Source organism: Mandrillus leucophaeus, unplaced genomic scaffold, assembly GCF_000951045.1.
Source record: "Mandrillus leucophaeus isolate KB7577 unplaced genomic scaffold, Mleu.le_1.0 Scaffold275, whole genome shotgun sequence".
Taxonomy (NCBI): Eukaryota; Metazoa; Chordata; class Mammalia; order Primates; family Cercopithecidae; genus Mandrillus; species Mandrillus leucophaeus.
Genome location: NW_012102865.1, coordinates 709,656 through 853,834, shown reverse-complemented (window position 1 = coordinate 853,834; position 144,179 = coordinate 709,656). Strand labels below are relative to the sequence as shown.

At 34.9% G+C, this 144,179-nt stretch overlaps 1 protein-coding gene across 1 annotated transcript; it reads right to left on the bottom strand.

The window, feature by feature from the left end:
- Positions 1–30,604: 30,604 nt before the first annotated feature.
- Positions 30,605–142,618, bottom strand: USP25 (ubiquitin specific peptidase 25). Its single transcript, XM_011984877.1, has 22 exons — positions 142,610–142,618; positions 139,206–139,350; positions 127,347–127,470; positions 113,795–113,957; positions 98,804–98,941; positions 94,830–94,906; positions 92,518–92,591; positions 88,975–89,123; positions 83,622–83,749; positions 82,786–82,881; positions 81,487–81,648; positions 80,646–80,872; positions 76,968–77,038; positions 75,882–76,110; positions 73,987–74,187; positions 65,895–66,037; positions 45,130–45,308; positions 43,252–43,330; positions 39,355–39,434; positions 36,076–36,199; positions 32,614–32,809; positions 30,605–32,301 (listed from the first exon to the last, which is right to left on the bottom strand). Exons 5-22 carry the CDS (start codon positions 98,918–98,920, stop codon positions 32,129–32,131), a joined length of 2,505 nt encoding a protein of 834 aa, XP_011840267.1. The 5' UTR covers positions 98,921–98,941; positions 113,795–113,957; positions 127,347–127,470; positions 139,206–139,350; positions 142,610–142,618; the 3' UTR covers positions 30,605–32,128.
- Between the last annotated feature and the right edge of the window lie 1,561 nt (positions 142,619–144,179).

Below are 144,179 nucleotides of genomic sequence, written 5' to 3'. Positions count from 1 at the left end.
TTTAGATATGCAAAGAGAAGCTGCAAGTGCTTCCTTCAAGTGAAAATTGAAAGTTTTTAATGTAAAGGAAAAAGAAATTGTATGTTGAGGGCTCTAACATGTCTGGGTAAGAAAGAATCTTTTATCTGTGAATTGTGAAGAAAGAAAAGTCATACTATTTTTACTGTCACATCTCTAACAAAAAACCACAATCACACTGCATGATAAGCGTTTAGTTATGGACAAAGGAATTAAATTTGTGGGTAGAAGAAGAGATGACTAGAAGTGTGTTCTGATGGACAGCAACTGAGTGCAGTGCTATCCGCAGTTTAAGGCATTCACTTAGGGTCTTGAAACATATCCCCACCATGGATAACAAGGAGCTACTGTAAAGAGGATCCTCAAATCATTAGAAAAGATAGATCATCTACAAAGGCATGATAAGTAATTCATGATGGATTAATGATTGACAGATAGATGACGGAATTTAGCCAAGTATGGTGGCGGGTCTACTATGTCCCAGCTACTTGGGAGGCTGAGGCGGGACAATCACTTGAACCCCAGAGGCAGAGGTTGCAGTGAGCCAAGATCACACCATTGGCAACACCCTGATTCAAAAAAAAAAAAAAAGAAAAAAGAAATTTCAAGAGGAACAAAGGAAGCAAGAGGAAAGTGGAAAGTACTTAAAGTGTTGAGAGAAAATATATATCCCAAGAATTGTGTGTATAACCAAACTCTATTTCTAGAACAAGAGCAAAGTAAAGGCGTTTTCAGAAACCAAACCTTTGAAAGTTTATCATCTCAACTAAATGAACTTCAGAGGTACATCAGAAAAGAAAATTGATTACAGGAAGACAGCTGGGACATAAGAAATACTGAACAAATAAAATAATAAATGGGCCAGGCACTGTGACACACCTGTAATCCAGCACTTTGGTAGGCCAAGGCAGGAAGATCGCTTCAGTCCAGCAGTTTTCAGACCAGAGTGGGCAACATGGCAAAATCCCATCTTTACAAAAAAATTCTTTAAAAATTAGCCAGGCATGGTGGCGTGTGCCTACAGTCCCAGCTACTAGGGAGGCTGAGGTGGGAAGATCACCTGAGCCAAAGGAAGTCAAGGCTGCAGTGAGCCGTGAACACACCAGTGAACATACTGGTTCACTCCAGCCTGAGTGAGAGAGTAGGACCCTGTCTGAAGTAAAATAAAATACATATATAAATATAAAACAAGTTGTTTGTATAAGTTAATAAGAGTAATATCTAATTTTGGATGTTAAAAAAATAAGGGAAATAAAATACTGGATGGTTAGAGTACATGTGTTGCGATACTCCTGTATTTGAGGAAACGGCGTTATTAAATGTCAGCATACATTCTTAAGTTAGATTCTACCTCGGGCTACAGTTAAGACTTGGTTGAGGATGTCAATTAAAAGAGATGACCAAGAACACAATCTTTTGTTATAAAATATATTTATTTTCATTCAACAAGCTGAGTAATCAATCAATTAGGCAAACAAAGCTATGACAGCTGATAGGGATGGAATGTACTACCTTATGCTATTATTTGGTCATTCTGTTTCCTTAGGTTGTTTATTCCCAGCTGACTCTTTGTTCACAAGAATTCTCTATCCCATCCTGTGTTAGGTGGTCTCAGTAACTTCACTTAACTATTTCCAGCAAGATCAATGTACTTCAGAAAGAAGCAGAGACTATAATGTTGTTCTTGTCTAGTGAATGGCAGGCTAGGCATTACATGCCAACTAGAGATGGGAGCATATTTGACATGTCTTACATTCAATTTTGTTGTTGTTGTTTTTGAGAGACTAGTTCTCACTATGTTGCCCAGGATGGTCTTGAACTCTTGGCCTCAAGCGATTCTCCCACCTTGGCCTTCCAAAGCTTCGGGATTATGGGCACAGACCACTGCACCCAGTCTATCTTATATATTCTATTGGTTCATGTTTATATCAAACTTATCATCGCCTTTAGATTCAAAGTAAATATTGTAGAACAGATGTTACTTATTTAAAAATTAAGTTTCTAACAGGATTTATCCGTATCAATTGTTTTCAGAACTCTAGAGATTAATCAGTCAGAAAGATTCTACTGATGATGGAGTGACAGCCTATCAGAGCACTCACTTATCAGGAAGCAACTGTAAAATGTAGACATAATACCAAAAGGCACTGAAGAAGGAATGAAAGCAGACAGGCTCAGATGAGGAACACACCCTCCAGGCAGGATAGTGGAGTGGTATAAATTAAACATCTATTTCCATGGCTTTTTAGGCTAGGGTTAATTAGTCTTTGAGGCCACCCAGCAGTGTGGCAAGTAATTGTGAAAAAATCCCACTGTGTTTCTGCCTGGAGGAAACAAAAAACTGATGTGAGAAAAATACCACTGAAGTACGAGGAAAAAAAAAAAAAACCTGAAAGGGAAGAAGCCAGAGAAAAAACTCCATCTCCACATCTGCAACTCCTGAACAGATGATAAATGGCTCCCTCCTCTCGAGTTTTCTTCAGCACAATATCCAGCCTTTCAGCTTCTATGCTCTAATCTCTGTCTTCTCAACCCAACAAGGCCACCACACTCTGCTTGCGTTCCTTTCTGTGAGTGAGTAAGGGCTTAGGTCTGTCCTGGTCATGCCACAGACATACCTATGTATATGGCCTTGTAGATCCCCCGGTATATATCAGAGGTTTTGATAAACCCCATAAGGACATCTCATTCTCCAATTAGGTAGTTTTCTAATGCCTTCAAATTGATAAATGCACTTTATTTTGTACATCTGTGTCTTTTTTTTTTTTTTTTTTTTTTTTTAACAGAGAATACTACTCTGAAATAACTGATTATACCATCTCCAGAAACAAAAACTCCCCTCAAAATTTTCTTTCGATGTTTTCCGGCCAGTCTCTTATTTGCCCTAACTAGTATTGCCAGCTCAGTCGGCTAGGTGTGAAATAACTGCTGCTGTTTTTGTTTTGTTTTGTTTTTTGTTTGTTGGTTTTCACAAATGCTCTGCACATAGTGTTAGCGGTGGAAGTTATCCGAGTTAACAGTGGCGAATACGTATGAGTCTGCAGCAACCTCAATTCTTGCCTTCTCAGAGCAAAGAATTTGACTGAGGGGCATAAGGCAGAAAAAAGACACCAAGGCAAGTTTTAGAGCAGGAGTGGAAGTTTATGAAAAAGCTTTAGAGCTAGAAAGAAAAAAAAAGTACACTTGGAAGAGGTCCTAGCAGGCATCTTGGTTGTCAAGTGCCCTGTCTGATCTTGAACCTAAGATTATACATGGTGGCCTACTTCCGGTGTGTTGCACCGGCTTTCCCTTGACTTTTCCGCTGGGGCAAGCTGCCTGCAAGCACGGTTTCCGGCTTGCGCCTGGGAGGCGAGCGTGCACAATGTGTTCACTGGCGTGGTGTGCATGCGCCTCTAAGACTGTGTTCCGTTTTCTGGTGGAATGTTCCTAGAAGAGAATATCATACCTCTTAATGTGCATGCTCAAGCCTACTTGCCCAATTTCTGAAAGCTACCAATTACCAATTTCAGGTGTTTTTATCTATTGGGAAACTGCTTTTCTCTGACGCTGACTGTGACCAATTATTATTTTAGAGAGGCAGTGTAACAATTGCCTGACCATCTCTTGATGGTCCTCTGACTTTCATGGTGGTGTGGGTGAGGGGAGTCCTCTCCTGCCCCACTCATACCGAACTAGCTACCTACTGTAACAGGACCTTTCCCACTGAACAGGTTCTGAGTCAATTCAATAGAGATAAACACTGTGAATTGGACTTTCCTTGGGAACTGACAGACAAGTCAAAAAGTAACAATTATCTGGAGATGAAGCTTTTGGGGAAGCACTAAATCCATTTTGACTCCATCAGTGGTTGCTAGACTGAAAGCTTCTTTATCTCCATGGTTTTCAGAGCTATCATATAGTTGGGAGAGGGGACTGCAAATAAGGCAAATTAAAATCCCACAAAGCTTGCTCTTCTTAGATTCAATAATTTTTCTCGAATAAACATTCATCAGATTTTCACAAGCCTTTGGTTAATTTCCAGAGTTCTGAAAAAGTTGATTTTGATAATTTTTCCAGTGTTTTTATGAAAAAACAGATTTTCAGAGGTCCTTACTCTATCATTCCAGAGATGTTTCTTCTCCATAGACTTTTTATTTTGCCCTTCATTCTTCCTTGCATCTCTGTCATTTAAGATCACTTTCCTGCACTCTGAAGGTTAATATCCTTTAATACTTCCTTTGGTGTGAATCTTCTGATGACAAAATCTTTTTCAGATATTTTTGTCTAAAATTGGCTTTCATTTCACCACCTTTTCAAAGAATATTTTCTGTATATTAAATTATGTACTTAATTTTTTTTTAGCAGTCTGAATATATCATTCTGTCTTCTAGAATTTATTGTAAGAAATCAGCTACCTGTCTTATTTGGCTTCTAAGATTTGCCTTTTGTTCTCTGACTGCTTTTAAGATTTTCTCACTTTTGTTGTTCACTGCAGTTTATGTTGTGCCTGGAGGTGATTTTCTTTCTATATATGCTTAGTGTTTGTAGTGTCTTTCAAATCTGTCTTGATCGCTGTCATTAGTTTTAAAAGATTCTTAGCAATTACTTCTTCAAGTATTGTTTTTCATCTACTCTCGCCTCTCTTCCTCTTTTGGTGTTCCAATTAAATGTATGTTTGTCTTTTTTAATTAAATTCCATGTTTTTATAACCTTTCCTGTATTAAAAAAAAACTTATTGTGTCTGTTTTTGTTTCAATCAGAACATTTATTCTCAACTGTCTTGTAATCCACTACTGCTCACTGCAACGGTGTCTACTCTACAATGAAATCCATTCACTATGTTTTTAAGTAACCGTAATTTTCAGTTCTTAAGTGATTCTTTATTTTACAGTGATCTGATAAATTTTTCTCTGGCCATTTAGTTTTTTGAACCTATTTATCACACGTATTTTAAAGTCGGCTTTTGATCTGGATCTCCAATGTATCTTTTTATAAATGACTGTCATTTTTAATTCAAAGTCATGCCTTCTCTTACACTAGTGTTTGTTGTCTGTTTTGCTTGAATGTGTAGGGTTTGAAGAGACCATACTGGGGTCTGGATGACGTATCTTTGCCCACAGAGGATATAGTTTTATTTATATTTTTTACATTTTAATTTTTGTGGCTACATAGTAGGTGTATATGTTTATGGGTTACGTGAGATCTTTTGACACAGGCATGCAACGTATCATAATCACATCAGGGTAAATGGCTTATCCATCACCTCAAACATTTATCCTTTGTGTTACAAACAATCCAATTATACACTTTTAATTATTTTAAAATATATGATTAAATTATTTTTGACTGTAGTCACCCCGTTGTGGTAGCAAATACTAGGTCTTATTTATTCTATTTTTTTGTACACATTAACCCTCTGTACTTCGCCAACCCCACACCTTAATATCCTTCCCAACATTTGGCAACCATCCGTCTACTGTATCTCCATGAGTTCAATTTTTTATTTTATTTTATTTTATTTTGTTGAGACAGAGTCCTGCTTTATCTCCCAGGCTGGAGTGCAATGGCGCGATCTCGACTCACTGCAACCTCCACCTGGTTCAAGCAATCCCCCTGCCTCAGCCTCCCAGGTAGCTGGGATTACAGATGCATGCCACTACGTCTGGCTAATTTTTTTGTATTTTTAGTAGAGACAGGGTTTCACCATGTTGGCCAGACTGGTCTCAAACTCCTGACCTCAGGCAATCCACCTGCCTTGGCCTCCCAAAGTGCTGGGATTACAGGCGTGAGCCACTGCGCCCAGCCGAGTCCAATTTTTTTTAAATTTTTGTCTTCCACAAACAAGTGAGAATATGTGAAGTTTTTCTTTCTGCAACTGGTTTATTTCATTTAGCATAATGACTTGCAGTTCTGTACATGTTGTTGCAAACAACAGGATCTCATTCTTTTTAAGTGGCCAAATAATACTCCTTTAGGTATATGTACCATATTTTCTTTATCCATTCATCTGTTGATGAACATTTAGGTTGATTCCAAATCTTAGCTATTGTGAATAATGCTGCCATAAACATTAGAGTGCAGATACCTCTTCAATATGTGATTTCTTTTCTTTTGGGTTATACCCAGCAGTGGGGTTGCTGGATTGTATGGTAGCTCTATTTCTAGTTGTTTGAGGTATCTCCAAACTGTTTTCCATAGTAGTTGTACTAATTTACATTCCTATCAACAGTGTACAGGTTTCCCTTTTCTCCACATCCTCGCTAACTTTTGTTATTGTCTGATTTTTTGATATAAGCCATTTTAACTGAGGTGAGAAGATATCTCTCATTGTAGTTTTGATTTGCACTTTAACTGATGATCAACGATGTTGAGCACGTTTGTATATTTGTTATTTCCATGTCTTCTTTTGAGCAATGTCTATTCAAATCTTTTGCCCATTTTTTGATTGGATTATTAGACTTTTTTCCTAAAGAGTTGTTTGAGCTTCTTGTGGATTCTGGCTGTTAATCCCTTTTCAGAGGGGTAGTTTGCAAGTATTTTCTTCCATTTTGTAGGTTGTCTCTTCACTTTGTTGATTATATCCTTTGCTGTGCAGAAGAATTTTAACTTTACGTGATCATATTTGTATATTTTTGCTTTGGTTGCTGTGCTTATGGGGTATTTCTCAAGAAGTTTTGCCCAGACCAATGTTTTGGAGAGTTTCCCTCATGTTTTCTTATGGTAATTATGTAGTTTGAGATCTTAGATTTAAGTCTTTAATCCATTTTGATTTTTATATATGGTGACAGATAGAGGTCTAGTTTCATTATTCTTTGTACAGATACCCAGTTTTCTCAGCACCATTTATTGAAGAGACTGTCCTTTTCTCAATGAATGTTCTTAGCACCTTTATCAAAAATGAGTTCACTGTAGATGTATAGATTTGTCTCTGGGTTCTCTCTTATGTTGCATTGGTTTATGTGTCTGTTTTCAGGCCAGTTCCATGCTGTTTGGTTACTATAGCTCTGTAATATAATTTAAGTCAGGTAATGTGATTGCTCCAGTTTTGTTCTTTTTGCTCAGGATAGCTTGGGCTATTCTGGGTCTTTTGTGACTCCATATAGATATTATGATTTTTTTTTCTATTTCTGTGAATAACATCATTGGTATTTTGATAGGGATTGCTTTAAATCTGTAGATTGCTTTGGGTAATATGAATATTTAACAATACTGATTCTTCCAATCCATCAACATGGAGTATCTTTCCATTTTCATGCATCCTCTTCAATTTCTTGCATAATGTTTTATAGTTTTCATTGTAGAAATGTTTCACTACTTTGGTTAATTCCTAGGTATTTTATTTTATTTGTAGCCATTGTAAATGAGATTATTTTCTTGAATTTTTTTTCAGATTGTTTGCTGCTGGCATATAGAAATGCCACTGATTTTTGTTGATTTTGTATCCTGCAACTTTACTGAATTTATCAGTTCTAATAGTTTTTTGGTGTAGTCTTCAGGATTTCCTAAATATAAGATCATATTATTTTCAAAAAAGAATAATCTGACTTCTTCTTTTCGAATTTTGGTGTCCTTTATTTCATTCCTTTGTCTGATTGTTCTAGCTAGGACTTCCAGTACTATGAGTAATAACAGTGGTGAAAGTGGGCATCCTCATCTTGTTCCCAATCTTAGAGGATAGGTTTTTCATTTTCACCCATTCAATATGATAATAGCTATGAGTCTGTCATATATGCCTTTTATTATGTTGAGGTATGTTCCTTCTATAGCCAGTTGTTTGAGAGTTTTTTTTAAATCATGAAGAGATGTTGAAGTTTATCAAATGCTTTTTCCACATCTATTGAAATGATCATATAGTTTTTGTTTTCCATTCTGTTGATATGATGTATGACATTAATCGATTTGCATGTGTTGAGCCATCCTTGCATCCCTGGGATAAATCCAATCTGGACATAATGAATGATCTATTTAATATGTTGTTAAATTTGGTTTGCTAGTATTTTATTGAGGATTTTTGCATCAATATTCATCAGTGATATTGGCCTATGGTTGTCTTTTTTGATGTCATTGTCTGGTGTTGGTATCAGGGTTATTACTGACCTTGTAGAATAAGTTTGGAAGTATTCCCTCCTCCTGTATTTTTTGGAATAGTTTAAGTAGGATTGATAGTTCTTTAAATGTTTTGAAGGATTCAGCAGGAAAGCCATTGAATCCCACAGGCTTTTCTTTGCTGGGACACTTTTTATTATGTCTTCAATTTTTTTTTTACTTGTTATTGGTCTCTTTAGATTTTGGATTTTCTCATGGTTCAATCTTGGTAGGTTGTATGTGTCTAGGAATTTGTCCATTTATTTTAGATTTTCCAATTTATTGGCATAAGTTACTCATAGTAGCTACTAATGAACCTTTAAATTTCTGTGTTGTCAGTTGTAGTGTCTCCTTTTATATCTCTGATTTTATTTATTTGAATCTTTTTTCTTAGTTAGTCTAGCTAAAGGTTTGCCAATTTTATTTACCTTTTTAAAAATATTTTTTGTTTAATTGATTTTCTGTGTTTTTTTCTTTCAAATTTATTTTTGCTCTGATCTTTATTATTTTTCTTCTACTCATTTTGGATTTGGTTTGCTGTTGCTTTTCTAGTTCTTCAAAGTGGATCATTAAGTTGTTTATTTCAAATTTTTCTTCTTTTTTGATGTAGGCACATATGTTTCCTTCTTAATTTCTTCAATTTCCTTCCTAATTTTTTCACTGGCCCACTGATCATTCTGGAGCATATTGCTTAATTTCCATGTATTTGTGTAGTTTCCAAAATTTATGTTGTTATTAATTTCTAGTTCTAGCCCATCATGGTCAGAGAAGATGCTTGATGTTATTTCATTTTTAAAATGCTTTCAGACTTGTTTTGTCTAAATTATAAGAACTTATGAAGAAAAAGAAGAAAACAATAGACTCTGGGGTCTACTTGAGAGGGGAGGGTGGAAGGAGGGAGAGGAACAGATAAGAGAACTATTGGATCCTGAGCTTAATATCTGGGTGATGTAATAATATGTACAACCCCCATGACACATGTTTATCTATGTAACAAACCTTCACATGTACCTCCAAACCAAAAATACACATTTTTTTTAAAAAGACTTGTTTTGTGACCTAACATACGGTCTATCCTTGAGAATAATATATGTGCCAAGGAGAAGAATGTGTATTCTGCAGCCATTGGATAAAATATTCTGTAAATTCTATTTGGTCCATTTGGTCTACAGTACAGATTAAATCTGATGCATTTTTGCTGATTTTCTGTTTGGATGCTTTGTTCAATGTTGACAGTGGAGTGTTGAAGTCTCCAGCTATTACTGTATTGGAGTCTATCTCTCGCTTTACCTCTACTAATACTCGCTTCATATATCTGGGTGCTCCAGCATTAGGTACATATATATTTAAAATTGTGATATTCTCTTGCTCAACTGACCCGTTTTTCATTATATAGTGACAATCTTTGTCTCTCCTTATAGTTTTTGTCTTGAAATCTAATTGTCTGAGAGAAGTATGGTGACTCCTGCTCTTTTCTGGTTTGCATTGTTATGGAATATCTTCTTCCATTCCTTTACTTTCAGTATATATGTATCTTTATAGGTGAAGTTTCTTGGAGGCAATGGATTAAGGTGTCTTTTTTTAAAAAAGTACATTTAGCCACTTCTGATTGGAAACTTTATTTATATTCAATGTTATTATTGATAAGTCAGGACTTACTCCTTCCATGTTATTTGTTTTCTGGTTGTTTTGTCGTCCTCCCTTCCTTCTTTCCTTCCTTCCTGTCTTCCTTTTAGTGAAGGTGATTTTCTGTAGTAGTATAATTTAATTTCTTGGTTTTGTGTGTGTGTGTGTGTGTGTGTGTGTGTGTATCCATTATGTGTTTTTGATTTGAGATAACCATGAGGCTTGCAAATATTAATACTATTTTATAACCTATTATCTTAAGCTAGTAACAACTTAACACTGTTAAGTTTATTTTATGTAACAACATAAACAAATAAGAAAAAGGAAAATAAAAACTCTACAACTGAATTTTGTCTCCCCACTTTTAAACTTTTTGTTGTTTCTAATTATGTCTTAATGTACTATGTTTTGAAAATTGTTGTAGTTATTATTCTTGATTGATCCATCTTTTGGTCTTTCTACTTAAGAGTGGTTTACACGCCACAGTTACAGTATTATAATATTCTGTGTTTTTCTGTGTACTTGCTATTACCAGTGAATTTTGTACTTTCACGTGATTTCTTATTGCTCATTAATGTCCTTTTCTTTCTGAAGAACTCCCTTTAGCATTTCTTGTAGGCCAGGTCTACTGTGGATGAAATCCCTCAGTTTTTGTTTGTGAAAGTCTTTATTTCTCCTGCGTGTTTATAGGATATTTTTGCTGGATATACTACTCTAAGGTAAGAGAATTTTTTCCTTCAGCACTTTACCAATGTCATGCTACTCTCTCCTGAAAAGTCTGCTGGCAGATGTACTGAAGCGCCATTGAATGTTATTTGTTTCTTTTCTCTTGCTGCTTTTAGGATGTTTTCTTTTCCCCTGATCTTTTGAAGTTTGATTATTAAATTCCTTGAAGTAGTCTTCTTTGGGTTAAATCTGCTTGATTTTCTATAACTTTCTTGTACTTGGATATTGATATATTCCTCTAGGTTTGAAAAGCTCTCTACTATCCCTTTGAATAAACTTTCTACCCTTATCTTTTTCTCTATCACCTCTTTAAGGCCAATAACTCTTAGGTTTGCCCTTTTGAGGCTATTTCTAGATCCTGTAGGTGTGCTTCATGGTTTTTTTTTTTTTTTTCTTTTGCTTCCTCTGTGTATTTTCAAAGAGCTTCTCTTCAAGCTCACTTTCTTCTGCTTAATCAATTCTCCTATTACAAAATTCTGATGCATTCTTCAGTGTGCCAGCTGCATGTCTCAACTCCAGTATTTCTGCTTGATTCCTTTTAATTATTTCAATCTCTGTTGAATTTGATAGAATTCTGAATTCCTTCTCTGTGTGATCTTGAATTTCTTTGAGCTCCCTCAACACAGCTATTTTGAATTAACCATCCAAAAGGTCTGTTTCTCCAGAATTGATCCCTGGTGCCTGATTTAGTTCATCTGGCAAGGTTACGTTTTCCTGGATGGTCTTTATGGTTATGGATGCTCATCTGTGTCTAGGCATTGAAGAGTTAGGTATTTATTATAGTCTTCATAGTCTGGGCTTGTTTCTACCCATTTTCCTTGTGAAGGCTTTCCAGACATTCAAAAGGACTTGGGTGTTGTGACCTAATTCATATCTGCCTTAGGGGGCACCCCAAGCCCAGTCATGCTGTGGTTCTTGCAGACTTGTAGATGTACCACTTTGGTGGTCTAGGGAAAGATCTGGTAGACTTCTCTGAATTACTAGACATAGACTCTTTTTCTCTTATTTTCTCACAAAGAGTCTTTCTCCATTCTGAGCCACCTGGAGGTGAGGTGACACAAGCACCCCTGTGGCCACTACTACTGGGATTGCACTGGGTTAGACCTGAAGGCAGCACAGCACTGTGTCTCATCCAAGGTCCACTGTAACCACGACCTGGCTACTGCCTATGTTCACTCAAGTCCCTGGGGCTCTACAAATCAGGTGATGGCAAAGCCAGCCAGGCATGTGTCCTTCCCTTCAGGGCAGTGAGCTCCCCCAAGCCTTGGGCATGTCCAGAGGTGCTATCTGGAAGCCAGAGTCCGGAGTCAAAAATCTGAGATGTCTACCTGGAATTCTATTTTACTGCAGCTGAGCTGGCCCCCAAACGATGAGATGTAGTTCTTCTCACTCTTCCCTATCTTTTCACGGGCAGGTCCAGACATTCTGTCCAAGAGCCAAGGCCTAAATCAGAGATCTCCAAGAGCCCATTTGGTGCACTACTCCCTTGTGGCCACGCTGGTACCTGAAGTCACCAAGTCTCAGTCTCACCCCAGGCCCACAGCATACTACATGGATATTACTGCTGCTTATACAGGGCCTAAGCGTTCTTCAGTGAGTAGGTGATGAATCCTGCCAAGACTGGGCTCTTCCCCTCAAAGCAACAGATTCCCTTCTGATCTGTGTCTAGAAATGTCACCCAGGAGCCAGGGCCTGGAAATGAGGGTTCATGACTCTAACTAGTGCCCTATCCTATTGTGGCTGAGCTGGTATCCAACATGCAGGAGAAACCTCTCCTTACTACACCCCCACACCCTTCTCCTCAAGTGGAAGGAAGGGGTTTTTGGAGCCCCAAGCTGTGCTGCCTGGGGTTTGGGGGGTAGTGGCACAAGCCCTCCCTTAGCTATCCTGGCTGGTATCTCTGTAAGTTACATGCCCCCCTCCACCGCCAAGTCCAGTGGTTCTGAGCCCAGTTCAGCACCTGGATTCACCTATACTAGACTGCCCTTCAAGTTAATTTAGGGCACCAGAGCACTCTAGCCTGTGGCAGCGAGTCTTGCCAGAACTCAAGTTCTGACTACCAGATAGGCAATTCCCCTCTGGCTAGGGCTGGTTTAAATATTTCCAACATGGGTGGGCATCAGCCCAGTTCAGCCTGGTTTCACTTTCTACTATGACAGGGTAGCACTGAGTTTAATGCAATGTCTCACAATTGCTGTGTGCTTCCTCTCCCAAACACATAGATTCTCTCTTCATGCCACAAGGCTGCTCATGGGGGATGGGGGAGTAGTGGTGTCAGTGATTAAAGACTGTCTTTCCTTTCTTTCAGTGATATGAAGTTAAAACTAGGTAAAACTGGGTAGTGTGAAGTGCTCACCTTATTCAGTGATATGAAGTTAAAACTACGTACTGTGAGTGCTCACCTTATTTTTGGTTCTTATGAAAGCGATTTTGTGTGTGTAGTGATTAAATGTGGTGTTCCTGTAGGTGGGGGGACAACTGCTGGAGCCTTCTATTTGGCCATCTTGCTCTGCCTATCAGGATTTAGTTAGCATGCAACTCTACTAGAGGCAGTAACAAACCCAGCTCATATTAATATTGGCAGTCATTGAAATGAGCCAAATCTAAGCTTTAGTCCTTTTGAGGGCTGGCCTATTTTTGTTTACCTGTAGTTATACAGCATAACCCTTCATGGTGCCAGCAAAATGTGTCTTCCAAGCCCTCTCATCATGGATGGGTACTAAATTCCAATTTTTGTTCTCTCCCAGTCCCCTGGCTGCATGAGTCGGTGGAAAGCATTGCTCAGCTTCCCCACCTCTGAACTGCCTCTTTAGAAATTAGTGAGTGCATTCAAAAGAAAAGCAGTACCTGGTGCTGAGGTTATCCATCTGAGCTTCCATTCTTTTCTGCATTCTAGCCCCGCAAATCTTCAATCTTCATTACTCAGGTAGTTTGCCAATGCCTTCAAATAGTTATTTGTACTTTATTTTGTACCTTTGCTAGTTTTTTGTTTGTTTGTTTTACAGGGAGTATTGCTCTAAAGCAACCGATTATATCATTTCATGGAGAAATAAAAACTCCACTAAAAATTTTAGTTCTTGACTCTGTTTTTGAATCTAAATTGTAGGATACTTCCCACAGAAGTCATTTCTCACCAAAGGATATAATTGAAATTTTTATGGAATTCAAAGAAAAGAATGCCACATCATAATGTTGGTCTTCTGATGCCACTACTGACCACCTTGATTACAATCAACTGGGGCGCTTGCTAGAGATGTACAATTTTAGGCTCTGACTTGGACCTATTGACATAATCTCTGTTAGTAATCCTCCCACAACTACATTCTACAAAACTTCTCCTTCATTTTTAGGCAAAGAAAAAATATTGAGGACATTTGCACCAAGGGAAGAAACTAAAAAGAAGATCTATTAGTTTTCTAGGGCTGTTATAATGAAGTACCACAGTCTGAGTGGCATACATTTATTTTCTCACAATTTTGGAGCCTACATGTCAAGATCATGGTGTCAGTGGGGTTGGTTTCTTCCAAGGTCTCTCTCCTTGGCTTGTAGATTGTCTATCTTCTCCTTGTGTTTTCACATGGTCTTCTATCTCTGTGTCTCTGTGTAAATTTTCTCCCTTTATAATATGCCCATATTGTACAAGGGCTTATCCTAATGACCTCATTTTAACTTAATTGTCTCTTTAAAACTCTATCTCTGAATATAGTCACATTTGTGGTTACTGTACTAGGGGTCAGGACTTCAAACAATGAAAAGTTTTTCTTTGGGGAAGGGGGAACAATTCAGTTCATAATACCGGAGGTAATGAACCTTGACTCCCAGGAAAAAGTATTGTTTTTCTCCATACATGGAAGGCCATTAGAATTTAGAATCAAATTCAGTAGCCCCCAGTGAGCTTTCAGAAAATGGTCCTTCAAACCACTGCATCCTACACTCAGTAATAAAGTGAAGAAAAACTTTCCTAAAGAATGTCAGTCTTATTGCTAGCGTTCCTGATATTGCCACATTTCCTGCCTTTTCAAAGGTCTAGGTGTTCAACATTTCCTTGAATGTAATGAGATGTCTCAGAATTCTAAAAAAACTTTTGAAAACTTATTACCTTAATTTTTTAACTTTTAGAAAAAAATAGAAAGAAAAAAATCTTTTAAGTTCTCTACCAGACTTTAAAAAATGAGTGAAATATTTATAATTTTTTCAAAACAATTTACATCATTCCATTAAAAATCAACCCATGGAGAGGACAGATCTTCAGATTCTTGACTACTGAAGTATCACAAACACTAAATTAGCGAAATAACAGATTTCACACTGAAGTCACCTAATCTCTGGAGTGCAGGGAGAGTCAAGGAGAATTATTTAAACTTACATAGCATCCCATTTATTCGATATGTATTTACCAAACACTACAATATATAAGCATTTTGGTGATCACAAAACGAAACAAAAGAACCTACTAATTTGCGGGTCATACACGCAAAAGGCTTACGACCCTGCTGGGAAGACACTAAAAACGTGGAATGTTTTATGGACTGTTGAGAGTCATCCTTGCACAGAGGCCACACTACTGTCTGAGTTGTAACTATCAGAGCACATGTTGTATTGGGAAAGTAAACACAAAGGTTACTAAAATGTAAGGTAGAAAAATTAGAACTACTTACAACTCAACTAGAAATAGCCAAAATTCCAAAAAGGTGAATTATTTATGATGTACAGTTTTTGAAAAGGGTAGCCAAAAATAGAAAATATTTTGCGTGTAAATAAAGTGACAGTAATTATAATGACAGATCCTGGTTTGACTTCCAAGACCAGTACAGTTTTTTTTTTTTTTTTTTCATATATCTAAGATATGAGAGTAAAAAAAGATCCTGAGAAAAGATTTCTCTAAACATTTTGGCCATCTCATTGTTCTTTTGACTATGTAGTATTGTATCATTCTAGAGAATAAAAGAATAAAACTGTCAGTACATATTTTCTAGTAAAAATGTGAATTGAAGAAATATACAAGGAATTAAGTTGTTTATAACAGTGTCATCTCATAATAAAACCAAAACACTTTTACAATGAAAGTACATATACTTAAGTAAACACATTTGCACTTTCTTTTTCCACTTTATTAAATAAATTTAAAAAAATTTCCCTAAATACAGTATTATGACACCACCTACTGGGAATTTAGAAGACAGCAATCAAGTTATCTAAGTATAACTATCCTTTTTTCAACTGCAAGCATTTAAAAAATATCAATAAAGTGATCAAAAGAATGGCCAATATATACACACTGGTGACAGCATAGAGAAATTTAACAACATTATTAGTAAATTTTCATGTTATGGAAGCCTCTAGCTTAACCATTTGTTATTTTGAGTACTATTAGGTGAACTAGTTTGGATTAATAAAATTAATAGACATGTTTATTAAACAAAACACTCATTGACTAATCTATAATGAGAGACAGTTGCCTGTAAGATGAATTGAGTTCTGTTTCTGCATCGGTATTCCTAAGAAGCCGAATCACAGTAAATTATGTGGGTAAGTTTATGGAAGAGGTTGGTCCTCCAGAAGCAGAGATTAGAGCAGTCAGCATCTGTGGACAGAATTAGGAAAGTTAGGATTGGGCAGAGAGAGAAGTACAACTATGATGATCAATGGCATGGTCAACCCAGTGAAGGACTCTAGGGCATATGTGGCCCCGCACTGAGCCAAAGTGGCTTGACGACTTACTCATGCATCCACGGGCCCAAGATGTGGGTGACCACAGGAAAAGCATGCCCTCTAGTGACCCTCTGCAGCCGAGGTAGACCCTGAAGGACGTGCCAGCAGCAAACGCTCCCTTGAAAGGGGATCTGGGAGGTTCCTCTCCCAGACCACCTCAACATGAAATTAGAGAGGCTCTAAAGATAATGTAGGCCCCATTTTTGTGATGATTAATTTGATAAACATGATTATATTTGTCATGCTATTTCTTTCAATTCTTTCAAAATTTTCTTCTTTCCCTATGCAAAACTGCTGTCAAATTGAGACAAATATTCTTACAGCATCCACATCTGAAATAATTTTTTTATGGTAAATTTCTACAAATGTTTATATTTACCTTTTGGTCCCAGCTTATATATATCAAGTAACATACCATGTTCCTCAAAGCCAACACTTAACAATTAAACTCACAAAGGATTTAATTTTGTTACTGCCAGGTCCTGGGATCACTACAGACCTGGAGCCAGTTAAAAGTACTCATTTTGAGATGTTTCAGATTATCTATGCAATGTCAATTCTAGTCTCAAACCCACATAACCAAATACTCAGCTTGTGTGAATTGCTCCCTTCATCCAGAGTAAATTATTTAAAAAAACAAAACAAACAAACAAAAAAACCAAAAAACACACAAGTTGTTTTCTTGTCTTTTTTGGGGAGAAACTTTTTTCCCTTTTTCCTGTTAAGTTTGCCTTTTGCATGGGTCTTCGGCTCTACGTTTTTTCCCCTGCTTATTCAACAGAATTATGTTTCATTGCCCAAAGATCCAATTTATAGTGGGAGGACAAGTTGTTAAATTTTAAAATGTAAAATTGTGAAGAAAGTTATTTAGGATGAAAATTAAAATTACAAAAAATGACAAATACCAAAAGATATCATTAAATCCAGTAATCTTTATAATTTTATTCATTTTTGGCCACACCCCTTCATACGTTAACAATTTTGTAAAATTTTCTACAGGGAAATTGGAAAAGTAATTTATTCTTCCTTTTAGAGCAGCTGGTCAAAATGATTTCAGGTTTCCTTGATTCTTGACCATTAAGAATATTGTTTCCTTTCTTCTTAGTCTAAGGAATGCATTAAAACTGTTTCAATATTAATATTTTTTTCAATCCTGTGTCTTGTTAATAGGAGTGTTTTCCAGCTGTACAATGCTTGCTTCTGGGAAAATAACTCCCCACTGAACTCTTGAAGCCACTCTGACATGCCTTCGTCCCCACCATTCTGAAATAACCCTTCTCAAGATTGCCTACTCATCTATCCTCATTTTACTCTGAAGCACTTCACATAGGTGCCTACTTCTTACGTTTGGAAGAATTCTCCTAAGAGACACAGACTTTCCTACTTCATTCAATATTCGTCTCTATTTCCTTTGCAGATTTTCCCTCCAACATAGAAGTTTTCAGTGCTCCTCAGAACTCAAGTCATAAGCCCTCCTCTCCTCTTTGCAAAATCATTCCATTACATGGTATCATGAATTTCCTGGGCTATAAATGCATCTCTGAACTGATGATTTATATTTGTATTGAACTTTGTATCTCCAAGGGACAATCCCACTCTAAATCCCAAGTGTATAACTTCAATTGCAAACTTACAGATTACAAAATCGAGTATTAGAAGCAGGTCTAGCCACTCCCAAATATCCCTTTCAAACCATACATCTTCCCTCCCTCCAAGTAATGATTAATCTAACTTACATGGCAATCCTTTTTTGTTTTACCATCCATGAGTGCATTCCTGTATGTTTTGGGTTTACCTAAGGTTTTTTTGAACATTAAGTAAATTATACTATACGTGTTTTTGTCTTCACTCAATAGTGCATCACCCCTGTTGATATATGCACTGTGGTTTGCTCTCTATTGCAGTACAGTATTCCATTATATGAATATAGTGCAGTATGTTTACTCTTGATGGATATTTGTTTCCAGTTTTTGCTAATACAAACTATGCTTCCAAGAACATTTTGTACATGTAAAATGATACACATGTATCTAAATATCTTTAGAAAAAATATTTAGGAATTGCTGAATATACTCATAACTTCGTTTCTAAAAGTAATCCAAAGTGGCTGGACTGACTTCCACATACACCAGTATAATGAGTGTTCCCACTACCACATATACTTCACCAACACTTGCTAGTGAGAATGGCTAAATGTTTTTTCAGTTTACATGTGTTTGGTAGTATCTCCTTGTGGCCTTAATTTGCATTTTCTTGGCTGCTAAGACTGAACACCATGCCACGTTGATGATGATGATTATTTTTTTGTAAAGAGTTTGTTTAAGCCTTTTTTTGTTCTAATTATCAGGCACGTTTGTATTGATTTAAACGTATGTGTGCTAGGTTTTTTGTTTTTTTTTTTTTAATATCTACTTTGTGGCTTCTCACATTTTCAAAACCTGCCAAACTCTTTCAAAAATATTGTAGTTATTTAGCTGCATCCACTTGTATTTTATGGGTTACGAACATGCTTTGTCATCAATTCTTTTGAACATGATGTCTATGGGTTCTTCTTTAACTAGCCTATTTGCTTCATTTTTTATGAAACTATCTGGGGAACATTTCAGAAAGCATGTCATAATTATTTTACTCAAGCTCCAAGTCCATTCTTTATGTAATTTTGTTATTAATGCCTTGTCATCTTGCCTTGCATGTTGCAAATAGCTTCTCCCACGAAACTTCCATCTTTCCACCGTCTTTAGGGAATCTTAACGGACAGAATATTTAATGTGGTTAAATTTGTCAAAAATGTTCATCATGTTTCATTTGTGTGTGTGTGTGTGTGTGTGTGTGTGTGTGTGTGTGAAGAGATTCACTGTTATTCCAATATTTAAAGATACTCTCCTATGGTATCTTCTATGAGAATTATAGATTTCTGAGATTTAACCATTATGGAACAGTTGGATAAAAATATATGAAGCAATTCTTTTCAGTGTCTGGACAATGGATAGCACAAGGCTGCAATACATGAGAGCAGTAAAGCACACCAGGTAAACTTTCCTCCTGGAGACATTTTCAAACTATGTGGCAAGGGAAGTACAACCCACGCAAAAAGCAGTTGACTTAGAGGGTGGTATTTCCAGACTAACAGAGATGCCTAAGCGCCACACTGTCACCCTTAGTTTTAATTTTCCTGAGAAATTGCCTAATTTCCAAGAAATCATACGACTACCATGAAAAATGATTTCCATCAATTTTTAAGATGGTCAATAGTTGAGTCTTTGCTAGTCCAAATTTCAAGTTAATTCTATGTGTTATTCTTGAAGTGTGAGTACAAGGACATATATAATCAGTATTTTATTTCCCTACAAGCCTCCAAAAGAAGGGCTAGGCAAAAAAATTAGCCCCTTTTCACTTAAAATATTTATGCTAACATAAATGTTACATAGACATCTCACTTTTCAATTAAGTTTTTAATTTCTGAAGTGGTAAATATTAGCAGACATACCTGCCAACATAAAAGTTCTTTGAGACCCTTACTAATTTGTGCGAAGAGGTTCTGAGATTAAAAAAATGAAAATATTCAATTAGAAAACATTTTTGTAAAGGGGGAGAAAAAAGGAGCACATTCATAAATACTACAAGAACATTAAAACACATTAAGATATCTGACTAAAGAAAAATAAAAATAATCTTAAAGCTCTACTGAGGGACATATGAACTTAATAGAACAAACTATTCTTTATGAATAAGAATATTAATGTTGAAAAGGTGCCACAATTTCTCTATGTGAACCATGCAATGTCCTATGTATCTATGTATCCTGTATTATAATCAGAATACCAATAGAATCTGTATTTGAAGGAAGATTAAATAATTCAACAGTTTATCTGTAAAAGAGTATGGAATTATGAAAGAGATACAGGTGTATATATTGGGAAGTAATACTTGACCTATTAGGTATGAAACCTTGTATTAGTTATAAAACAAATATTTTAAATACTTATTCAAACAAGAAGCAACAATAATTAAATCAGTGAAAGTAGCTGAATAGACACAATAGAACTGAATAGTATTTGTAAGTATCAAATATAAAAATAATTATCTAGTGGAAGTTACCTATTAGATCAACGAGGAAGAGCAGGAATTATTTTATAAATGGTATCATGACAACCAGATAATACTGACAGAAAATGTTGACTATTTCACTACTTTAAGGTAACTCTCAAGTGCATTAAAGACTGATCTAAAAACGAAATCATAAAAATATCAGGAGAAACATGAGTATTTTTATAACTCTGACCAGAGAAAATTCTAAACATTATACCTAAGGCAGAAATAGTAGAGCAACAGATTTGACTATGTAAGAATGGTCATAACGCAATAATAAAGAAATTAATTGTAAAAACATTTGCGATGTGTGTAATAATGATTCCTAATAAATGGGCTACTGCCAAGTTACAGACATAAACACCCAAAAGAAAAAGTGTAAAGGATGTATACAAGAAATACAAATAACCAATTAACATACTGGAATATACTCTCACTAAAAATTTTGAAATGCGAAGAATACACTTTTGGCTATCAATAAAAAATATTAAAGATCAGTAATATTCTGTTACCGAGTGTATGAAAAAACAGTCTCATGCACTATTGGTCGCAGTGTAAACTGTAACAGCTTTGGTGAAGGGCAGTTTGAAAATGTAGCTCAAAATTTTAAATCTACATATTCAGTGACACAGACAGAAATTATACATTGAGAAATTTTAGTGGAAAGACAAAGTGCGTAAAGTATACAGAGACATATGTAGCAGCCTATGCTCTATGTCCACAGATAAATACTAATGGAGCATTCTCCTTATAATCAAAGACTATACAGCAGAAGAGAGGTAGATGAATACACACTTCCTTGGAAACATCTGCATTTATAAACGTTTTATGACATTTTGAGTTGTGTACATGTATATGCACAGAAAATGTCCACAGGCATGAACACAAAAATGTTAACAGACCCTAACTCTGGATTTATAGATGAATTGGGGTGAATTATTACTTTTGTCTTATTATCTAAGTTTTATTTTATATACATACCACCTGACAGATTGTGTGGCATGTGGTAGGCACTCAATAAATGGATGGACATGAACACCTGATTATAATATGCATTCATCCACTGTCAATTTTAAAAGTTAAGCACTATATAGCAGCATTACTCTTATTTAATAGAAAAGAGTAACAAGATTTCAATTCGAACCAGTACACTTATTCTTGAGGGCCCAGAGTGTCTCTACAAATTCCTGAATATCTGGCGTTTTAGGGATTATCTTTATCTTTAGATAAAAGTGAGTTTATCTTTAGATAAAAATGAGTCTCTGAAGGAAACCAGTGTGCTGGTTCTTCATCTGTTGTTTCTCAGCGCCGGTTCCACCCTTCTGTCCTCTGCTCTGTGTGCTGGGACCGGGACTCTGCAAACTACACTTCTCTGACCCCTCTGACTGCTGCTTATTAGGTTCTACTGGTAGGAAGTACTAGAGGGAAGTTGGAAGGAAGATGAAACAAGATCTAGTTCATCTCTGATGGCTAGTCCTATCAGCTTTGTAATAACGGCAGCGAATGCCAGCCTTCAATTGCTTCGAAACTTCTAGAACTGTCATTACTGTACCCCTCAGAATTACCATGAGCGGCTAGGCAGTGAGCCTCCTCAGGGGTCTGAGCACTAATGCCATGATGACCCTTTTTGGAGCTTTAAGGCTCTGGCAACCCTAACTTTTTCCCATTTGTTTTCTTACCCTTAGGACTAGCAGCTGCATCCTACAGTTGTGATCCCTGGGTTATTCTCTAACGCCTCTGTACTCACATCTCCTCTGCTGAAATATGTAGTGTCAGCTTTCCTGAGTGGACACATGCTGGTAGTGGTGCTTTCTGCAGAGCAGACATAGTCAAGTCATCAGTTGCAGGATCAAGATAGAGAGACATAAATGCTGAAGGCCAATCTATTAAGGTTAGCATTTGGGAGGTGTCTGAATGTTAAAAGGATGTATTTAATACAGAAAAACATCCACATCAGCAAAGGTCTGCTGGGGCAGTTCTGTCCAATGAAACTTCCTGTGATAATCAAAATGTTCTAAAATGTTGTCCAATATGGTAGTCAATGGTCACATGAGGCTATGAGCATTTGAAATAAAGCTAGTATTACTAATTAACAGAATGTCCAATTTTATTTAAATTTATTGGCTAATGAAAACTGTATTAGTGCAGGTCTAGGGTGACTGTAGGGTCAGAGAACCTGTAAGACTGCACCTCTAAGTTTCCAGTTATTTTAACAGGTGCTAGGATTACAAAAACAAGAGATACAATCTCCTATAAGAGCTCAGTCCAGCAGTGGAAGACAGACATATAAAACAAACCACTTTAAAAGATTATTCTGTCAACAGTGTGAAGATGAATTTCAGGGGCAAGATCAAAGACAGTGCTACTCAAGGACAAATCTAACAGTTAAATGAAGAGAAGGACCTCATCAGCCATAGTACTAAGGAGTATTAAAAAATCTGACGTGTTGACACTTGGTAATCAATGGCAAGTAAAAGTAGAATTCAGAATAATTCATTTTGGGATTATTACATCATTTCATCAAGGGAGTATGAGACAATCAGATTTGGAAAAAAGTGATGAATTCAGATGTGCCAAGTCGAAAGTGTCTGTGAAACATCCAAGTATATGTGCTGAAAAGACAACTGCAAATATGTATTGGTTTAGAACTCACATGGGTATGGCTAGAAAACAATGACTTGTGGGCTGGGCGCGGTGGCTCACGCCTGTAATCCCAGCACTTTGGGAGGCCGAGACGGGCGGATCACGAGGTCAGGAGATCGAGACCATCCTGGCTAACACCGTGAAATCCCGTCTCTACTAAAAAATACAAAAAATTAGCCGGGCGAGGTGGCGGCGCCTGTAGTCCCAGCTACTCCGGAGGCTGAGGCGGGAGAATGGCGGGAACCCGGGAGGCGGAGCTTGCAGTGAGCCGAGATCTCGCCACTGCACTGCAGCCTGGGCGACAGAGCGAGACTCCGTCTCAAAAATACAAACAAACAAACAAACAAACAAAAAAACCCACAATGACTTGTGAATCATGAAGGGAGAATAAGAAGACAAACTAATAGATACAACCAGAAAAAGTGAAAAGCATCAGAAAGGGGCCAAGTACCAAACCTTGAGCACAACCTAAAGAAGTAGAAAGGAAAAAAGAAAAAAAAAAAAAAAAAGACTAGGAATGCAGGTAGAGGATGGAAGCCAAAGATCCTCAAAACCAGAACAGGAGTAAACAATGCTGACAAACTATAAAAAGGCCTGACAATTATTGAATACTTAATGTGGCAGATAGTTTCTAAACATTTTATATCTAGAAACCCGTTTAATCTTTTAAAAAATCCTCTAAGGTGTGTTGTGTCATAATGCCCATTTTACAGATGAAGAGTCTAAGGCACGGAAAAGTTAAATCACTCATTCAAGGTCAACACACAGCGAATAAACAGCAGAGTCAGAATCTGAATCCAGGCAGTTTGGTTCCAGAGCCTGCACTGTTAACCATTCGTAAGAGAAAAATCCAGTAGGGACTGAAAAATATTTTCATGCAGCTTTGGCTAGAGCACGTGTCAAAAAGGGGTATGGTCTATGGCCGAGAGAACATCAGCAATCTGAAGACCTCTGCCCTTTCATGTGACATATGGTACTGTAAAAAGCAAATTCCTCCACCCTACTGTAGCTAGGCTCAGTCACAGTCTCACAGTAGGGCCACAGGTAAATCTTAAAACTGGAAAAGCAACTATCTAAACTCCAGTTCTCACATTAAAAGCCCTGTAATACACGAGAGATAACATCCGGAAACTTTAAAGAAAAATTTCCTCATATGCTTTCGATGCAAAACTAGGTTAGGAATACTGGTCTAGATTAGGTACAGTAGCTTGCGCATGTAGTCCCAGCTACTTCAAAGGCTGAAGTGGGAGGATTGTTTGAGCCAGTGAGTTGGAGGCTGCAACGAGAGGACACTGCACCACTGCACTCCAGCCTTGGCAACAGAGCAAGCCTGTCTCAAAAAATTAAAAATACATACAAAAACTCCACAAAAAAAACCGACAAAAGAATACTGGTCTAGCTCCACATTACTGAAAAAATAAGAGCCGTCTGCTAGAGGGCAAACATGTTGTATGAGTTAGTCTAGGGGGAAAAAGTGAGCTTTCTGGATTACTTCTGTAGAAGAGCAAACACACTCCCGAAATCATGGACGTATGTTAAAATTTGTAAGCTCATTTTCTAGCACATTCTGATTCTATTCTATTTTCTACATAATATCGGGTTATCAATGTTTATCCCTTTATTACATGCTGGTTAACAACTAATTAACTGAATTTATAGATAGGAGGCACAAAGTTGAGAGGAGGATCATACCTAACATCTCCAGTTTTCTTGGTGAGGCAAAGAAAAGATCATCCAGCATCACAGAAGCTGGCATTGAGTAGGAGAGGCTGGGGATGGGAGTGAAGGTCTCAAATACCCACTGAGAACTGTACATGGAACGAATAAGGATATTTGAAATTTTGGTGTCCATGTGTGTATTCTCTCCAATCATGCCTCATTTATTTTCATTCTAGTATTATCAGAGGTATGTTATTTCATTTTATTTTAAGTCACTCCTACAAAGCTAATTAGAAAAAGAAGAAACTGGAGGTTGGAAAGTACAAGGGGAGGACAGGGGGAAAGGATGTCTAAAATAGATGAAATTTAATTTTTGTAAAAACAATGACCCTCTCCCCTCTTCTACCCCCGCCCCCCCACAAAAACCCACCACCATTTAGGTGTATATGCTGGATAAGGTTATCCAAACATGGGACAGTATGTGGCCACAGTGGTTGGTGCTCATTAACTCTAGGCTGAGAGTGGTATGGGAGACGAAGAAGGAACATATGATCAGTGAGAATAAAACCACTAGCAAAACAGAAACATATTCATGGTATAATGGCAGGTGAAACTGATGAAATAACCTTATCAAGAAAGACCAAGAGTAAACATGGAAATAAAAGTTTGTTCAACAAGAACACTGAGCTGATTAGATGAATGCATTATAAGCAATTTCTAACTGGGATTGCTGTACTTTTAATCCAGTTTTTAGAAAAAGTAAAATAAAGCATACGTAAGAACAGACCACAGATATTTGCACTGTATCTTCAGGCTGAAGAGAAGACGTTAACAACCATACTCGTTTCTGGAGAGGAGGTACATAAACTGGGCGGTCACATACCATTTTAGACTAAATTGTCCCCCAGATTCATACATTGAAGCCCTAACCCCCTAACATGACTGTGTTTGGAGACAGGGCCCTTAAAGAGGTAATTAAGGTTAAGTGAGTTCATAAGGATGGGGCTCAAATTCAATGTGACTGGGGTCCTTATAAGAACTGGAAGAGAGGCCAGGGATGCAGCACACCGAGAAAAGGCTAAGTGAGGACACAGAGAGAAGGTGGTGGCCTGCAGGCCAAGGAGAGAGGCCTTAGGGGAAATCAAATCCACCAACAGCTTGATCTTAGACTTCCAGCTTCCAGAACTAGAAGAAAAATTTCTGTTGTTTAAGCCACCAAGTCTGTGTTATTTTGTTATGGCATATCTTAGCAGACTAGTATATATATTTTGGATGAAGTTATCATGGGCACGACAAATGGTATTTAATGTTATTTACAATGTAAATGTTAAAAAAATCAAACAAGAGTATTCCCACTCACCGTCCACCTCCACTTCCCCAAGCATCCACATTTTTATTCGCTGGGAGAATGACAGGACCCAGAGGCAAAACTCAACAAGTTTAAATCATAAAATAAAGATACTGAACTTTTGGAGAATCAGATACCTACCTTATTCTCAATTAAATGTAAAACTAAGCAAAATAAATGAATAAATAAAAATAATTAGATACTTCCTTGAAATTCCAAGTGAGGGAAACACAAAAAAGCTTCCAACAAACAACAGATCATAACTGAATAAAAATTAAACAGCATCAATTTACGGGCCACAAATGCTACCAATAGTTTCATTTAGTGCAGTGGCTCCGAAACTTTTAGTAAACATCAAAATCATCTGAAGGACTTGTTATAACACAGGGTACATGAAGAGTTTCTGAACTGGCAGCTCTGAGGCGGGACTCAAAAATTTTCAATTCTAACATGTTCCCAAGCTGCTGAAGCTGCCCACTGATCTGAAGAACAGACATTGAGTACTACTACTTTAGTGTATGGTCGCTGTTGTATCGTAATGGATGTGAAACATATTAGAGGGGTCCCTACAAGTTCATTCATGCATACTGGTCTCCTGAGATATCTGAAGTTCTATCTACATGAATTCTACCCTGAATTATTGCAAAATGTAACTTTTTTGGGGTAGGAAGGAGTACCATAGTAACCAAAATGAGAGTCATTTAAATCAAAATGAGATCTGCTATGGACAACAGTTCTATGAAGTTCCAATTCTGAAGTTATTAGCTGTAAGTTATATTTAACATGGTAAATTATATAAAGAAATTTCATATACAACTTACCAGCATCTCTGGGACACAGCTAAAGCAGTGTTAAGAGGGAAATTTATAGCACTAAATGACCATATCAAAAAGCTGTAAAGATCTCAACAACCTAACATCCCAACTAAAATAACTAAAAAACCAAGGGCAAACAAACCCCAAAGCTAGCAGAAGACAAGAAATAACCAATATCAGAGCTGAACTGAAGATAGAGACACACACACACAAAAGCCCTTCAAAAAAATCAAACAATCCAGGAGCTTTTTTTTTTTTTTTTTTTTTTTTTGAGATGGAGTCTCGCTCTGTTACCCAGGCTAGAGTGCAGTGGTGTGATCTCGGCTAACTGCAAGCTCCACCTCCCAGGTTCACGCCATTCTCCTGCCTCAGCTTCCCGAGTAGCTGAGACTACAGGCGCCCGCCACTATGCCCGGCTTTTTTTTCCTTTTTGTATTTTAAGTAGAGACAGGGTTTCACCATGTTAGCCAGGATGGTCTCAATCTCCTGACCTCGTGATCTACCCGCCTCGGTCTCCCAAAGTGCTGGGATTACAGGCATGAGCCACTGTGCCTGGCCAGAAGCTAATTTTTTGAAAAAATTAGTAAAACATGAGACCACTAGACTAATGAAGAAAAAAGATTCAAATAAACACAATCAGAAATAAGTGGGATGTTACCACTGACCCAACAGAAAGACAAACTACCATCAGATAATATTATGAACACCTCTATTCACATAAACTAGAAAATCTAAAGAAACGCATACATTCCTGGACACATACACCCTCCCAAGGCTGAACCAGGAAGAAATTGAATCCCTGAACAGACCAATAATGGGCTCTGAAACTGAGGCAGTAATAATAGCCTACCAACCAAGGAAAGTTCAAGACCAAGTGGATTCACAGATAATTCCACCAGAGGTACAAAGAAGAGTTCGTTGCTATCATTGCTCCTGAAACGATTTCAAAAAATTGAAAAGGAGGGACTCCTCCCTAACTCATTCTATGAGGGCAGCATCGGCCTGATACCAAATCCTAGCAGACATACAACAACAAAAAAAACTTCAGGCCAATATCCCCGATGAACATCGATGCAAAAATCCTAAACAAAATACTGGCAAACTGAATACAGCAGCACATCAAAAAGCTTATCTACCACGATCAAGTAGGCTTCATTCCTGGGATGCAAAGTTGGTTCAACATACAAAAAGCAAAATAAATGAGATTCATCACATAAACAGAACTACAGACAAAAACCACATGATTACCTCAACAGATGTGGTAACCACATGATTACCTCAATAGAATAGCCTTCATGATTACCTCAATAGAATAGCCTTCGATAAAATTCAACATCACTTCATGTTAAAAATTCTCAATAAAGTAGGTATTAAATGAACATATTACAAAATAATAAGAGCCACCTATGACAAGCCCTCAGCCAACATCACATTGAATGGGCAAAAGCTGAAAGCATTCCCCTTGAAAACCTGTGAAAGACAAGGTTGCCCTCTCTCATCACTCCTACTCATCATAGTATTGGAAGTTCTGGCGAGAGCAATCAGGTGAGAGAAAGAAATAAAGGTATTCAAATAGGAAGAGAGAAATCAAACTATCTTCGTTTGCCGATGACATGATCCTATATCTAGAAAATCCCATCATCTCAGCCCAAAAGCTCAGGCTGATAAGCAACTTCAGCGAAGTCTCAGGACACAAAATCAATGTTCAAAAAGTGCTAGCATTCCTATACACCAAAAACAGGCAAGCCAAGAGCCAAATCACAAATGAACTGCCATTCGCAACTGCTACAAAAAGAATAAAGTACCTAGGAATACGGCTAATAAGGGACGAGAGGAGCTCCTCAAGAACTACAAACCACTGCTCAAGGAAATCAGAGAGGACACAAACAAATGGAAAAAAATTTCATGCTCATGGATAGGAAGAATCAATATTGTAGAAATGTCCATACTGCCCAAAGCAATTTATAGATTCAGGGCTATTCCCATTAAACTACCATTAACATTATTCACAGAATTAGAAAAAAAACTGTTTTAAAATTCATATGGAACAAAACGAAACAAAAAAGCCAAACCTGAATAGCCAAGGCAATCCTAAGCAAAATGAACAAAGCTGGAGGCATCACACTATCCAATTTCAACTATAGTACAACGCAACAGTAACAAAAACAGCACAGTGCTGTTACAAGAACAGACACACAGAGATCAATGGAACAGAATAGAGAACTCAGGAATAAGACCACGCACCTACCTATAGCCATCTGATCTTCTACAAACCTGACCAAAAAAAAAAAAAAAAAAAAAAAAATGAGAAAAATATTTCCCATTTAATAAAAGGTGCTAGGAGAACTGACTAGCCATGTGCAGAAAATTGAAACTGGACATCTTCCTTACACCATATACAAAAATCAACTCAAGATGGATTAAAGACTTAAATGTAAAACTCAAAACTATAAAAACTCTAGAAGAAAACCTAGGCAATACCATTCAGGACATAGGAATGGACAAAGATTGCATGACGAAGATGTCAAAAGCAATTGCAACAAAAGCAAAAACTGACACATGGGATCTGATTAAACTAAAGAACTTCTGCATAGCAAAACAAAATTCAACAGAGTAAAAAGACAACCTACAGAATGGGAGAAAACTTTTACAATCTGTGCATATGACAAAGGTCTCATATCCAGCATCTATAAGGAACTTACCATATTGACAAGAAAAAAAAACCATTAAAAAGTGGGTAAAGGACATGAACAGACACTTCTTAAAAGAAGACATACATGAGGCCTACACATGAAAAAAGCTCAGTATCACTGATCATTAGAGAAATGCAAATAAAAACCACAATGAGACACCACCTCACACCAGTCAGAAAGGCTATTATTAAAAAGTCATAAAAACAACAGATGGTAGCAAGGTTGCGGAGAAAAAGGAACACTTTTACACTGTTGGTGGAAGTGTAAATCAGTTCAACCATTGTGAAAGACCTAAAGACAGAAATACCATTTGAGCCAGCAAACCTGTAACTGGATATTACATAAAAGGAATGTAAACTATTTTCTTATAAAAATGTGCACATGGATGTTCACTGCAGCACTATTCACAATCGCAAAGGCATGGAATCTAACTTAAATGCCCGTCAGTGATGGACTGGATAAAGAAAACGTACACCATGGAATACTATGCAGTCACAAAAAGGAATGAGATCACGTCCTTTGCAGGGACACGGATGAAGCTGGAGGCGATTATCCTGAGCAAACTAACATAGGAACAGAAAACCAAACACTGCATGTTCTAAGTGGGAGCTAAGTGATAAGAACATATTGGACTCAATGGTGGAAGGAACACCACACACTGGTGTCTGGCAGAGGGTGGGGGCTGGGAGAAGAAAGAGGATCAGTTAGAATAGCTAGTGGATGCTGGGGTTAATACCTGGGTGATGGGATGATCTGTGCAGCAAACCACCATGACACATTTACATATGCAAGAAACCTGCATATCCTGCACATGTAACCCTGAACTTAAAAGCTGGATATTAAAAAAAAAAAAAAAGAAAGAAATTTCAGTGATCTAAATCTTACAATTAGATTAAAAACCAATATTAAAATACGTTGTTTCTGTAGGTCTTGAAAAAGGTCACTGCTTTAAATAAGTTATTTCAAATTCACTACTAGGAATAAATAATCTGGGTTTTAAGTATATAGTAAATACAATTATAATACTTACCTTCAGCACAAGAGTGACATGATTCTCTGAATGTGCCTTTGAAGGAATAATTTCCATGTAGTGTTTGAGCACTTTGTGTCTCAGCAGTCAATTATACACACAAACACAAACAACTTTACCACCGTGGTAGAATGTCATAAAATATTAAGGATGCTTTACAAAAGCTGTGATGACACATATGAAGTTTCTAAACTTTTAACAGGACTGGAAAACCAATGCAGAATTCTGCTCAGTAGACAACTTAAAATCTAAACCCAAACATATTTTGATAGATACAATATGCAAAATCTAACTTCACAACAGAAACAGTAATAATTCCTTGTCATTAATACCTTGCTAGCACATTGGTACCTTTACAAACAGTATCATATAATAGCATAATATTTCATCTTACTCCTCCATCCAGGATCTTTTGTGAGAGGCACTTAGAAACAACACTAGTTTTGGCGACGCTGTATCAAACATACACATAGTATAATGGTCTATTTTACTGTGCTCACAAAACATCATTTATAAAGAAATCTTTATGAATTCAAAAATAGGTTGTTAGTAACATGATTACCTTTAAAGTATGGATTTTGATTTTCATTCACAATATTAATTCATTAACAGTAGTTTCATCTACAAAATGTTCTATAGCTTTTTCCTTTTTGAAAAGGAATAAAGGCAGTTAAGATACTCATAACTTCTAGTTAAACAACATCAATTTTGTTTCACAGTATTAATTAGCAGAGAACATTTTCAATTAAAGTGATATACAATTTACAAAAATAGAATGATTTATATATTGCAAAACATTGTCCTCCATTATGAAGAATATATATATATACATGTGTGTATGTGTATATATGTGTATATATAAATATTTCTTTTAAGTTTTACAATAGCCCTTATTCAAGTACTTTGGGATTCTCTTGAAATAATCACCTTGCTATGTATTTTAAATACATTTAAAAAGTAAAATTAATCTAAGAAAAGGTTAAAAGTTTCAGTGTAGTCTGACTTAAAAAAAATCAACCACTTGCTTGAGTAAAAACCCTGACTGAATTCAAAACAAGCTCAGGTGCCATACTAAGTTTAAGAATTTTGTTAAAAATATAGATAAATTTAAGTGTCAAATACTTAAACATTTTCCAATTTGCTACCATTAGAGCAGAATCAAAAGACTGTATTAATCTATTAATTGTCCAATCTTAATCCCCAGACAAAATTCATGTATATATTATTACTAATACACTAATATACAATATACCTGCTTACAAACACATAGGTAGCCATAAATAAAACTTTATTCTTTATTTCATTTACAAGCTACCAAATATTATGTATCGTACACAGTGCTGAACACTTAAATGGCTGTAGTCATGGAAGGATCCAGACTGAATGGAAAGCTGTTGAGAAAGAAAAGATAAAAGCAAAGTAATACTGTAACAGGAAGGTGGCAAAAGCATAGTTTTGCCATAATAAAATCAATTAGATCTGTGATTATACATCAGTTCCGGTTAAAACAAAGTCTGAGCTCCATGCGATTCTCAGCTTTATTGTTTGCAGTCTGACTAAAGTCTGTATAGTCATTTTGTCTTTTGCAGTCATTAAAATAAAAAAAGTTAAAAACTATAGCAGCAACAAGCAAACCCTGTGACAGGAAGGCAAGGGTTAGGAACTAAAAAGAGTTTATACAGTGTGTTTAGGGAAAGTGTGCAGTTTATCTTCCATCAGCAGGAGTTCGACTGAGGGACAACATGATTCGGGCAAATCGCTCACAGAGTTCATGCGTGGAATACGAAGGTAACTTCGGTGGCTCATGGAAACTTTTAATCTCCATAGAACAATCAAGCAGTTTTGGCAAAAAATCTGTCAGCTTTTCTTGGAGGTGTGCTGCAAATACAAACAATTAAATTTAACTAAAGATAGAAATTATGACATGATCATTGTCAACATGATTTACTAATATTAACTTGCCGTGATAGGTAAGATAATTGCCATTTTGGGGAGACAAAAACAAATGGCAACTGCAATGCACCCAGCTTAGCTCATCAATGTGGAAAAAGAGTAATGTGAATGTGAAATTATTAAATATAATACTTAATATTATATTTAATATAAAAAATGGCAAGAATAAATAACATCTAATTCTAATTGCGTTTAATCCCGACATCTCAGGTGCCTACTACCATTGTTTAAACTTACGTTCCATTTCTTGACCGAGGTAGGAACACCATCGATTTCTCATATCTTCTACAGCTAGTATATCCTTCTCTTCCATTTCATCCACCAGTAATAATGGCAAAAATGGGACAATAAACTCATTCATGATAATCAGACCATTGTTTACTTCTCGATCCTCTCCAGATTCAAAGAGTTCTGCGGCTTGCTCATTTAATTTCTTAATGCAATGCAAAAAAAAGAATAGGTTTTTGTTTCCTTTTTAAATTAAATATCTGTAAGTATTAATAAGGAAGACAACATAAATATGTTCACAAACAGTATTAGAACAAACGGTATGTAGAGAAAACAATCTCAACCTATCTAGAACTGAAAACCTCTCTTTAGAAAACGCTATGTATATGACAACAGAAGAAACAAAAGCAAACGGTGGTGGATGGAACATTACTGTGTTTTTCACTATTGTTTGGCTTATGTTGATCATCAATACAGGTGACATTTTTTCTTCTCTAGAGATTAACTTCCCCCAATTATAAAATTTTATAAGCACTTGTAATAGTTTTAAAAATAAAGAAATTCAGAATCCATATTAATTTTTGAAAAACTCATCTCCATAAATGGCAACTGAATATATACTATTGTATTCCTTGATACAGAAATATAAAGGTAATCAATTCACTTATCCCTTCAAAAACTTCCTATAGAGTAAACACCATGTGCCAGAAATTTTTCCAGATGCAGGGGCATTCAAGTGATTAATACAGAAAACTCTCATGGAGCTTACAATTTGGGAAGAGGACTGGCAAACTTTTTCTGTGAAGGTCCAGACAAGGCCTACGTCAGGCTTTGAAGGCCACAAAGTTTCTGTTGCAACTATTCAACTCTGCTTGTAGTACAAAGGCAATAATACATAATATATAAATGAATGTGCATGGCTATGTTTCAATCAAACTTATCTATAAAAACAAGTGGTAGGTGGAGCACAAGCCATAGTGTGCTGATCACTGATCTAGTAGAACAGAGAAATCCATGTAATAAGAAACGTAAGAGATAAATACAGGTATAAGACCTATAATATTTAAGGGTTCTTATTTAAAATCTTATGTTTACAGCATGATAAATGTGACTTTGAAAGTTGAATTTCAAATACAAATATTTACATATTTACACCGTAATTCTTGTGCAATTTATTCTGATTTTGGAAAGAACCTTGCGCTGTAAGTCCAACTTGGCCATGAATCAATTATACAATTGATACAGTTAGGCTTTGTGTCTCCTCCCAAATCTTATCTTGAATTGTAATCCCCAGGTGTTGAGGAAGAGACCTGGTGGGAGGTGATCAGATCATAGGGGCAGTTTCCCCGATGCCGTTCTTGTGACAGGAAGTGAGTCTCGAGATTGGATGGTTTTATAAGCATCTGGCATTTCCCCTGCTTGCACTTCTCTCTCCTGCCACCATGTGATGAAGGTCCTTGCTTCCCTTCACCTTCCGCCATCATTTTACGTTTCCAGAGACCTCCCCAACCATATGGAACTGTGAGTCAATTAAACCTCTTTCCTTTAAAAATTACCCAGTCTTGTGTAGTATCTTTATAGCACTTTGAGAACGGACTAATACACCAATCGTGAACAGATTAGCTAAATCTCGTAGCTTCACTTTCTTTACATTAATAATAGGGCATTATTATCTTCCTACCATAGGGGTTAAGAGAATAAAATGAGATAAATCTTCAAGTATTTACTACAATTTTTGGAAGTATGCATTAAAGGAGATATGAAATTTAATGACAAGTTTAATGTTAAGTTCACTGAATCAAACAATGTCTTGGAAATCTCTTAAATATAACATGTTCAAAGCCAACCTTGTTCCTCCTATTAGATTCCCTAATATTAAATGAAAAACTAGAAAGTTTGGCAGCTTTGACTCTTCCATTTCCTTCTTTCCACTCACCCAACAGCTATGACACGCCCTGATTTCATTTCCTTCACCATCATACCTACTGTACTACATGAGTCGAGGCCCTCACTCTCCATCCCTTGACTTTCCCCTCTAAGGTTCTTGACTTCAATCTACTTCGTTCCTGTTCATCCTCTAGTATGCTATTATTATTACCAGAATTATCTTCTGAAAACAAACCTCATCATGCCAAACCTAATCAAACTTACACTGGTGCAAACTCATCTGAATGTCATATAAGTTTCTTTATCATCTGACCAATATCGACAAGTATTGTCAGCTTCATCACTTCCACCTTACCCCACTTCCTCATAACCTGGATAGCCACAATGAATTTATCTTTATTTTCTGTTGTGCACTGGAATATTCTCCCTTCTCTATCATGAATAAAACTCCTATTTATCCATCAAGATCCAGATGAGATCTTAAGAACCTTCTCTCTTAAGGTTCTTCCCAAATATTTCAGACATATCACTGTGCATAGTTCTCATAATGACACTTATTCCAGAACATAACAATTATTTCTGCATTTCTCCTATCAGACTGAGTTTTCTGAGGACGGGAAGTACATCTTACTCATATTTGTATCCCTCAGAACCTAACACTTTGTAAATATATAATATGAAAAAACCTGAAGGGAACACTAAAGTAATCTTGATGAGGTTTCATTTAAATTCCTATGTAAAACAAATAACCAAATGTGGTTAGGTTACTATCAAAAAATGATGAGAAACATTATATCATTTTTTGAATGTTTCAGAGGAACCATCAGGTTTTGGTAGTATTTATGTTTAAAATCAGCTATACTATTCTTATATCTCAAAATTCAATTTTTTTAAGTTAAACAGAAATTACTCTGATACATTCTATGCATATTCTTGTTTTTTTGAGATGGAGTCTCACTCTGTCACCAGGCTGAAGTGCAGTGGCGCGATCTCGGCTCACTGTAACCTCCACTTTCTGGGTTCAAGCGATTCCCCTGCCTCAGCCTCCTGAGTAGCTGGGACTACAGGCGTGCACCACCACGCCCGGCTAATTTTTGTGTGTATTTTAGTAGAGACGGGTTTTCACCAAGTTGGCCAGGATGGTCTCATTCTTCTGACCTAGTGATCCACCAGCCTCAGCCTCCCAAAGTGCTGGGATTACAGGCGTGAGCCACCGCACCCAGACTGCATATTCTTATAGACTTACATAAAACTTTTTTTAAAGACTTATCTATGCATCCCTTCCTCTCCCACCAAAAAAAGGAGTGGTAGTGTGATAAAGAAATCTAAATACAGAAATGTAAACAAACTGATGCTATTTTAAGAACATTTCTCATTTATCACCTATAGTACTTGGGATTCATAAAGAGAAAAGAATAAAGAACTGAGTGCACTTTGCCATCTGAAGGGACTAGAACCAGTTTATAGACATCATCATGTTCTTATCCCATCAGAGTTTATGTAGTCATCAGTTATATGTGAGTCTGGAAAACTTGCCCAATGTCAGACAAAATGGTAAGATCATACTATATGCATTCAACTTACTAGTAAACATTCTCTCCTATAATGTGATATCAATTCTTCATCATGTCCTCTGTATAAGCCTTTAGACAGGAGTTCTTTGTTATTCTGATAAGCACAGATGAGGAACAGCAAGGAATCTATATAACTTGAAAATTAAAAAGAAACATATAACATTAGTATTTCACCTTTGTAGAAACAAAGTCAGCCACAATTATAAAACATTTTAAGTATATGCTTAAGTTTTGATAATCTACATTATAATAAAAAATATCATTGGATGCAGTGTATGCTTGGGAGCACCTTTTTAGCAACAGTATCATCTGAAACCCGGAGACAGTTATATCTTAAAAGTAAAAAATAAAATAGAAGCAACAAATTAAGAAAAAATCTGGGAAGAGGCAATAACGGATAAATTCGGATAGTTCTGTCTTCCTTGGTATTTATTTTCCAATGTCTTCCATTTGAACTCAGAATTGAAGCTAATGTGAAACCAACAATCTACTTGTTGAACGCAGTGTCCCACATGCATGAAGGAAAAACTCAGGTTACTCCGTTTTATGATCACAAACATCATTTGGTTTGTTCAATGACAACGTAGGTTCTTTTCTATGTGCAGACAGTTTTAGTTATTGGGAAAAATGTAAAAAAACAGAAATAAGATGATCTAAAGGAAAGAGAGGAAGCGGAAAATGAAAGATTTCTTCTAAATCTGGGAAACCTAGTGGAATAAAGCAAAAACAAAAAGCCCCCAAACATAAAAAAGCTGATAGAAGCCGGGCGTGGCAGCTCACGCCTGTAATCCCAGAACTTTGGGAGGGCGAGGCAGGCAGATCACCTGAGATCAGGAGTTTGAGACCAGTCTGACCAACATGGAGAAACCCCACCTCTACTAAAAATACAAAATTAGCCGGGCATGGTGGCGCATGCCTGTAGTCCCAGCCACTTGGGAGGCTGAGGCAGGAGAATCCCGGGAGGTGGAGGTTGAGGTGAGCTGAGATCACGCCAGTGCACTCCAGCGTAGGCAACAAGTGCAAAACTCCGTCTCAAAAAAAAACAAAAGTGATAGAATTAGGCATATGTGTTAATATTAATATAAGTCTAGATATTATGAAGTTCAAATCAGATTTTAAAAAAGGAAGAAAAGGGGTGGGGCACGGTGGCTCATGCCTGTAATCCCAACACTTTGGGAGGTGGTGGTGAGAGGATCAGTTGAGGCCAGGAGTTCAAGACCTGCCTGGCCAACAGAGTGAGACCACCATCTCTACAAAAACATTAAAAAAAAAAAATTAGCTGGTTCTTGAAATCATAGATTTCACTTCACTATTCTCAGGACTCACAAGGGTCCATCAATAAGTACTTCATTCAAGGCTTTAAATGTTTACATTTTCATTAGAAACAATTTTGACAGAACCTTTTGGCAAGATTTTATACACAGCCAGCAACAATAACTGCTATATTTACAGTAAAAAAAAAAAAAAAATTCTTTTTTTTTTTTGAGATGGTGTCTCATTCTGTCACCCAGGCTGGACTGCACTGGTGTGATCTTGGCTCACTGCAGCCTCCACCGCCCAGGTTCAAGTGATTCTCCTGCCTCAGCCTCCTGAGTAGCACACACCAATATTTCTTTAAAAGATATTTCATAAGTAGTATCTGTCACCATTGATTTTCTAGTTAATCCTCCTAATTTGATAAGCATTTACTATACTAGAATATTAGCTTTCTGAATAAGCATCTATTTGAAAACTGACAAGCAAATTATAATATTTAAACATATTTCCAAGTTATATCTCAAATTCCTTTAAGATATGTTAACTGGGAACAACTAATACAGAAGCTATGCAGACAAAGTGGCAGTTTCATCTTTTTAATTCTTATTGAGATAAATGAATACATTTGGTATTTACATGATTTCATTAAATTATACAAGAATACGAGGTCTCTTAATTTTTCTTTTCCTAGTTAGCTGCCTGACCTTGACAAAGTTACTACATCTCTGTGAAGTCTGATTTATCAGTAACACTGAAATGCCTTTTTTTTATCTTACTCTATTGAATTATACAATCATATTATTTCTCTCAAATCAGCACAAAGCTTATAAATTCTAGTACATCTGAATATTCCTATTAAAGAAATACAATCTTGACAGACATAACTTATAAAATGGTGGTATCGAGCAAAATAAGTGTTCTACATCAATGACCAAAGCGAAATTATCTTATAAACAGCACAATGACTAGGACTTTAAATAACCTGTACTTAAGTACTTAAGATAAATTGTTAAGTAAAACATTACTTTTTCCTTTTGTGTGATAACTTTAAAAATTTTGATAACTTTTAATATAAAAATGAAAGTACTGTCCTCTAGAATAGTACTGCCCAGTAGAAATTTCTGTGATTATGGAAATGTTCTATGCTGGCTAAAAATAGAGGCCACTAACCACGTGAGGCTACTGAACTACTGAAATGTGGCTGGTGTAACTGATGAACCGAACTTTGGTTTTAAAATTGTCAGTTATTTAAGTTTTGTCACGTGGCCACTATGTTGGACAGTACAGCTCCAGAATTAAACATTGATCTTTGTTTCGTTTTTTGAAAAAGAAGCATCATTACCTAAGTGGGAGCTTCTTAAACTTCATTAAGAAAAAAAAAAAAAAAAAGGAAAAATTCAATATCCCTGTTACTTGGCTGCAATATACACTGCATCGAAAATAAAGCATTTCCTCAAAAAACAATCACTAGTCAAGTTATTGTTAAACGACATGCATTAAGAAATAAGTGGAGAAATACATGCAAACTAGTAAATATTCTAAAATGTAAGTAAAGCAAAATGTATCCTTTCTTCTTAATAACAATTAAAATAATTGTTTAATTAAATAAGTAGATATTCCTTTAAGATTATCTTTAATTTAAATGAAAATTAATCCAAAATTTGTTTAAAGTCACAGTACTCAAAAATTTTCTACAGCCAAACTTTTTATAGTACCTGAAAGTTCACAAAGACAGACAGAAAACACTCCGACTTGCTATCAAGATGAGACTCAGCCTCAAGTGTAGTATTTGAGAGCTGACAAACACAGACACTAATGCCGACCTTATGGATTTTTTAATGGAAAATATATTTTATGTGGGGTAAATGGGAAGTCTCTACACTAACTTTGCAATTTTTCTGTAAATTTAAAACTGATCTAAAATAAAACATTTATTAAAAATACAGTGTGTGAATACAATCTTTTCCATGGATGAGGTCATATCTGAATAGAATTAAGTGCAAAAATTATGCTCTTTTCATATTTGTCTTACCTTTCTCTTTGAAAATTTTCTAGTCCAATTATGAGATACATAGTTGTTTCCCTGAATTTCCTATAATCCTGATGCCACTCCTGTAAGTGAAAGAAAAATTAAAAATGTTCAAAATAAGATTTAAAAACTACTATGAAACTGTTCAAAAATAATACACTATTCTGCTACTATTTGAATTAATAGAAACAAAGAGTTCAAAATGAAGATACATCAGAACTAAAATAAGACTTTACTTTCTGGTACACAAGACTATTTATTAATATAACATTAAATCTAAAAATTATTAGGCATTGATATGAAATTAAAGATTTTACTAGCAGATAACAGAAATATAAAGGCAGGATAATCCATCAGGTCATCTCAAAAATTCATCGGTATAAAATCGTATTATTGAAATATTATTGTATCTACATCAACTCATGGAAGAATATGAAATTATTACACTGAGTATGAACCAAAGCTTGAACACTTATACTTGATACATAATTTTAAGAAACTAAAAAAAAGTTATGATAGATTTATTTAACCTTTTAACTTTGCAAATGTGTGGTAAATTTAAGTGTGTAGGTGAACAGTTTATGTACATGAGATACGGTAAAAGAACAGCTGCAGTTCATATTTCAGTGCCCCTCCCCACCCCCCAAACAACTACAGGGCATGTAATAGGACTAAATAATTCTAAGGTGATACCCTGTAACTCTTAAAGAGAATGAAGTCAAGATTTTCTTAACTTACTTTATAATAATTGACTCAAGAAAAATAACTGAAATTCAGTATAAGACAAATTGGAAAGAGAATACTGATAACAAAAGTGTTAAGGCTTTTATGTAAACATTATAAACACAAATAAGAAACACAGACACGTTATTAGCCAACCATATTCTCCTTGAATATAAATTTTTTTTTTTTCTTTTTTGAGACAGGCTCTCACTCTGTCGCCCGTTCTGCAGTGCAGTGGCATGATCACAGCTCACTGCAGACTCAACCTTCTGGGTTCCAGCAATCCTCCTACCTGTCTCCCAAGTAGCTTGGATTACAGGTGCACGCTTCCAGTTCTAGTTAATTTTTAAATCTGTTTTGTATAGACAGGGTCTTGCTGTGTTGACCAGGCCAGTCTCAAATTCCTGGTTCTCAAGCAACTCTCTGTGCCTTGATCTCCCAAAGTGCTGGGATTATAAGCATGAGCCATCACACCCAGCCTTAGTTTTAATTTTCAAGACATAATTTTCATGCTATTAGATATTAATAACAAATAAAGGTAAAATCTGTCCTGCAAGAATAAAGTTAGCTCTTCTGGGGAAGGTATTCAAACTGTCATTCCTTGTCATCAGAATTGCCTTGGAAGTTGTGAGTACGCAAACTTTTTCTGTAAAAGGTCAGACAGTAAATGTTTTAGACTTTGCAAGCCTCATCTTCGGTTACTCAACTCTGTAACTGCAGTGTGAAAGTATCTACAGAAAATATGTATACAAATGACCACGTTCCAATAAAAGTTTATTTACAAAAACAGGTGGTAAGCTGGTCTGCAGGCTATGGTTTGCTGAACCCTGAACTTAGAGCAAGACCAAAAATATAAGGAATATGCAGACTCTAAAAACAAGTCATTTAAATACTTGTATGATTTAATGGCCCTGCAGTTAGAATATGAGAAGGTTTGTGAATAAAAATATGATGAGTCTAATCCGTTGAAGCAAACTAAAGAAAGTGGTGCAGAATCAAGTCACAATTAAAAATCAAGTCCCATGAACACCAATCTTGGGGACAAGGGTAGAGCTCTCAATCAATTGGAAGGGTATAGATTTGGAGTCATTATTAGCTAAAAGATGACTTGACTTGCTCCTCAGGGTCAAGATAAAACAGATTTTGAATTTCTCTGGCTCTAGATTACATATCCTGGTCAAAAATATCTGTTCAATGAGTGCCTTTTATGGATAAATGAGTGTCTTTAGGCTTCTACCTATGTTGACTTCTAAACAGCTTTGCACAGGAGCCTTTCACAACTGAAATGAATTTTTGCATATGGAATGAACAAGAAATCAAATTTTATTTTCCAGAACTATTTATTAAAAAGTCTTTCTACTGTTCACTAATTTGCTTGTCAGAGATACGAGGTGGACTGGGATCTTTGCATTTCCATAACATTTTTCAGTCGGCTTATCAAGCTCCATAAAACATCTTGCTAGAATTTTGGTATGGCCTACACTGAATTTACAAAGCATTTGGGGGAAAAGTGGTATCTATATATTAATAATATCAAGTTTTCCAAATACCATATGTATGCCCATTTATTTAGGTCTTTGTTAATGTCTCCCGATAAGTATTATAATTTTCCCCACAGAAGTCACCTGCACCTTTTGTTAAATTTATTTCTATATACTTCATAGTTTCAGATACTATTGTAAATGGTCTCACTTTTATACTTTCTAATTTTTTTTTTTTTTTTTTTTACTGGTATAAGGGAATAAAATTGATATCTGACACAAGTTTGCATGTTGCAAAGCTCTCTTACTAGTTCTAATAAATCAGTTGTAGATTTTATTTGAATTTCAAGATAAAAAAACTACAAATAATGATGTCTTTGTTTCTCTTTTCCAATATTTTACTTTTCACTTATTTTTGTTGCCTTGTTTTTGATAAGAAAAATTTTAAGCTTTCAATGCTCACAATTCTATATATTTGCTGCAGTTTTATTATTTCTTATTTTTGTTTTTAGACACTCTTTAGTGAATTAAGTAGTTACTTTATATGCCAAACTAGCTAAGGTTTTCATCAACAATGAGTGTTTGCTCTATCTTTCCTCTTCTCTCTTTATGTAGTGAATTACACTAATTGTTTAGGGAATCTAAAGTGCCATAATTAAGTTTGTAAATGGAACCAAATATTAAGCAAACGCACCTAAGAAAACAACTTAAAATTTACTAGACTTGTAAATTTAAAAAAGGCAATGTATAAGGTTAAATTTAAAAACTTGAAGAAATACTAGGTGTATTAAATATCAATTAAAATAAAGAATATTTTAAAGCCAAAGTTGACAAAAAGAATTTTGTGCACAAAAAAATCCCACAAGCACAAGCACCTATGTAAGTGCTCTCACACACAACACTGTCTAATAATGACAAATATACATGGCATATAGTGACTAAAATGAATCTCTAACTTTCCCAAAATATATCTGATGAATCAAAGTGAGGAAAAAATACAGCCCACAGTGTACAGCTGCACAATGTAGTGCAACAGTTAAAGTAGGCTCTATTAGCCAAGCTGTGAACTTGTGGCTGTGAAAACCTTAGGCAGGTTACTTCACTGTTCTATGCCTTATTTTCTCGTGTGTCAAATGGGAATAAGAACACTACCTACCTCACAGTGTTACTGTCTGAATTAAATCAGTTAATACATGTAAAGGGCTTAGACAAACGCCTGGCATAGTGAGCCTAGATCGCGCCACTGCACTCCAGCCTCGGCGACAGAGCAAGACTCCGTCTCAAAAAAAAAAGAAAGAAAGAAAAATGCCTGGCAAATAGTAGGCTCCTGATAAATATCACTTGTTAATATTATGTAACAGCAATTTCTAAGTTGATTTCCAAATTAACAATGTATTTTTACTTCGTTTTTAAGCTAGAAAAGTTCTTTTAAAAAGTAATTGAGAACTAGCATTGAAATAGAAAACCAAAAATCTTCCTTTTTTGATTTTAAACTTTTTGGTCTATATGCTATCACATCATGTTAATCCTAAAATCATTTATAAAATTATTAATTACTTGAGCATTGACCTGGAAACTTAATTTTTTTACTCATCATTCATAACAAATTCTACTTCCGTTGGGCTGAAATGAAAGGAATATCAGTGAATTACAGAATCCCTAAATCTGTAGTTTTACCTCTAAAAAAGCACATTACCTCATATTCTTCCAAGTTTACTTCTTCAGGTTTTATCATTTCCAGTTTGGCTTGAGCAACCTTCATTATGTTGTGACACCTTAAAAAAAAAACATATATATGTGTGTGTGTATATATATATTTGTAAATCAAAAGCAAAAGCCGTAAACACTGAGCAAAAATAGCAATACTTTTTTATAGAAACAACTTCTAAATAACCTTAAGGGAAAAATATTTTTGGGACCAATGTTGGAGAATTACAAAGAAGATAGGAGCAATAACTCTCTAATTCAAATTTACTGTGTTGTATTGATATATGACTTTTAAATTACATTCTAACTAACACAGTTTGCATAGGAAAAAAATGAAACTTTTAAAAAATAATGTGCATCTACTAACCAAGCTCAAGAGACACTGAATCTTCTCCCCCCGCCCCACGGTATTATTTACTCTTAAATGCTAAAAAGAAAGAGTCTAAAATGTGCCTATTATCTCAGGTAAAAATGGAAACATTCCAGTGGATTTTATGATCATGATCAGAATCAGTGACAAGGAAATCCTTACAAAATATATTTATTCACATGCGTATAACTGTCTTTCAAGCACAAGTAAGGTTATCAAAACAGATTAACTAGTTATAGTCAGATAATTGCAAAAGATTGAAAAATCAGTGTGATTACTCCATTAATATCTTCTCCAAATTAAACAGCATAGATCCAGTGGAACTCAGTACACTGATAGCACTGATAACGAGGGTCACAACAACCCTATTTCTGACTCTCTGCAGTCATATGTATCAAAATAAATCATGTCCATACTGCTACTAATACAAATAGTAGTGGCCAACATTCATTGAGCATTCAACCATCTATCAGATATTGTTCACAACTATTTATTTGTATTAGCACAGAATCTTACATTTCACAGCACATACCTAGCAAGATAGGATTGATCCAGATGCTTTGCTTCCCCTCATATTCTTCACTACACACTTTTAACTCAGTATTTTTGAGACATTCATAAAAGGATAATCATTTCAGAATTAAAATTACAATGAACTGCAAGACAGCATCAATGTTTTTATATACGAAAATAACTTTCAATACTCTAATATTTCACATGGGACCTAAAATTGTTTCCTAGTGTCATTCATTCTAATTAAATTGTGATTTTTAACATTAGTAGTTTTATAGGACTTTCTGAATAATTCTTTATAAAACTAATAATCCAGAGAAAACATTCTCTGGAAATATTCTATAGAATATTTTCTATATTCTACAGAAATTCTACAGAAATTTCTATAGAATATTTTCTTTCCAGAGAAAATGTTTCTGCGTGAATCTAATTTAACCTTTCTAAGCCACCTCTTTACGTCAAAGAATGTTTATATTTTATCTGCAAGACTAAAACCTTTTCTCCAGTGATTCTCTAATAAGGGTGATTTTGCTCCCCTAGGAGTTATTTGGCAATACCTGGAGATATTTTGGTATGCCACAACTTGGGAGCTGCTACTGTCATCTAACAAAGAGATGAGGGATATTATCAAATATCCTACAATCATAGGACAGCCCCAACAACAAAGATTTATCTAATTTAAACTATGTATATAGTAGAGAGGTTGAGAAGCCCATTTTTGTTTCTAAAATATTGAGTATAGTAAGTGCAGTGATTACTTGATTCACAATTAAAATTTATTAAAATGATCTAAGTTATTCTCAGTCCAAACTTCAAAAGGCCACAGACTCCAGCAACTGTTCACATTGAGTTCAAATTGTTATGTATTTATTAAAATATGTACCCATGCATATATAAAATAAATACTCAAGAAATTGTCCTGGGAATCTGGATGAAAAAAAAAAAGAACAATTTTAGCATAAGAATTTTATATTTTTAAATTACCTTTCATCAAAACTCAAATTTCTGTCTCCAAATTGTTCTAGCAATGTTTTCTCAATGATTTTCTTTGGTGTCTGGTTCTGGATAAAGTAGACCACGACATGATGTAAACGATAGTCGGTTTCTGGTGGGGTGTCTTCTTGGGCCAACTTAACCAACCTTGCATATTCCAACTTAATTGCCTGGAAAATGCAATGAAAATGACAATTTTGGTTAATCATTTAAACACCTAAAAATCCTTCAATATTACAAGTTTAATTCTTCTTGCATATAAATATTTTCTTTTCTTTTTTTTTTTTTTTTTGGCTTTTGAAGTATTACAAACAAGGCGGTACATCTAAGGACACAGTCCCACGTTCCACAGTATCAAAGTATTTCCTGAATAACTGATCACAGAGCCCCTTCTATTTTTTTTTCTTTTTTTTCAAATGAAGTCTCGTACTATCCCCTGGGATGGATTGCAGTGGTGCGATCTTGGCTCACTGTAGCCTTCACCTCCCAGGTTCAAGCTATTCTCCTGCCTCAGCCTCCCAAGTAGCTGGGATTACAGGCACCTGCCACCACGCCCAACTAAATTTTTTGTATTTTTAGTAGATACGGGGTTTCACTATGTTGGCCAGGCTGGTCTCAAACTCTTGACTTCATCGTCTGCCCGCCTCAGCCTCCCAAAGTGCTGGGATTACAGGTATGAGCCGCTGTGCCTGGCCACAAAGGCCCTTCTTTATCCCTTCACTATATAAATGTTCTTTTTGTTTCCACACATGAAAGTGGTAAAATAATATGTCTAAACTTACAATGTGAGTAATTTTGTAAAGTTTATCAGGGCCTAGTCAAAGTCTATTCACAGACATCATAAGATGGAGACGGCAAGTTTTCCCATTCTGTTTTACCTTTCTAAGCATCAGTTTGAATAAGAAAATTCTAGAGTTGATATATAGCTTCCAACAATACTCAAATCTGAAAGAAAATTGTTCTTAAATGCATAGTTGTATTATTGAAATTAACTTTTAGCTGAATAGCCCACAAATAATGTAACATCAAGCCCTGGGGTTATAATTATCACAAAAAGAAGTACTTATTGCTTCAACAGTAAGTAAATTTTATTAATGTAAGAATAATAACGGTTATATATTATCACTATTATTACCTTGAGGTTTAAACTTAGTTTTCTTTAACAAGAATATCTCATACAAATAATAAGGGGAAATAACAAAGACTAATGCATGTTTTAATACACAAGCAAAATTCAGAAAATATCTGACCATAGAGAAATATATATAGACTTACACATCAAATACTGCTATGTACAAGAGGACCATATGATTAAGATAAAGCTTTTCATATTCATTTATATTATACTTACATGTAAATTCTAGCTCTAACAAGCATAAACATTTTGAGCTTCAGGCAAGATTACAAAAAATCCATTCAATTAAAAAGTTTTTTTAGTTTAAAAAGTGCATGCCTTTCTTAAGTAATTCTTTGACATCTAGATGTTATGACCTATATGATTGTATTTTACAGATGGGAGAAAAAATAACTGATAAACATTAAATGAAATATTCTAGTTACATAATATCATACTTCATTAAAAGGAAGGCTAATATGTTCTTTCTATGCAGCCTAAGATTATAAATAGAATAAGGAAACAAATTATTCTAAAATACTTTTCCCTTGAAAAAAACTGACTTTTTTTTTGAGGATATACATGTCATTCCAAAGTCTTATGTAAATAAATAACAGCCATAAATATCAACTGTATTTTAATATATAAGATTACCAACGCTCACTGTGTGCCTAGTTAGCACACATAAGCTTCGCTTAGAACTCATTAAAAATCTTCCTATTATCCAAATTTGGAAAAAAAAGGGGGGGGCACATACATAATAATCGAAGTATACTGAATTTGAGAATAAATCTAAAACATTAACAATTCAATTACTGTTCTTGTTGATACGAACTTTAGACAATGATTGTCACAGGCTACAGGTCGCTAATCTGAAATGCTTGGGACCAGAAGTGATTCCAATTTTAGACTTTTTTCAGATTTTGGAATGTTTGCATTATGCTGGTTGAGTATTCCGAATCCGAAAATCCAAAATCAACAATACTCCAATGAACATTTCCTTTGAGTATCATGTTGGTACTCAAAATGTTTGGATTTTGCAATATTTCAGATTTTGAATTCTGGATTTGGGATGCTCAACCTGTAACAGACTTTTAGAATATTCAAATATTTCATTCATCATACTTTAGTCTAAAATAGCATGACCAAAATAAAACAAATTTGTAGCGAGTCTCTTAAAATAATATTGTAGGTTTACATACATGGAATGATCCCACTAAATGGTCATCAATCCCCTACCTACTTTCAAAACAGAAGCTGTTTTAATAAATAGCAGATTTCTATTATAGAACTGAAATATATAATAACCTCTTATACTTTAAGATTATATGTTCACTTCTTGATTTTGCTGAATTTAAGATTCTCCTAATTTTCACAAGCAAATTGCCAAAGTCAAAGTATTTTCAACATATAGGTGTTTAAACCAGCAGAGGTAGAAAGACACTTCTAAATTTCTAGGAGCTATTTTTCAATCGCACAAGAAAACATTTTTACCAGCGTAAATGCGTTTCTTAACTATTTTTATACACTTCCTTTTTAAGAAATTAACTTCTAAATTTCTAGAAGCTGTTTTTCAAACACACACAAAAAATTTTTACTAGCATACATGCATTTCTTAATTATTTTTTATACACTTCCTTAAGAAATTTTATGGCTTTTAAAATATACTGGAATCATATTTATCCAAATTCCCAACAGATGTTCCATGCTGGTATATTTAGCAGAGTTCTACACAATCTGCCATTACGAGTAAAGTTAACATTATATTTGTCTCATATTACCTCCTCAGAATCCTGTTGGCAGCCTATGCTAATTATTTTAAGTTAATTATCACAGACACTGCAATGAAATCACCATGCATTTGCTAAATGAAATGTGACACTAGTTATTAGATGACAGAACTGCTTTGTATTTCATTTTTTTTAACTTTTTTCACTACACCTTTAATCAGGCTCAATGCCATTTATTCAGTCTTATTTCCTATCACCCTGCAACAAGGATCTCCCTTCTATCTAGGTTAGGCTTGTCTCCTCACAAACGCACACATGCCTTTGTTTCTTCTCCATTATGTGTGATATCCTTTCTTGTTCATTTCCCATCTACCTACAGATGACCTATTCAGTAAAATTAGTTTAAGCCATGCTTTTCAGACCTTGTTCAGTTCTAAAGATGCAAATAAATTCTACCTAGACTTTTCTCTACTTTTCAAACTAATACTATAAAACCATATTCTAAATTTATAACTTATTGACTTAATTTTTATATAAACTCTCTCTCTCTCTCTCTCTATATATATATATATATACACACACACATATGAGGATACCAAATATATAAATATTTATATTCTGGAGGCAGTTAAATCTAATGGGAAACTGAGGAAATTAAAATTCAAAAAGCTAGATACGTCATTTATAATTAACTGTGACATAGAATAAGGCACATAATCTTCTAAGTCTGATTGGTCTTATCTCTAAAATAAAGTTGGTTAACAGAGTTTATATGTATTTTAAAATGCTTATGGGTTATTTTTAAAAAACTGACAGTGCTAAGAAATGAAGAAAACTTCAAATTCCAGAGGACTGAAATACTGTGGGCCATATTCTTTGACCACACTGTAATACAAACAGGAATTATAAATAGAGCTATCTTCCAAGCTAAACACTTAGAAAATTTAAAATATGGCTCTAAATTATTCTTGCGCCAAAGAAATAAAAAACTGTACTAATATGGGAATATCAGATATCAAAATCTATTGGGCTGTTAGTCAAAAAAATTTCCAGGCCAAGCACGGTGATTCACACCTGTAATCCCAGCACTTTGGGAGGCCAAAGTGGGCAGATCATCTGAGGTCAGGAGTTTGAGACCAGCCTGGCCAACATAGTGAAACCCTGTCTCTACTAAAAAATAGAAAAAATTAGCCGGGTGTGGTGGTGGGCACCTGTAATCCCAGCTACTTGGGAAGCTGAGGCAGGAGAACTGCTTGAACCCGGGAAGCAGAGGTTGTGGTGAGCCGAGATCATGTGCGAGACTCCGTCTCAAACAAACAAAATTAGCTGGGCATGGTGGCAGGCGTCTGCAATCCCAGCTGCTTGGGAGGCTGAGGCAGGAGAATCACTTGAACCTGGGAGGCAGAGGTTGCAGGGAGCCGATACTACGCCACTGCAGTCTAGCCTAGGCGACAGAGTGAGATTCTCTCTCTCTCTCTAAATATATATATCTCCAGTTTGAATATAGTTGGATGGAAGACCAAAAAGGGGAAGAAAACTCACTGGTAGAAATAAGAAAGGTGATAATACAGAAAAAAAATGTTTCAAAATTTCTTGAAGGATAACACATATAACTTTGTCAATAAACTACAGTATCCTGATAGATAATAATCTAGAAAAATATAAACTACCAGAACTGCTTTCAGAGGCAGAAAAATTGAAGAGACTCTGTAAAACTTAAAAGTTTGCCCGAGAAATCTGGTAACACGAAAGAAATAAAGCCCACATTGTTTTAGAGTTGGGCTGTTAGGTCAAATCTTCAAGGACCAGATAACTTCTGTGATACCTAAATTGCTACAGGGCCTGAAAAATAAGAGAAAGCCTCCTTAATGGTTATACAAGGCTGGTATAATTTGTATCCCCAAAATTGACAAATACAAAGCAAGAAACTATAGATCAATTTTGTCTATGTAACCAGATGCCAACACCCATACTCACTTTTGTTAAACAAATAGTGTGGTATACAAAAAATATATATAACAAAAAATGTTTACAATAATTTTTTTAAAGGTAGATCAAAGTTAAGACCTTAAGTATTAAGAATTAAGGAGAAATCTGTTCAGCATCTCAATAGATGTATTATAAAATTTCTAAATTTCAATACCAATCAGTTTAGTGGGAAACCCTTATCTAGTAATTTGAGAGCATTTTAAAATTCATAAAGTGGAACCAAAACTACACATTGTACATAAAACACTGGAGACACACTCATTAAAATCAGAAACTAGACAAAGGCGCCTACTACCATTATTTCAGTATTGAGAATATGATAAAAATTCCTGATCACCGCAATAAAACCAGAAATGAAACAAGAAATAAAGATATAGAAAATAATTATTGGGAGACAGTTTACTGAAATAATCAAGAAAATAAAATGCAAAAACCATTAGAAAACAAAGAGTTCAATAAAGTTAACTAAATACCACGTAAGCATGTAAAATTAATTAGTTATCCCATCACCGACCCTTTCAATAACCTGGTTAAAAAAAAAAAGGAAAGTGGAAGTAAATGACCCTATTCAAAAAGGCAAAAAAAAAATTATCTAGGAATAAATTAAACAAAAGGATATAAGACCATTATGAAATAAAATTATAAAACCTTACTGAAGAATACAACAAAAGACAATAAAAGTGAAAAGGCATATCATGTTTCTTTTGGGCAAGACTCAAAATAGTAAAAAAAAAAAAATTATCTATTTCATGTTAAATTAACACAAAAATATAATTCTAAAAGGATTTGGAAAGGAAGTAGCAATTGCTTTTAAAAATCATCATAAGAAAAATGAGACTTTCCAAACTTCTTGTTTATAAAAGAACAAAAATTACTAAGTGTTCTTCTAACAAAATGTGAAAGTGTATTACAAATGATCTATAATAAGATCATTTGTATTCAGTGTATTGTCCAAAAACAGAAAATGAGATCAGTGGAATACAGAGACCCAGTCAGAGCTACTTAGTATATGATTAAGTATAAATCCCTGATAAGGGATTTAGTATATGTATGATTTAGTATATGTGTCAAGTCAGTGTGAAAAGTATGCATTAGTCAATATTTTATGTTTAGACTATCTGGATATTTTTCTATTCAGAGAAAACTAAAATCTTCTATCTAGTAATCAAAACAAAAGTATTATAAAACCATGAAAGCAGAATTAAAATTCTGCATAATTTTAAAAGTGATCACAGGCCCAAATCTATTTTTAAAAAGTTGCTATATTTTGTAAGATCTAAGAAATTATGTATAGTAAGACACAAAAAATAAATTTAGAAGACAAATTATAAACCACAAAATATAATTTGTAAATTATAGATGAATCCATTGTCTTAAAGATCAAATGTTCATTTAACTAAAAAAAAAAGCTCAATGTAATAAACATATAAAGATGAATGACAGTCAACATAAATACCAATTGCCAAAATACTTATGAAAAAAAAACTGACCCTCACAAAGATCAAAGAAATATATTTTAAAAAATGGGATTACACTTTTAATGTCTTTTTTAAGACAAATATCAATAGTAGAACAAATCAATGTAACTATATGTAGGCAATTTGATAATATTAGTATTTAAAATCTGCAAGCACTTTGACTCGTCAACTCTGCTATGTTCACGTAAGTGTTCAATAATATATGCACAAAAATGTTCACAATATTGAAAATTACTCAAATATTCAGCAACAATGCTAATAAATTTAGTAAGAATAGGTAACAACTTGGGTGTTCTTTATGTGACAGACACTGCCTGATGAGTTCCATGTGAATTATCTCATTTAACTCTCAAGATAACTCCTCATGTAAGTGAATAAACTGGTTCTGATAATTTAATAAGTTGCCTGAGGTCACACAATTATTAAATAATAATGCTAGGATTTAAACCTAGGACTTAACCATAGAGACCTTGCTGGTAACAGCTAGTAGGAGACAGAGCTGCCTAAATTGGAGTATGAATAAGTTATCAGTGTGCTGACATATTGCTCCCATCAGCCTCTATGGTGGGTGGAAACGTACTAACTTTCTTCAAATTTGTTGTAACATGTATACCCTATTCTAGGAGAATATTTTTAAAAATTTTGATAAACTCTAGGAAACAAAGGAAAAATACTGAGATAAATCTACTAATCCTGATATGAATAATTACATATATATGAAAAAGAAACTCAAGAGCAAGAAGCAAATAGAAAGAGTATACTTCTACTTTTATTTATATTATAAATATAGGATGAATGTCTGAATCAAAGTCAGTCTCATCTATCTCTCTAGGACATACAAGGAACAATCAATAGATGCTCACTGTGGAGTGAGAATTAGGAAGTGAGAGAAAAACATTTACATTCTACATTTTGGATTATGTATTACTAGTTTACACGTCACTTTTTCTAGGAAGCCCTCTAGGTACTAGCTCTGTTTTCTCATTTTATGTTATTTTTCCACATTAAACTGGTTCTTTATCATACTAATTAATAACTCTAATTAATGTTTCCCTAGCAGAAAATGAGGTTCATTAAGGTAGGAACTCAGTCCATCATTATCCCAGCTACACCCACTGGATTTAGGACAATGCCCTGCATATAAACAGTTAATACCTTTTTAGTATGTCCATCAAGAGAAGGATAGAAAAAAATTATAGTCATAAAACAAAATACTATGAGAGGGAAGAAATGACAACTGTGTAACATGGATGAAGCTCCAAACACACAGCTGAGTAAAAGCAGCCAGACAAAAAAGGACCTAGAGTAAAAGATGCCAAGTGTATAAAGGTCAACAAGAAAACTAATGTATATTGTTAGAAGTCCAGATAACGGCTACTTTTGGGTATGGACAGACTGTAGTGATGGGAAGGAGGAAAAAGGGTACGTCTGGAGTACTCCTGATGTTCTACCTGTTGGCCTAGTTGGTGGTCACATGGGTAGACACACATTGTGATAACCCACTGAGTTGAAAGTACAAGTCTGAAAGCCTAAAGGCAGGATGTGTAACTGACTTGAAAGATGTGGCACCTAAAACTCAGGCTACAAATGTACATAACCAAGAGGAAAAGAGTCTTCTTTGGCTAAGCATGGAAACGCTGGACCACTGACTTGAATTTAACAAGATGCACGGAGAAGTATTTTTTGCATTAATGATTTAGGCTTGCATATACTTTTAGGGAACAAAATTTCATTAATACCATGTTGATAAATATTTCTTCCCCCTTCATATTCCTTAAAAGGCCATGTAAATAAGGAAAGTATCATTCAAAAAAAAATTCACTGAGTTGTACTTTTCAGCATGTTTTATATTCTAATAAACATTTTTATATCTATTGAATAAACAAAGTGATTAAGAGACATTTCAAAAGTAAAAAAGGGTGATAAAATTATGTCAAGTGGGGACCATTATTATGAAGCAATGAAACAACTACTGAGAAAAAATGTTCATAATACAAAAGTATTACTTCAATAAAACCCTAAGGGTACTTCAATAGATACTGACAAAATATTTACAAAAAAAGAAATTTTGATGTCTTTTAAAATAAATGAAAAAAGCTACACTAATCCTGTAATTGTAATTATAATATGACCCTCCCACCTCTACACATACATACAAGCAACCAGTACTTTGGAAATATTCTGTTTTTATCTTCTGGCTTTTATTTTTGCTTATCATAGTAACTTTGTATTGCTTTCTTCTGAATTTCATTTTTACACAACAGAATCTTCTCTCCGTAAGCCACTGTTATTTGGGGATTTTCTATAGTAGAAACTAGTCTTAACCAATAAAGTTAATTTGAGAGAAGGACTCAAGTTAGTGTAGTATAGCCCAGTCTCATCCTCTTGCTCTTTTTTCCCCCAGATCTGCTTTGCCTATTAACTTTTCATACTGCATTCTTATAGGGCAGACTCTCATGTGGGAGGGCCTGTGGTTGAAAGAGTTCCTGTGACTGGTTGGTAACTTCCTAATTCGGAGGTTAAACTTTAGCAAGTCCACTTACTCAGACCTGTGTCATATAACAAGGCTGATAGTGGCATCACCATTTTGATCACTAGCAAACATTTAGAGTATTAAAAAGTTGGTCTAATCATAATACATAAGGAAATCCATATTCAGAAGTACCTAAACGGCACAGAGTTAAAAAGCTTTGTTTCATAGCCAAAAAGTTAATGTAAAATAAACCTGACCAAGATTTTTTCAGGATGTGGCAGGACACAAGAGGTATTAAAAAACACACACACACACACACAACCCGGCGCGGTGCCTCACGCCTGTAATCCCAGCACTTTGAGAGGCCGAGGAGGGCAGATCACAAGGTCAGGAGTTTGAGGCAAGCCTGGCCAATGTGGTGACACCGGTCTCTACTAGAAATACAAAAATTAGCTGGGTGTGGTGGCAGGCTTCTGTAGTCCCAGCTACTCGGGAGGCTGAGGCAGGAGAATTGTTTGAATCTGGGAGTCGGAGGTTGCAGTGAGCCGAGATCACACCACTGCACTCCAGCCTGGGTGACAGAGCGAGACTTCGCCTCAAACAAAACAAAACAAAACAAAACAAAACAAACAAACACACAAAAAACTCTTCCCTCAATTTATAACATGCTAAGCACAAAAAAGAACAAAAATTTAAAAATACTTTATCTAATTGAGGGGAACTGCAAGACAAAAGCAGCCACCATGTTAGATTCTGTGGCATGTACATATTTTATGAATTAATACTGAATGTTGATGATGATTAGAATCAATAAAAAAAAAAGACAGAATATTTAAACATGCCAATAACTGTGGAATGAACCAAAAAATGTGTTAAAAGATCTACCCCGCAAGAAGGCCCTAGGCTCATATGATCTTGCGAGTGAGTTCTAACTTACAGAACAGATCATTCCTATGCTAACACATTGAAGTATTAAAAAAACAGGAAAGCTCTTAAACTCATTTACCAAAGCTAACATAACCCTAATTGCAAACTTGGTAAAGACAGCACAAAAAAGAAAGACATACACCAAATTCATTTAATACAGAACGCAGAAAGCCCAAATAAAATACTAATAAGTTAAAAAGCAAGCATTTGAATTTACAAAATAAAAATTTACTAAAAGCATTTTAAGTAAATAGTGGGAAAATTTCTATAACTCTGGTAGAGTAGATCTTTTAATATGGAAAAAAAAAAAATCCAAACAGTAGGAAAAGGAACATACTATTTTAAAACCTGTTTAAGAAAAAAGGTACTCTAAATTAATTCAAATAGAAAGGGTAGACTGGGAGAAAATATAGGACACATGTCCATAAAGAGGGTAAGATATAAGAAATGAGAGTACATCTATACCATAGAATACTGTGTGTATGTACACGTGAGTGTGTGTACATGTGTACACATGTGTGTGTATGCAGACAGCTAGTAAAGATAATGTGATATTGTCTAAACTTTAAGAAAGCCCACAATAGATTTCTGAGTGATATAAGTTACAAAATATTATGAACAGTAAAATCTACATTAAAAAAATTTTAAGTCTCTGTATATGTGCATTGTTACAAACAAAAAGAAAAAAACAAGATACACAGCACTAAGAATGGTTACAATAGGGCAGTGGCAGAGACTGTCATTGTTAGTTTTATTTTAGACACTTCTATAGTGCTGAATACAACTGCATTTTGTACATATTACTTTCATGTTTTATATGTAAAAATTTTTAAGGTGACATATTATCAGCTGGAGTTGTCCAAATGCTTGTACCTTTACCAAAAACATGCATTAATTAGAAACAACTTGATGTATGTTTCCATAGGGTTACACACATATATAAACGCAATCACAGGTGAAAATGTACGCAAGCTTCAGAAATTTTATAAACATATACACACACTAAAGAGATAAAAAAGTAGAAAGAGGGTTTTGTGATAGTAATTATTAGGTAAAGCCAAATGAAACTGTTAATTTTGTTACTCTAAAATGGAACTGACAATTTCTAACAAATGAGTTTAAAAAATTATATTAGCAAATAAAAGTCCTTGACACAGACATGGTACTCTCATTTTTCATCTCCTACTATATGTGGACCAGAACTGGACACATAAGATAAGCTTCGTGATAATACTAACAACAATAACAGCTAAATTCCGAGCATTTACTATCAACCAGATACTACTTTAAAAGCGTAACATTGATAGAATGTTTTTAAAGCTCACAATGACTCAATAAAATAAATAGTTATTTAACACCTTGGGAAACTGAGATACAAAGATTGAATAATTTGCCGAAAATCAAACCTACAAAGCAGTCGGCCAAGGCAGTCTGGCTGCTAATATCAACCTATAAACTACTTCCTTCCTAATGTACATTCCAGCTATTCTTGTGTTTTTCCAGCAAAAAAAAAAAAAAAGGTAGGAAAGGGAGTATCAGGATAGTAAGGAGAATGGTTAGTGAAATAGAAATACTATAGTAATTATTTTTAACATCTGACAAAGAGCACAAGTTTATGTTATGAGTAAAACATCAAATTCGACTCAAAAATCTCCAAAGCTACTTGAAAACTTTGACCTCAGATTGACTGAAGTTTATTAACTACAGTATTTATTGAGATTATGCACGGAGAGTTGCAATATAACATAACTTACTTAAGAAAACATTCTGTCCCTCTTTCACAAACTTGATTCTTGCCCATACTTTCTTGCTGTACTATCAAAATCATAGAGCAAACCAAAAAAGAAAAATATGTGAAATACAGAAAATACACAAAGGAGTAGATGCAAAGGGAATCACCAGCATGATGGTGAAAGGAGATCTCAGGTTACTAGTTATGGATCAGGAGAAAAGAAAAACCAATAGAGATTAGGGCAGGTCATAAAGCTCCAGAATAGATGTCCTAGGAAAATAAAATTGATAAAGGCAGAATGAGAGGAGATTTAAACAAGCAGTGGACAGCTTTAAACTAAATCAGTAATGCACATGAAAAATGAAGCCAACCAAAAAACAAAACAACTAAGTTTAAGGAAAACGAAAGTTGAGGGAAAAATGGAAAGTAGTAATATTTATAATACAGTTTAATCATATATAGCATATATAGTAATACTACAAATGCAGAATTCTGATATAATCAAAATTATAAGATTTTACGTGTGTGTGTGTGTGTATGGGGGATGGGAGCTGTGTTTCTCAGTGTATGTATGTGAAGCAGGAAAAGAAGGCGAGCTCATCATTCATATTCCATAGAAGCAAATTCAACAGGTAATGTGTAACTGTGAATAAAAAACCCAAGCATTCTATTTAAAGATATGAATTAATGTCAAACAGATTAAATAACTGAAAGTCATTATCCACTGGGGGCTTAGTAACTGTTGTAATATATACAGTTAGGTGATTCTTTATATGCAGGTATTAATTTAATAAAAATGAGATTTCCAATTCAACATAAAAAGACCCAACCTAGTCAGAAATGACAATGGCACTGTAAATCATCAATAACTTTTCCACAAGAAATAAAAACTTTAGAGGACATATATTCAGTTTTTTTTTTAAGAAAAGAAAATGTACACTATCTGGGCATAAGAATGAATTTCTAATTGTAAAAATTAAGAAGCCAGTAAGAAAACAGGAAAGTATAAAAAATGTATTAAAACACGAAACTATAAAACATGTATTTTTCTTCTTTTTTCAGAAGTGGATTTTCAACCTTTCTTATGGGATCATAATAGGCTGATCAACTTGTCCTGGGACCAGTTTGCTTAGAACTTTCCCAGTTTAGCACTTTAAATCCTATAGTCCAGGAAATCCCTCAGTCCTGGGCATATCAGGAGAGTTAGTTACCTTAATCCTAACAAATCCAAAAATGCTTATTGATATGTTTACTACTGTGTACAAGGCTTTTGTTTTGCACTGTATACTGAAACAGTGAAAAAAGAACAGTTTTTGAAAGACCAAGTTAGATGATGCCAAAATACAGAAAATGAAAAATTTTAATTTTTAATATCAAAAAGAAATGCATAGTTTACTTGTAGCAAATTGTACCTCAAAAAACCCCTGCTTTTTAAAAACCACTAAGAAGGGTTTGAAAAGAGTGGAAAAAAAAAAAGTGAAAATTTTTGGTCAACATAAATAAAATGACAAAATATACGTGGTATTTTCATCTTTCAAATCTGTAAAAGCAAAAAAATTGTCATCAAAACATTGTAAAGCTCTGATAGTAGAGGGAAAAAGATGTGGGTAAATCATAGACTAGTGTGCAGCTTGATGTTCTCACATGTCTTGAACTGACTAGGTTATCAAAAATTAATTATGGGGAAACATAAAAATAATATAATTAAATAATTTTATAAACACAAAAAGCAATTTAGTACCTAATGGTGATAAAATTAAAGAATATTATGATATTGACTAATAATATGAACAATGAAGATAAAATGAACTATTACCAGAGGCAATTTACTCAGTTCTTATTATTGTTCATCAATGTCCTCATTCCCTTCAAATAAAAAATACAATTCAAATTTCTGCTGACAAATCAAAAGGACACTATTAGAGTGACTCAAATAAAAAGATTTTTTTTCTTGAATTACCTGGATTAAGAGAAAAAGAATCAGTATTAGGTTAATGAATACATAAAAGAAAACCCTAGGACATCTGGTGGCCATAGCTAAGATCGGAAAAGAGAAATTATACAGAAAACCAAACTGAATTCAAAGAAATAAAATATTTTAAGAAGTTTAATTTTGAAAAAGAAAAGAAACGAAAAGGAAAATGTTCATTGTACCTTAAAGAACCCTGCTTCAGGGCCACACCTGTCATACACACTCCTGGATTTACCTATCGCCATGATAATACCTTGCATGTTCGGTGTCATCATGATCTGCCACAGAAGATAGTTAACATTAAAAAAAAGTTTTTAAACTAAAATAATGTATTTACATGCAAGCTGAAACTCCTTTGTTTTCCATGTTTATAAATCAAATGTTGCATTTCTAAGACCAAATTTAATCCAACACACATGTAAGCACCTTTTAAGATCATCCATACAGGGCACAGCTGGCTCACACGGTGCCTTTGCGCAAACTGCAAAAAGGCATCCTCTCTGAATTGGAGAATTTGAAAAAGGCACCCTGGTTCCAGACAAACAAATTTAAAAATGTGCTATCCTCTGAGTGAACTATTTAGAAAAAGCAACATCCTTTTTTATCAATTAAAAAAGGTACCTCTTCCTCAAGCCTCAGAGAGCTCAGCATGAACTCAATTTGCTTCCCACTTCTGCCCCTTGTCTAGTCATTCTTGCAGACTGTACAACCTGCACATCCCTGAGCAGCAGCCCTGTATCCACAACTCATTTTTAAAAGTTCCAATGCACATGCACTGTTAAACTGTCACTGCAATAAATTTTAAAAAACAATGGCAAAAGACACAACTCTGTCAATAGCATAAGCACTTGCACAAAAGATAGTGTTAAATGATTAATCACAATTCAACTTTTTTAAACGAAAGAAGGCACATCCTAAAACAAGTACTTAACTGCTTGATCAATAAATTGATAGGTTTATTAAAAACATGCCAGGTTCCATAATTTTCAAGAGCTAGCATGTTTATAAAATAGTTAACTGGAACAATGTAGAGTCATTAAGTACTAAATACTTAAGCATTATTTTTTTTTGTTTTCATAATAGATTATTTTTAGCTGTTTACATTTTAAAATAACTGCAAAGTGAAATTACTCAAGGCCCTATGAAGCTATCTTATAGCGATCAAGAGACTGCATCCATTACCTCTGATTCACTGAACCTATTACTCATTGTATTTACTTTGGATTATACACTGAGAATTGCAATATATCTAACATCTGCTTGAGAAAACTCTCTGACCAGTTTATCTCACAAATCTGTTTATCCTCGTTATGCCTGTGATTTCCTACACTGGTACAGTAATATGTCTTTATGACACTGCTGACTTTGGTGATTAACTCTGGCACGAAAGTAACACTGGAGTAAGTCAGAAAAAAAGTTACGTGAAAAAAACTAATATAAATGCAATTCTTATCCAAACCCATAAAAACTAGAATCCAACAAGCGTTTTACCAAATCACACCCCTCCCCCACTTCCCAGTAGTTATGGCCTTCTCTGTGTTCCTGTTCAAAAACAGCTTTAGTGGCCGTTCCTCAAAAAGAGTAATATTAAGAGTCTCAAGAGAAAAGTGGAAAAGGGGAGAAAATAATCTGATAGAATAAGACAACAGATCATTTTCATCTGGATTCCAAAGAACTAAATCATGAGAAACAAAAATGCCTCCATACTGTTGGAAAACTAAGTAAATGAGAATTGACAGTGAAGAGATAAGAATAAAGATGGAGGTCCTATTAACAGTAGACACTCAGTAATGCTGATGAGTTATTCCACTCACATTCACATGGAGAGGCTGTAGTAGCAAAAATATCAATTATGCATCCTGCAATCATGCTGTGGGATCTTCCGGCAGGAGGTAGCGGGCAAAGTATTATAATAAGTAATTCCAGTAAAACAGGAATGGAATATAAAAAATTATTTTTAAATCCAAAAAAATTTTGTACTAATTAAACAAATCTTACTGTAATCTGCGAACCTGAAAGTAAACTGGTACTATTTCTGCATAAAAGAAAATTTATTTATCCAGAAATAGAAAATTCTTTTGACAATTCCATACGTTTTCTACTTAAATTTTCATTTGAAATTCAAAGTTCTGTTAATAATTGGTAAAGTAATTTTGGACTATGAGGGGGCAAAGCTGTATGTTATGTAGCAACAGACATTAAGTATGAGGGTACAGGCATGCCCAAAGTATTTGTATTAAATAGCAAAAGTTAAGTAGCAATGGTGCAGAGGGCTGTAAAATGTACCTCGTCATCATAACCCCCCTCCTTTGATTCAATCATAAATTTCCCTACATGAGGGATCGCCACCTCTACAACTCGCTGATTAGAAAGTGGTTGGCTTGTAGTATTTTCAGGTTTCTGCAGAAGGAAATCATTAATATAAACATTAGAAAAGAGAACAGTGGAGAACAATGGCATCTTTGCACAACTGTGTAACCTGCACATCCCTAAGCAGCTGCCCCGTACCCATATGACTTATTTTTAAAGGTTCCAATGCACATGCACTATTAAACTGTTTAAGTGCATACTCTTAAATCTTTTAAAAATACCTGCAGTTACTTGGTAGGTATCAAATGAAACCACTTAAAACTGAACATCAGAAGCAAATGCATTCATCAAGTAGTAACACAAAATCTACAGTTTTCCCTTTACATCCTCAAACTGGGTATTACCAATATCATTACATTTTTCCCTGAAAGTATTTAGAACTTTTAAGTACTTAAGATAAAAAATAGTGGAGTTGTATTTCTATCACTGTCTATATAGCTGACAATTTTTTAAAAAGTCTAATAGCTCCCAAAAACCTTTCTTGATATCTCAACCAAAATAAGATATGACCTCCTCTAAACTCATCAGAATTTGTTGGGTTTTTTCCCTTATAATTTTATCCTTCTATTCTTTTTGGTAATCAATTGTATATCCAGTTAATACCCATATTCTATTTTAACTAATTACATACGGCCTATGAGACTACAGTATATTTATATCTTAAGTGTTCAACAAACACTTCCTGAAAATAAGAAAAAGCTGTTGGAAGCTGATACCCATTTTAAACAACTCAATCAGATTTATTCCTTTTTTTTCTTTTTATTGTTAACAAATTCTATGCATTTCAGTAATCTACACTAATACAGAAGTCAGTGTAAAATTCAGAAAATTTCATTCAAAACGTTATGACACTAATAGGATTCATTCAAAATAACATACAGATTTTTATATACTTATTTATCTTATTCAACATATTTATAACTAGCATATCCACTATTTACCTATTAAAAAAGCCAAAAGTACTGAAGGTGCTTGAAAGCAACTTAAGTAACTGAATTGCGTAAGTTTTCATAAAGATAAACTTTTGTTTTGATATTACAAAAAACATTTTCATAACAGCAATTAAAAAGGGTTTATTTCCATTAGAAATATAGGTAAATTTTAGTAATGTGAACATTTTCTGGCTTCCTGGAAGCATATATAGAAAAAGAGTTTAATTGAACAATAAAACAAAACCAATAGCTGCAACTGGTACTGCCCCTTTTAAAATAAATGCTATTTTTGGCATGGCGTGGTAGCTTATACCTATAATCCCAGAAGTTTGGGAAGCCAAGATGGGCGAATCACTGTAGGTCAGTAGTTGGAGACCAGCCTAGCCAACACAGTGAAATCTGTTGCTACTAAATATACAAAGATTAGCCAGGCATGGTGGCATATGCTTGTAATCCCAGCTACTTGGGAAGCTGAGGCACGAGAATTGCTTGAACCTGGGAGGCGCAGGTTGCAGTGAGCTGAGACTGCACCACTGCACTCCAGCCTGGGTTACAGAGTAAGACCCTGTCTTAAAATATATATATACACATATATGTGTCTCCTTAATTTATCAAAATCGACAACTTTTCAATGGGAAATGATCAGCCTAAACAGGTATCATGATCATGAGAGATAATATGCAGCCAACACCTGGTAACAGCTGTTCTCTAAAATGACAGCTATTATGAGTCATTATACTATTTTGTTGTGCTACTTTAAATTGTTTATATTTGAATAATTTTAACCTAATACTACTATCACACACATTCTACAGAGATGTGCTTGGTCCATGACATTTAATTAAGGATTTTTAATCTTTCTAGCATATAAGAGAAGAACTGTAGTAGGTCTCTGTACACAAGAGTAAAATACAAACAGGTAGATTCAGAAATCTGTTTGGAGTTTGTGGTGCTGATTTCTCACTAGCAAACCAACCCAAAACAATTCTATCTTAGGAAAAGAAAATATAAATTTAAGGCAAATGGTTATTACTTAGACTATTAATCGTTACAAAACAGATTCCCTTTGGGGGAAAAATATTGCACTTAGGGAATATAAATGTTTTATAAACCTTTTCAGTTACTATTGAAGAGTTTCAACAGCAAAATGCTGATTAAATGCATGGGTAAAAGCTGAAAAGGGGAAGAAACTTTGCCACATATAATAATCCTGTAGTATCATTCATCAAATCTAGATATCCCAAAGTACTATAAAAATTCTTCATGTAAAGAATTTAAGGGCTCACTAAAGTAAAATACATGTTTACTTATCTTTTTCTATTATTTTCAGGTCTTATATGAATACATTAACAAAGGCTAAACTTGAAAAGAGTTAAAAATAAGTTTCTCAGTTAGTATGTTGCAAAAATAATTAAAATACAAAGATTTTTATGAATTGCCTGAAATTCATTAATTATATGACTTTTTAAAAAGTGGTCTCATAAGAAGGATGGCAAAAAAGCTATATAAGTCCATGGCCACATTAATGTGTCTTTACCTTTTAACCTAGTAATTCAACCATGGAAAATCTATTCTAAGGATAGATTTTCTTGAAATATGAAAAAGTTTTCATTTCTAGCAGCCTATTTATAATGTAAAAATAGAAACAAATATGCAATGGGGGAGGAGATACATAAACAAGATGTTAATTATTCAATGGAATAATAGTCACTAAATGTTTTTACTGAGTTTATAACATGGGGAAATGGTTATAAAGGGTAAGTGATTAAAAGAAAGCAAGACAAAATTTTGTATGCAACTCAACTATAAAAATAAACTCCAAATCTACATATTAAAATAAGAGTGAAAAAAATACCAACATATTTACAATAATTAACTTCGAGTAGTGAGCGGGACTATGCATGACTTTTTCTCAGGGTCTACTTTTCTCTATTTTGAAAATATCCTGAAGTATTCCATTTAAAAGTAAAGACATTTTTCTAAAAAGCAGGGTACCTAAACATTTGAAGACTTTCTCTAATTTCCATGATTCTATGCTTTCCAGGAAATTTTTCTTATACTAAGGTTGATTTTAATATATTGCATATTTGAAAAGTGGTTAGGACTGAAGTAACAGAAGGAAACCAACAGTTACTCAGTGCCCACTACATGCCATGCCAAGCACTTACAAATAATGCTCTTGACTAATCCTACAATTACCTTCATTTTATGGAAAAGAAAACTGAGGTCTACCTGGAGAAATTAAGCAATTTATTCAAGGCTGCATTCATAATAAATAAAACTAATATTCCAAAATCCAGAAATGTTTAATCCCAGTCTGAAGATACTTTTCACCTGCGCAATTTAGCTTCTAGTGTATGCTAAGTTTAAATGAAAAAACCCCCTATGAAGTAGTTACCATGACGCTAAGCAACTGACTGTAAAATCAAGTCACAGTTAATGAATTCTTAGACTTGCTTCAGGATTTACATACACGACGGGGATAACTGTGGATGCCACTCCAGAAAACAATTAAATGAATAGACAAATAGCATATTTGTCGATCATACAGCCCCCTGTCATCCTCCTTTCTGAAGTAAAGATGAGGCAGTAGGTTGCTACCTTATAAGACGAGATCCATATTATGCTAAGCTGAGCAATCAAAATTTAGGTGACTTCTGCAAATTTAAATTCCGTATGATTTTCCAAACTTAAAATCAGGATTCTACATTAAGCTAAGTAATGCTTTTGGTTTTCTAATACCAGCTTAAAAAGTGACACTTATTAATCATAATTTAGGCTTTAACAAATAAAAGTTCTAATTAGCAGAGGCCTTGCAAATGCAGTTTTTATCAGACAAAACTATTTCCCCTTGTACCTACTACTGTTTTTCCTCCTTCCCTAGGTTTTCCTCTTACCATTACCCAAGAAGCAGACATCCCAGATCTACTAAACAAAGCATTTTCCAGGAAAAGCTTTAGAGTTAGTGATGTTCATACCAAATTCATTTAAAGCTTCTAAGGCATTTGCAAAATTTGGAATCATCAAATAATTATTTAAATTAATACATTTTTAATAAGAAGATACATTAATACATTTTCAAAATTGTTCAAACAAAAAATAATTTTTATTGTTATTTAGTTCATCAAAACAATCAACAGAGTAACATACCTCTTGAACATTCTGGCTAAAGGAAGTCTTATTATACATTTAAGGCCTCATTGCAATTAGCAGGTTATTGCTGGCATTGAATTCACTTACTAAGCAGAAAATTATGTGCTATAAAATTATGGTATGTCGTACTCTTTTTAGTTGTCAAGGGGAATCTTCAAATATTAAAAGGAGCTACTATAAAATCTGCATTAGAGCTGCTTATGCTCACTAACAAAAGATAAATGACTACAGGAAGTGAAAGATTTAGTAGTAACAAATTCTTGAAATAGCTCCTCTGAGAATGTCATATGCACTGATAACATAGTATAACACCAACATGCTCAATTTACTGTTATAAAAAGATGCATCTGAAAACTACCATAGAGTAGGCTAATGACGTTTTTGCACAGGACGTTCCTGAAATATTCATAAACAGTTTTGCAACATCATACTTATCCTTCTAATAATACTGTAACCTACAGCATCTAGTAGTTTTATTGTTAAACACATTTCATGAAATCATGATAATTACATCTTAAATTCCCAACTATTCCAATGTAATCAGATTACAGATGGAGGAATGGGTGAGAGACAGGAGAAATACTGCTATATTTTACACTTCTCTTTTTAAGTTCCAAATCAAATGGTCAATTTAATCTATGATTATGATTCATTAGAATTCTATAGTAGAAAGACAGAAACTGAAGAGAAAAGTGTCTTTACAATTACAGCTGAGGAAATCACAGCCTGGGCATTAGATGACTTGCCCATGGTCACTGATCATGCCCATGGCAGAGCCATTACTGGGCCCTGTCTCTCCTGACTCCCAGACAGGTCCCTCTCCACTATACTGGGGGAAATGTCGTGACCATGGCTATGTTCAGAGAGCCAAAAGAAAAGTTCTTACCGACTGCAAAACTGTTTCAGGACTTTTATCTTCATGCTCATGTGATGCCTTGGTAATTATTCGAATAGTTTCTTCTTTCAAGTGCTTTGAGAAATCACTTCTTGATGGCTGCTCTAGATATTCTGGGTCTCCTGCTGCTTGTGCTTCATGAGAAAAGAATCAATTGTATATCTAATATAAACCACAGAGTCTATACTAAGATAAATCTTTTATTTATTTCTATATCTGAAATTATGTAAAAACCAATCTTAGTCTTCCATTCAAAGTAAAATATATCCTTCCACGTATAGCACTTCTTCCCAGAATTCATTAAAAAACAAAAACAAAAACCCAGAACTAAGAGTACTCCAATAATTATGAAAGAAAGCTGTCATTATAGTTTATGGTAAGGAATTCACAGTCGATTTTTCTGCTATGAGAAATACCAAAAGTCCATTTTGGAAAAATTGCCAGCATTTTACCAAAAGAATTTGGTTTGAACAGCAATCCTGGGCTGACTTTCCATAGAATGCACAGGAGCTGTTTTTCTCTGCCACAGCATCCTCCTTCATACTTCCTGGCAAAATCCTAACCCTGAATGAACCTAACCTTCCATCTTTTCTGCACTTGCCTCCAGTAGCTGAGTGTTGTCAGAAGAAAAGCAAACTGGTGCCGATAAAAATTCATGATGTCTCCTACCCATCTTTTGAGTTCCAGACTCATATATCCAACAATGTACAATGAATGTCCACTGGGTGTTCCCTAGACTAGACAAGCCCCAAATCCTTACATGACCAGAAGGGTTTATCTCAGTGAGTCTCTGACAGAGCAGCCAGTCTCTGTCTCCATGAAGCTGACAGTCATCTGTGGAGAACACCACTAACCAAATAATCATACATATAAATTTTGACAATATTATAACACTTTCTAGGGCTACAATGGCGGTGAAGAGATATGAGCAATCTGGATTGTGACCTAAAGTGACCTATTAAGCTGAATAATGAGTGGGTTGTTTTGCCACGTGGGAGAATGAAGAGTCCATGCAGTGAGCATGGACTAGATTCAAAAAAGATAATAATATGACTGGACTACAGTACGAGAATGGAGAAATGGCAAGAGATGATGCAGGTAGGGACAAAAGCACTAACAGACTTTAGATCAGGCAATTGGAAGTATTTTTTAAACATAATGGCAACACAAGTTTTTAAAAAATTATTCTGGGGATACTGTGAAGAATGAATTAGAGAGGAAAGTAAAACTAGAGATCAGTGAAGGTAATAGAAGGCAGTAGAGCAACATGAAAAAGAAAGAAATGTGCCTTCTGATTAACAGAGGGAGCAACAGAGGGACACAAAATTGGCTAGAATCAAAACATATTTTGGACACAAAGGTGTGGAGACTGCACATGAACATACCAAGTTTTTGACATGAGTTAACTAAGATCATGGAGGTAAAACTATGTGATAAGGAAAACCAGAGGTGAGGATGCCTATAATGTGTACAAAAAGGAAGGAGAGAAGTTAAAAGAAGTTTAATGTCCTCATTAAATCATTTCCTGATTTTGAACTGGAATAGCCTTTCAATGCCCATGAGTAATTGATAAAGAAAACCTTTGGCTACCATCAGCTTAGCAATACTTCTGCTTCCGGAAGAATTCATGACAGGTGGCTCATGCCAGCTGCTTTAGGGCTGGGAGAGAAACTCCTTGTTGATAAAATTTTTCCTTGTGTTTGGCACTCTTCCTCTCTTCACCACAGTAGATAACGTCAACAGTTAATAACTGGATGTGAACTTAAAGCAATAAATCCAATTGGTCTAACATTGGTCTAAAGACCCATTGAAACCTAGAATCTTTGTAAAATTGGTTCTTAGGGCCAAGAGTAATTTTATCTGATCAACACAAGTCAAATTCACCTTAGGTCACCAGGGCCAAGGTTTCCTTCCATAAAGGAGTTTGAGTGCAAAAACTTTATGAGTAACACTGAATGCTTCCGGCTAAACGTCATACAGAACAACTTTCTCTAGGGTTTGCCCTATATATACACCTCCCAGGGAACTTACGCAAGTGGTTTTGTTGTCATGGTAGTTGAACCTACAATAGTTTGACACCCTGGGAGATTGGAAACAAAAAATTCAAATTGCATTCCCAACATGTTTATTGAACCTCTGCCATTTTCAGTACTATATTAGGTATTACAAATGTAAAAAACAAAAAAGATTACATCACTAATTTTAAGGAACTCTCAGTGAAATCTGATAAATATACATTCTATTATAATACAATGTGCTAAATGCAATACAAGTTACGCACAAGGTTTTATAAAAGCACTGTGGACCCAATACACATACTTGAGATAATGCTGCCTGTTAAGAAACACTTTCCAGAAGAGGTGCTAACTTAGGTGGGTTTTGAAGAATTTGTAGAGGATTATCTTGGAGAAAAGAATAGAAAAGATTCCAGGCAGAAGGAACAGCACACTGTAAGGTCTGATCAAAGATTCATAAAATCCCTGCTATACATGAGACTCTACATTGGAAGGCAAGCCAAAATGTAAGTACAATAGAGAAGAACATAATACATTTGGTAGTAAGAAAAGGTTGGAATTAAGAGGAAAAAGATAACAGCTGCTACAGAAGTGCTCTCAGAGAAATTCACAGAGACTCTGGGATATGAGGAAGATCTTAAAGAATATGCAAAAATTCATGAACAATGACGATAAAAGAACATTTTTAAGATAAAGGATACTTCATGAACATGCCATAACGACAGGAAAATTTCCTACATGCAAGAAAAATGAGGAGTAATCTGGTGTAGATGAAACACAGGCTACTCACAGGGAAGTGGTCTCGGAAGAATTATAAGGGAATCAGATTATAAAATAAAGTTCGTATAAAAAAATCGTCAAAGAAGACAAAAAAGAGGTTTTGTCTTCATTTTATCAAACCAAAGAATAAAAATGTTTACTAGAACAAACAAGAAAAATGTGGAAAATTAAAAACTCTTTGCATTACTCAGAGATAAGCACTATTAATAATTCTGATACATTCTTTCCAGACTTTACTTACATACCCATATTTTTAAACAAAAAGAATTACTCTCTATTCAACATAACAGGTACTGGTTATATTGTGTTGCTCTGTATGGAAGGCTCACGAAACTAATACCCTACCATACACTTTAGTAATTTCTATTTCTTTGTTAGGAACAACAGCAGAACAAGTTTGGCTTTTACTGTATAATACAATTGTTGTTCATCCTCTAACCTTATTAAAAACCTCATCACTAGTGGCCCACAGCTATAAATTCTCTAAATGCCATATAGGACAATTTTCTCGAGGGTTTTCCCTAGGTATATACCTCCCAGGGAACTTAGATGAGCAGTGTTGTAGTCACGGTAGGTAAATCCACAATGGTTTGAAACCCTGGGAGACTGGAAACAAACAAACAAAAAATTAAATGCACTCATTTCACCATGAATGACCAGTTCTGTATGGAAGTGAATAATATCCTTATTCCTAAAGTCTCTCTCAAATCACTCACCTGTTCTACGGGTATTTCTCTAGGATTTTCAAATGACTGGCCTCCACAGAGTGACTTTCCGGCCATGCTTCTCCAGCTGTTACAGAAGACAACTCAACATTCTGAGGTAACTCTGAGCCTGCTCCTTTTGCCCATCTTCATGTTGAAATAGGGTATTGAGGGGGTTTGGGGGTGCTTTACTTATGCATATTTCCTGGTTATGTCTTCAGTATATTAAGAAGGTCAACTTTACGACCAATTGGCTTTCTATTAAAGAGTAAGGATCTGCTCTTAACTATAAAAATAAGACCAACATCTCTAATATCTTTCAGGAGTCTTTATTTTGTTGACTTACTAATAAGTCATACTTATTATGTTCACATTGAAGAAGATTTAAAGGGGACTGCTTGAGAGATATACAATCCATCCATTTCTAGATATGTATTTAAAAGTCTACCATACCCTGTAAGGGCCTACAAAGAGCCACGCTTAGGTGGCTGCATAGAATCACTGGTGGAACTTCTGCAACTTCAGATTCCTGGGCCCCATTCCAAAGAAAATCTGAGGGGTGTGGGGGAGAGAGGTTTAGAAACCAGTCAAACCATACATTTATCCAGAACAAAGAGCTACGTCCTCACCACATGTATTTGGCCTGCCTCCTTTTTGTGTGACTATTTTGTCTCTACTTTAAAATTGTGTGTTCTCCTAAACTGAGGATCACCCCTAGTAAATTCATGATTGGAAATCTCCATAGGGAATGAATTTATTAATAGAAAACTTTCAAGGAGCATCTACCACATGTCATTTATTATACCAGATGCTGGAGATATAAATAAGAACACCACCAGGCCTGACATGGTGGCTCACGCCTGTAATCCTAGCACTTTGGGAGGCCAAGGTGGAGGACTGCCTGAGCTCAGGAGTTTGAGTCTCAGGCCACAGCCTGGTCAACATGGTGAAACCCTGTCTCTACTAAAATACAAAAAAATCAGCCCAGTGTGGTGGTGTATGCCGCTAGTCTCAGCTACTCAGGAGGCTGAGGCACAAGAATTGCTTGAACCCGGGAGGCAGTGAGCTAAGATCGTGCCAGTGCACTTCAGCCTGGGGAACAAAGCAAAACTCTCAAAACAAAACGAAAGAATATCACCTAGTTCCTGCTTTCAAGGAACCTGAGAACAATGAAGATATTGTTCATTCCACCAGGTCTTACTCTCAGGATGCAACTGTACTCTCCTGGAACATCAGTTTATTTTTAACTTGCAGACGGTGTTTGTAAAGAAGTCCCGGAGCCAATTCTGCCTGCTGCCTCTAGACAAATTTACAAAACCTTATGCAATACATTTCATTCCAATCTTCACTAGTGTTTCCTTATTTTTTAAAAAAGTCTGAGTGTGCTATATTGTAAGGACTTCAGATACTTCTTGGATAAGACAAGAGTAACATAAGTAAAATAGTAACTCAGACAAAGCTCTTCTCTCCAGAATAATTTCTGTTTTATAAATACAGCCTAGGGTCATGCTGCTTAACCAGAAGTATACCTCAGAATTATCTGAAGATCTCTTTAAGATAGGATAGTATCAGATCCTTTCTCCAGAGATTCTGATTCCAGTATGTCTTACGTGGTCTTAGGTACGGTGTGCTGTTCATACTCAGAAAAAAATCCCCCTAGTAATTCTGATCCATACATTCATAGTAAAGAATGGTTGGCTACAAATCTAAACAAAAGTATTCAAGTAAGTTGGCCTTTGCAGTAAGCAGATCTAGGGAAGCAGCATGAAATGAACCAAAAAATACTTTCCCATCATTTATTATCTCAGTAGGGAAAGAATGGTGCTGGAGAATTGATATGCATGAATTTCTCGATCACATTTTAGCAGAAGAGGAACAAATACTAATTTGATTAATATAATATGAATTAGTACTCTTATTTGGAATATCAATCAGTAGAAGCTGAATTTTATTAGGTCTTATGTTTCAGCTTTAATGAGAAGATTTTGCAAGGAGGAAAAAAATCATTCCGGTGAATTTTATAAACAAGATTTCCTTTTATTATTTCCACTAGTCACTCCTAATACTAGTGAACACCTGAGAGATTAAAATACAGGTTTGCTTAGATCCTGGAAGTATTATACCAAATTAAATTACTTACTTTGAAAACTATGAGAAGAATCAGAAGAGGATGGCATGGACATTAAAATAAAATTTCCCTATTAATAATAGGGAATAAAGGGTTCTAATGAAACATTAGCCTTATTCAGTTTTGATATGTGAAACTATCCTGCAACAGAGAACAAATTTCTTAATATAATCTCAAAGATAATAGTAATAGAAACCAATCTTTTAAACAACAATCTCACTCTGTAAATTTATGGACTTGGCATGTGCTACTTCTGCTAACTCAAACCAAGCACATATTTCCATCAAGTCTATAGAGGATACAATGTTTCCTACAGAAATAGTATTACCACTGCTTTCTAAAAAACCCATGCTGAAAGGTAATTACAAGAGTCATCTAGGAATAGGAATTGACCATTTTCATCTCTTTATCTTTTATTCTGGTTCCTCCCAGAAATACATCAACATTCTCTTCAAGTTTATTTTGCATGGTAAAAAGAGACATGAAAATATATGTCCAATACCTAGTACTGCATTTTTTAAAAATTACAAAACACCATGTAAAGTGTAGGTCAGATGTACTGATTGTGAAAATGGATGCAGTTATACACACATGGTCTTTTTACAGAGAAAGAAAAAAAGATGACAAATGTAAAATGAGGATGGGGCATGGCTAGTTCTTATCAGATAGGAGTATTTGTTGGGAATATGTATTAGTTTGACTAAGCAGAAATAAAATATGTTAACTCTGTAAATTTGGTGAGACTTACGAGAAACAGACAAGATGAAGGGAGAAGGATATCTAGAACTTAATATCTGGTATCAGAATATACAGGTGAGCCAAGAATAAAACTGGAGCTTAACCAATGAATGGAAGATTCACCCGTATCAGGGAGCTTAGGTACAACAAGTGCTTATACTACATTATGCAGCCCCTTCCTCCCACTAATAACAAGAATAGTCACATGTGAATGGAATAAGTAAACGTTAAGGGAACAGTAACACAGTAGCTCCATCTTGGGGCAGGTTCTGAGGAGTGATTTGGAAAGAATACGTACAGAATGCAAAGCATGAAATCACAAAGGGACAGAAACGTTTTAAAAATGAAAGGAACTATAATATAGTTACTACACTGTGATTTGAGCTTAGATACCTCTTGATGTGTACTAAAAACTACATTGTTGTGGACCCACATAGCTTCACCTGCTCTACATGGTAGCCTTGTACATATGGGGGGAAAAGTGCAGTCCTACCTAATGGTAGAGTTCACCAGCCACTATAATAGTGGTATTCTCCATAGCACTGGAATATCAAAATGTTGCTGTAATACCATTATCCTTTTTAAAAATGCTGAATTATCTGCCTCTCAGGATCAAAATCGATGACAACTATTTGATCTACATGAAAATAAGTCATCTGGACAGATTTGTGCATGCCTGTATCAATCACAATACTACATTGTAGCACTGTAAAATAATCTTCTACTTAAGTAATAATTCCTTCTAAAGTTCAAACGATAATGCTGAAACCCAACCAGGTAATGCTGCAAGGAAATCTCTGTCTGTAAAAGATGAAATTAAACCAACAAAAGCTGGAACTGCTTCCTTAAAAAACAAAACATACAGATCTTGGGGGGAAAAAAGGTTATTCAATAACATCCACTAGCATTTATAAAAAGAGACAAATGAGTTTGAGGAAAATATATGGGCTTAATTTATCTGCTTCTCATTTCCTCAATTTGTACCCAGAAATAGCATTTTCCATACCAGAAAATATGTTGCCCTAAAACATATTTGCAACTCAGTGATAAGAGTAATCTGTTAAGAAAACCAAAAGAAAACATATTTTCAATTTTACTAGAAACTATTTTCTTAATTCTCATACAGTGTTTACTCTGACTTATTTTATTGATTTCATCAGCTAATAGTTTATTTAAGAATAATGCTTTTAAATATTTATATGTTTACGCATTTATATCTTTGGTTTAGAGGTTACACTTATTTTTTACCTATGATATACTAAATAGTTTTGGTCAATTTTCTTTTAATCTTAACAATTCTGAAAAACATCAAACAGTTATTAATGGTAGTATTTTACGATTGCACAAAGTATATATGAATATACCAGTAGTATTATTTTGGTCAAATTGAATTGGTTTCGGTTCTTGTTGATTTCACAGCTTTCTCGGCTACTTGCCAAGAAAATTCAAGCCCACCCAACACAGGCAAAGTAGGTAGAGGGAAAGTCAACAGAATCATCTCATTTATCTTGAAAAACATATAACTGTATACAGTGGTGTCTGGCAAAAAGGCAAACTAAACTGTTAACTGTGATAATCTGACTGATGGAATGTGAGATGATTTCTACTGATTTCCTCATACTTTAAGACAGCTAAACCTTTTTAATAATGAGCATATCTTATCATTATAACAATAACAATATTGATAATCAAACAAAGCTTAATAAAAATGGACAAACCTGTTGTCACAGAAGTCTCTGACTCTCTCAATTTCTGAGACGCTAAAAGCTTTTCCTGCAAAGCTTTCTGGGCAAGTTGTGCATCCCATTCTTCTAGTTCTTTTTCAAATCGTTGGTTGTCTTCCTCAACAAAATCTCTCAAATCCGGGGGTAATGTTTCTATACCAACAAGGGGCTGCCCAGTTTCTTTATTAAACTCCTCTGCAAATAATATTTCAAAAACTAGTATAAAATTAAGAACTAAAGGGAACATGCAACACTCAAAATAGATTGCATTTCAAATAGAATTTAAACTATGAATTATTACCAATTAGCCAATCAATACTAAAGAATTACTACTGTTTAGCAAATAATTATTACCTAAAACACTTTTTAAAATTCAAACAAATGCTCAGAAAAACAATGATAAAAATGTTTGATAATCCATCATAGGTAATGGTCTCACATTTTTTTTTTTTTTTATCTTAAGAGTAGAAATGAGAGAAAACACAAAGCCAAGTGTTTTGTTTTTTTGAGATGGAGTCTCTCTCTGTCACTCAGGCTGGAGTGCAGTGACACAATCTTGGCTCACTGCAAGCTCCGCCTCCTGGGTTCAAACGATTCTCCTGCCTCAGCCTCCCGAGTAGCTGGGACTACAGGCACCCGCCCCACGCCCGGCTAAATTTTTGTATTTTTAGTAGAGGTGGGGTTTCACCGTGTTAGCCAGGATGGTCTCGAGTTCCTGACCTTATGATCCGCCCGCCTTGGCCTCCCAAAGTGCTGGGATTACAGGCGTGAGCCACCGTGCCTGGCCATTTTTTTTTCTCTGTTACTCTAACAGTGATGTAGTACTACTCTTGCCATTACTGGAAAATACCAGATGTTTGATTACTTAAAAAGTAAAACTTTTCACAAAATGTAACCAACTCATAACCATGTTAACCTTATTAGCTCAAAATAAAACAAAAATCGCTTGTCACATGAAGAAGTTAAGTAGACTTAAATATGCAATCATGAAAATTAGTTGACATAGCAAGATCTTAAAACTAGAGTATTTAGAAGAATTACTCAACTTCTACTATACACACAGAAAAATAACTTCATTTTTTCAGTCATAAGTAGACTGCCTAGCTGATTCTGCTGAATGACTAAATATAAAAAGATTATTTTTATCAGTATCAATAAACCTTTTATTGTTTTCTATATGCAAAGCATATATCAGAATATCAGAAATACAAAACTTGAGACATAGAATGACACGGTCTCTGGCTTTGAGCAGAGGAGAGAGAAATGTGCACGGCAAGTCATCACACAATTCCAATACGCAACAGTAAATGCCCAGGAGACAGATGCTAGGAGAGCAGAAGGAGAGATACTTTCTGGCAGATCAAGTTTGCAGGGGAAATGACACCTGAACTGAATCTTGACAGATGCACAAGAATTAGGCAAAAGAATTACTAGCAAAAAATAAAACATGTAAGAACATGCAGACATAAATGTGTGAAATGGTTTGATATGAGCAGATACAGCAAGAAGTTCAGTAAAGTATATAAATTCAAAATGAACACTGGTGATCAATGAAAGTGGGGAGATAATCAGAGGCCAAGAACAGAGGCCATATATGTTAGGCTAAGGAATTAAATTTTAAATATGAGTCAATTTGTGGAATAGTCACTAAAGCGTTTTTAGCAAGGACAAAAAAGGTCGTATTTACATTTAATAGTTGACTTGGAATACAAAATATATACCAATTCTTAGCTCTGCTGACGTTACTTTTCAATTCAGTCTTGTCAAAACCCAGTAGCATTTCCTAATCACATCCATCATCGCCTGAATTACACTTAACTAATCACACCACACACCAGAGTCACTTTTATGACTACTGAAAAAATATATACCACCCTATATACTCTTACCTTGTATTAAGAACTGTGCCTTATCATTTATGTACATTAAACAGTATGCACTGGCATTTCTATAACCACCAAAAGAGTCCCTCACTAGCTCTTCCCATGATGATTTTGTCACAGCAATATCATTGTACTTCATCCATCTGCTTTCACGATGATCAAAAATATATGCCCAGTAGTGCCCAGCATTAGCTTGGCCTTCATGAACTAAAACGGCATGTAATCGGTAAGGAACCTAAATGTGAAAAAAGAAGAGTTAAACTGCAATTATGTACTCTACTATACCACATTCCATGAGACCCACAAACAACCTGCTTGGAGGAAACCAAAAGAGCATTTCTTTTTCTTTTTTTTTTTTTGAAATGAGAGAGAACTGGCTGGGATTAAAATTTTGAAAAAAAACTAAACTTTAAAACTATAAAACTTTAAAAAGACAAAATCTGAATAAGCTAAAGATATGTAAAGTTGACAGGTATGCAGATTAAAAAGATGATTTTTGAAAAACTAAAAATGTATTTATTGTGTATGTACTCCTTGGCCTAATTGTTTCTTTTGAATAAAAAGCTTAGAGTGGGCAGTTTTATATATAGTAAATGTGTCCAAATCTTCAGAATTCTAAATTGACGGTTAACAAAATAGATGATATAATATACACCAGAAGTTAAAATGTAACGGAGTCCTAAGGTTTCTTCCCAAATCTTAAAATCCTTTAACAACCATAGATTTCCTTCCATAAGACTTTTTAAAGATGCTATAGCCTTTTGAAAAATTTTGGTAGATTTTACTGTAAAATAATAAGGGTACACAACACATACAGTGTGAAAACACAACTGAATGGGGAAAACTTGTCATGAATTTTGTTATAAATTTGTTACAAAATTTCCCCCATTCAGATGAACTGTCACATTGTACATATTGCACACCCTTATTATTTTACAATAATAATTTTGATTTACCAAATTACAAAATTTTGATTTACTAATATTTTAAATCAAAACATGTAAAGAAAAATTAGATTAACATAATGTAAAGATAAATTAAAATATATGTAAATAATTTTGACAATGATTACTAGCTCAAAATTTCACTTACTTGTATCATAGATTTGTCAGAGTACATTAGTTCAATTGTTCGATGGATTCTGGATATGCTTTCCTGCAAATCTAAGGATATAAGGTGTCATTTAATGATGAACATCAAGTGTGCTTCTACTTATAAGATAAGGACTAATGGCTTTCTAACAAACACATTAGAGAAATAGGAACAATTTCCTAAAACTTCTCTTAAAAAACATTACTATTTGAAATCTGTAGAAAATGAATTATAATTATTCTTTTTTTTTTTTTTTTTTTTTGAGACAGAGTCTTGCTCTGTCGCACAGGCTGGAATGCAATGACTCGATCTCGGTTAACTGCCACTTCCAACTCCCAGGTTCATGCCATTCTTTTGCCTCAGCCTCCCGAGTAGATGGGACTACAGGCATCTGCCACCACACCCGGCTCATTTTTTGTATTTTTAGTAGAGACGGGGTTTCACCGTGTTCGCCAGGATGGTCTCAATCTCCTGACCTCGTGATCCAGCCGCCTCAGCCTCCCAAAGTCCTGGGATTACAGGCGTGAGATACTGCGCCCGGCTGAATTATAGTTATTCTTAATAAAAGACACAGTAAAAATGCATAGTTAAAAAACAACACAAATATGATTTATCCAGAAAATGTGGAGAGCCAATAAAAGTGAATTTTGTTCAACTCTATAAAGGAGAGTTTCAATGAAAATGAAAGCTAAGCTTCCTTACATATTGCTATAACACAAGTAAACTTAAGAACAAAGTAAAAGACGTTCACCACCTATCTTGTACACACACATAACTGAATAAAAATTGACTATAATCCCAGTGAAAATAAAATTATGGCACTCCCATGACAATTATTTCTACTTCTAGTAGAAAATAATCCTACAAAATTGTTCAGATAGGGATGTTCACAGTCATATTGTCCACAATAATTTTTAAAAAATGAAATAAACTAAGTATCTGTCAATAAGGAAATGGTTACATTGAAACCACATCATATTGTGAAGCTGCTGAACCAATCAGGAAGAAACCATGAAAAACTATTTAAAAAAATAAGCTAACTTTAGAGTGGGGAAAGACCTGTCTAAGTCTGTCAGAAAACCAGTAACCTCATAGGAAAAGGTAAGATCCTCCCTGCCTAAAAAATCTACATTATAAAAACAAAACAAAACCAACATAAAGAAAATCAAATGAAAAATTGGGAAAATAATATCTGCAGCAGATATGATATTATAGGCAAAGGGTTAATATCTACAGTACATTAAACTTTCCTTTAAGCAATAAGAAAAAGACAAATGGCTCAATATTTTTAAAATGGGCAAATGTCACAAACAAGAAATTTACAGAAAAATATAAATGTCCAACTTCACTCAAAGCTAAGGGAATGCAAATCAAAACACTAAAATACCATTTTCTCAACTATAAAAAACTACTAAAAAGTGTCCAGGGCTAGGGAGGATACTGGGAGACAGGTTCTCTCACACAGCGGGAAGGCAAACTGGTTTAATGTTTTGGAGGGACAATTTTAAAACGGTTGTCGAAATTGAAAATATACACACTCTGAACCAGAAATGGTGGACATAAGGAAACAACAGACCTTGGGGCTTACATTAGGGTGGAGGGTGGGAGGAGGGTGAAGATGGAAAACTACCTGTTAGGTACTATGCTTATTACCTGCATGATGAAATAATCTTACACCAAACCTCCAAGATGTGTAATTTACCTTTATAACAAACCTGCACATGTACCCCTGAACACAAAATAAAAGTTTTTAAAAAAGAATATATCTTACTTACATAAGTGTATAAATATGTATATCGAAGACCAGCACTATTTAGTAAATATTAATATGGGAATTAAATTAATTATATCTGTGTCTTGGAATATTACACAATAGTTTACAAAATATTGCTAACTGCTAACATCAATAGGGATGAAAAAGAAAAAAAATATCCTAAGGAAAACCTTCTTTCCTGATCCATAGTATTACATATAAAAACTTTATCAGCTGGGCATGGTGGCTCACGCCTGTAATCCCAGCACTTTGGGAGGCTGAGGTGGGAGAATCACAAGGTCAAGAGATCAAGACCACCCTAGCCAACATGGTGAAACCCTCTCTCTACTAAAAATACAAAAATTAGTTGGGTGTGGTGGCACACGACTGTAGTCCTAGCTACTTGGGAGGCTGAGGCAGGAGAATTGCTTGAACCCAGGAGGCAGAGGCTGCAGTGAGCCGAGTTCGTGCCACTGCACTCCAGCCTGGTGACAGAGGGAGACTGCGTCTCAAAAAAGCTCTCAAACTTAAAACGGACAAAAGAGAACTCATCATATTTCTCTTTCCTCCCCTGAGTGGGGAACCTCTTTGCCCACTGGTTTACCTTTTTTCCAAAATACATTCTATTTGGTTATTCATACCATTATGAACTAAGAGATTCATTTGATTCCTCCCTCTCTCACCTCTAGCCAATGACCCACATCTGTCAGTTGTCTCCAAAGAGTATTTTAAGTACATTCACTTCTTCCCTCCCTCAGTGCCACGACCTAGGTGTCAAAAGCTTCCTAGCTTCCACGCCTCTGAATGTAATCTTTTAGAAACAACCTGCCATGAGGAGTACAAAGTTACCCAACACCTAAAACAGTGCTTCATCAACATGTTTGTTAATACGTTCAAATATTTTCAAAAATTCCTTCTTATATGAAAAATACTAAGGAAAATCTTGACAGCTACTAATGCTATTAGTCACCATCATACCTTATGTATTTCTTACTAAATTAGGTCCGTTCTTTTTCAAATATTGTCTATAAAGAGTTAAGTTGTCAAATAATATCCAACAATCAATATTGTTCAATATAATTCCAACCATGTCACATAAGTAGTTCATTTTTTTCATAAACCAATAAATTAGCATAAAATTGGGGAATAACAGGGAATTATATTTTCACATTTAAAGAAAAAAGTGTAATAATATCTACCATAATCCATTTTTTTAAAGTACACTATAACAGCAGCAAAGTAGGAAAGAGAAAAGTTCAGAATAACTTATTCTGAAAAAAAGAAAAAACAGAATACAAAAGAATAAAAGAGAGTTCCTTCCAAGAAAGGACAGATGGCAACTTGACACAAACACACACACACACACACACACACACACAGGCACACAAGCGCACATACCCCACACAGAGCACTGTCCTTATTTTTCTTATTTTGCTGCTCTGTTACAGACTATAATGGGATCATAGATATTTAGAAATCTGTTAGAGCTATTAAAAATTAAAATTCACATTTCTAATTGTTAAGCCTAAAGAAAATTTTTTTATCACTGGAACTCCCTGTGCAAACTTAGATTTAGTACCCAATTGATACATACAAACATTGATGTTGTATGACATTTCTCCAATGGAGTAACTGTGAATACCAGTTTGATATAAATTTAGAGCAGTAAACTAGAAAATCAGGCCATCTGCTGTGTCATTAATCAGCTAAGCAATCCAGGGAAAATCTTTTGGTCCTTGTGAACCTGATACTGAGATTATAAAACTGGGGAGCCAGACTAGTTTATTTTACATAAAACCCTTTCTGGAAAAGAAAAATGACTGTAATCTTTAAATATAAAACCCAGACGTGATTTCCCTTCTCAATATTAACATTATACATATCCATCTGAGGTGACAGTAACCATGCTATGAGACACTTCTTACCTCTAGTGTCATTTTCTATTTCTGTCCTCCAGCGATGTAAACAACTTTCCAGCACAGAAAGTTCTTCCTCCGTTATGTGCCTTGGTGCCGGATGCATGGGCAAATCTGGAGGTATCCGGGACTGAGTAAATGGTTTGTGTATCACTGATCTCGATGAAACGGCAGCAACTGATGAAGGCGACGTGCTTGGCAGTTCTGAAGATGGGGCTCCCTGTTGTTCTGTTGTGCTGTATTAAAGCATAGCGTATTTGTTATTAACCTTTCAAGCTGAAGCTCTCAACTAAGATAGTGCCAAACCCACAGTATTAAATTGGCTTATAATCTAAAAGGAAAAATCTTAACAAAGAAATATGTGGATTGATCTAATATCCAAATGAGATTTTTAATACATAAGAACTAAATTATTATAAGATGAAGTTGTAGCTTTAGAGTAAAAACGGCTTAATCATATTTATTTTTAAAAAACAACAAAATCTTATGCATGATTATATTATTTTCCCTGGCTTATCAGCTTACATTACAGAAACAAATTCAAATTTGACAGTGCTATTTTTATGGATCATAAAATGCTGAATTTTATATATGTACATACCAAAACATGCTAAAGTATAATTCTGAACTGAAAAAAATGTGATTAAAAATTTAATCCATGACCATAAAATCCACTGAAATAACAAAAAAAACTCCCAGAGGACATACAGTCTTCTAAGTGAATCTACTCTTAAGAGTTCACTAAAGTAAATCAAAGCATACATTTCATAAAAACCATCTTTAGAGGCAGCAGTTACATTATTATGTAATAAAGGTAACAACTGTCTCTTGCATGGAGATTACTTTTTACCTTGGTAATGTCTGTGATGGTATGGAACCACTAGGTGGGGAACTAGCATCAATATCGTCAACAGGAGAAGTGCAAACAGGTTTACTTGAGGCAAATTCCAATGCATACTGAAGAACATCTACCAAGGGAAATCGTTTGGGACCCGAACCATAGCTTAAGTATCTGTTAATCATAAAATGTACAATGCTTTTATTTCTATATACAGCATATTTGGATTTTTATTATTATTATAAAACATGATATGATACTTCAATAAAACTTCCTCAGCAATAACATTCATTAGCTTTAAAATGAAGATGGTAAAACTGAATATACATTTAAGAAAAACATATTAAATGTTCTCCAAAGACACGAAACCAAGGCTGATTGGGACTGAATGTGAGCATATACTGTTATAATCTGTAAATGCTGTTCTAAATTGTAACTGAATAGGATGAAAACTGACATCTCCTGCGACTGTTTTTAGTTTGAGATCTGGCATCTGGTCTCATGATCAAGACAGTGACAAGTACTATCCTCCTGTCTTTTACCACTAATCATTTTTCAATATGATTATTCGTACATTTTAAGAATAAAAATCACTAAAATACGATATATTATTTGATATAAGAAGTTTTAGACTACTAATTTGAAAATTCCTAAAATACGGGAATACAGAGTAGATGGGGGTTTGCAAACTGAAATGACTTAAGTGACATTTCAGCCTTTAGAGTTCTGTCTTGCCTATAGAGCATTTCTCAGTCTAGATTCTGACTTCTTTTAGAAATGATCCAAATCAATAAACAACAGTGAGGCCACACACACACGGCACCATCCATTGGTATTGGAATGGCATTCATTCCCTGTACACACAGATTGCTCTCTAGACTTCCAGCACATACCATTTTATACCTGACACAATTTCCTCCTTTATGAAGCTGCTGAGAAGGCCTGGTAGGCAGCTGAGTTTGTATCCAGTTTTAAGGAGAAAAACTCAGGTACCATTCATTATAATGAAAATCTCCAGAGTAATCTTTAGTTTCATGCAAAAAGAAAGGTCAAAACTATATTCATTTAACTTTATATCAATTTTCAGCAGTAGGAACCTTACCTGTTGACAATGAACTATTTAATTTTAACCACTAGAATAATTAAAGTCAACCACAGATTTTCAGTTTCAAGCAAAACTCAAAACTATTCACACAATATTAACTACTCCTAAAATTATAAATCATTCAAAGCAAATTTGAAATGAATAATCTAGTCACCAAATACATGGTTTCTGATAATTATCTCCTAATTTCATAAAAGTTAAAATACCTTTCAAGCCTTTGTTGTAATACTGTGAGGTAATCTTTCAGTCTCTTGATCTCTTCCCTCTTAATTCTCGTTATTTCTCTGTTTCTGTGCATGTATCTATCAGAAAAAAGCAATCATTAGCATTTCTGAATATCATGAAAGTAGATGCAATATGGCCAGATGCCAGTATGCCCGGCCTAGCACTTTGGGAGGCCAACGCGGGAGAATCACCTGAGGTCAGGAGTTCAAGACCAGCCTGGCCAACATGGTGAAATCTCGTCTCTACTAAAATACAAAAATTAGCTAGGCTTGATGGCAGGTGCCTGTACTCCCAGCTACTCGGGAGGCTGAGACAGGAGAATCACTTGAACCCAGGAGATGATGGTTGCAGTGAGCCCAGATCGTATCACTGCACTCCAGCCTGGGTGACAGAGCAAGACTCTGTCTCAACAAAAAAGAACAACAAAAAAAGGAAAGACAGAAAGACAGACAAACAGAAAAAAACAAAAGAAAGAAAGACAGGAAGACAGACAGATAAAATATTCAGTATAGATATCACCACGAAGCATCAATTCATTCAAAATTGTGTAAGATATAAGGTAGATAATACAAAATGGTATTTTTTTAAATTCTGAATTTTAAGACTACAAAATTAATCATCTTTAAATTTCCTTATAACATTATTCCCAACAACTATACTTTTCTAATACAAAGTGACATTTACCTTGACAAATGGCTTTAGGTATATTATACAAAAGTAAAAATTAATTCTAAGAAAATTAGAATTTTCCTCTATACAACATTTTATCACTTACTAAACTGTTTCAAACTAAGTCATGCAGTATATCAAACCATACCTGTCCAAATATAAAACTTGGGGAAATTCTAATTTGTTGTGAATTTTTTCTGGTCTTCCCAATGCCTGATTAAATTCAAATCTTGACAATTCAAATGTTAACACAGGTGGTAATTCAGTAAACCAATGCTGAAAGGAAATAAAACAATAACAAAAACTTTAATACCACCTTTGTTTTCTTCATTGCAATCTTAGGCATAGGATGTGGGCACTGACATTTTTATATGTATCACCACAATGCTGACCTGACAAGTAATTGGGTACACAATTTAATTAAAACTCAACCTCTTTCTAAAAGTTTTCCACACCTCTTGAAAATTCCAAGAGTGGATATAATACATGATGAGGAAAAAAAGAAATCTCACAACTATCCTTCAAAAATAATTCTTTGCATTAGAATTTCTAGCTCAAAGAAAAAGACACTGGTTAAAACCATGACTTAGTAGCTCAAGTCTTCTGTCTTCTTCAATATGTTGTTGAATGGTACTTATACTTAACCACAGCATCAAAATCCTGTGACAAAGTAACTTGTAAGAGAGGGAGTACTCAAAAAAAAATTTATATCATAAATCATCACAACTCTGATACTAAAAATGAAAAAATGGTATTTTCCTGTTTTAACTTTAGCTCCTCTGCTGGATTTTATACTAATTTATGAAAAAGACATATCACTAACAAAAAGTTAGTACTTAAAGAGTAACTTATTTAAAATCTTTTAAAATAATTAGCGTTTAAAGAATTGAATGTCTCATTGCTATGAGCCAAATTATGTGAGTACAGCTATAATTTCCTTCCCCTAACTGCAGCCCCTAATCCCCATATATGTTTTAGTAACTGTTCAATTAAGCATGAAATTCAACATTTTTAAAAAAAAATTATTTTCATATACAACCTTAAGTTATACATAAGCATATGTATTTAAAGAGAAAGAAAAGGTAACAAACTGGTAAATCAACATATAACAGAAGTATAAAATAAGTATTTCTGAAGTGCTTATTATAAACTGTGCAATATGCGAAACTGCTGCATATTCTATTGTGTGATAATTTCAAGTGTCATAAAATGCCACCACACATCTGTCAATAAGTTAAGAATATACTAAATATAAATTTGAACATCCAAAAAAAGCATGATTGGCACACACCTGGCAAAGTGAATTTGACAAGGATCTGGAAAGTTGCTACTTTTCTCTAAAGCAAATAAAAGCAAATGGTATTCAATACTATTTCTCTTTCAAAATGATAATAATTACTTGAATTGAGGTTTCCTGAGCTGGATGGTTATCTTTCACTGAAAGCTAAGGTTTAAGGAATTTGTTTTATATGGATAATACCTGAAACGGATTAAATAAAGTTATGAAAAATATCAGAAACATCTCAAGTTTTAAAATTTGATGAGCAAAGTTTGCTTACTCATTTTCATCTCACATGTAACTGGCAAGAATTTTTGAGTTAGTTCTAATCCACAGATAAAATTATTATTAAGAATTAAAACATTACCCCAGACATATCACAAAGAACACTTTTGATTCTTTAGGATAATATTCTCTGTTCCATTTTATGATACTCAAACAAGAAAGTAGATTTCAAGAACTATCACTTTCATATTTTATTGCAATACTTTAAATATTTAAATGTCACCATTAAAATTAGTTACATATTTTAATTCATGGAAATCTACAATGGCCACAAGAAATGAAATGACCCAAATTGGGGTATACTTTTCTGTAGACCATGAAAAGTCCAGGAAATATAAATAGCTTCCATACCTTACAAAAGGATGCTCAAAAATGTTATGTAATATGTCTCTGTTATGAATGCATTTTCCTCTATCAGCGATGGCAGGTTTTTCCTACTACAAGAGTGGAAGGATTTCACTTTCTCATTCTAAAGCTGATGGGGACAAGATGAGATAACCAGACATTCTGTAAATTCATGTTTTAAAATATTAATGGTATGTCTAGCTCTGCAATATTTGGATTGTAGTATAGCAGTACATAATTTGAATTTTAACTAATACAAAACAGAAATTTTTCTTTCAAAAAAATACTATTTCCATTCAACAAAAAACTGTATCTACTTCTCTATAACCTAACTAGTATGCCATGCTTGTGAGACAGAGGTCATTCTCCATATCTCTAAACATTCTTTTACTAGATAAACTACAGGAGGAACAGATTTCTGCAGTTAGTGAATAAAGAACTTACATAATCAGTATTGTCAGCATAAGTGCTTCTAAATTCATCACAATTCTAGAAATCTCACCATTAACAAAAATAGTTCCTAAAGAGTATGTCATTTTTATGAGTTTAAATACCTGTTTTTTCCATTAAAGTGTATAAGATACCTTGCTTTTATGAGAGGATTACACAAATGTGGAGGAAAAAAAAAAAAAAAAAACCAGAAAAAACATACCTATCATTTCAAATTCCCTACAGAAGACCAAACCAAGCCAGGATGTAAATTGTGCACAAGAAGCAAAAACTGTTTATTCCAGTTAAAAAATTAGCTCCAGTCATTTAATTGCCTTCACTCATTTGCCCTTTTATTTTAAAAGAAAAGTTTTAAATATACATAGCCTCTACAGATGTCTAATATGGTACATGTCAATCGACTGTTTCGCTAATTTTGTTTTTAAAACTTTGTAAAAGCTCCTTCTAGCACTTATTATTATAACTTGGTATAACTTTGTGAAGGGAAATTTGGCAGTACCAACACATTTAAATGAGTATGCCCTGTGACCCAAAGATCCTACTTCTAACTATACTTCATTCCTAAGTGCTCAAGGGTAAAGACATTCTTCAAAATAATTCTTTTTCTTAGTTACTGCCTTACAAGAGAATTAAATCAATTTAATTTTATAAATACAGACTATGTAACACTATGCAGATTTTAAAAACACTGACGTAAAGCTGTACACTAACTTAGAAGCATGCTCATGATATACTGCTGAGTGAAAAATGCAACTCTCGGGGCAGTATGGACAGATGCAAATACTTACATGTGCATAGCGGCAGTCTAAAAGAACATGCAACACACACTGGTAGTAGTGAATACTCACACTACAAGTGAAGTATTTACTATCTGAAATTTTTTTCCTCCAATAGGCAATCAAAAAATATCTCCATGTTTCTTGGAGAGTCTGACTCATCTACAAATTGCATACCATTTAAATGTTAAAATGTATCATTTTAAAAAAATTTAAGTAGTTATTTTGGATATAATCATGTTTAACTTACTCAGTTGTCTCTTAGTATATCATTCCCCCAAAATTTAAACTCTTATAGCCAACTGGATGTTTTAACTGGGAAGACTGGAGGTCTTCCTATATTAGTTGGCCACAGCTATTTCAGCAAATGAGATGTTTTCTGGGTCAAAATAAAATTGACAATTTTTAGTAAATAATAGATTGAGGAAAAAGCTATTGTTATCAGGCATTATGCCAATTTAGAAATAGTCTATAATGTTACTTACTGGCTTTTAGAGATTCAAGAATAGTTTTTCTAAAGGATAAAATAAGACTATAATTTAAATGTTATTTTTTAAAAACTGATATTATACTTTAGTCAGTGATAGTCTCTTAAACCAAGCTGAATTATTATTGAAACTATAGTCTCCAGCAAATCTAGAAAAATGGTAACAGGAATCACAGGCAATCAAATTTGCCACAGTAGTGGAGATTAGAAACTGCTAAATACACAGAACATCATAAATCATTATATTCCCTAGGCTAGAAGAAAAAACCTAGGCAGAACATTTATATTGCAACATAGGGGCATTCAGAGTATGAAACCAATATAAAAAGATGGAGGACAAATATAAGATATTTTAAATAAACCATAAAATTTTGATTATGTGTAGAATAAAAAATTTTTAAAAGCTGGGAATATGTGAGAAAGATTACTAATAAACCATAGTGTATTTCAGCTACTCTGACAATATAAAAAAAGTACCATCCCTGCCCCACTACTCCAGTCATCCTTTTATTTAACAGCAAATAGATCGGATTTTAAGAGTTTGCTTTCTTATTCCATTGTGGGATATTGCTAAAGTCCCAGTCTTAGAGATCTGTTTCCCAATCAATAAAATAAGCTGAATTTAAACATTCTTATTTAGAGGTTTATATCAGAATTAGTTGTGCAGCTCTTGTGCCCATATACCATATCCCTATGCTACACTCTGCTTTGATAACTTTGAAGTGTGGCTATTCTCTACTGAGAATCACTGAAATACATGATCTATGACGTAGAGAGGAAGGCTATTTCAAATACGTCTCTTCCTCTTAAGAGGAAAAGCGTATTTTTGTTTGTTTATGTATGTGCGGGGAAGAGGAAAAAATGAGTATGCATCTGGAACAGGAAAGGGTTAACTGCATCTTTAAGAAAAAAAAAATTAAAATTTAGATAAAAGCAATTTATTCTCAAAAACACAAGAACAAAGTCTCCTTTTAGCTAAACACAGAGACATCGTATCACTTAATATTTATTAAGCACCTATTCAGTATAAAGACCTCAGAAACTTGTTTGATAAGTACCAAGACATTTCATTCATTCATTCAATAAATATTATGTATGCAGCCACCATACTACCACTAGGGATATAGTAATGAATGACACAGGTAAAGCCTCTACCCACATTCATGGAGCTTAACAGCTAGACAACTATCAGCAATTGCTTAACAATGACTGATTGGAGAAGCACATGATTTGTCCTTTGCTTACTATTACAGTGCCAAAACTCCCTGACAGATGAATGCACGGATGAACGGCTACACAGATGCAGCTACAGAGATGGATAAAGAAACAGAGATGGGTGGAAAGAAAGAAACTAGTTGAGGTAGACATATAAGTTAACAATATTTTATAAAAATTATTTCTTCCTTGAGAAGGGAAGTTCTTCCATCTGACCTTATGCAATCACATAGCAATTTTACAAGAAAAGGAATCTGGGCGTCGTGGACAAATTCCAGTAACAGTTGATATAAGTAGCATATATCCGTTTTAAAATCCACTGTAATATCAGGATTTTTCTTCTTTAAATCTATCCAAGAACTAGCATGCTGCTAATGGCTGGTACCTTGATTGAAAGGTCTAAAAAGACTGAAAAATGTCCTAGAAAGACTTTAACTGAAAATTCTGAGATAAATTATTTAAGTGAGAATTTAACATAGATTATAGGTCATATTGACTGGGCAGGTTTCTTGAATGTCTAAATTACCAATTAAATCCAAATATACTCTCTGAGTATTCTCTCTCAATTATTAGGTAGCTATATAATTAGAACCTTACATTGTGCTTTATGGCATTGTAAGAAAGACCTAGGGAAGAAAGTGGACAATGAAAACGTTAAACTCACCTCTTGGCCTGATTTTCCTGAATTCTCTGAATGTAAAGACTCAATTTCTCCTTCAATCATCGCAGCTTCTAGGCACTCATGCAGATCTTTGAACCCATTGACCTGAAGTGGGTACTGACCAAACATTTCAGTGTTTTCAAATTTTTTACCTATAAGAAGGGAGAAAATTAATAATCCTCAATATGGCCTTCTGGCTACTAAAATTAAGAGTACATAAGGATTCTCAGCTGAACCTGAAAATTGTAACACTGACTGATTTCATTCCTGAGAAGTGTTAGTGTAATTTTCCTGTTGGTTTATACACATGCGCAAATGTACATTTATACCCAGCCATAGATATTACACATCCACATATATTTAATTAAATGCACACATGTGTATGTATATTTTTTCTCACAAGAAGCATTTTCTAAGGGCAAGATACCATACTGAACACTGGGAATATATACAGCAGTGAACAAGAGAGATATGGTCCCTGAGCTGAGAAAATTCTCAGCCTCATTTGAAAAACATTATACCCATTAACTTCAAGTATATTTATAAACAAATAATTATTATTACAACTGTTATAAAAAGAAAGTTGTGATGAGACACAGTGCTGTGAGAGGTATAAAAATGGGAACTTAGTCTTGGGGGTGGCGGGGAGAGCAGAGAAGACTTTCATGGCAAAGGACATTTAAGCTCAGACTTGAATAATGAGTGGGAGTTAGCCATGCCAGAGTGCTGGGGGATTATAGCGTATTCTTGCCCATGGAACAGCATGATGAAGACTTTAAGGCAGTAAGGAAGTTGATATGTTTAGGAACTAACAGAAGATTAGTGTAGCTTGGGGAATCAAGGGAGAGATCACAATGAAAAGTCAGACAGGGAGTTAAAATCTACAAGGTCTTGTGCTCCTATTAAGAATTTTTTTTCCACACCACGTTCTGCATATAATGCAGTCACTGATATGGTTTGGCTGTGTCCCCACTCAAATCTCATCTTAAATTGTAGCTCCCATAATTCTCCTGTATTGTGGGAGGGATTCAGCAGGAGATAACTGAATTATGGGAGCAGTTTCCCCCATACAGTTCTCGTGGTAGTGAATAAGCCTCATGAGATCTGATGGTTTTATAAGGGGTTTCCCCTTTGGCTTGGCTCTTGTTCTCTTCTCTTGTCTGCCACCAAGTGAGACATGCTCTTCACCTTCTGCCATGATTGTTAGGCCTCCCCAGCCATGTGAAACTGTGAGTCCATTAAACCTCTTTCTTTGGTAAATTGCCCAGTCTCAGGTATGTCTTTATCAGCAGCATGAAAACTGAAACACCTTTAAAGTCCCTGTGTGAACTAGGTGGTCATCTGTTAAAAGACTATTGCAGAATCCATCCAGAAATAAAGGTAGCATGGATTAAGATTGTTAAAAGAGATAATATATACATTTATACATATATACAAGGAGGAGCACCAACAGGACATGACTGAGGGGTTTGTAAGAAGGATAAGAGACAGATAAGAAGGAAAATATCAAGAATGACAGAATTCTGGCATGAACAACTAGATGATGATGATGATGACTATTTATTTTATTTTTTGAACAACTAGATGATGATGATGATGATGATGATTACTATTATTTATTTTATTTTTTGAGACAGAGTCTCGCTCTGTCACCCAGTCTGGAGCTCAGTGGTATGATCCCTGCTCACTGCAAACTCTGCCTCCCGAGTTCCAGCAATCCTCCTGCCTCAGCGTCTCTAGTAGCTGGGATTACAGGCGCCCACCACCACAGCCGACTAATTTTTGCATTTTCAGTAGAGACGGGTTTCACCATGTTGGCCAGGCTGGTCTCAAACTCCTGACCTCAAGTGATCCATCTGCTTCAGCCTCCCAAAGTGCTGGGATTACAGGCATGAACCATCATGCCTGGCAGATTATGGACTGAAAATTGCACCACTTAAGTAAGAACAGAGGATTTTTTTTTATTTAGTTTTGAGGTAGCAGTGGAAATCACTGGTTCATTATGACCCACGAGATTTCAATTTGAGAAGAGAGTTGAATATGAGTCTATAACTAAGATTAATATTCTGGAATAAAGACAGAATTGCTGGCTTATTGACAGCAGGAAATTAAGGCAGTGAATGAGATGCCTAGCGGATGAGACAGGAAGAAAAAATGGGCCTAAACAAAGTCCTAAGGTTCTGCTACCTTTATATGCAAAAAGAGACTAGAAATACAACTTTTCTTAGAAGTACCCACAGAGGCAGGAAATTGTATTTTTAGTAGAGACGGGGTTTCACCATGTTAGCCCGGATGGTCTCGATCTGCTGACCTCGTGATCAGCACGCCTCGGCCTCCCAAAGTGCTGAGATTACATGCGTGAGCCACCACGCCCAGCCGACAAATTAAGTATTTTAATAACAATCAATTTTAGGAATCAATATAATACAGGTAGAAATGCTCCTGCAGGGTATTATAAACAGTGCCTAGTCACGACCTGATCAGACATACTAGCTGTATGAGATACAGTATACAGATACAAAGTATACTTCAAATCAAATCAGAATGATTAAGAAGAATGACCCAACGTAAATGTACTATGTAAAATATTCTACTTCTATATATAAACATATATATTAACTCATATATATGTGTGTATATATAACAACTTACATATAAGCTGTTACCATTTGAAACAAACAGAAATGTATGAACACTTCACTAAGACTTTTTAAAGGGTCAACATCTGAGTTCGTATCTGCCTTTTTCTGAATCCCAAACCACCTATGTTCAAACAAAACTTCAGGGAATCCACTACTTAAGGTCGTGAAGAAAAAACATTTTTTCAAATTTTACACTTTAGCTGATCTGGAAACAGGTAACTTTCAAAAGTTGATGCATTGGGTGATTTGAGAAAAACAATTTTTCAAGTTTATGCTTTGGGACTAATATTATTACATGAAGTTACATTTAAAGAGAGTCTCCTGCCTTGTTAGGAAAACCAAACAGAAACTAGTTAGGCCACATTTTATGAAACAGGTATTTAGCTTAAATGGAGTAGTATCACTCTTAACTGATTTTTCAAAAGATAGAGTATAATTTTTTCCTGAAAATTAATATCTACATTTAAAATCACTCAAAAAGTGAGAACTCTATACCACCCTGACTATGCTAAGTTGCTAAATTCAGCTTTCAACGTGAAAAAGAAAGTGAGCATCATAGCAAGCCCAGTATTTAACTCCAATATTATCTTCAAAGGATCTCCCAACTGTCCCATTAATCCCTGATTCCAACATAACAGTATCACAGAAGCCCTCTCACTGGAAAAAACATGAGGATAAAATAAAGTATCAATTAGTATGTGATAATGCACTTTACACATTCCTTTTCATTCATTCAATTCTGTGCCATACGCGAATAACAGTAGCAATCCAACAAAAATTACTAGACAGAATATATCAAAGTCCACTAAAATAATAGTAACTATCATAGTAACTATCGAGACAAATGAACGAATGAATAATAATCTCTCTTCACTGGTAATAAAAAGTAAATGTGTAACTATACCTTCAAGTACTCCCACGGCTAGGAATCTTCCATAGAACAACTCTACCATGGGGTTCTTTGGCTTCTCTTCATCCCTAAAGAGTGTTAAAAAATATAAATGTAATTACAATTTTTGGACCTATAGAGAAAATATTAAAAGAACCATAGCATATGACAAGACAAAAACACGTCTGTGGCTATCATGCACTTGCATTGAGCTCTGTTATTTACAGCGTCACCTTGCGCAAGGTACTTAAATTTATTCTCCCGTTTCTTCACCTGTCAACTGAGGATAATGATGATAGTTGCACTCATAGGATTCTCATAAGAGTTAAAATGAGCACTACATGTATGAACTTGGAAGAGAAATTGACACGGTCTGTGCACAAAGTGCCTGCTCTTTCTATCATCATTATACATTTCAATCTCTTACTCTGTGTAGTGCATGTTAATTTGGACATGGGAAGGAAGAAAAGCCACTTTTAATCAGAATAGATTTCTACAACATTTTGCTAAGTTATTTCCTGTATTTACATGGAAGAGTCCAAATAACCCAAAAACAACCACCTCACCAGGGAGGGAACAAGGTACCAGTTTTTGACCCAGAGTAGCTAAAGAGCTACTCCATCCTTTTGTGAAGTTTCACACTGCTGGTAGAATTAGTCATTTACATAGTTTCCAAGTCATTTAATATAAAAATTCATTTTTTTCTTTTCTGTTTGAAGTAAACAAATTGATAATTTTAAACTGTCTTTTTATGGTTTGTGTGACCTAAAAAGACAAAGTTCATCTTGGCCTTACCATATAGAAATGCATTGTATCTACAGTTGTATACAGATTTTTCTGTATTAATTTGTGTTTATATTAATTGATTTGTTAAGTATTGTTTAAAAAGGGAGGGGATACCATCTCTCTTGATAAATAGGTCATCATTTAATCCTTAGAATAATGTTGATAAGTACTTCTCTTAATTCTTACAAGAACCCCAGTAGGTAGTGTAGTAGTCTTTAGTGCTACTGAAAAAAATTTCTGGCCCTTCACGTTCAGGTGCATGGTAAGATACACTGTCCTACTCACTTCTTAAAACTGTGAATAAAATGCACATAACCCTTTAACTGCACAGTTCGGTAGTGTTAAGTAGATTCACACTGTTGTGCAACCAATCTCAGAATTCTTTTCCTCTTGCAAAACTGAAACTCTATATGCATTAAACAACTCCCCATTTCCCCCTCCCCCCAGCCTCTGGCAACCACCATTCTACTTTCTGTTGCTACGTGTTTGATAACTCTCGATACCTCACATAAGTGATTTATAGTATTTGTCCTTTTGTGACTGGCTTATTTCACTGGGCATAGTATCTTCAAGGGGTCATGTTACAGCATGTGTCAGAACTTCTGTGCTTTTCAGGATGAACAATATTCCACTGTACATATATACAGAACATTTTGTTTATCCATTCACCTATCAATGGACATTTGGTATACTTCCACCTTTTGGCTATTGTGAATAATGTTGCTATGAACACAGGTGTACAAATATCTCTTTGAAACCCTGCTTTCAATTCTTTTGGATAGACACCAAGAAGTAGAATTGCTGGAACATATGGTGATTATATTTTTAATCTTTTAAGAAACCCCCATACTGTTTTCCACAGTGGCTGTACCATTTTATATCCTCATCAATACAGCACAAGGGTTTCAATTTCTCCACATCCTTGCCAACCCTTGTTATGTTCTTGGGGTAGTGGGGGTTGGGGGGTTGTTTTTTTCATAGCCACCATCCTCATTAGTGTGAGAAATTCCTACTCATTTTGAAGTTAGGCCACATAGCTCTGTCCACCAAAATGTGAGCAGAAGTGATGTGTGTCACTTCTGGGCAGAAACTTGGAGACACAGTATAATTTTCACTGCCAGCAAGATCCCAGACACCTAGGTGACCTTGGGGCCCTGAGTGAACAGATGAACAGAGCCACTTGTTCACATGCACTGCTACTTCATATCCCTGTCTTCATGCTTCTACATAAAAGGATTTTGTCACAATTCACATTCCTGACATCTTTCTCCACCGCAAATTCATTCCTCCTCATGAAAAGTGATTACTGAATCTAAGAAAAGGAACTGGGCATGTAAGACTAGCTCTTTCAGGGACCACTTTTTAGATTTTTTTGGTTAGATCATTATTTGTGCCTGCAAATTCCAAACAGCTTGTCAATAATACAGAAAATATTGGGATTCCCGTAAGTCTGTCTTGATTTCTTATTTCTCCATTGACATTAAATACATGCTATCTAATGAATTCCTAAAACCCCACTGCTAAACTTCATGGTAACTTACGTCTCCTCTTCAGCTTTCATTTGGAAGGCATCTTCTAACCAATCTAATAATTTGTGTGTAAACTCACTCACATCTTGCTGTGAAAAGAAAAAAGCCTGTTGATATTTGAGCCTCCTAAAAAAAAATACTAGATGTTATAACATCAAACCTAGAGCCAGTTACTGAAATATATAATCCCTAACTTCTTGCAAAGATAACAAGTGAAATGTTTCACACAAAATGCAAGAAACTTTTATCATTTAACCAGGATATATTTGAAAAACCAAGCATTATATTGATATTCAATGATTGGGTTCACGCTAAAATACACACACACACACACACACACACAAACACACACACCAAAAACCAAACTTACAAATGAGATTTTTTAAAACTAATCATTACTCACCACCTGCAGAGCTCTGTAATGAATCTTTATAAAATGAAGAAATCATCTTACCAAACAGTTCTTTATTTTATAAAGAATTATTACTGGCTTCTCTCTTACAAGGAAGACTAGTCTCTTTCCACAATTCATTTTCTTAATTCAACTTACACACACAACTTTTCAAGCCATATCTACCTTTACTATCATTCAGAACCAGCTCATTTATCACCTTTCACCATTCCTTTGATCTCTACTCTTCCAACATAGAAAAACAGGAATAGGTTGTAGCAGTTGTGTTATCAACTACCAGAATTCTTTCAATAACGTGAGTTAGAACACAGAAAATAATAAATAGAACACAAGGGGGAAAGCAATAAATCAACTCTACTAAGGCTGCTTAAAGACAGATGAATCAGTAGTAAGCAATTTGCCCTTATCAAAATAGCCCCAAATATAAAACAAACTTACTATCATACATTTTTTCAGCCAGAAGTTTCTTAAAGAGCATGTAGGCCAACTTATTAACCTTAAAAAAATGTTGAAACTAAAGTCTGGAAAGCTTAAGTAAATTGCTCCAAAGCTGCAGAGTTAAACAGGACTAAACGCAACACAAAAATCTAGCTGTAAACATTCATAATACCTACGGTGGGTTGAATAGTAGCCCGCAAAGATGTATGTCCACCTAGACCCTCAAAAGGTGACACTATTTGGAATAACGATCTTTGTCAATATAATTAAGGTAAGGATCTTGAGATGAGATCAGCCTGGATTAGGGCTGGGGCTAAATCCAACGGTGAGTGTTCTTATAAGAAATAGAAAACCAGAAGACAGACAGACACATGAGGGAAAGCCATATGAAGAGGGAGACAGGGATTGGAGCTATGCTGCCTCAAGCCAAGGAACACCAACAGCCACCAGAATACGGTGGAAGCAAAAGGGAGACAGGGATTGGAGCTATGCTGCCTCAAGCCAAGGAACACCAACAGCCACCAGAATACGGTGGAAGCAAAGAAGGATTCTCCCCTAGAGCCACTGGAGGAAGTGGGGCCCTGCCAACACCTTTATTCTAGACCTCTGCCTCTAGAACTGGTGGAGAATAATCTTTTGTTTTTAACCACTCCATCCGTTGCAATTTGTTACGACTATCCTCAGGAACTACTGTAACATCTTAAAACAACTTTTCATACTTTTGTATAACTTTAATTCACTTAAAGGTTATATCTAACAAAAAATAAGAAGGTTTCCTAGCTATCACAATATTTTTCAGAAGTTAATCCCTATCTTCCTTAGAAATCAATCTAAAATTGACAATTATAAAATAAAAATTCTACCTGCATCCATCAAGAGAAAAAAAAATAATGAAGTCTTCACTGATTTTTAGTTTTAAGCTGAAACAATTAAAGGTATGATTAAAACTGACAGTATCAATTGGGGCCAGGTGTGGTGGTTCACGTCTATAATCCTACCACTTTGGGAGGCCAAAGAGGGAGGACAGCTTGAGCCCAGGAGTTCAAGACCAGGCCTGGCAACATAGGGAGATCCTGTCTCTATAAAAATAAAATACAATTATTTGCCAGGCGCGGTGGCATGTGCCTGTGGTCTCAGCTATTTAGGAGACTGAGGCATGGGGAAGGCTTGAGCCCAGGAGGCTGATGCTGCAGTGAGCCATTTGTCATACCACTTTATGACACTGTAAGCCATTTGTCATACCTGTATGACACTGTATGACACTGTAAGCCATTTGTCATACCATTGTATAGCACTGTATGACACTGTATACCAGCCTGGGTGACAAAACAAAACCATGTCTCCAAAAACACAAAAATGGAAAAGAAAAAGAAAAAACTAACAGTATCACATATCAAAGCGTATCCCAAAAGACTCTTGTGCACTTCAAGAGATGATATATTTGAAATATTTAGGAAGAAGATACAATGAAAATATAAATTCACTTTTAAAAAAATCATGATGCTTACATTTACAGATTCACTAAATTACTAGCGTAGCCTTCAAATTCAAGTGTTTAGGGAACAGAAGAGAACCAAACTTATCAACCTTAATTGATATACATCCACCTTAAAAGTCCTCTAAAGAAAAAGAATCACTAATTTCAAAAGTTAGTCTACAGTGCTAGTCTGAAGCAAAAGCATTTATATTGTGGCCTTAACAGCCATTTGTATCCATTTCAACTGTAACTGAAAAGCCCACCTATGTACATATATGGCTCCAAATGAAGTCTATGCTGCCTCATCTTTAAAAGTGAAAAGATACCCCAAAATCAGCATGAATCTCTAGGAAAGAAAGAAGAAAGAAAGAAAGAGACAGAGAGAGAAAAAGAAAGAAAGAAAGAAAGAAAGAGAGACAGAAGGAAGGAAAGAAGGAAAGGAAGGAAGGAAGGAAGGAAGGAAGGAAGGAAGGAAGGAAGGAAGGAAGGAAGGAAGGAAGGAAGGACAGACAGACAAGGAAAAAGCCATCCAGAAAGAAAGGTAAGTCAGAGAACAGAAGTAATTTTTTAAAAAATTTAATTGTATATTCAGAGTCACTGGAAAAGATAGTATGCATACTAAAAAAGAAAAAAAAAAAAGTAAAACGCATTTAGAACCAGAAGGAATGCCAAATGCCCTAAAATGGTGGTTTGGGATCAACTGTAAAATTATTTTTCTTTCTTTTGATTTGTGTTAGTGTTATCATGACAGAGCAAGTAAGAAACAAAGCTGAGTCGATACTAGGCCTAAAAGGCACAGGAGCATTGTTAGAATGTTTTAAAAAATGAAACAACATATAAAAGAAACTCTGAGTGAGTGCCCTTTTTGTTCATTCACACTTGCCATAAAAGGTAAATTTAAAACAGAAAGAAAAAGCACAAGGAAAATGGTGACAGAGTCTCCGACCCTCCTCTTCCAAACGCCCTCTCCATACATCCAAAAAACAGAGACACATCCAAGTATGTATTTGAAAAACAATACTGAAAGCTTAGTGGCTTTTTGAAGCTTCTGCCATTACATGCTTGCTGCCATCTTTTTGAACACTTACTATTATTTGCCACTGTATTTGTTCCTCTGTTTTCCTTCTTTAATTTCTCTGATTTTTCCAATTATATGTGAAAATACTGGCTTGTTTATAGATATTTTGTAAGAAAATTACCAATATGCTTTTAAGGTAATGGATAAAAATCTACAATACACTATATAAACAATAAAAGACAAAAGCAACAATAACAAAGATAATGTATTTCAAAAGCCATTTCTGGGTAATTACAGAAAAGTACTCCCTGCCAGCAAACACAGGAATATCAAAAGCATGTGTACTATAATGATCCTCTATTATCACACATTTGTGAAGATGTTTAATTATGTATTTGTAAATAATCTTAATTTTATCCATCGTTCTCATTTCAATCATAATATAAATTAAAACTTTATTTTAACACCTTCAAGATCACTTTTCTTTAAAAGTCAGTCTCCCAAATGTTTTAAATGGTTATTTTTAATAAAGCAGTATCACGTATCTTAAAAAGTCTCATATTCTTGGGAAAGCTGCTTAATATAATTCGGATTAAATAAAATACAAATGGTTAATAAACAAGTAAGTGCAACAAAACTACCTGCTGTGAGTCATTTGATTTGAAAGCATCCTTAAGAATTTCAACTGCTCTTGATGGATCAACATACTTCCTTTTGGTACCAACAAGAAGTGCAAATAGATACCTCAGCTCACGCATAAAAGGCAAATTCCGATGTTCCTATTGAAGGAAAAAAAAACCTTAATTGAAGATTAAGAAAATTTTTACTAGTAAATAGATATTCATTTTAACAGTAACCAAAAATTAAACTAGCCAATATAGATTTGGGATGAATTAGCACTCTTTCATAATTGAAGAAAGTAGAGTGTTGGTGCCATCTAAGAGACTCAAAGAAGTCCAGCACAAAAAAGGCAGAAGACCTAGGATAGGCTCACAATTTCAGATGAATGCCACATATTCATAGCAAATCATGTCATTACTCAGCCCAGAATATCTTCCTCATTCAAGACTGCTTATTATAATACTTCCCATTCAGCAAGGCCCAGCTGCTGCTGCTGAGAGCAATAATAACAGGCAACGTCCAATGAGTGCTCACTGCATGCCAGGCACTGTTCTAAGTGCTTTATCTCAATAAACCCATTTAAGCAAAAATCTCTACTCCTCCATGAAGTCTTTCCAGACTCCTCCAAGTCAACGACACCTTCAAATTCCACATCTACTGAAATGAATGCCTTTCACTGAGCAATGAACCACTGACTGTCACTGTGGTGTGACAATCTTAATTATCAGACTAATATTAGAACCTCATCCAATTGTTAACATTAGAAATTTAATAATTATTTAATAAAAAGTACTTATAAATTACTTTATACTCATTTATTTTATATCTATTTTAAGTTACCCAACATTATATTTAATATAATTCAATCACAATACTTAAATTTAATTATATTAATTTAATAATTAGACCAGATCCTAATAGGAGACTAATATATCACCCTCCTAATAGTCCTTTGAAATCTTACTTTTGTTTCTCAATAAGACTATAAGATTCTCAAAGACAAGAATTTCTCTTCCACAAGTTTTTACTACACAAAGCAAGCATTCAATTCTTAATGGTTCATTAAAGCAAAATCTCCAGAAAAAATTAAAACAACTCACATTACCAATCACTAACAATTTAATTTAAAACAAGAAGGAAACTTTAAAAAATAACGTAATTCACAAAACTTAGTGAAATGTTTCATGGCAACAAACCAGGCAAGCCATTCTTATAATATTTAGTTCTTGTAATAACAATTCTAATGGATAAAATTTAGATATTAAATATGAAAATTTTCTTCCAAATTTACATAGTTGGCATTCTTAACACTGTAAAATTCTAGGGGTCTGGGATGGGGGTGTATCTTTACATAGTTGCTGCCCAGAATAATATAATCGACATAGAAAGAACTGCTTCTAGAATGTATTCTAAAAAAGAGTCCTAAGAAATAGGTAAGAGGGAATAAAACTGGTTCCAAATATACCCTACAGAAACAGGTTTTAAAAGTATAAAAACTATGAGCTTTAATCCATAAAGTTACTTCCATGAGTACCCTTAATTTCGTGAGATCAGTTTATCACTGCACCTAAGTCAACGCAGTTTTTTGAGACATTCCCAGTAACAAAGTTGGAAGTAATAATTTTTTGGAAATTAGGGGAATTCTGCTGAGAAGCATATTTGAAAACTAAATTGCTTCCTAGTTTCTACAAGATTTTACCATAAATGAGATTTTAGCTTTGGTCAAATCATTTTTCTTCATCTACAGAGATGATAATATGGTTTTTCTTCTTTAGTCTGTTGAGAGGGTGAATTACAGTGATTTATTTTTGAAGGCTAAACCAATTTTGTATTCCTGGGTAAGCTCCACTTCTCTATGAGGTATTATCCTTTATATATAATTGCAGGATTTAATTTCTCAAAAATGTGCTACAATTCTTTGCTTCCAAATTCATGAGAAATAATGGTGTGTGGTTTTCTTTTCTTGAAATGTATTTTCCTACTCTTCATTTCAGGGTAATGCTTAGCTCACAAAACAAGTTGGGAAGTTTTACTTCTTAAGTATCTGTACAAATGTATAGGGAATTGTTATCATTTGTTCTTTAAATGCTTAATATAATTTACAAGTAAAACATTCAGCTGTTGAATTTTTTGGTGGATGGGTTCCAGTTCCTTTAATATAATGTAGGGCTAACCACAGGTTATCTATTTCTTCATCAGTGAGCTTTGATAGCTTGTGACTTTCAAGTCACTTGTCTGTTGTTTACAATATTCCACTATTCTCCTTTTACTGTCAATAGAATATGTAGTGACGTTTCCCTTTTTCACTCCTTATATTTGTAACAGATGTCTTCCCTCTACTTTCTTGCTTAGTTTACCTAGAAGTTCATCAATTGCACCAATCTTCTCAAGAAGCAGCTTTTGGTTCCATAACTTTCTGTATTGTTTTTCTGATATTTGGTTCATGGATTTCTGCTATTATCTTTATTATTTCCTTACTTCAGCTTTGAGGTTAATAATGTCTTGATATGCAAGCTGCTATCCTTAATTGAAAACCATTCTTCTTTTCTAATAAGATGTCTGGTAAGATGTCTCTTGTTGCAGGAAGTCAGGGACCCCAAACGAAGGGACCAGCTGAAGCCGCGGCAGAAGAACACAAATTGTGAAGATTTCATGGACATTAGTTCCCCAAATTAATACTTTTATAATTTCTTACACCTGTCTTTACTGCAGTCTCTGAACATAAACTGTGAAGATTTCATGGACACTTATCACTTCCCCAATCAATACCCTTGTGATTTCCTATGCTGTCTTTACTTTAACCTCTTAATCCCGTCATCTGCGTAAGCTGACGATGATGTATGCCTCAGGACCCTGTGATGACTGTGTTAACTGCACAAATCGTTTGTAGAGCATGTGTGCTCGAACAATATGAAACCTGGGCACCTTGAAAAAAGAACAGGGTAACAGCAATCTTCAGGGAACAAGGGAGATAAGACTTTGGAGTCCGACTGCCGGTGAGCCAGACAGAACAGAGCCATATTTCTCTTCTGTCAAAGGCAAATAGGAGAAATATCGCTGAATTCTTTTTCTCAGCAAGGAACATCCCTGAGAAAGAGAATGCGCCCCATGAGGGTAGGCCTATGAATGGCCCCCATCAGGGCGGCGTCTTTTACAGTCGAAGCTGAAGGGATGAAATAAGCCCCGGCCTCCTGTAATGCTCCTAGCCTTATTAGGACAAGGAAATTCCTGCCTAATAAATTTTGGTCAGACAGGTTGTCTGCTCTCAAACCCCGTCTCCTGATAAGATGTTATCAATGACAATGTGTGCCCGAAACTTCATTAGCAATTTTAATTTCGCCCCATCCTGTGGTCCTATGATCTCGCCCTGCTTCCACTTGCTTTGTGATATTCTATTACCCTGTGAAGAATGTGATCTCTGTGACCCACACCCTATTCATGCACTCCCTCCCCTTCTGAAAATCGCTAATAAAAACTTGCTGGTTTTACGGCTTGAGGAGCATCACGGAACTTGCCAACATGTGATGTCTCCCCCAGACACCCAGTTTTAAAACTTTTCTCTTTTGTACTCTTTCCCTTTATTTCTCAGGCCAGTTAAGATGCTTAGAGAAATAGAAAAGAACCCACGTTAAATATCGGGGGTGGGGTTTCCCCCGATAGTCTCTAATAAGATATCTTCAACTAATCACTGTTTTAGCTTCATCCCTCAAATTTTGATATGTCATGTTTTAATTTTCATTCAGCTCAGAATATTCTGAAATTACTCATTTGATTTGTTCTTTGTCCCTTGGGATATTCAGAGGTGAACTACTTCATTTCCAACTATCTGGGAATTTTCTGTATATCCTTCTGTTGTTGATTTCTACCTTGATTTCTACCATTTTCGTCAGAAAAGGTATTCTGTATGATCTGAATTCTTTAAAATGTACTGAGACTTATAAATCCAGTTCCTGTCACTTCTTCATGACTAATGGCAGAAATCTCAGTATGCCTTTTTTATTTGTAAAATTCATAATTCTTTCAAGTATTTGGTCCAGGAATACAGTATGGTACTCAACTAAACCCATTTCCTTCTGATGACATTCGCTTTAAGTAGTGGAAAGTGAGAAATTTATTTATTTTGAAATATTTGTCCTAAATCAAGGCTTTAAATAATATAACCTTTCAATTAATAAGGCTTTAGCTATTTATATGATGATTTCCACTAAATACTATACATGTGCATCTTTGTTTTCTCAACATTTAATATGTTTTGCCATCAGTTTGAAACATTTTAAGCCAAATGTATATCTGTGTGAGGGAAGGCGGGATGATTACATCAAGGATCTATTAATGTATTTCCAGAGACCTCACAATTCTCCTAGACACTGAAATTACAAACAGTTCAAATAAATATGAGTGTCTAAAATTAGTTTCAATTTCTACAAGCAATTGCCAAGTCTACTTAGAATACAAGCTAATTTCAAATACTGTATTTCTTTCAAATCTCACCCAGTATGTATGTAATATTTGTGGCAAATTCTGCCAGTAAAAAATATCCTGTTTAAAAGTGTATACAAATGGCATTTCTGTGATGTGATCAAAGTAATCCCAAATGTATTCTGCAATTTAACACAAAGTGTTCAAATTGAATGTAGCTGTAGACACGTCACCAGTTGGAGGTAAATTCATTATTAAATAAGTGACAAGTTACACTGATACCTTTTTTAAAAACTGCTGTCACCATCTCAAATGAATATAGGACCATTCAGTGGCTGATAACTACCTATAAATCCCACATTTGCTTCAAAGATGTCAAGGTATAGTGTGAACTGCTGTCACTCTACTAAATTAAAGGAGAGTCACTTTTGTGGAATAATCTTATACAAAATTGCATATTCTACGTAATTGTCTCAGAATGGAAGTGAGAAATTATTTTATTTCCTTAAGCTAAAGGGACACCTGGAGAGGCTAACCCATTGCAAGAAACAAACTTGTCTAGAAAGGTGCTGAAGATTGGAATTACACATTTCTCTAGTATTCACAACTCCTTCTGATATATAAGCATAAATATAACAACTGTTTTTAAAATAAGAATACAAACTAACATGGCCTTATTCAACTCTGTGAAGAACAAAAGAAAATAAAGCTCTGTAAAACATTAAAATCCAGGACCATAAATGGTCAAGACACATATACATACATAAATACGTAACTAGAAATGATAATTCTAAACAGTTTCACACAAATTATACATAGACTTTGAGATATGAGAAGAGAGAAGAACTGTGATGTTAACAAATTGCAATAATAGAGGCAATAGTTCAAAAAGTTCCATGTAAAAACCATAACAATTGAAAGGGTTTTCCTTAATTTTTCTGGAGACACACGAGTTTGTCGAGCGATCCTGACTCCCTTTTGAAAATGGGTTGTTTATCAGCCTGACACTCTACAGCACAGAGATTATAACCTGAAAAGCTGGTTATAAATCAAGTTCTCATCCCACTAGCATGCATTATAAATGTTTTACGTGTTTACAGAAAAAGTGGTTTTAAAAATTAAACACTAAAGAAAACATAATTTAATAATTCATCACTCCTACTAACAATAGGTCACAAAAAGTTCAGCAGTACACTGAAACCTAAAACTAAATCCCCTGTCTTGGCAACAAGTCCACTTCAGGACTACAGATTGTTTGTGACAAGATCAACCACTAAAGTCCTACACACAACTATATCATCTCCGTAAGTAATTTTTTCCATTAGGTATAAATTCTGTGTGCAAACTGGTTCTTTTTAAAATAAGTCTTATTTTATTTATTTATTTTTTTGAGACGGAGTCTCACTTTGTCGCCCAGGCTGGAGTGCAGAGGCACGATCTCAGCTCACTGCAAGCTCCGTCTCCCGGGCTCACGCCATTCTCCTGCCTCAGCCTCCCAAGTAGCTGGGACTACAGGCGCCCGTCACCAGGCCTGGCTAATTTTTTGTACTTTTAGTAGAGATGGGGTTTCACCGTGTTAGCCAGGATGATCTCGATCTCCTGACCTCGTGATCCGCTCGCCTCGGCCTCCCAAACTGCTGGGATTACAGGCGTGAGCCACCGCGCCTGGCCCTAAATAAGTCTTATTTTTAAAAAACTTTATTTTATTGTTTAACTGACAATAGCTGACACCTAGTTCTTACTATGTACCAAGCACTTTTAAGCCCCTTACATGTTTTACCTCATTTAATGCTCACAGCAACTCTATGAAATAATTACTATTATTTATGCTTTACAGATAGGAAATGGAACAGAGAGAAATCAAGTAACTAGCTCTAGGTCCATAGCTAGAACCCAGGCAATCTGGCCCTGGTGTGTGTGCTCTTTGTTCACTTTAAAGTACCTATCTACGATAGTCACTTCCAAAATGAAAGATACACATTTGTACTGCAAAGACATGAATGCAAAACTCATTTTTTAAAGGGCTCCACAAGACAATCAACTGAAAAGAAATTTCTATTTCCACAAAATTTTTCAGGAGACAATTGAGGAAAGACCTTAAATTGTAAACTATAGCCTATAAAGTTTACTGAAACGTGACAGTTCCCTCAAAAAAATTACTAAAGTGACACCAAAAATTGGCATATTACTGTGACAGGTAAAGAAAAAAAGTCGTATTTATAATATATTAACAAAGGATAAGAAGTTGCTGTGGTAACTGAGATTAATGAATTGACACTCAAATTGACAGTTTCCGATTTGATGAGCCAAGTAAATGCCCAAATATCAATCACATATAAGAGAACATATAGACTATATATACTGTTAAAAAAAAATCTTTTACATTTTACCTTTTGGTTTCGGGGTAAATCTTGAGCATTTGATGGAGGCTTGTAATTCAGAACTAATCTTCTAAATTCCAAAAGATTAAATAATGACTGAAAAAGAATAACAATTGAAGATAACCTGAGAGAAAATTCCATTAGCAGAATGTAAAAATAACTAGTTTAGAGATTTATTTTTGACAACTGTGTACTACTTATACGCAGAATCATTGCAACTGGCACAAGGAGGCCACATTTCTGAGAAAAAGTCAAATTTCTTATATTTGACATACTATTCTTGATACTTGATGGTGCACAAGATTATATTTGGACAACTTTTTGAAAATACTACTCGTTATTAATAGCTCTCTTTATACGCACTTAGGCAGTTTCCTCAAAAGAAAGAGTATGCAAATGTCAAGTCCAAAATTTTTTAGATGTGCTATGTTTACCATGAATTATCTAGACGTACTATTAATTCTAGAAAAATGTAGTACAAATAAATTTATTCACCAGATCCTAGGTGATAGAGACACAAAGAAATTACATATTATCTCAATGCTCAAGGAAATACACAATTTAGAAAGGAGACAGATGTATAATAGAAATGTCGTGACTTCAAGATGCAGTGATAATAATTACACAAGAATATAATGGAGCATATGATGGATGCTCATAGAAAGGCTTCCTGGAGTATCTTTTTTAAACTGTAGTTTGCAACCATTTACTGTCATCATGCTGAACATTTGTTTAAAATGTGATAAAATACAATGGAAAAAATCACAATGTATCATACTCAGTAAATTCATCAGAGTATTTTCTTGCAAAACTTTCACTGTAGATATTTTACAAACTTGTGTATGTGTAAAATGTTTTATAATATACAGTATATTCTTTTCTTGGGTCACAGTTTATAAAGTTTGAAAATTACTATACAGGAAGTGATAATGTATTAAATCTTAGAAAACGTGAGTCAGTCAACTCGACAGAAAATAAAGGTGGCACCACAAATCAATGAGAAAATAAGCTTTTGATCAACAGTTGGGTACTGAGAAAACTACATATAAAGAAATAGAGCCAGATTACATAGATCAACTAACAGCCTAAATATGAAAGGTAAAACCATAAAGCTGGTAACAGAAATTGTAAAAAAATATTTTATCTTGTGATCTAGAAAGATAAAACAATATAAGCACATAAAATAAATCATTTATTCATTCATTTAACAAATATTTATGGAACATCTACTATATGACAGACACTAAGAAGGTAGTCTCTGCCATTGTAGGGATTACAGTCTTGTGACTGCTGATTAAAACAATAACAGTAGAAGTAACAAACCAGAAGGGATATGAATACATTAACAGTTGGCCAAGATCAGAACCTTGGGGAGAAAGCACCATTTAAAAGTCACAAGAAAAAAAAAAATGTTGAGAAAGAGAAAGGTATACTAAGGGAAATCACAGAAGAAAAAGGAGTGGAGAAAACAAAGGCTTTCAAACATACTTGTGGATCTGAATAAATTGTGGAGCTTTAAAAAATAACAATGTCAGGCGACTCTCAATAAAGATACAAAGTTCCACAAAAGATTCTGCTGTACATCAAAAAATAGCTGGCACATTTCAAGGAGGACAAGATTAGCAACATCATGAAAAGTTGCCACATTCTTCCAATAAATTAAGGACAGGGAAATAACCTTTGGATTTGGCAACTGGAAAGTCATGTTTTCAGTTGAGTGGTAGAGGAAGAACAGAGGCATTAAATAATTGGAAAACGGGGTATAGAGTAGCACCCTCTTATCCAAAAGGGATACATTCCAAAACCTCCTCTGAATACCTGAAACCGTAGATATTACTGAACCCCATATATACTATGATTTTTTTCCTTGCATACCTATGATAGTTTAATTTATAAATTGGGCACAGTATGAGATTAACAACAACAATAATAAAATAGATCAACTGTAAAAAACATACTGCAACAAAAGTTATATGAATGTGGTCTCCCTCCCTCCTCTCTCTCAGTACTGTAATATTTTCAGCCACAATTAACAGCAGGTAACTGAAACAGCAGAAAGTGAAACCAAAGATAAGGGGAGTACTTTAAGTAGGGGAGACAAACCACAGACTATTCTTTTGAGGAATTTAAAGAGGAAAGAAAATGCTGGCAGGTTAGAAGAATCTCAATCCCACTTCTATTCTCTGAGCTCCCACTGTAGATAGAGTATTTTCCTTGCTCCTGGACACTTAGAACTTCCTTTGGCGTGGGTGGTGAAGAATTATTTCAGCTTCTGTTGACTAAAATGTTTTTCTTCATTTTAAAAGACTTCTGCTAGGTATAAAATTCAAGATGGCCAGTTATTTATTTCCAGCACTTTAAAGACATTATTTCTGCTGATGTGTGACTTGATGTTTAAAGGTATCCAAGTCAACTATTAGTCTTGTTTTTGCTTCTTTATATGTGTATCTTTCTCCTCCTTGCAACTTTTAGAATTTCTGTCTATAGTTATTTTTTTGTTTTATGATGATGTACTCTGGTGCAGTATTCTTTATGTTTATACTATTTGATTCATATTGCTTCCTGAATCTATGACTTGATCTCTCTCAAGTTTGGAATATTGTGAATCATCTCTTCAAATATGCTTTTGCCCTATTTCCTTTTACTCTCCTTCTGGAACTACAAATACACTGTTAGTACTACTCACCATATCCAAAGTAACTCTTTGATGCTCCCATCTTTATGTCATAGCTTTAGTCTGAAAAATACTCTCCAGATTAATTTACCAGTTGGCTAATTATCCCTTCAGTTGTGTCTAGTAACGCTGCTAAATTTATTCACTGACTTCTTAGTTTCATTTATATTTTTCCATTCTGAAATTTCCATTTTGCTCTTTATAGTTTTTAGTTTTCTTCAGACTCTCAACCTTGCTTTTAATTCCTTGAACATATTAATTATTATTATGGCAGACACATATTCCGATTTTCCTGTGCTGTTTTCTATTGTCCATTTTTTTTGTATTAGTTTTCACACACATCTTATTTTCTGGTATGACTGACCTGAGTACTAGACATTGTGTATGAAAAATGAAGGAAAGGTTCCCAGATAATATTATCTTCTAAGAGAGAATTAACGTTTGCTCTGGCAGACAGGTAGACTAGAGTCACTTCCAGTCTCAGGTCGCCTTAATCCAATACATTCTGAGATAATTCAGAAACTAGGAAGCCTGTCTTAACTTTCAGTTATCAGTTAATGCCACATTCTAACCATTTAGAAATTCAACTCAAAGTCTAAGATGTTTTACTAGGGCTCAAACTTTGTGCAAAAATTTTCTTAGTTCGTCAGCCACTCAGCAGTCAGTTCTGGAGACGCCTAAAAGACAAAATCCATCAAAAATAACAAGCTCATTCTCTGACTATCTTTCTTTACTCAAAATTCCTCACTGCTTTAGGACCCCAGGATGCCCTCAACAAGTTGGTTTTATTTCTGTTTTTGAATCCAGCAAAACATCACGAGGCAGATGGTCTAAAACAACTTCATCTGCCATTACCCAGTGAAACTCATCACCATCGATCATCACAACAAATCATAAAAATTAAGTTTTTCAAGTCCCAAATACCCTATATCCTTCACCAAAGTCATATGAGTACTGTCCAATGTATTCCTTCAAAAGAGGTAGGAAAGGGTAACTTTTACTGCCTAAAGAGTGTTTTTGATTAATGCACCTGAAAATCAGCATCCTTTCATTCAGTCCAAAGCTAGTATGTGAATTTTGAAAAGCACTTTCGAAAATGAAGTTTGGTTAGCTTCCTGCTAATAACAAAGACCAAATGGAGGATAAGGGTCGAAATACTTTGTGAAAAAGAAAAACAGTGATGACAAGAGTGCAGAGGAAACGAAACACAAACTGCCTACAATGGAGAGTACTGCGAAGGATGATAAATTCTTCTTGGAGGATTAAAAAAAAAATTAGAAAGGTATCACGAAAGTTTCATGGTGAGGCAGGGACTGAAAAATAGATGGCATTGTTGAAACTAAAAGTCTATGTACAGAACAATTAAATCCCCATGTCCTTTCCAGACCCAGCACATTCAGACAATTGCCTCCTCTCTGTGGGGGTACAGGAAATTTAGTCTGTTGAGATCTTCAATGACTCAGGTTCAGAAAAAACTGTATGTCGCGGTAGAAAGGAGAGATAAGATTCAGAGCTATGAATAGCAAGATTAAGTAAAAAACATGTAAACTGATACCCACATCAACCAATCCCATTTCTCTAGCCTTACTTTTAAAAAGCGAGTCATCATGCTTAAACCAAAAACAATCAGAATCCACTCCAAATCTGAAATAGAGAAATGTTCTGTGGGACAGAACTCCAAAAACAAACAAACAAAAATGAAGCTAACATGTGTGGTCATACAGAATATATTATTAAGACCATAACAAAGATGTTGAAGCATTTAGAAAATATTAAAGTATATAGAAAATAGGGGGGAAAAGGTAGCAATTGACAACACCAGGATAACAAAGTACTATAGACAGGAGGGCCTAGTGAATCACTGTAATATTTATAAAGTTATAAAAAATGTAAATACTGACTACCTACTATTTTTAATTTGTATTATAACTATGTTGAGAGATGAAAGAAAGGGCAATTCTAGGCAGGTGAACCGAAAGAGCGAACCCCTATCTCAGTGGGAAGGCATGCCATTTAGAAAAATGAAGAGAGAGAAGAAATGGACTAGATATACGTGTCTTTCATGGGGCAGGACTAGGAAGCAGACAGGTTTAAGCATTTTAGTGCCATATGATTTTTTCTTTGATGAGATAAAAGCAAGGAGTATGAATAAGCATTTTAAATTATATCCTGTTTTGACAATATGCATCATTTTAAAAAATATCCTCACTTAATATTTTAGATGCTCCATACATGCTCCCTTTTGGTTTATTCATCCATTCATGTAATAATTACTAGATGGACTATTCCAATGTGCCAGACACTGTATTATATACACTAATATAGAGTAACCTAAATGTGCTCTCTGCCCACAGGGTGGACGTATTTTAGTAAAATTTATAAAACACAGGGTACCTGTATTTTAGTCAGCCTGCAGTTACATGGTTTATGAGCAAGGTAACCACATACTTTACCATCATACACAGCAGGGCTTTAGGACTAAGTGACAGGTGCCAACAGATCTACAAGAGGAGTAAAACAGACTACGACAAGCAAACTGAGAAGTATAAGCACCTTACTTCTCGGCATCACAGAAGCATCCACATGGAAAGGTGCTAAGGGGCTAAGGGTCATCATGAGCACCCACAGCACTTCAACAAGATGTCCCGGAGCTACAGAGGAGAACGTACACCTCCAAATAGCTAACTCATTCACCGACACCCTAGTGGGGAAAGCTGCAATCCGTACTTTCTACATAAAAGTACCAAGTGAACAGAACAAAAATAATCCTGACTAGCTGAGGGGTTGATGTCCAACCTAAAGACAGGCTAATGTTGCCAGCAACCAAAAGATTATTTAAGCCATTACCTGTATAATCTTCTCTTTGTTTATATTCCCTTTCTTACATTCTGTTCCCCCTTTCTACCAAAATATTGGTCTCAATATCTAAAATAATAAGTATGCAAAGCTATCTATATCTGTTGTAGCCTACCCCAGCTATATGCTTTGAAGTTAAAGGGTGATATTACTAGTAAACTTCCATAACTGGTCAATATATTTACAAGAAAAAGAATTAGAATTCCCAGTTGTTTCATATTAGTCCGACCAACTAAGTAAATTCCATCCCTGAGAAAATTCTGTAATCAAAACTTTACAGTACATTTACATCACAATTTGAATAACTTCCAACTCACTCACTCTGGAAAACAACAAAACTTCCAACACTAAGGTAGATTTTTGGCCCAATTTTTCATTCATAAGTAAAAAGTCCATTTATGATGGTCAAGTATTATATCTCAGTTTATATTTTAGAGTTAAGCAATAATGGTAGAAAATTTTTAAGAAGACTCTACTAAAGATAAAAATTAAAAGCTACTTAAAATAGTTTAATAGACTTTAAAATTACCACAAAAAGTAAAACTTCAGGTCATCTGTAGCCAAATTTTTCTGCCCCGCCCCCCCTAACATTTTCTACAGTTCGATGCTTAATGTTTTCTACTCCCTGAAAAGTCATTATCTTATTAGGCCATTATAACCTGAATTTTTAAGCTTATGTTACTTCTCCTAGATGTTTAGATTTCCCCCAAAGAAAAATAAATAAATCAAGCCCTCTTATACTTGCCTATGTTAGGGATTAAGCAGCCACTAAACTTAGATAAAATTTTAAAACTAGTATAATTACTAGTTTTTAAATAAGCTAGGCATTTTTTTTTAAAGATAATTTTTTGCTAACCCATTCCCTCCTTCTCAAAAACAAAAACAAAAAAAACTAAGCTAAAAAGAAAAGCTAAGATTAGCAAACTTAGGGTAGAAATAGATTGTGACTGTATCAAGATTAAACTGAGCTGCTGAAAGAAGTTTATTCTACTGAAACAAAAGGTCATTATCCCTATATCAGCATTTATCATTTCAAACAGAACTTCCGTACAAATACAGGATGGAGAAATAAAAAGCAACTATTCTAACAATACTATTTACAAATACTTTATTTCTTCTTACACTTTTCTAAGAAAAGCTTCTCATCAATGACCCTCATGTATCTGTCACAATCGTGCTGAGACAGCATCTACCTGACCAAATACAGGCAGCAAAACATGTTCATGAACACTCAGTTCACAGCCTTACAACTACACTTAATATTTTAAAACTGTGTCTGAATTATAACATGTACAAACCTTCTTAATAAATACTGCAAGTAAAGTGAGATGGCCTATTAAGATGATCTAAGAAACTCTAAGGTATCAACATTTTAGATACTATTTTTGGCATGTAAGTAAACAAATAATGTATAATCAAGGTTAGAAGCAAAGATACTACTATAGATTTGTGTTAACCCAGGTATTCCTTAGCATCTTAATGTCCTGGAAAAACCAACAGCATAGCATATTACTTATTAGGATGCACCACAGCATATTAAAAAGTGAGGTAAATCCAGAAAAACAAAGGAAATCAAATTATGCGGTATTACGCACCAGAAGCAAAAAGGGAGAAAAATGTGAAAACTATAGCACTGAAGTATATTAAAAAAGTTAAAATTACAGGTTAGCAAAAACAGTTAACTTGTAGAAAATGAACAAAATAACCTGTTAGTTGCCTTAATACCATATGAAAGTTTAAGCTGTCATACACACAGGTTTGGAAAGTTACAAAATGAAGACATATTTTGAACTTAAAAAATAGCATGCATGTACAGTGACGTAAAAAGCATTCATCAGGAACATGAAATAATAAGCTATAATTCAACTGCCTTACCAAAAAAACACAAAATATTAGTTAACTTTCCTAAGGAGTAATAAAAATTAAGGACATATTATTCATAAATTGTTCCAAAGTTTTACAATCTGATGGAAAACATTATCAATGTCAACTGAGAACGATAAAGAATTCTGGTAACAGTCATTAACACGTAAAGGAAACTGTTTCAAATTGAGAAGACAATGGATATCTACACATACATATGTCTCTTATTTTAGAATAAACAGATCAAAAAAACATCATTAAGGGATTTCTTAGTAAAAAAAGACAATGTGTTATTCTTAATTTATCAATATTTATTCATCACATCATTTAATATGCAAACTGAGAATTATTTGCAAATCTATACCAACCTCAAATAAAATGCCTCTTCTTATTAAAAATATTAAGTGTCTATAATTCTATAAACAACATTGTCTAGTATATACAAATAAATCTAATCTGACCCACAAAAAGCCAGCTCTGGTTTCAAACTTGGTTACAATGCCTCTATAAATTTGCAGGGAAATATATACAAAATTATTTCCACCCCAACAATTCCTAAAGGCAGAAAGAAAGGATAAATTGATTCCAAGTAAGTGAAAGGTATAAGTAGTGATCTACTGTTAAAAAACACATACTATAAATGAAAAAGAAAGAGGGATGGGAGGATACGGCAATCCCCAAGCTAGTTTATTAGACTAAAGGGTATATTAAAAACTTCTCTGTACTTATCTTTGAAGTACACAACTTAAACACAACCAATTCACTTTCCATAGCTATCATACACATCAAATAAGAACTGAATAAAGAAAGATCCTTACCTGAATAACAGCACTAAACCAACAAGTATTGCCAACATTCTTTAGCCCAACGGGAGCTTTGTCCTGTCTTTTTCTATCATAAGGGTTTCGAGAATCCCTCCAAACTTCTGTAGGTGTCCTCTTCAAACATGCTTTATTCTCTGCTATGCTGGCTTCAAGAACTCTTAAGCAATGGTGGAAAAAAATGCAGCATTATATAATGATATATCCCAGCCATACCACACATTTTAAAAGTACTTTCATTACATAAGATTTGAATAATGTACTTGAATAATATTTATTACTAACTTTACTCAAATAGAGGTTTTAGCAGTGTCAATGCTAATACATAGAGAAGTGTAGCCTTTCTTCCTAAGAAAAATGAAATTTCAAACATGAAATGGTAGTGTTATATAACAGTACAGTAAATCACATTTCAACAAGTCAGATATTTAGTACCAGAAATATATAGCATCTAGATGGATTTTCTGAGAAGTAACGATTAAAGCACGTATCCACAATGTAACATAAGGACTTCTTATAACAATTACTCTGAATCAAGAAAACATTAAAAACTGAACAAGTTGCACTTTTACCACTGACCACTTAGTTTTTCTACAAAAAAAAGTTAACTGAGTTAAACTTTATGATTCCTTTCAATTCTTGAGATCTACGTCCCTATGAGAGCCAAGTAATGGAAAAGAAAACCTATAGTTCACTGCTTTGCCCAAAAGTTTGCCTTTGGGAAAAACTAATGAAATATTAGAATACATATTAGAATAACAAAAGATAGTTAACCTTTCCAAAATAAACTCACCTACGAATATCTTAAGCATATCTAAATCTGTGAAAGTAATGCTACTTTGCTTAATAATGTTTCTTGCTCCTGAGCACGCAACAACACAACTATAATCGTAACCGGAAAACCCTGGTTCCCACATAGGATCTAACCAAGCATTCTGCCTGCTCAAGAAATGTGTTACTTGCTACTTGGCTTCAGCCAAAAAAAAAAAAAGAAGAAAAAAAGAAACTTGTTACTTATTATTCTAAATCACCATAAACATCATTCAGGTATTCGAACCACTTTGTGTTAATTACTAGAACCTCAATTTTTTGGTTCAAGAAAATCTCATTCATTCTACACCATTTTTATCCTAAAGATTTTATCCTATCAGATTAATGTCAAAATAATATTATTTTATCCTTAACATCAATACTTACTACAAGACATTAGATACAATGAAATCTAAAATATCACTAAAATATCCCATGTGAATACAAAAGTCAGTCTTCGGGAATCAATAAAACGTACATTTTTGAAAAACTGGTAACAACACGATATGCTAAAATGTAAACTCATGTAGTTAAAAGTAAACAGGTCACACTTCTGTCACACTTAAGAGTGACCCAACGGGGCAGCACTACTCTCTGCCCAAAAATCAACTCCCACAGGCAACGCCAGACTCAGCTTTTTTCACTAAAAGACACCAGAAGTTCTTGAAAGACATTTACTTAGATGAACTGGGGCAGAGGAAAACCAAGGAACATCTAGAACATTCTACAGTTACCAGGAAACAAGTTTTCAAGAATACAAGGGAGAGATAAAAAGAGAGTCAACTTGACTCTCCTACTGGAGACCTAGGAGGTCCTAAAGACCTTCTAACAGTTATTGCAGTTTGGCAGAATGATAATAACCAGAACAAATTGAATTTGTACAAGACTAGTTTATGCTCAAAAAAGAAAGGTTAATGTACAGTATATAAAAAGTAACTGTAATACAAAAGACGGTGGTATATAGAAGGCATATTTAACTTTTTATTGACTTTTATAAATGGCAGTATTCTCATTTGGAAATTTTGTTCCTTTTGTAATATATATGTATATTTAGACATTTAGATACAGCCAACTTATTTTTATCTTGGTAGTCAGAGATAAACTAAAACATGGAGTAAGTTCTGGGAAAGGTAGATAAAAATGATACCATAAAACAAGTAGTACCAGTGATCCTATGTAAGAGACAGAAGAGGTACCCAGCAATTGACTAGTACCAGTGCAGATAGACAACAATTATGTAAAAAGACGATTCTACAGCATAGTCTAAAATATAAACTGCTCAAAAGTCTAAAAGAACCAGACATAATCCTGAATCTATAGCATATGAACATCTGTCATTATATTTAACTACTAATTATACCAAGAAACAAATCCTTCTTAATAATGTCAACAAAGCAGATATAAGCAGGAAATGGTTCATATACACATCAGTTACAGAAAACTTGAGGACATCTGATTTCTGCACAATACACCCTAAGTATATTTTTCATATTCCAGATCTGGGCTAAGATTACTAAACCCCAGGAAGGTCTTCTGAAATGTTTTAAGTATAGTCAATTCCTTTATGCCCCTCTTCTGCTCTACCAAAAAATACACACCACTTGATTTGTATGTTTACATATAAAATATTTAATGAAACGTCACATTGATATATTGAGATAATGTAAGCTTTTTAGTTCCTTTGCCTTCTCTCTCCCCACACAGAACTTGCAAGAATGTGTGGCCTCAAATGTACTTCTAGGAGCAAGTAACGCCTGAACCATTTGTCACACCATTCCAAAAAGGAAGTTAGAAGGGCAAGAAAGTTAAGGATATGAACCAAGACAACATCTTCCCAGCACTCCTATACAACTTTCTTTTACAGAGGTCAAATGAAGTACAAAGTGTAACAACTTTGATTAAAGTTCAAGAGATGCATGTAACGGCTCACTGCTCCTCAAAGTCACCTACGATCTAAAAATAATAACCATTCCCTAAGTAGCTCAATTCAGTCATATGGCAGATAACATCATTCACTGTAACAAAAGTACCGGTTTTTAAGAAACAGGTTTATCATAATACACCTTAACCAAACCACATGGTAGAATTATGGTGCAAAAAAAAAGAATGTAGGTGAAAGAGGAATGCCATGATTTCATGACCCTCTTATTAAACATATTTTATCACCAGAATTTTACAGCATGCCTCAGTAGGTTTCCTCCTACCATCTCCTCTTGGTTCCTAAAGAACTTAATAAACACACTTATCACTGTGCCAAAAATGTTAACCAGTGTCTCCAATCAGTGTCTGAAAAGTAGAAACAAGAATTTGCTTTACTGCTAGAGGGAACATTATATAATGAGGGATAAACACGTTTTTAAAGTAAATGGATGATTAAGATATTAAATGCTGCTACTTCTCAGTTACTGATTGACTGACTGATTGTAAAAGTCAACCTCTAGCTCAAATACTGCTCTATTGCTACGCCTGATCCCCTTCTGTAATCTAGTACTGGCACCATAAATCCAAACTTTTTATAAAGCAAAATCCTGCATAAGGGTTCCTCCCCGGCCTTTCCAATGATACCACCCAAGCTCTTAAGTATAAGGCATGCAACAGCTAAAATCCAGTTATTACCAGCTGGTAGAGGAAAAAAAAAATAGGTAAATCTCAGAGAGCTCAGAGAGAGCCTATAACAAAAGGTTTGAAGGGTAAACTCATAAGCCACAAACCAAAAACCAGCCTGACCTATCACCTTGCTTTATCTTCTCAAAATTGGTCATGACCTTGGTATTAAGCAATATAAAAAGATGACAAAATGTTTTTGCTGCCTCTTTTCCTTCCACACACTACACTAAATGTTTAAAGCATTTACATATGGTAGATGTTCATGTTTCCATTAAATTTTATTACACAGGGTTTTCTTTGGGGGGAAGACAGGGTGTTATTATTTTATCATTTTGTGTTGTTAAATTGCCTATAGCAGTAATACTGAACATATCCCACTTTATAGCTCACCTAAGCCCCTTTTTGGGAAGTATTACACTCACTGAGAAACATGCATATACTTTAAGCTGTATAGATCAACCAGAAAGAAAAAAGGGGGGGGGGGGAGAGACATCTCATTTGATTTCCTAAAAAAGCAAAAACAAAACTAATAGTATTTTAATTGGGATCAAACTAAACCCATAAATCAATTTAAGAAGAACTGACCAGTTTGATGATGGTCAGTATTCCAATTCATGAAACAGCATATGTTTCAAAATATTTATGTATTCTTTAATGTGTCTTAATGATGTTTAATCATTTTCTTCATGGACGTTCTTGTATATTTCTTAGATTTACTCCAGGTAACAGTTTTTGTCAAAAATCAGTTGGCTGTAGGTGTGTCCATTTCTGGGCTATTCTGTTCCACTGGTCTACGTGTCTGTTTTTTACACTAATGTCATTGTTTTGCTTACTATACTCTAGCAGTATGTTCGGAAGTCAGGTAATGACGCCTCTAGCTTTTGTTCCTTTTGTCAGGCTTGCTTTGGCTATTTGGGCTCTCTTGTGGTTCCATATGAATTTACGGGATTGTCTTTTCTAATTCTCTGAAGGGTCACTGAAATTTTGATACGGACTGCAGTAAGTCTGGAGATGACTTTAGGTAGTATGGCCACTTTAACAATATTAATTCTTCTAATCCATGAACATATGATGTATTTCCACTTGTTTGTCTCTTCTATTTCTTTGCTCAATGTTTTAGAGTTTTCAGTGTAGAGATCTTTTATCTCTTTAAGTTTATTCTTAGGGTATCTTGATTTTTTGTAGCTATTGTAAATGAAATTTTCTTAATTTTTCAAATAACTCACAATTAGCACATACAAGTGCTGATTTTTGTACATGAACTTTGTGTCCTACAACTTTACTGAATTCATTTATGAGTTCTAGCAGTTTTGTGGTCAACTCTTTAGGGTTTTCTATATTTAAGATCATATCATCTGAAAACAGATTACTTTCTCCTTTCCAATTTCGACGTCTTTTATTTCTTTCTCCTGCCTAACCGCTCAAATACTTCCATTACTATGTTGAATAGGATTATTGGAAGTGTGCATCTTTGTTAGGTTCTTGATCTTAATGGAAAAGCTTTCATTTTTTTCCCCATTCGGCATACTACTAGCTGTGGGTTTCTCAACTATGGTCTCTATTGTGTTGAGGTACATACTTTATCTATTTCGAGAGTTTTTATCATGAAGGGATGTTAAAATTTGTAATGTGCTTTTCTCTGCATCTACTGAAATTATATGGTTTTCGTTCTCCTTTGTTAATTCGTTCTCCTTTGTTAATGTGATGTATCACATTTATTGATTTGTGTATGTTGAACCATCCCTGCATCTCTGGGATGAACCCTGATCATAGTGGATGACGTTTTTAATATGCTATTGAACTGGGCTTGCTAGAATCTTGTTAAGAATTTCTGCATCTAGGTTCATCAGGGATACTGGCCTGTAGTTTTCTTTTTGTTGTATCCTTGTCTAGTTTTTGAATCAGGGTAATGCTGGCCTCATAAAATGAGTTTGGAAGTATCCCTCCTCTCTAATTTTCCAGAATAGTTTGAGAATTAATATTAGTTGCTCTTTACATGTTTGATAGACTTCAGCAATGTAGCCATCAGAAACTGGGCTTTTTTTTTTATGTCAGGCTTTAGTAGTTCAATTCTCTCACTCATTGTGGTCTGCTTATTTTTTTCCATTTCTCCTCAATTTAATCTTGGTAGGTTGTGTGTTCAAGAATTTATCCATTTCTTCTATATTCTAGAATTTGTTGGTATACAGTTGTTCATAACAGTCTCTTGTGATCCTCCAATTCTGTGATACATTAGTAATGTTTCATTTTTCATCTCTGGTTTTATTTATTTGAGTCCTTTTTTTTTTTCTTAGTCTAAAGGTTTGTTAATTCTGTTTATCGTCTCAAAAAATTTCATTGATCTTTTGAATTGCTTTTTTAGTCTTCATTTGTTTACTTCTGCTCTAAGCTTTATTATTTCCATCCTACCAATTTTGGGTTTAGTTTGTTCTTGTTTTTCAAGTTTCTCTAAGTTGCACAGTTAAGCTGTTTATTAGAAATCTTTCTTCATTTCTGATGCAGGCATTTATTGCCATAAACTTCCCACTTAGAACAGGTTTCACTGTGTCCCATAGGTTTTGGTATAATGTGTTTCCGTGCTCCTTTGTCCCCGCAAACTTTCTAATTACCCTTTTAATTTCTTCACTGACCCATTGGTTATTAAGGTGCATATTAACTTCCATGTATTTGTTGGTTTCTAATGTTTTTCTTGTTGTTGATTTCTAGTTTTATACAGTTGTGGTCCGGTAAAATACTTGATACCATCTCTAACATATGATCTTTACTGGAGAATATTCCATGCACAGTTGAGAAGAATGTGTATTCTGCAGCTGTTAATGTTCTGTAAATGTCCACGGTGTAGTTTAAGTCTCATGTTTCTAAATCATTTGTCTATTGTTAAAAGTGGATGCTGAAGTCCCTAATATTGTTGTATTGGAGTCTATTTCCCACTTTAAATCTAATAATATTTTCTTTATCTATTTGGATGTTCTGGTGTTCAGTGCTCATTTATTTACAGTTATGTTCTTGGCGAATTGATCCTTTTATTTTTACATAATGACTTTGTCTCTTCTTACAGTTTTTGACTTAAAGTCTACTGTATCTAGTACAAGTATGGCTACTTCTGCTCACTTTTGGTTTGCATTTGCATAGGGTATCTTTGTCCATCCCTTCACTTTCAGTCTATGTTTATATTTAATGATGAGGTATGTCTCTTATAGGCAACATATAGTTGGGTCTTTTTTTTTTTTAATCCATCTAGCTGCTCTGTATTTTTTAATTGGGGAATTTAATCCATTTACATTCATGGTTACTATTGATAAGTAATAATTTACTCATGCTATTTTGTTTTCTCAATATTTTGAAGATCCTTCGTTTGATTCTTCCCTTCTTGTTTACTTCCGTGGTTTGGTGGTTTTCTATAATGCTAAGCTTTGTTTCCTTTCTCGTTTGTCTATCTACTATAATTTTTCTTGTGGTTACCATGGAGCTAACATAAAGAGTCTTATAGTCACAACAGACTATTTTAAGCTAATAACAACTTAACTTTGGTCACACAAAAATAATCTAGACTTTTTCCCTTCCCTCCCCTACCCTGCCATGTTTAGTGTTTTGATTGCTGTAATTTACATGTTTTTTTTTTTTTTTTTGGAAACGGAGTTTCGCTCTTGTTGCCCAGGCTGGAGTGCAAGAGCGTGATCTCGGCTCACCGCAACCTCTGCCTCCCGGGTTCAAGCGATACTCCTGCCTCAGCCACCCAAGTTGCTTGGATTATAGGCGTGCACCACCATGCTCAGCTAATTTTGTATTTTTAGTAGAGATTGGGTTTTTTCATGTTGATCAGGCTGGTCTCAAACTCCTGACCTCATATGATCTGCCCACCTCAGCCTCCGAAAGCGCTAGGATTAGAGGCGTGAGTCACCACGCCCAGTCACATCTTTATCTTTCATGTGTTCCTTAGCCACTAATTGTAGCTGTTGATGTTTCTGACCTTTTTAACTTTAAACCTTCATATTAGAGGACTGAAGGAATTACACAGCACCATTATAGCACTGGGGTATTCTGAATATGATTATGGATTTACCTATATTGATGAGTTTTGTATTTTCACATATTTTCAAGATATTAATCATTCTTTCATTTCCTATTATTTCCTGTACGTGTTTCTGTAAGACCAGTCTAGCGGTGATGGATTCTGTCACCTTTGCTTGTCTGGAACGTCTCTATTTCTTTTTCATTTCTTAAGGATAGCACTGCCAGATATATTCTTTCCTGACCGTTTATTTATTTATTTTTTTCCCAGCACTGTGAATATGTCATCCCACTCTCTCCTGTCTTGTACTACAGTCTCCGCTGAGAAATGTACTGACAGTGTAACGGGAATTCCCGTATATGTGATGTAATGTTTTCGTCTTATAGCTTTTAGAATTGGGTACCTTTGAGAGGATTTTGGGGGGTTGAATTTTATTGGGGATCTTTTTATTCCTAGATGTCCATAACTTCCCAAAACTTTCTTCCAAGAAGTGAAGAAGGGCACAGACAATCTATTTAACCAAATGGGTGGTCTATGCCTTTCTTCACTTCTTCTTTCTCTGGCACTCCCATAATATGAATATAGATTTGCTTAATGGTGTCTGGTAAGTCCTACAGGCTTTCTTCATTCTTTGGTATTCTTTTTTCTTCTTGTTCTTCTGTGTTATTTCAAAAGATCTGTCCTCAAGTTCAGAAATGCATTATTCTGCTTGTTCTAGTCTGTTACTGTGGCTCTCAATTGTATTTGTTTTTTATTTCATTCACTGAATTCCTCAAGCTCCAAGATTTCTGTTTTGTTCCTTTCTGTAATATCTTTGTTCAATTTCTCACTCAGCTCATGAATTTTTTTTAATTTCGTTAAATTGTTGTATTCTCTTACAATTCAGAAGTTTCTTTAATGTCATTATTTTGAATTATTTTTCATGCATTTCATAAATATTCTTTTCTTTCGATTCTGTTACTAAAGGTGCATTGTGGTGCCAGGTTTGGACACCAGGTTTGGAGGTGACAGGTTTCCGTGCTTTTTCATGATTCTTCTGTCTGTATGTTGGTATCTATGCATCTAATGAACAATTGCTTTTTCCAATTTTAATGAGGAGTTTTCATAAGAAGAGGCTTTTTCCTGTTGATGGGTCCTAGGGTGCTGACTGGAAATGGTGTGTTGGCTTTGGTTCAGGGTGGACTCAGTAGTGAGGTCTCCATACACATTATTCAGCTGGAATCCTCACCTGCGATGTCCGTGATTATCTCAGTGACCTAGTATGCAGGAGACCATGACTGTGGTGGCATGGTTTTTCTGGAGTTGGGGGCAACAGGCTGGTTGCTGGCCAGGCACATGCTGATGCAGCAGGCCAGAAAGGTTGTACGACGGTCTTTCCTGAATGGCAGGGTTACTGCTGGGCTGGCTATCAGGCCAGGGGTGGATGCATGCAGGTCTGGAGGCTGTGCATGACTCTGGTGATGTAGGGTTGAGCTGTGGGTAGAATGCCTCCAACCCAGCTACTGGACTAAAGGCAGGCAATTGTGGCCCAGCAGCTGTGCAGAATCCTCCAGTGATACAAGCAGACAACCTTTGGGCCAGCTGTTCAAGCTGGGAGCAAGTTCACGCAGGCCCATTGGCTGTACACTACTCTCTCCCTTGGGGTGGGGCCACCTCCAGGCCAGCTACTGAGCCAGGGACAGGTGTACACTAGCCTGGTGGCTGCATGGGGTTGCCCTGCCATGCAGGCCCACCTGCTTCCCTGGGTAATAGGGAGCCTTGTGGGTTTAGGCATCAGGACCCCAGTAGTAACTCTGAGCTTAGGCTCCAAGTAGCCAAAGTATTAATGCTAGAGGCACTTGTGTGAACTTTGCGGAATGAAGGCAATGGCTCTGGGATACAGAGTGGCTACTGGCCTCCAGGTCAGAAGCACTCCAGATGTGGGCTTGGTTTCACAGTTTTGCCATCCCTCAGCTGCTCGGGTTGCAGGGATGCAGAGTGTCAAAGAGGTTCCTGCTCTGGGGGAATGCAGCCACATGTACTTTCAGCAACTGTTTATGCTGGACTTGGGACCTGTGAGGACTGGGGAACGCTCTTGTAGCAGTGACTGCTGGCATCTGCGGCGGTGATGAGTTCTCATGATTCCCAGCTTACCTTCCTTCCTAGAAGAAGAACCCCCAGCTCTGATTCAATCCTGGCAGGGGAGACAGTATGGCAGAGACAGGATACTTTGCTCTCCTCCCTGTGGAGCTATTCTTGACTCCATGCTCCACAGGGACTTTGCCGTTCTCCTGGTGCTCTCCAGTGCATTTCCTCAGTCACTCCAGACAAAATAAACTTATGTATTGTTCTGGTTCCTTTTCGCGAGGGGGATGAGAGCCAAGCAACTCTAGTCGGTGATCTTGCTGACATCACTTCCCATCAGTCTTTTTAATTTTAGCCACTGTGATGGATGAATGCTCTAATGTGTTCTTCAATGAGATGAACAGAATAAAGCTTTTGATCAAACTTGCACAACCCAGACTACCACCCCTGCCACAATCGTAATACCCAAAACGGAATCACATCCGCAATCATATGCAGAGTACACATTAAGGAACTCGATGTTTCTAACACAGAGGCTACCACAACTTGTCAGACATGTGACTCCTACCAAAAGCTGACCTGTGTATCTGACTGCATGGGGTGTGGCTCCTGCCACCCGGACAGACTGATTACATCGGCCAGTTGACCCCTCTTCCTGGGGATATCAGTGGTACCTCACTGTTGCTGATACTTTTTCAAGTTGCACTGTCGCTGTTCATCAGTCACCTACAGCCCCAACCTTGTGGCCCCGGAAACTAATCTGTGTCATATTTCTTTCTTTTCCAGGCCATCCATAATCTGACATAATGCACCTTGATGGTTATTCGATGGCTCTTCCATGCTCCTTAGCATCCACAAGTATCTGGTATTACTGAGCACTGAAATCCTTCTTAAAGATCAATTTTAAAAGATTTCTAACTCTGCCTCCCTCATCCACTCCTGTTTCACACACCGTCTTTAGGCAGTTCCCTTTCACACTGCTTCCTCAGTAATGATAAGGATAAAAAATGCAGGCGTTATACAGACCTATTTTAATAATTCAGAATTCCACCCTGACTATTCCTGGACACGATCCTTCTTTCTTTCCCCAATGGCAACTCCAGGCTGAAGATAATAAGAAATAACTAGCTGAAACACAGAAGTAATGAGGAAAAAAGAGAATCTGCAGTCTACCATTTCTTGAAATAGTTGAAGGTGCATGCTCTTTGTAACAATTTTAGCTAGAAAACTTAGCACTATCTTCTAATGAAGCACTTCAAAGTTATTTCATGAGGCAAGCCATTTTCACAAGAAATATACCATAGACACAAACCAGTCACAATGTAGTTTATTAACAAATTTCAACTGTCCATATTCCACTTGTGTCCTGGAAGTGACAATCAAGAGATAATAAATACATCCAATTCTGACACTAAAAAGTATATAAATACTTTAAAAACGTTCTACTTAAAAAATTTTATCATGAAATATATAAATGTCTAAACACAGGATTCTAAGATGTAAAACGGTAGGCTTTATCTCATCTAATTATACACAATGTAGTATCCCAATGTGTAACTTCACATTAAATTATGTCTACTAAAATATAATAAGCAAATGATTCTGGAATTTTATTTGCAAAGATTTTCCCTATATGAACTTCAGTAATGAAGAAGGAGTTAATTTACTTTTAGCATAATATATAAATGTCTTCCTTTAAAATGCATCATTTTCTCTTTTGAATTTAGATTTCTATACCTTAATAAACCCATAGGAGCAAATATATCTCTAATAATGTTTAGCTAGAACTCTCCACATCCTCTTTTTCGAATACAACATGATCGACATATGAGTTTATTAAACGTATATTTTGCATTGAACATCCATTTGTTCATTATGGGTTATTGAATTTACACATAACTAATATGACTCTTTTACTTCTAGGGAGTATAGTTTTATGGCATGTTACACTATGCCAAATCTCTATGTCATCTACAATAATAATATCTACTAAATATTTACTATTTTTAAATTATATTAAAATGTAAAAGACCTAGAATGAAAAAAAGTATTATCTGAAGAGATTTTGTTTTGCCATTTTGGATAAAAACAACTATCCAAAACAATAATATAACATATACATTGAACTGAGTATCAAATTAGGAACGGCCTTCATCCCTTTTTATATTATCTTACTTTTATTATATAATCAGTACATGTTGTTTTAATTAGAAAACACATAATAGAACTACTGATACTAATTGGGTATATAAGCTCACACACATTTTATATTCATATGTTCATATAAATTCATATAAACAAAAGTATAATTCTAAAAATAATATTTGCATCAAGTATACATTCTTTTCATAACCCTTTTCACATAAAATCATGCCCCTTACATATGAAATCCAACTCATGTGTTTTGTATTTAAAATATTTCTCAAAGTTTAAGTATTATCAAGTTTTATAATTATTCAAGACAATTATGTATTGCAATACACATTTTAAAAAGAGAAAAAGCCCAATTCATAGAATTTCTCAAATGCTTCAGAAAACAAGCCTAACTACGTATTTTTTGGTTTTCATTTAAAATTCCTGGCAATAAATATTAGCCACAACTAATGAGGGGGACAACGGATTTTTTTTTTTTTTTTTTTTTTTGATACGGAGTCTCGCTCTGTCACTCAGGCTGGAGTGCAGTGGCGCAATCTCAGCTCCCTGCAAGCTCCGCCTCCCGGGTTCATCTCATTCTCCTGCCTCAGCCTCCTGAACAGCTGGGACTACAGGCTCTGTCACCACGCCCAGCTAGTTTTTTTATATTTTTAGTAGAGACGGGGTTTCACCATGTAAGCCAGGATGGTCTCGATCTCCTGACCTCGTGTTCCGCCCGCCTTGGCCTCCCAAAGTGCTGGGATTACAGGCTTGAGCCACTGCACTCAGTAGACAATAGACTTTGATTAAGTCTTTACATAATATAATGTCTTACAAAGTAGTTTCCAAAGTAACATTTAAAGACATTAAAAAGTTGCACTAAGATAAAAAATTATATACCTTTGCTAAATATAGCATTTTGAAACATTTCCTACCATATAGTAATCTTTGATTACTTGGAAAGAAATATCCTATTGATATTGTGCCAAGAAAAATTACCTGAGAAATTTGGTACATTCTGTTACCAAAGGACTATGTTAAAGGAACAGAGCATTAAAGTCGTAAGACGCATCTGAGCTGTGTGCCTTTGGAAAAAGCATTTAACCTCTTGCAAGCTAAATTTCTTCTGCAGTAACACAGAGTTACCATCGCCTTCAAATAGTTCTTTGGAGGATTACAGTTAGTTATAATTTAATGGTTTATTAAATTATTGTATCTCCATTTTTAGAGGTATCATGAAAACCAAATGTATTTTTTAGTCCTTAGATGAATCGAACTGTTTCAAACTAAAAAGTTTTAGTTATTAAATTAAAAACAGCATTCTAGCACACATCTTGGAGCCCTGCCCATTTATTTGAAAAAAATATATAAACATATTATCTTACTATAGATCAGAGGTCAGCAAACCACAGCCGAGGGGACAAATTCAACTAGCTGCCTTTGTACACCAAGATTTATTAGGATACAGCCAAGCTCATTATATTATGTATTAGCTATGGCTGCTTTTGCATTATGGCACCAGAGCTGAATAGCTATAACAGAAACCCTATAGCCAACAAAGCCAAAAATATTTACTATTAGCCCTTTACAGAAAAAGGATGCTAACCCTTGCTATAAATTGTTCTAAATTGAACAGTGCATCCAAAAAAGATTAGAGGACGAAAAAAAATGAAAAAAATATTAAAATATGTACCTAAATGTAATCCCTCATAACACCAACCCAAAATCTTAAAAATGTAAACCCAATTGCAATCAAAACTAAATATGAAGATTTTCGTTACATAAAATTTTAAAATACACAAGCATATTACTAGTTTAGAGTAACAAAGTATATCTTATTACCTCTTAAAATTAATTTAACCCAATTAATGATTTCTGTTTTTAAAAGTACTTATATCTGCTTTATACAAATTATGTTTTTACCTGCTAATGGCTTGTTCCTCATCAGTTATTCCAGTCTCCCTGAATGCCCTGTTTGATTCGGCCAAACTCAAGGCAATTGCTCTCTGAAGATCATCTTTATCATCTCCAGTGAGATCAATCACATCTGAAAAGCAAAACTATCTTTCTCAAAATTAAAAGTAAAACAAAATGAAAAGTAATTCTTATTATGGAGATGTTATATCCAATAATACTATTTAAACCAGTCAGTACCAACTAATTTTGTATTTCTAAAAGCCTATCTAAAAATAAATGCAAATACATTTTTAACTGGTTATACTCAGTAACTCAATGATTTTTTTGATGAAATATACCTAAGGCAGTAAGTAGAAATATATTTCACTGCAGAAGAATCTCCATATTTACTACGAGGTCTCTTATTAAAAGCTAATAAGCAGAGAGACTGCTGAGAACAGTTTATCAACAAAAACTGAAATCAATACAATTAAACATTTACATTTCTGCTTTCTGAAGTTAACCCAACTACATATACATTACATTCTGTCCATACTACTACCATCTAGACATTATGAAATTACAGTAATTAACAATTTGCCCTCAAATATTGATGTTTCAGAAACTGACCACAGATGTACATTTACATACACATTTTCTAAATTCTGGAAGAATGTGCCAAACTATTAACAGTGGTTAACTCTGAGGAAAAAAGTTATAGGAGGAGGAAGTATAAGAATCTTTTATTTTCTATTTAAATACTTCTACACAACCTGAATTATTTAATAAATATGCAGTCCTTTTAATTTAAAATAAGATTCTCATTTCACAAAAATGAAGAAATATACAAGTGAATGAAACTAGCCCTCCTCTAACAGAAAATAATGGCCTTGATGCTATTATTAATTCTTTTTCCAAAGAATAAAGGTTACAACTAATACCGCCTTCAATAAAAATGACTTTTAATCCAATTTCCCAATATATATTGGTCAATTTCCCCCAGACGATGCCAATGATAAATACTCCCATTATCATTTAAACAATGATGGAAACCACAGTATACTGCTAAGTAGGGAAGTGGTAACAGGTGATTATGATCAGAATGATACGATCAGAAACAGAAACTATCTGTTATTATCTTTGCATGGTTGGGATTATGCTTATTTATATTTTGGACATGTTTTGCCTTCATTTTACTTATTTGTATTTTACTTTTTAGAGACAGGGTCTCACTGTGTCACCCAGGCTAGAGGGCAGTGGTATGATCATAGCTCACTGCAATCTCAAACTCCTGAGTTCCAGTGATCCTTCCACCCCAACCTCCAGAGTAGCTAGGACTACAGGCATGCACCACTTGGCTAATTTTCTTTTTAATATTTTGTAGATACAAGGTTTTGCTTGTTGCCCAGGCTGGTGTATTTTAGACATGTTAAAAATGTTTTATTTGTAATCACACAACTTTAGAAGAGGGAAAAAAAAAAAAAACAAAGAGGATAGAGGATGGAGGATAAGGTGGCTTTATTTTACCATATGGCTATAAGGTTTTACATAGATGCCAGAAAAGCATATTATATATTTAATGAAAAAAAGTAATATATATTGATGTTTTCCAGAGTCTACTTCTATTTTTCTCCACACATTCTCCAAATAGTAGCTTGTAAGAAGATTTAAAATATTAGAAAGAATACCTGATCATGGAAGGAAGTGGTGGTGCTTTTTTTAATGTCTTTAGAGAGTATAATACCTCACAAAAGTATATTAAGTAGAGCCCCCCAAAAAATTCAAGCAAGTAAAATGTGAAAGATTTATATAGCATAGTAATTGAAATTGTGAATCACTTTACAGACAACAGCAGGCCAAAGGTTTTATAACTCTGGTTACAAAATCCAAGTCCACCCAGACCACAGCTGAAGATGAGTGTAACCCAGAACTGGACAGTTGAGCATAAATACTGATGAAGCAGCGAGGAAAAAAAGGTATTGAATGCCTCATAAATATGAAAGCTATCTTAAAATGGCTAGAACTTAGGTAAGTAATGAAAGGATAATGAAAAGTGGAAACAATTTGAAAATCACAGAGAAGCAGAAACACAGGGTTTAGGTATGTGATTAATCAGCAGTCAGATTCCATTATCTCATTCCCCTAAGTTTACTGTCTTCAACTATAGAAACTAAACATTAAAAAAACAAAAACAAAAACAAAAAACTATCTTCCTTATTCACTGGCAGTTAGGGTTTTGGATGAAATTTAGGCTTCATCCATTAGAATGCACTAACATGAGATACGGAAGGCAGAGTGATGGGGGGAAGCCATTATCCTGTTGCCTTTGGCTGTTTTCTCTAGTGTGATTGAAAAGATTTAAGTTGTTCCACAGTAGTATTCCAGGCTCCAATTTCCAGCTTTAAGAATGTCAAGAGATGGAATATAAATGGCAACTAGACTTTGCATTCCAATTTCCAGGCATAGCTCAGTGGGAATTACCTAATCCTGGCTTCCTGTTTCCTGGGCTGCAGCTATAGAAGAATGTTGTTGAACTCAGTAGTCCTACAGGCTGCTTTCCTAACTGTGACAGAAGCAGCAGCTTCCCTAACTGATCAGTCCTGCAATGATGTGGGAGTCATTTCAGAAGGCTGAGCTAGAGCTTTCCTCCAGTACTTCTAGTGATTTTTTTAAAGAACCTAATCTCCCCTGTATTAAATTCCTTATTTGAAAATTTCTAGAATGTTTACTGTATCATGACTGAAAAGTAAAACAAATGGGCTACAGCCAAAACTAATTTAAAAATAGCAACAACTTACACTTCACCTTTTCCTAATTTATCAATTGTAATTTAAGCAACAAAAAAGCAAAAAACAAGATTTTTTTCCCCCCAACGTATTTTATAAATGAAACCACTGAAGTTCTGAGAAATGAAGCACATCATAAGAAGAGAGAATGGTGCACAGGCTTCAAAATTTAAGTCTTCTAACTCTTAAATCCAGTGGTCTTTCTGCCTTGCTAGCAATTCTTCAAATATGGTCCATTGATCCTTGGGGTCCCCAGGGCCCCTCTGAAAAAAGGGAGGAAGGTCCTCAAATAAAAAAATAATAATACACAGATATTATTTGCCTTTTGTAGTCACATTTGCACCGATGATGCAAAACAATATTGAATGAAACTGCTGCATCTTAGCACAAATCAAGGCAGCAGCACCAAGTTGTATAATTCATTGTATTAGTCACAAAGACACACACTCACTGTTTTAAACAGAAGCCAAGCCAGTTTCTTTTAGAATTATGTTCTTGACGAAAAGATTAAACCTAACTTTATAAAATCTCAAACCTTGATTTATGCTTAATTCTAACATAATAAGTACATACAAAGTACTTCTGCAATATATCCAAAGTATGCTGTTGCTAATAACTAGTGCAAAATGAGTTACAGCTTAACTGATTTTTTCCAAGGAATGCAATTTTTATTTAAAAGGAAAACAAACTACAAACTAGAATTACTCAGACTTCAGTATTTAGCAGATGTTGTCTGACAAAAAAAACTGAGCCTGTTGCTCTAAGGAAAACAAATGTATCTGTTGACAATAATTAGTATGGAATTTTCAAGTAAAAATCTAAACTTTGAAAAACCTGTTTCTACCACTGTGAACCTGATATCTTCTCAATACTTAAAGGCTTGTATATGAGTGGTGATATTAACAAATTCAACTTTTTCTTATAGTAGACATTCTTCAAGCATTTAAAAAGAAATCTTTTCAAATTACCAATGCACAGTGTTACAAAATCATGCATGGGTAAAAGATCCATTCAAAAAGCAAGAAACATTAATGGATTTTAATGTAACATAATATGAAAAGGTCATTGATACCACTACATAATAACTGATGAGATTTCGAATTCCACATCGCAACTAATCTTTAAGAAATTACCATCTGTTAAGTTTGGGTATAGCATTAAAAAGAATATCCATTATTATCTGATTATCAGTTAAAATACTCCTCCCTTTTCTAAATTATTATCTGTGTAAAGCCAGATTTTCTTCACAAACTTCAACCAGAACAACTTACCGCAATAGAATGCAAACTTTCATAAGCACATTGGAGACCCTAGCTCTCCTCTAACATGGCAGACATTCAAGACTTGCAAGAATGTAAAGCAATGTACTCTTCTCACCATTGTTTCAGAAAATGTATTTTTCATAAAATGTTATTCAAACCTAATAGATTGATATTTTAATATGAATTAATAGCCTAAGCTTTTATCAGTTTTAATTTCTAAAATAGTAAATTTTATGTACACAAAAGCTCTGAGGTCCTCAATAACTTTTATAAGTGTAAAGGGGTCCTGAGAGCAAAAATAACAAAAATCACCATCTATTCCATGTTCTTAGACATAAGTGTTTTTTATGAAACAAATCATAATTGAAAATGGTTTTCTTTGGTTTTTACAACGTGATTTTAAAATATCTGAAATAACTGGCAAAAGATAAAGACTAGGAGACTGTATGTGTACAATAATAGGTATTTCTTCCCTCATGCTCTGGGAGGAAAAAAAAAAAAACAGCAGAAGACCTGGTTACAGGATCCCTGCATGGTAATAATCATTTTGACAAAGCTAGTGTTGTAGTAGTAGCAGCAGCAGCAGCTCTCTTTAGATAGAATATTCACTCTCCATTTTGCCCCCACCCCCAACTTGGCCAGTCATACATGTTCACATTCCCTTCCTTGCCCTTGCATCCTTGCGTATCTTGTACCTTACATGGGTGTAAAAGGATAAAGCTGCTTGTGGCTAGAATGACACTAAATGGCTCCAGCTACTCCAGCACCTCCTAGCAGCTCCGATAGCGGAGGGTTCAGTATATAGGCACACCTGTACCCCAACTGGGAATCTGAGCCTCCAATCCCTGGTATAGAGGAATAGTAGTCTTTAATGCTGGAAACGTTGGTTGAGATCAGAGACTAACAGTCCTTAACTGAAAAGCTGGGACTTCTTCCTTTAAGCAATGGAGGAGGTTTATTTATTATTTTCATTTCATTGTAATTGTAGCAATTTTCTCCATGATCTTCCTATTACTCCATAAAGCTGCTTCTTTTCACAGGGTATTTTAGAACAATATGACAATCCTGAAAGATAGCTGAATCCTGAAAGATCCCTCATATACGGTCCTCACATACAATCCTGAAATATGCCTCACATATCAAATGCAATCCTGAAAGATACCTCACATACCAAATTCATATAATTTTAAGACTAGTAGTAAACGAAAGTAAAATGTTATTTCAACAGACTGGTTAAATCCAATTTATTCTTTTTCTGGACTTAGTGGAAAAATGATTTGTGTAAAACATGTAATGAATTATCAATTTATAATAAAAACTAGTGCTCAATATTCTCACATGCTTACAAAAGAAACAGAGAATAAGTCTGGCTGTAAACAGCTTCTAACTGGTAAACATCAGTTATAAAAAATTAGCCTTTGTAAAACTTATATCTCAATGCCAGAGCATTATTAATACTTTCATATCTGTGTCAAGGCAAGACCTTGGTAAAACACTAAAAACATTATTTGTAACCAACCCTCCCTCTAGTATTGGCGTGAACACAATTCAATAGCACACACATGGGAAGAGTTAGCTGGGTGTCACTGTATAAAATCATGTTACTAATGCATCTAAGCAGTAATCTACATTTTTAAGAGAGTCCAAATTAAAACATTTTTCCTGTAAAGTCAGAAATATATACCAAAACATGATACTCATCCTACCAAATCTTTCACTTTCAAAGGAACACCATTTGAGTAAAACTTATACACCAACTACCAAACATTTCTCTGCTAACTCCAAAATACATGCTAGTCATCAACTTATCAATGAACTAGACTTCAAACATAATATATGCATTGCTCATAACTCATAATTCACTTTCCCATGGAAATACTATATTAAATGGGAATGTGAATTATGTAAGTGAATCTTACTTGAATCTCAGGTTTCTAAGTAAGTTCACAAAAGCCTAGTTGGCCCATAATCTAGTTGAACTATTATATATGTAAAGATTTTGAATTCAGAAGAAAAAAAGAGTTATTCCACTGTTTTCCTTATCTATATAGAATAAACCTACGGGAAATACTTAAAAAAATAAGCCAAGTTTATATTTACTGTCAGCAAAGATTTCTAAGTAAGGGAGTGCAAGAGCAGAAAAAAACTGGGTAGTAAAGTGTGAGAAAAGTTGCAATAAGAATATGTAGCAGGGCAGGAGTAACTGAAGGGAAAAGTCCACATATAAAAACTGACAGATCTGCAAACCAAATGGTTGTTTTGGGAGATTGATAGAAGAGCCACGAAAAGAAAATAAACAAAACAAAACCCTGGACCACGAGAAGAATGGAAATACCCTTAAGAAAGAAAGGCAAATATTAACATCAGGATGTGCAGCAAGAGATCAGAAACGAGAAGCTGCCACTCCTGCCCTCACTCGTTCAGCTTCAACAAGGTTGTGTCCTCACCACTCATCTCGAGGGCCAACACACTGCTGCATCAGGCCCTGGCCTGGGATGCACAACTTCCAGAAAGCCAAAAAGTTCACGCTCACACTTCGCTCAGGTGTCTATACAAATATGAGCTCTTCTACACGACTTAAAATCACGTATCATCCTATGCCCAGCCGACAAGCACACCCCCACCACCTTCTCTGTCTATGTCCAGGTCCACTGTTCTTCAGGAACTACTTATTACTATCTGACACTGTTTGTTTACTGTGTACTGTCTTCCCTCTATGTAAACTGAGACTCTGTATGGTTTCTTAATGGTCCATAAAAGTACTTGCTACATATTAGACAATAAGTATTTGTTAAAGAAATAGGGAATAGAGCTAAACACTGGTGAGTCATCTTTACAGTGGCACTGATTAGAAGATGAGAACATATCATAAATATTTGTTACAGAAATAGGGAATAGAGCTAAACACTAGTGAGTCATCTTCACAGTGGCACTGATCAGAAGATGAGAACATATCCTCTACCTATTCAACATCTTTCAAGTGAAAGGGCAGACAGCATAGTTAGGTATCATGTTGCAAGAATCTTCAAAGCCAGAAGACATAAACAATATAAAGTGTTTCCCACTCCACTCTCCCATTCTCCCTTGCTCTCAGCTTCCTTCAGATGTTCCTACTTTTGTAATTTTCTCACTGTTAAATTCAGATTCTCTAACACAGTGTTGTAAATTAGAACTTTCTGTGGTGATGGAAATGCAGCATTATCTGCACTGATCTGGTAGCCACCAGAATTATGCATTTCAAGTGCAACTGAGAAACAGAATTTCAGTATTATTTCATTTTAATTGCCACGTGTGACTAGTGGCAACTGTATTGAACAGCTCAGCTTTAAATGGTCTAGTTCTGTTTCTAATAATAGCTGCTAAAATCACAGTGGCAGCATTGGTAAGTAAGGAAAATGAGTAGTAAGGGAGTCATTCCAGAGTTTTGTCATGAATTCTACTGTTTTTCAATTTTTATTGTGAAAAAAAGTAAAATTAATCTCCCACCTTAGTCAACAAAAGTACAAAGACCATGGCTATCATTCTAACCCAAAACTGAAGAAAAATCGAGTTATACAAGTCATTCTGCAGTTCATATCTAATAAAATGCATCTAATCAATTTGAAGCACCTAATTGCACCTATCAAAAGCACCTAAATGCACCTAAATTTTCACACCATTTAGCATCTCATGTTTTAGGCTTCATCTTGACTTTCTGTGAGTCATCAAAAACCGTTTTACATCTTAGAAATTCCTAGGGAAAAACTGAAGTTACCTGGGCAGTGGGAAAAGTATCAGTGTTCAATTAATAATATCCTCAACTGTTTAGCATAAGCGAATCATCCTAAGAATAAAAGCACTAGAATTGGATCTATTTATCACAGTTTAAATCACTATTACTGTGGCCAAGCAAGATAGCCATAACTAGAATTCTAGGATAGAACCTCCAGGTTTTTCTCCCTTTCCATGCTATCTTTCCAAATAATTCAAGATGTTTTAGGGGGAAAAAAAAAAAAAAACACGGCTTATAAATGTTTGAAGAGTCTTACCACCTAACATTCATTCCAAGTCTTATACCAATTTCTCTAAAACTTAAGTCAATACGTGGCATTACTTTCTGTGTTAAAATTACCTACCCAAATCCCTCTTATCTTTTGATCGCTCAATTGTAGCACATCTTGTTCTGGAGAGCATATACTGTTTTTTTCCTGTTTTAAAAATGTTCCAAAGAATTTAACGGTCACGAAATAAAAAGCATTACTACTAGATTTCAAATTGGGCGAAAGCCCTGTATGGTCATGTCTATGACAGAGTTTGCCATGACACAAAAACTTGGCAGAATCTCTCCTCTGACTGCTAATCACACCTATAATGCTCAATACCTGGCATTGTGTCCTGGTCTCATTTTCATTTGTGTTTTTGACAGCAAAACTCCAAAACAATTTTATTCTCAATTTACGCCAGGGACAAGAGGCACTCATTTGACAATCTATAATATTTGATCTGGACAGGATATCCAAATAATTAAAAAAGCTACCTAGAATGTTTGCTAATCATAGTACAAATGATTTGGGCTTTTTCCCAGAATTCAACAGAATTACAGTATGGAATGTAATCAAGTAATATAAAGACATCAGGTATATGACTTCTAAACTCTTTTTTATGCAGAGCACAAGCTTTCCCTGATATGTCTCCTTTCTTTCTCAAAAGTAAAAGGTAAAAAATACACCAAAAAGGCATATAATTGTCCAACTACTGAAAATATATTTACTTCTTCAATATTAAAGGAAGGCTCACAAATTGTTTTTCAAATCCAGTGACATAATTTAGTTTAGCCTCTGACATACCAGGTATGCATAAACAAAAATTTCTCCATATGTCCCAAATATAATTTCCATGTGATATTAGTCTAAAAACCACATTTTTCTAGTCAGCAAAAAAAGAAAAAAAAAGTTTTATTCCTTCTAAAAGAAACAGTCTATTGTAAACAGTGATATTCCAGCTCATATCAACAGGAGGCATATGTATTTGGTATTAGAGATTTTTATTTCAGAAGACAGACGTTTTGTCAGCACTGCAACCAACAGATAATATACTTAAAGTTAGCATGACTTTGTTTCTGCTTTAGCCCTGGTTTTAAGAGATTTTATACCTAAAAAAGAAGAATGGAAAAAAATTGAAAATAAAAATCCCTGCCATATTTGAAAGAATTAAGTGAAACTGTGGTCAACCTTTAAATAACAATGTATTTCATACAAAATGGAGAAAGTGTTCAAAAAGGGTTTTTATATCTACAACAATCCCTTGAAAACTCTCACACTCTGATCTATTCTTCCACATTCCTACAGCAGTTAGGTAGATTTTTTTTAATAGAGGCCTGCATTTGAATATATATCTATTTGTAATTATTTTCTCTTTCCTTCCCACATGTTTTACCACACCTTCCAAGAATTAAAAATACAGGACTTCATTTCTGCTCAACAGTAACTGCACAGTCACTTAAAGAGTATTTTTTTAATACCTGCTGAAATGCATGATATCTCCTCACTTTCTCAATTTTAAACCATGTAACACTGTATTTGGACACTACTCGCAGGTATGTTTAATGGAAAAGTATTACTGTTACTCCATCAGTTAATTTTTTTTTTCTGGTTTGATACTATCATAGTACAATCACCACATTAAATTCCTACAACTGTTTGCTGTCAATAATCTCAAACCAACTTTATGGACACACTATCCCAACTGGCATCCTGATTAGAGGGAAAGCACTTAATACATATTATGTATTATGTGTTTTATGGATAAAGAAACCACAACAGCAAGCAATTTACTCAATATGACAATCAGTTGAGATGACAACAGAAACTTCATTTCTCTACTTTCTATTTCAAGTGGAAAATAAAATTACTTCGTGAATATTTTTCAAGAGATCCACAAACACACAAAAAAAGTTTTAATTATCAGCAAATGAGACACACGCCTCCTGAAATTAGGTCGCCTTCTCCCTAAGGGAACCTATTCAAATTTTATTTGTCCTCCATAATATTTTCACTATTCCCTATCTAAAATCTTAAACAGGTGTAACCACTTGCCTTATGCAGTATTTTCTCACTTTGCACAGCAAATATTTTCTTTTGTGTAGGACACATATAATCCTAATTTCCCCCTTTTCTATAAATATACTATGTCATGTCACCAAGTATACCATCTATATTAAGAGTTCACAACTAACAACAATGATCTCTGTTTAGTCAATTTCCTATTTGCTTCACTTAAATCAGGAACATTTTAGGCAAAATTATCCTTTTCCCTTTTATCACCCATCTAGTTTCTTTTTCCCCTCGAGTCTTGGAACTTTGAAATATCCGAAATATTATCAAGTACTCATTTGTCTGATATTTATACCACTTCTCTTTCAACTTTTTGCAACAAACTTCTCAACTTCATTCCCTTTCATTGGTTTTGAAAGAGCTTTACTGCACATATTATCAAAAATAACTCAGTGAACATTTTTTGAGCACCAATAATGTTCAAGGAAATCATTTCAAAATAACAGAGTGCTCATTAAGACAGAAGCATGCCCTGGATGCTGGAGAAGCACTTGGTCCTAGCTAGAGGCCAGGAAAAACATTCTCCAGCAAGCAGCTCTTTGGCTAAATCTTTCAAGACCACAAAAAATTAGGCGAGGGAGGAAAAGGCCAGAGTGCATTCAAACAGAAGAAACAGCACATGTAAAGACAGAGAAATTAAATAGCACTGAGTACGAGAGAACTTCAAGCCGTTCTGTATTATCACAGTGTTGAATGACAGAGGAAAACAGTGGAAAATGAGGCTAGAAATGTGGATTGGGGTCAAGTCACAGTTTGCCTTGAACTTAGACACTAAGTAAACGGGTCTGTCTTACAGATGCTACAAAAATTCTCCCATCACCCATTAACTGAGACAGGAATATTCTAGTTTTCTCTGACACAAGATCATCTGTGTAGCAAAAATACTAAGATTATCCTGAAAAATAAAAATTAAAATATTTTATCAATAAACATTAATAAACATCTACGTAAATGAGTTCTTTTCCAGTTGCTTCCTGACTTTGAGAATGTCTACAAACAAAATAAGAAATTCTCTCCAAATATATGTCAATAATTAAACTCTGTAAATCCATAATGCATAAAAGTAACTATTTTTATGTAGTACAATTATTAAACTATAATGAGACATGGAGGTAACTGACCATAGTTTGAAAAACCATGTGCTACACAAGTATAAAGTATTCATATTATGAAGAAAAACTTAAGTCCCACATAGAATCTTCCACATGTATGTATTTGTGTGTATCTCCAGAACACTTTTTCCAAGTTTTCTTTTCTTTTTTTCCTTTTGGATGAAAGGCAATTTCATTACACATTAATAAACTTCTTCGCCAAAGCTTCGTTTGGAAGCGGGGAAAAGGAAAGGGAAATTTTATTAAATGGCAAATCTATCAGCAATTAGAAATAATACTTTAACCTCAGAAGTAATACTAAAGCCTCTACCAGCACTTAAAAGCTACAAAATAACGGTGCCCATTAAAAATTCTAGTTCTTCCTTTTATGAATATAACTGCAACTATTCGATATTTCAAAGCAATAAATACTATATGAAATGCTATATGAAAAACCATATAACTTACATAAAATCTTTTCCTTATAATCTGAAAAAGATAATATATGCTCTTTTCAACTACACTAAAAAGAACCAAGGTTAATAGAGTTCTTTATTGGTTCTTTACCTCTGCTTAAGCAACATTAATATATTATACCAACAAAAGTTTTTCAGTATGTTTCTATTAAAATAATAAGAAAAGAAAGAAAACTTACTTGTATCTGCCTGGCTTCCCACACTGATGTATCTATCATTGCCAGGAAGTGCTGTTTGGTAGTAAGTTGCCTCCTCCTGCTGAGGGGTCTTAGCATTCTTCGCAGTAAGGAAAGCCACTGCTAATTCCAAGTTTCCATTACTATCCTTCAAATATCAAGAAAAGAGTATCAAGTGTTTTGAAATAACTTTATACAATATCCTCCATAACTAACACTCTAGAACAAAACTGCTTTAGATTTGCAATTAATCTATATGATTCTAATTTTATAGTGTAAATGCATCATACATAAAGTATACTATACCAACAGTAATACCTTTTTTACTAATTAAAACTACTGATACAATGTAAAAATCCATCTCTAATTTCTTAGTCTTCATTACTTTCCTATCTGCTTAATAAGAGTCAATCACAAACTTCTACTTTTGAACAAATAAACTAAAAAATGTCTTCTGGAACTTGCCATACGAAAGAGTGCAAAATGGGTATTTAAATTAGTACTTCTACAAACAAGGACAATAAAAGATATTCCTTTTAATCCGGGTGCTGGATACATACTTGGGGCAAATTTCAGCAAAATGTCAAGGACTCACAGGAAGAAAATGGCAAAATGTACTGAAGGGCTTGATAATGTGGAACTATGGAAAGACACACAGAAATACTCAACACTGTCAAGATGACAATCCTGCTCAAATTAAACATACACATTTTACACAGTTCTCATCAAAAGCACAGCCGAATGAAAGTATTCTAAAGTTCATTTTGAAGAAAGCAGATGCCAGAATAAGAATTTTTAAAACAGCAAAATGAGAAGAGACGTGCCCAGTTACAACTTTATATTCTCTGCACAACTGACAAGTAAAACGCTAGCACTAAGACAGTTAACTGAAACAACACAGGAAACCCAGATATTCATAACGAAGCTATCTTTGTAACAGAAAACCAGACCATTAGCCAGGCAAGGGGCTCACGCCTGTAATCCCAGCACTTTGGGAGGCTGAGGTGAGCGGATCACAAAGTCAGGAGATCAAGACCATCCTGGCTAACACGGTGAAACCCCGTCTCCACTAAAAATACAAAAAATTAGCTGGGTGTGGTGGCGGCGCCTGTAGTCCCAGCAACTCGGGAGGCTGAGGCAGGAGAATGGCGTGAACCCAGGAGGCAGAGCTTGCAGTGAGCCAATATCGCGCCACTGCACTCCAGGCTGGGCGACAGAGCGAGACCCCGTCTCAAAGAAAAAGAAAAAAGAAAACCAGAACATGAAAGGTTCTGTAGGTTCCCTAAGAACTCAGACATGCACACGGGTGTAATAAGAAGCCAGTGGAGTGTTTTGAAAAGCAATGACACAGTATGACTTACATTTTAAAGTGTTTACTCTGACTATATATTAAGAACAGACTACAGGAGAGAAAGGGCAGAAGAGAGCGTCCATTATTATTGCTTTCTTATTAAATGTGGGATATGACAGAAGTAGGATCAGGATGATTCCAAAATTTAAGGACCGAGCAGCTGGTAGAATAAAGTCCCCAAGACCTACCCCAATTCTAGCAGTGACGAGAGGGGTAAGGGTGCAGTTTCAAAAGCACCACGGCTTTCAAGTATGCTATCCGTCATGATCATGAGACAATTCCTAAGTGACTCATCCAAAATGTAAGATACACTATGTTAAATAAGTAATCTAATAACAAAATAAATCTCAATGATGGCTAACATGTATTGAGCACTTACTATATGCCAAGAAATGTTCTGTTTTTCATATACTACCTCACATAATAATTTAAAAAAACAGCAGGAATTTACACAACTTGAAGTTCATTTACTTTTTAGAGCTAAAAACATGTTCTCAAATGAAAAGTACCAAAATTAATCAATGACGTTACGGTGCCCAAAAGTAGACTTCTTGTCAGTATTTATAATGGCCAACAATTAAGGTTTAAATACACTCTTTTACCCCCGCTACTGGCAACTGAAACATAAATTTTGGAAAATTAAAAATACCTATGCTTCACACAACCTACATCAAAGGAAATGTGGATAAGACTTCATTCGAGCTATATATTTTCTAAGATTAAAAAAAAAAAAAAGCGAACTCCCCAATTTACCCTGGCAAGGTCATAGGCTATGGCCTCACACTCAGCAATACATAATGAAAAAGGCAGTTTCTGAAAACAAACATGGAATTTAGTAATGATATTTATCAGAATAAAAAGGGACTAGCAATTATCTAAATGTCATAATCTCTGCTTCCTCTCCAAATACTTACAGTGGCTTCATACACCCCGCATTAATGCTCTAAACACGACTATTTCATGATTTTCCTGATGGGAGAATAAGGTGAAGCAAAGCTTCTAGTAAAAGAAGCATAAATTAAGTGTGGTACCCTGGGATCAGGCTGCCTTGGTTTCTATTCCAAGCTTCTCCACATACAGGCTGTGTGATCTTGGGCAAGTTACTTTAATCTCCCTGTTGCTCATCTTTTCAAAAGGGGGATGAAACTAATACTTATCTCATAGAGTTATTATTAGGATGAGTTAGCCCACATAAAGTACTTAAAATACTGCCTGGTAGTACTAAATGTTTAAGCAGTACTACTTATTATTATAATGACTTTTATTATAATCATCTGATAGATTATTTCTAAAAATGAATAAAGAACTCTAGGCTTGAAATCGAGTTCCAAAGGATTGGAGCTGTGTATATAACTGCAATGGCAAAAATGCGATATTGTTTTTAGCCTATAGTAGTAATACGCAAATAAGCTTAAAATACTGTACAGTTCTGTTTCTTAAATAGCTTTCATTCACTCTTTTTCAATGTGAGTATCCATATGATATGACTCATTTGGATGTCTGTGTGAAAATGAAGGTCCAACTAAGATATGACCAAAGTGACACATTTTAGTTGTTGCCTGTACTGAAGAGTTTGAAATTGAACGTTTAACTTAGGGTGTCATTAGCTGAATGGGTACAAATTTATATCTCTGCTTCTCGGGAGAAGAAAAATGTAAGCTTTCAGCCTTCTATTAATTTTCTACTTTTCCCTTCTCTTACACCTCATCCTCTAATACACCCCACCTTGCACCCTCATTTAAACTCTAAAATCATAGCTTGTAAGTAAAACCATCCATTTGAATTAGGATTCACATCCCACTATTTTGCACAAAAAGTATTTCATATACAGAAAGAGATTATCTGTCACTCTAAGGTATCATGGACATCAGACTGCTGAAAGCTAACATGCTCAAAACTGCAGTTCGTTAACTGAGGATTTTACTTTACAAAGTCCATTCCTGTATCTCTAAAACTACCACATGGTATAACCAAAAAACAAAAAACTTACCAAATATAATACACACTAGAGATGAGCATATAGCACAAACTGTGTATCATAAAACAGAGGTCATACCTTCAAGGCTTGCTGTAGTATCTGGGTGTCATTAATCCCAGTAATTTCTCTCAGTTGATTCAAAAACGTTTGCTGGTGCTAGAGGGAGGAAAAAACCAAAATCATTATATTCTCAACTCTGAAAATATACTAAGAAAAGAAAACAAATGACCTTTGGTTTTCCAAAACAAACGACCTTTGGTTTTCCAAAACAAACAAACAAAACAGAATAAACTAGAGTAAAAATGGAAAAAGAACTTGAGAAAGGCCAATTTCATTTTTTTAGAAAGAATGAATTATGCTGTGGAGAACCCTTATTTCATTCTCATGTTTCAAAAAAGTATCTTCTCTAATTACTCCCCAATAAGTCTTATTTAATTAGCAGTTTCTTTTTCTTCAACCCCTCATTTATGCCATCTAACAAGAAAAGGAGTCTTATCCACGATGGTTAAGCACAAAGAGAGAAACATCTTTAGAAAAGACATGTTTTGGCAAGACATAACTCAGTGGGTAATTATACCATGGAGATCCTCAGATCTACTTTAAAAAGAGGATCATTTCACTGTGCAATCAGTTATAAAAGATTCTAAATTGAACAGATCATTTGCCCCCATTTGCTTCAGTTCTTTATATGCTATTGGCCTACATAACTGATTACATATTACATTGTATTGGAGGGGAAAAGATGTAGAGACAGGATTTCACTATCAAACTCTTGGAGGGCCCCTACATAAAAACCAACTTCCTCCTTATATCTCTGTATTTCTTAAAGTTCCCAACACCATAAAACAGTACCATGAAATAAATTAATCACAGTGGATATGACAGGAAAAGCAAACCTAGTCAACAGAATAGGATCTATTGAAATCTTTTTTAAAAAGATGTTTCACATTTATCTCAGTAATAATTCAGTCAGGAATCTTCAATGGATGCTAAAACTACTGAATGAAAAGTTTGATCGTGAACAGAATATTTACATCATTTAAAATTCTCTTCCACAAATTATAAAGGGAGGAAGAATGACTTTATTTTGTTAACAGCAGTGAACCCGTACAGGTCTACAGCAAGCTCACTTCTTGCCTCTTCAGAAGAAAGAATTTGACCAAGGGGCATAAGGCAGAGAGAGAGACCAAGGCAAGTTTTTAGAGCAGGAGTGAAAGTCTGTTAAAAAGTTTTAGAGCAGGAATGAAAGGAAGTAAAGCACACTTGGAAGGGGGCCAAGCGGGCAACTTGAAAGATCCAGTGAACAGCTGACCTTTGACTTGGGGTTTTATACACTGGCATGCCTCCAGGGTTTGCATTTCTTCTCCCCTGATTCTTCCTATAGGGTGGCTGTCCACAGGCGCAGTGGCCTGCCAGCACTGGGGAGGGGCTGCACGCACAGTGTGTTTACTGAAATTGTGCCCGTGCTCACTTAAGGCATTTTTCCCTTACCAGTTGGGTGTTCCTAAAGGAAGGTTGTATGTCAGTTAAACTCCACCGTTTTGCCTCTTAGTGCATATATGCTTAAGCTCATTCACTCAAATCCTGGGATCTTATCAGGAAGCTGCTGATGACCAGTTTCAGGTGTTTCTATCTATTGGGAGACTGC

What these genes read in the sequence shown, in the direction of transcription:
- USP25 (XM_011984877.1), bottom strand. Translation starts at nt 98,920, where the DNA reads ATGCGTGAGCTGAGGTATCTATTTGCACTTCTTGTTGGTACCAAAAGG. An exon ending in CAGGAAAATCAGGCCAAGAG is followed by an intron (nt 83,750 to 88,974) that starts GTGAGTTTAACG and finishes ATTTCCTTTCAG; the next exon opens with CATTGGTTTACTGAATTACC. An exon ending in CTGAAACAGTTTTGCAGTCG is followed by an intron (nt 45,309 to 65,894) that starts GTAAGAACTTTT and finishes TGCATTTTCCAG; the next exon opens with GCAATTAAGTTGGAATATGC.